A 144,179-nucleotide genomic window follows, 5' to 3' on the forward strand; every position below is an offset into this window, starting at 1 on the left:
CAACCACTTACATTTAACGCAAGGATGTAAGACCATTGAACAACAATATAGTGTGAGAAATGTGACATGCCTTGTTCGATGTACAGCCCTCCTGTTTATTCCATATCATTAACTGCTCAACAATTTGTGTGTGGGAAGAACCAATGGGACTCGCGAGATAGGCAGTTAGTGTCTTTCAACATCTACCCCACACAAATGAGACAGGAGGATGTTGCTTGGACTTCCGGTTCCTCCAGGGGCCTCCTCCTAACATAATGCGATCGAAGAGACACTTGTCTGGTCATTGCACTTCTGATTTGTCTTCATACTATGGTCCGTTCTACCATCTATCATCTTGCTGTCACACAAAAACATGCGTGACCCACTTGCACACTGAGAACTACAGTACCTCAATTAGGGTTGTAGTGGCCTTAATCACTCACACCCAACACAAACACCTATGAAACACACTTACAGAGTGTTCCCTGAGTGCGTAACTATCCCTAATTCCTACACTACTGTGTTATTTTGACTCAATGTTTCACCTACCATTGACACTGCTTTGAATACTATGTGTACACAGGGAATAATGTTCCACATTGTTTCCAGTTTGAACATTGATCTTCCCTTGGGTATCTATCTGTTTAGTACATTTTTATAATACCGGAACTTCCATTTGGTGCTTATGAACACTTGTCCTACATTAATCGACGTCATTGTGCAAGAGGGGGACCTCAGACATTATCTACATCCTCCATCGAATAAAATGAGGCATTCAGCAGTACAGAACCATATTTCCCAAGCAGTTCCTGGCTGATGCACCTAGCACCACACCAATTTCAGCCTTGCTCACTCCTTCAAGAAGAAATATGAATAATGAAGTCTTTTTCCCAATGTGATCACCACCAATGTTATCAATTATGCTCATACTCTAATTGAATACTCACTAACCTACAATTTTGTTCATTTGTCACTCTAGTGATGTGTTTTACCTGCCAGTTAGGCTCTGCTGTTCTGATTAGATGAATGCAAACTCATCTGATGACCGCAATTCCGTTTATGGAAAGATTTAGAATGCTTCATGCAAACTGTTCAACTATTCTGTGCTTCCCCACCTGGCACTAACCAAAAGAGCTGTGTATCTGGATACATTACTGATACAGGTTAATTTTGTGATCCTTTAATTTCCACTGATACATACCACATTTTGCATTCACATGTAGTACACTCTAAATAGCTACACAGTTGGACACACCCCAGTGCCTTACACACCTATAAAGTTAATGTACCACTTTCCAGCACTGCATCACTGAGAAAAACTTTAAATGCTCTGCCTCTTAACTCATTTACTTACCCCATGTATCTATAGGCGTTTCCGCTCATTTCACCTTCCCTTACCACCTTTAGCTTTGACATACTTTTACAGCAGCAGAATAAAATTCTATGGCCTCATGACAAATCTTGTATGCCACTTTGATTCCTACCACTCGTAGGTTCATTACACCTTGATATGCTGATGAGATGACGAAAAACGTCTGATTCATCTAGCAACAACCTCCTGCCCTTCCTTTTGCTTGATTTTATGATTAAATGTAGGTTTCAGTAATTGTAGTGCATGATGTCACCTCTTTTCTTGTTAATGTATTTCTTTTTCCATTTCATATTGTCATGTTCTGCCATCTGTATTTTTCACCTAATTTAATTAGGACTGACATGAACCAGTTAGGCCCCTCAAAAGTCACAAGATTACAAGCCTTTTCAAAAATTGACTATTGTGAACACCTGTTTTCAGTTCATTACATAGGCTAACCTGTGTGGTGCACAACATGCCAGTTTGCTTGAGACATCATGAGGCTAGACAGTTGATCATGATTTCCTTCCTAGTTCACCTCCCATCCTTATTGAACCATCTGTTATATTTTAATACATTATAATTATAGATGTAACGAATACTCTCAACTTTAATATCGTTACAGACAACTGAAGCTGGTTTGCCCATTTTCCTAACAGCTAAGCCCTCTATTCCTTCCCATAGCTCACCAAGGAAGTTATCACTACTGGGTAGGTCTACTGGCTACTATTTTGATTTCCTTGTCCTAAATCTAACATCTCCATATTCACGCCAGTTTACATAATGGACCATTCCAAAATATGGTTTCATTCTCATTAGATTTTCAGAAAAGTGGGAATAGAAACTCACTTTTGGTTTCCTAACGAAGTATAGAATTAGCACAACTACAGTAAATCATACACATTGGCCAAATGTTGACCTAATTTTGCAATATACCAGTCTATAACGTCTTCTGTTCTTTCTAAACGCCTGCCAAAAACAACTGGCTGTGTATTCAGTCCTCTCAACATTCAGCCCTACTTAACATAAACCATCACAATTTTTTTGAAAGAATAATAAACGCCAAACTTGTGCAAAGTTTCAAGACAACTAGCACCTGTGACAGGATATAAATACTGCTGATCAGTCATCTTGATTGCAAAGCCATCGAACCTTGGTACCCTGTTGCAATTGCCTCTACATGAGTGCTAACTCTTCCAGCATGCAAGCAGAAACGACCAATGTACACTAATCATCCCTGTCTTTTCACTCTGATTTAATTCTCCTTCACTGAATTATAGACACTGTTCATCCTGTGAACAACCAATCACAGAACCACTCCACCACGCTATGCGAGCTTGGTTTAATGGAAGTGCAGCTGTGCTGAAAACAAATTTGGTATCCCTGCTCAGACTAATGCTGATTGCTGTGATAAAGTTCCTATGAGCTTCATTCTTTGTTATGCAGTATCACGAAATCCTAGTAAGCTGACATGTGCTGCTCAATCACACTGAAGACTATCTTTTGGCTACCACCTGACAAATTCATAATATAGCTACTGTGCTAATACTGCAACATTAGGAACTTAAAAACGCGATCCAGTGTGATTAAATACACAGAGAACTGTGCAAACTGACTGCTACTTTGGAAGTAACCAAAGCCTTACAGATCTTGTTGTACAACACCCACACAACAGTTACATGTTAACACCCCAAAAGAGCAACAGAGACTCATTCCTAACTTAGTGCCCTCTGAAACCTTCTATCAAACCATAACTAATACTTCATTTCATGCATCAGTACACATGCAAATGATCTACTCCATGTAGGTATCAACCTTGCCGTATTATTGCACTGCTGCTATTGTACAACTGCCATCATCTATAGATGTGTTAAATATACAGATATCCCAGACCGTAACTTGCACCAGTCGCAAATTTGAGTGTTATCACATTCTCTTTCCCTGTCACCTATGTACCTAATTATGAACGCGATGTTCGGCAAACGGACATCCTGTCTGTTTGCAAGGGGTATCCATCAGACTGTCACGTAGTTCAAGATTCATCTGTGATTTAACACTAATTATTACAAGCATCCTACCCTATTACTTTGCACTTGTGTCAAATGTGAAACTGCATTGCTTTTAGAGGAAACTAAAGAATTCCCTTCCTCTCACACTGTTGAGGCAATGAACAAATTTTTATTTATGCCCACTGGGAACAGGTTACCATATTTGGTAGCGCAGTCAACTATAGTAGCAGGTCTCTGCTGTGACCATGCATTTACACTTCAGACTTATCGAGTTTTTCTAATGGTATACGTTTTTTCAACTTTCTTATTGCATATGTAGCACACCTACCATTAGGTTATCTGCTCATATAACTTACACTACAGCTTTCAACTTTTCTGCTAATTTGCCTAAAACACCTTTTGTGCTGGCACCCAACCAACAGCCTGACTACACAACCAAAAACAATCAAAGTTACCATTGACCATGTCACTGCACACATCACTGAGAGCAGTACGCTGGAATACCTATAAAGAGTGGTTGACCCAGTGTCATCTCTCTTCCAGTCACTGTAGTTGTCCTCACAATGGTTATATGGATCATATGTAATCAAAGATATTGTGAACCATTCAGATCACGTGCCGCACGAGCAGCTGCTGTTGGGTAATTTTATACTCAAGTGGATTTTGCATCCTGGCACAATTCAGTCATGACTTGTTTACAACTAAGCATTAGGAGATGGGATGCTGGTATGTATTAGTCTGTTTCTATTGTATAATTTATTCATTTTGCAACATGTGAGAGCATTACATTCCACTTAGCTAAGGATGAAACCAATGACATATTACTTAAGAATCAATATCAATTAATTACATGAAATAAGAATTAATAGAACAACGCTAGTGTCACAGTTGTGTTAATAAGATTAGTTTATTATGACTATATTATCTGCTTGTAATGTATCCTTCAATAACTTTGCAATTTAAACTTTTATACTACAAGCTGCAAAGATTATAGGAAAAATAATGAATCTTATCAATATGATTGAGCTAAACCTCCTTTTGTATTGAATCCATATCCTAAAATTTACTTGTCCTTGACCATTCTTGTAGAATAGTTTATTCTGTCGTGATTAGCTTCTGTTATGATTTTATTAGGTGCTGTTACACTCTTTAATTTATGGGCATGTACTGTTTTTGTAGACTCAGTTATTTAGGTAGTTTTTCACACAACCATTGAATATGTTCATTTTCTGCCTACATCTTGTGTACCAGAGAAATGCTATATGACCCATCTTTAGCTCACACAGTTATTCAGTCCATACTGTGACCTTTCTTTAACACGTTACTACTAATTTTACTGTTTTTCTTAGAGATTCATAATATGTATATTCGCCACACATAGTAGTGTATTTTCAAACTCATTGGAATATAAGGCTATTGTCCAGAAACCCGGCTTTTCCTTCCTTTTATTGGAACATAATATTTATTACAAATGTATGTGGATGTTGCCTATTATGAATACTCTATACAGCAGTTATGGATGTCCTATCATGAGAAAGATGGAATAAAATGTAATCACATCACTACAAAGTGTCATAGCTTAAGTGTAGCGAAACAGAACAGTGGCAATCAATTATAACTATCTCCAGTTGTTACACATGCACTTTCACCAATAAGAAATAGGTAGGAAATCAAAAATAAAAACAATCGTTCTGAAAATAAAAATGAAGCATGAATACAGATTTCCAAAAAGTCATGTTTATTTACACACATTAAGGAAACTAACCACAATGGAAACATCTTTGAATAAAATGCAGGAAATATTTAGTACTCATGTTCCGAGCTATCCCAAGTGTTGTTCTTGTGTATACGAATAACTGGAATCAAATCGTAAGACCTAATGTTTGTATACCTACTTCATTTTGTGTAGAACTTACATGGTATTAAATAATGAAAAAATAATTAAGAGCTTTAGTGCATAACACGTACCTACATCATCTCTCAATCATGTACAGAGCTTTGTGAAACAAAATTTGCAAAAAATATAGCTATTGTGCACTGGTGTAAATGGCAGCCAAGAACAATGAATTTATTAGATTACACATTTTAGCATCTGACCCATTTATGTGAAGATGCACTGATGAGCAAAAATGTCATGAATACTTCCCATGAGGAGAATGAATGCCATATGTTGTACATACATGATGCAATAAGCAGATTATAAGTATATAAGCAGACCAGAAATTAACAAGGAATTGTTCTACCAATTACATGTGTCACGAACATGTAAACCCTATGACATAAGTGACTTTAGCAAAGGGCAGGTTACAGTGGCATTGCAGTTGGGAACTAGAACCTAAAAAGTGGTGAAGCTGGTAGGCTGGATCTATGCTACTGTTGTGAACGTCTGTGGAAAGTGGCTGAAAGGTGATAAATCGATAACCTTACGAAAACATGTAATACACCTACCCCATCACAAATCATGGAGGTCAGAGGCTTGCCTGCTCTGTGAAGCTGGACATGTGGCAATATGTGGCATATCTAATTATAGAAAACAATACTTGAGCAACCATGCACGGTTTTGAACCCACAATTCAATGTACATCGTTGAACATAGGGCTCCACAACATATGGTAACTGTGTGTTTCCATACCAATCCACCAAAATGTTCAATTGCAACTGCAGGGATCATTGAGGCTACAATGAAGGTCAATGCAAATGTCAACTGTCAGGATGGATGACATTTCCTGTTACACCAGGTCAGTTGCCACATCCAGATATGCTATATCTAGGTGAATGGCACCAGGTGGAGAGCCCATTATGCCATGGGGACAGTCACTTGGGCTCGTTTGGGAGATCTGGTAGTAATTGAAGGGATCATGACAGTTGCTGACTATGTGACCTTTGTAGCCACTGCATAGATTGCTTCATGCCTGGGTGTGCTCTCCCATGGTGAAGGCATCTTCCAGGAGGAGAACTGTCCATGTCACATGTGCAGAATGACTCTACAGTGGTCTGAGTAGCATGGTACCTAACACATCTTGACCACACCATGTAGCTGATCTGAACATGTGGAATGCAAATGGTATAACATACATCCCGAAACACATAAATGACATGTTAAGTCTACATCATGTGGAACTGTCGAAGTATTGTGTTCCAAAGGTGGTCAAACATGCTATTAAGCATGTTGCTACATTTGTTGTTACGTTTACTGCTAGAGGATTAGTACTAACCAAACATAAATGTTCATCTTATTAATGACATCCCTTGAGAAAACATATCTGAGTGAAATAATTCTTATAACCATGTTTCTCCAGTGTTGAGTGTACTAGCGTGAATGAAGGAAGTGCCATTAATATATTTTTACTGTCACTGTTTCTAAAATACAGAGTTACAAGTAATACATGATGACTATGCAAGTCATCACACATCCTTGGCCTGTCTATTGCATGGTACCTATGATTACTGACACACATACGGTTTTATCACAATATACAATCTTCCTGTCTCGAGACTGATAGGAAAAGAACAGCAGTGTTGATGACAAGTATACATTTGAGTCCTGTTTCTGGAGTATTAAGTAATACAATTTATTGATATCCCAAGCTGCAGATATTGATTTTTATATTATCACATTATCTGTTACCAATCTATAGTACACATTGTTTCACAATTATAGATTTCTATGTTATTTCGCAGGCATTATAATTTATTGACCCCTTGCTTCATCCATTATTTTACAGGCCTTGAGGGCACCAACAAGGAAAACCTATTTACATAAACTACCACTTGCTTGTAGTTTCTTTCTGATGTGAAGTAATGCATATCTCTTGAGAGTGCCCAACTGAGTGAAACTTTTGTCACAGATATCACATTTGTGAGGTCCCCTTCCAATGTATTCTAATGCATCTGTCTTGAGATCAGCTGATCTAAGAATGATCACTTCATCACTTTTGTGAGGTCTTTTCCCAGTGTGTATGAATGATGTGTCTTGTGATTAGAGATGGGTCGAACTTGTTGATTCCCGTGAACTACTTCATTCATTTCACTCTTTGGCGTGAAGCGTTCAAATGAAGTAGTTCATTCGTGAAGTACGGAAGCCTGGCGAAGTTGCCCAGTTCGCCGCTCAGCCGAGGCTACGCTCGCTTCGCCTCGCTCGTACAATAAAGGTTCGTAATACTTCATAATTTTACCAACAGATGGCCAACTATGCAGTAACGTGCACGCAACGTTTTACGCTCTTACAGCGTCTGAGCTAACTTAAATAGAGCGTGGTCGAAGGGGACAAAGGAAAGATAAACAGAGAAGCCTGTCACATATAAAGAAGGTATTACATTTAATCTTGCTCGACATTTTCTCATGGAACGCCCAAAAAAGTCTTTATCAGCTAAGTGAAACATTATTTGTTGTATTCATGGACTGAAAAACTAGGGCTACCAACAAAATGCAGTCTAATTTCATGTTCCTTTTAAAATTTAATCCAAAATAGAGTATGTTTACCACTGTCACGAAGTCTATATCTATGTTAAGCAATTATTCAGAAGTTTTCCTGTAGATTTTATTTTGTTGAGAATAATATAACCCCCCAAATTCAAAACGTAAACTGTCACCTGTAGTAATTGGTATGATTTGAGGTAAAATCCGTCTTTCAGTGTTATTAACACAACTTTTATTTTCATGTTGGCTGTGCGTGCTCACATAGCTGACGCTGCCTTTTCCCCGCCCCTCACCTCCACAATCCCAAAACCTATCGTTTCCCACAAACGCCGCGCGATTCGTCGACAGGCAGTAGAGGGGGGACTGAAGTGAAGGGAGAATGAGTGACGTAACGCCGATGTAATGGGAAGAGGGAGAGAGGAAGAGAGTGAGTGAACTTGAAGAAAGTGTGGAGTGTGTTATCTGTGAGGAGTTTGAAGTACCAGTTCATTGAAATTGAGTGGTTAGTTCACACTTCACTGGAGTGAAGCGTTCATTTGAACGACTCATTCACGAGCTCCCCATCACTACTTGTGATAGCCTGCCCTAACAAAAGATTTCCCACAAATATCAAATTTGTGATGTTTTTTTTTCCACTGTGAATTAATGTATGTTTCTTGAGATAACCTGACTGGGCAAACGATTTGTCAAAAATTTCACATTTGTGAGGTGTCTTTACATGTGAATTAATGTACGTGTCTTGAGATTTCCCACAAATCGCACATATACGAGGTTTCCCTCCAGTGTGAAGTTTCTTGAGAACGCTTGAGAAAGCCAAAGATTACCCATAAATGTCACATTTGTTAAGTTTCTTTCCAGTGTGAATTAATAAATGTCTCTTGAGGTCCCTTGAGAAAGCAAAAGATTTCCCACAAATCTCACATTTGTGAGGTTTCTTTCCAGTGTGAATAAATGCATGTTTCTTGAGATAAGTTGACAGCGCAAAAAATTTCCCACAAATATCGCATTTGTGGGGTTTCTTTCCACTGTGAATTAATGTGTGTGTCTTGAGATTAGCTGACTGGGTAAACGATTTGTCACAAATCTCACATTTGTGAGGTTTTTCTCCAGTGTGAATTAAACTATGTTTCTTGAGATTTCCTGCACCAGCAAAAGATTGTCCACAAATCCCACATTTATGAGGATTCTTTTCAGTGTGAAGTAATACATGTGTTTTGAGTCCGCTTGACAAAACAAAACATTTCCCACAAATCTCACATTTACGAGGTTTTTTTCCATTGTGAGTTAATAAGTGTTTCTTGAGGTTCCATAAGACAAAAAAAGATTTTCCACAAATATGACATTTGTTAAGTTTCTTTCCAGTGTGAAATAATGCATGTCGCTTGACATAGCTTGGGAAAGCAAAAGATTTCCCACAACTCTCACATTTGTGAGGTTTCTTTCCAGTGTGAATTACTCCATGTTTCTTGAGATTGCCTGCACGAGCAAAAGATTTGCCACAACTGTCACATTTGTGGGTTCTGTTTGCAGTAAGTAGATTACCCTGGAAACTGACATTAACAGTTGTAGTTAAAGTTCCATAATGATTTGTTTCCTCTGTATCATTTGTCATAATTGTGTTACCTTTGTCATTAGCAGACTTGTTTGCAGCTTTCCACGTTTCCTTGTATGAATTCAGCTTGTTGAGTTCTGTGACACAAACGTCTGGCTCACTATCCGAGAAGTTAGCGCTTTGATGCTCATCACTATAGCCATATTTTTCATGGTTGCCTGCAGTTGAGAAATGGTAGTTCTCACTCATTCTCAAATGTTTTTTCAAACTAACATTACTGTGAAATACTTCACCACACCACTTACAAACATACGAAGGTGGTTCCATACCATCAATGTGCATAAACACATGCTTTATAAATCTGTATTTTGAAGGAAAGCTCTGTTGGCAGAAATTACAGCTATATACATGTAATTCCTTTTCCCACATACTACAGTTATATCGCGTGGCAACTGAGCAGTTCTTATCAACAGCCATATCTTCTGTATTGGTACCAAACTGTTATGATGACTTCTCCATGTCTATCATCAACTCATCCTGGACCAGTCTATGGTGACAAGTTTCTTCACATGATATGCCACTGCTCCCACCAGTACACTGAGTCAATCTGAAGAGTAAGGAGGCGGATGTTAAATACTGATATACATACAACAAAGAAATAATATTTAGGCGTCTGTAAATCCAGTACTATAAGAGAGAATTCATAAAAGTGCAGAAGAAATTACATATATAGTAACTGTTAGAGATTTAAAATTATAATATTCCACCAGAAGGAAGGAACTGATGAGGAAAAAATAATGATTAATCTGAGTCACTGCCAATTTGCTTTGAAATTTTTAGATGAAAATTAAAATAATTCACTTTCAAGTGTTACAGTCTTTTTAAAATACAGTGCTACAAAGTAACAGTTACACCCATTTATTAATTGTATAAAAAATTTCAGTTATATGTTTTAACTGAATAAGATTTAATTAACAGAAATAATTTTTAAATGTTCCTCTTCTATTATCTTAGCTCTGTAAATGGCTTTCCTTTGTCTGGAAAACACTTTCACCTTTGGAAATTTATTTCACCTAGCAAACAGTTTTTTTTGTTTGATTCCCAATGAGTCAAGAACCAGTGCAAGCATTATTATTTTGATTAGGTATCTTGTATGGATGTTAATCAGCTGGATAATGACTGTTCATGAACAATAATTGATGTCACATCAATCTATGGAAAAATGCGTACTGATGAATGAATATGAATGACACACTTGCAGATGGTTTTAATCTAAGACTACGTTTTTGGAACTGCAACTTATATGAAGCCTTGTACAAATGGAAATGCTGACTAAAAAGATTGAAATGGGTGTAAATTTTCCAGTATATTTGCAGTGAGCCTTTTTGAAAATTTTTACATTTGGTCACCTGACACTACAGAACACAAATGACTTAATAGACACACACATAAATACCACATCATCACCCATTAAACACTGCAGGTTGACACTACATATCGAGTGGCAGTGACAATAGCTAATGCATGAGCTATCCCTGTAGTATCTGGGTCCCATAATTCCACCTGCAGTTAAACCCTTTCCCACAGAACAGAAGTATGATGCCTTTCAGGTCTCCATGTGCATCATGTTGCACATGAAAGATCACAAACTACTGAAGGCATGCATGCTCCAGTGTTTACTTTTCCTCTGACTGTAACTTCTAACTTTTTTGCATTGTGTTTGGTATATAGTTCTGTTTGGCATGGTATCTGGTGAATTTCGAATGTTTTTAAACTCTTAATTGGGATCATACGGGTTTTTTAACGTAACCAGTATCGTTGTGTGTCAGATTCTAGAAGTTCACAACTGAATCACTAAACATTGTAGCTTTTTTAAAACTCAGTTACATGTACTTTCATACATATGGAAGTGAAGTAACAGAATATAAATAATGAAGAAAGAAATCAAAAATTATGCAAGTGAGGTTTCAAACAAATACCTTTCTATTTTTTAAAGTAGTAGAAATAAAACTTACAATTAAAATTTTATACTATGCCAGTCAACCATAAAACAAACCAGAATAAGAACCTGAATTTCTGGAAAACTTCAACAATACATAAATTTTGATGGTAATTGTTTTTCAATTGTTTTAGAGACCTCCACGTAAGCATTGTGTAGGTACTGGGTACTTTACTTGTGTCATATCCTTAATCTTTACTGCCCAACATTTTTTGTGGCAGGTACATTCATAGACTACTGATGCAGTCATGATGGAAGCGCACATGTATTTTAACAACACACATACTACAGCCTGAAACAGCAACACTGCACATCTGCATGGATGTGTTGACTTAGCTGCTGCAGCTACATACAGCGCCAGTGGCCACGTAGTTTGCCTGGCTGCCGCTAGAGCTCGGAGGATCGCGCTATAGTTTTAACTAAGCGCGATCCGCTGGAAAAATGCAGGATGTGGGCCCCATGTTGGATTATCAGCACACTACTTCCTGCCGCGCCCAGTTATGAGCTAATTATTTCCAGGAAGTGTGACGTATGGCGCTCCTCTTATCAGTACTTGCAGCCAGCTGAGCTGTGTTCTGACTACTTGTACTGGCTTTATATAACGAGGCAGCTGCATTTAATTTAAGTCGAGGCACCTGCATGTTTTACACATCCATGCATTATTATTATTGTTTATTCATCTTATCAATCATTATCTCTGCAGGAGTTCCGATTCCAGGGAAGGTGGCTGGGTTGTTTTGAATATTTATTTATTAATTTTATATACACTTCTACACACTGAACTTGCCAAAAGCCGAGAGGTGATTCTTCTTAGTGTTTTAGCTCTCTGGGTTACTCTGGGATGCTCTCTGGGAGAGTTTTGTATTTATTTTCTTGACTATATCTTTATTTATCTCTTACCTTTCATTTTTAATATTTTATTTTCTTTTATATTATAAAGTTGCTAAGCATCCTTATCTATCTCGTGGGGATTTTTTTTAAATTTTACTTCAACTTTCACTTAAAATTATTATCTTTTAGATTAATTATTTATTAATTACAAGTGGGGGGAGAAAGAGTGGAGAGAGGGAGAGAGAGTGGGGAGAGGGAGAGAGAGTGGGGAGAGGGAGAGAGAGTGGGGAGAGGGAGAGAGAGTGGGGAGAGGGAGAGAGAGAGGGGGGGGGGAGGGAGAGAGAGAGAGAGAGAGAGAGAGAGAGAGAGAGAGAGGGGGGGGGGAGGATAGGTCTGAGATGACAGGAAAGCAGCTACAGCTTGAGGTCCACTGGACAAACGGGATATGGGAGGGGTGGGGGGCGAAGGAGGGAATGAGGACTCCTCCCTGTGCTTTGGCTAATTGTATGTGTAGGGGCCCCTATTCCAAGTGCAGTTCAGATTCATGTCATATTTCACTGATATGAGCCTCTGCTACCTCCACTCTCATGGCCAGTGCTCCATCAACTTTCATGAAGTTGACACTGCCCCATGCATCTCACGTCTCTGAGCCCATTACGTCATATCATGATACTACAACTAACATGTATGAAGTGCTGCATAGTTAAATTGTTTAAAATGCCTGTCCATCCAGGAACTATGATAATTTCTCCACACTCTCCCTTATTTTGCGAGGGTATACAACGAGCTGCACTTCTTTCAATTTCTTTCATGTCCCACACCACACTGCAATAGTCCACATGATAATAGATAAGCATAATGTAAGCCGGTTCTTTTGTAGACCTGTTACGTTTTCCAAGTGGTCTGCCAAGGAATCAGTCTTTGGTTTGCTTTCTCCAGAGCATTATCTATAAGGATGTTATGATTTAATTTATCCATAAGTATATTTCCTATGCATTCAGTTGAGTTCACAACTTTTAGGTTTGTATGATTTATCGTGTGAATGAAATTTAGCACATTCCTTTCCATACTCACATGGTTGACTTCATACTCTTCATTATTTACAGTCAATTGCTATTTTCCACATCATACACATATCTTATCTATCACTCGACAATTCGTTTTGATCATCTGATAACTTTACAATAAGGTAAATGACAACATAATCTGCAAACAATCTAAGAGAGCTGCTCAGATTGTCTCCTAAATCGTGTATGTAGGTCAGGGACAACAAAGGACCTATAACACTTACTTGGGAAACGTCAGATATTAATTCGATGACTTTCTGTCAGTTATTACGAACTGTGACCTTTCTGGTACAAAATCATGAATCAGTGCACACAACTACGATGATACTCCAGGGGCACACAATGTAATCGGGAGTCACTTGTGAGGAATTGAGTCAAAACCCTTCTGAAAACCATAAATATGGAATCAATGTAGTGTCATCTGTCCTAATCAGTCATTACTTTGCGAGAATAAAGAGCTTGTTGTGTTTCACAAGAATTATGTTTCCCGAATAAGTGTTGGCTATTTGTGAAAAGTGTCGTCTTCAAGGTAATTCATAATGTTCAAACAGACTATATTTTCCGAAATCCTACTGCAAACGACGTTAGTTGTATGGGCGTGCATTTCATCGGATTACTCACATCCCCTTTCTTGGTTTCTGGTGTAATTTGTGCAACTTTCCTGTCTTCGAGTACCAATCTTTCTGCCATTGAAGAGTTGTATATGACTGCTAAGTATGGAGCTACTGTATCAGCATATTCTGAAAGGAACCTGGAGGCATTGCCTCTCTGAAGTGTTAAGCTGCTCCACTATATTTATCCTGAGACGGAATTTAGGAAATCCGTCTTCAGTGACTCGCTTTAGTAGCACTGTCGTCAATAACTTTACCATTGTTATCACGCAGTGAAGGTATTAATGCACCTTTACAATTGTGTACTTTACATACAACCAGAATTTCTTTGGGTTTACGATCAGATTTCGAGACAATGTCGTTCTGGAAACTATTAAAAGTCTCTCTAATTGATATTGCGCTAAATTTCGAGCTTCTGTAAAACTTCGCCAATCTTGTGGATTTTGCGTTCTTTTAAATTTGGCATGTGTAATTCATTGCTTCTGCACCAGTGGTCTGACCTGTTTTTTGTCAGTACCACATTTTATTAATTTGACGCGTATCTCTCAGTTATTACTCATTTGACTTTAAACCGCATCTGGACTAAGTTTAGAAAGACTTATCAGACGGAGTCGAAACTGTCTCTTCGGAATGTGTCAACCGAAATTTTACCTGCTATAAGGGTGAATTTTGCGTTTATTTTGGTGAGTCTCGATGTTACAGTATTCACTCTTGTGAACTCTTCATGGCTCAACAACATTGTGGTCACTAATCCCTGTTTGATCAGGGCTATTAAGATGTCATGGATGTTTTCGCAAGTATTTACACTTTGAGTGCGCTTCTGTACCCATTGTTCAAAATAAATTTCAGAGACACCATTCAGTACGGTTTCGGACGACGTTTTATGCCTACCACTGACATTAAACATTTGCTTTCGCCAATATATCGAGGGTAGTTTTTCTTCCAATTATTCGCAATATTACGGACTGTAATGGTAAAGTTCTGGCCAAGTTTCAAGTTTAAACAATCTTTAGACATACAAAGGAGATTAGTGAGTGTAAACGTAAGCTTCCGCGTCCGTTGTTACGGTCAATAAAATTCTTCTGGGTTTGAAGCCGCATTGCCAACTATAAAATTTCGACATTTCGGCGACTGTTGCAAGACGTCTTCTTCAAACCCAGAAGATTTTTACTGACCAAGATTAGTGAGTGTATAAGATTGGCGAATATAAAATTGCATGTGGCTGTGGGAAGGTTTATATTGGAACAACGATAAGAAATGTCAATACCCGCTAAACGGAACACAAAAGAAACTGTCGACTGGGATATACTGACAAATCAGCTGTAGCGGAACAAGTTTTTAAAGACGGTGATCATGAAATAAAATTTAGTGAGACAAGCGTGTCAGCCAGGACATCTATTATTATGCATGTATGTATAGGAAAGCTAGAGAGATTCAGGAACACCACAATAATTTCAACAGAAAAGAGGAAGGCTTACAGTTACACAGGATACGGTGGTCGCCTTTCCACCAACCATTTGACGATCGATTACATTCGATGGAGAATAATGACGCTAGTCAGAGAGACTTATAGTCGGTCCCAATTGAACGTATGTTGGTGCCCTCTATATGAACGGAAATTCCACTGTCTGGCAGCCATCATTGACTCACCTCCAAAGATATTCCCGCAGTTGGCAACGAAACGCCAGGAAGTAGTAGTTTTACAGATCGAAAACGGCCCAGAGCTTTTAACTCGTCACTACCCATAATACCTCAAAGGAACTATCTACTTCAATGTCACTACAAGGTAAACTACTTCCACCAGCGATGAACACTACACCAACTGTATCTCATCTGTTCTTTGTGAACATAGTTAGGTCTCTTGAAAAATTTCAGCGGAACTTATTTCCATACCTTTATTGTGGTTGTATCTACCCTCTTTCGGTGTTCTACTTGCAGCCTTTGAAACTGAAGCCCTTTCTGCATTTACCTGAGACCCGCTAACCTAAAAAAAAGCCCCGTCTCCTCTACACATCCCCATACTTATGGAACTGCTTCCTTTGTGTAGTTGACTCCTGACCCACTTAGCAAAAAATGCATGGAAGGTTCATAGAGTGACAAATACAGGATTGTAACTGTACCAGCAGTAGCAGTTCCACATAGTGCAGGTAAAATAACCGAAGTTCAGTCTTAAAGACTAAACAACCTACTTCTAGAGTATACAAATTGTGGTAACTAAATGAAATCATAGCTCAATTACGACTGTTTACAGCTTCAGCTGGTGAAGAGAATGCCGATCACATAAACAAAATATTATCGATCTTACTTGAGCTTTGAAAAATATGCATCGTCGAGTAATTGTGGAGAGAGTTGTCCACGAGCTTTACAGATCTGCATGCAGAATACTTCTGATAATACAAGAAATGGATTATGCATGGCAGGCTGATCTCAGATACGCAAGACTACTTAAAATCAAATAATGGTTTCAAGTACATTCTCACGGTCACAGACACACATTCCAAATTTGCTTGGGCCTTACCTTTGAAAGTAAAGACAGAGAAGGAGGTTTGAGAGGTTTCTAAACAATTGTTGCAGACAGGACTAACTCGACTCCACAATAACCTGGCGGAATATGTTGGAAGTGAATCTTACGACAGGCATTTCAAAGCAGAATTGGAATGTTGGTTAAATCACTATTCAACATTCTCCCATTTGGAAACTAGTATTGCCAAATGGTTGAACTGGACCATCAAAAACCGGATGTGGAAGCAATTTAATCTTCAACGTATGTGCAAATGGCTGAACATACAGCCACAGATATTTGACAAATATAATCGCATTATTCACCACAGAATTAATAACAAACCTATTCATGTCACAAACGAACTACGGGATAGCTTTAAACCCATTATGTTCCTCATAGAGCAGATCGTAAGATGTTGAGAGAACAGGGTTTTGATGAAATGGTTTAGTTTCTCATCGAAGCTCAACAGTTGGGTAACACTCGCAAACTGCTATGTAATACGAAAAGCAAAGCTCAAACCATGCAGTAATGTGACGAGTGCTAGGAAATGTATCAACAAAGTTGGAGGTGATATTCTCGAGAAACTGCCATCAGAAGTTTGTATCTCTGGATATAATTTCTGTGGAGCTGGAACAAAATTGAAATAGCACCAAGATTATGGTGATAAGGGCTTCAACGCATTGGAAAATGTGTGCAAAGAGCACATCATCGCCTACACTACAAATAAAGATCACCATATTGCACACCAAATATTCACTGATAAGTCTGCACAGGTACGTCAAGGGACGGATATTCATGGTGGACAACCAATTTCTGCATATGCTGTTGATAAGGCAATGTTTGCTCGAATTTAAATTGGGTACTGGACTAACCTTCAAGCAATACTGAATGCATCTCACTGCATACTAAAGAAGAAGAACTATGGGATGTTTAAAAATTTGGTGACAGCTCCAAAAGGTTCCTTGAGGCAGAAAGGAAGGAAGGAAATGAGGTGTTAAAACGCCCAGGTTCCTACCTATACCAAAGACATCTGGTGGAATAATTCTGGCTTTGATACCTACATTTGCTGGGCTGTCAGCCACTGGTTTCATTAGCTAGGAGAGCTGATATATTTCAAGCACTAGAGAATGCCTGAAAAAGTGAAAAGTAATTACAATCAACTAAAAGGCATAATATGACCATGGAGTCCATCGCTATAGGTAAAGGCCTCTATTTACAATACAGAAGATGGCTTGGGTTGTACATTAAAAAACGCCCACAGCAATGGTTCTGGAAAGAAGGATTAAAAGCATAGATCTGCTTAGTCTCGTCAGAAAATTTAAAATCATGAGATTTTACAGCGCGTTTATGTAGGATACACTGCCTGAGACAATGTGCAAAACCACAAAACGTGGAACAGGAAATTTAGATGTTATTCGAGGTATGGAGCTCTTGGTGATTTTAGGCCACCTGAAGAATTGTGTTGTCACTTCACCAATAGGAACCAGCTGTTGTACAATGTTCGACGCTACCATGACTTCAGTTCATACCTCTGAGGATATTTCTGACTGATATTTTTCACGAAAATTGCATAAAAACAAGCAGTATGCAAGTCTCTGCATCATTTGAAGCTTTGATGTACTGACGTTCACTCTAATCCTAATTGGGCTAAATTGAACGCAAACTACTTTCCTCCAATATATGAGCAGGGGGTAGTTACGTACAGCATTGACTGGCTGGAAACACACGAAACCATAGCTAACGTCACTGACTTAAGGAGACAAGTCGATGTAGAACTGAAACTAATTGTAAAACCCTTGACGAAAAGGGAGCTGAGATGCCTGGAGCGAGAGTCCATATGGTTAATGGGGATAAAAAAGGCAATGATACAACGAGCATTCAGGCATCCCGTTTTGCTGGATAAATGTGTGTGACAAATCTGAATCATATAAACCTAGAGACAACTTTGTCTTTGAACACTTCCTCTAGCAAATGTGGCAGATGGCCTCTGAAGTCCCAGATGTATGGACTACAGGATACCAGAACTCCAGCAGATGTATCATCATGATTGTTCAAAATGTGGAGAGCACAGCTCCACAAGCGAAACACATTGCTGCATGCCTCAGTCCACCAGGGAACAGAACATGCTACAGTAAACTTTAAGTGCATGGTACGGAACATATTTCGGCGGTAAGGATAACGTTTGGAAGATACTTTACGTGGTCATCACAGCTGTGTAAATGTCGTGAGAGGGGGGTAAAGCCACCAGTTGGCCTTGGAAAGCTGCCAATTGGATCTGCACTCAGGTGGGATAGGAGTTGGCAAATGGATAGCACACAGAAATTGATCACTTGAGTATGTGTCAGAGGGAATGGGCCATTCAAGATGATGAGCGAGCTGGACAGTGCAGAACGAGAGGTTCAAATGGTAATAAATGTGGTTGGAATCTGAAAGGAACGTGAGTGCTCCAGTGCTAAGATATGATTCAGGAAGTCAGCTAAGAGGGAACCTCTTGGACAGGTTCTCCCAGAGCACCAAAGCAGATGGTGGGCATTGAAGTCGCCAAGCAGCAAAAAGGCGTGAGGGAGCTGACCAATGAGCTGGAGTAAGTCCGACTTAGTAACAGCAAATGACGGAGAGGTGTAGAAGTTATGTAGAGAAAAGGTGAAATGAAGAAGGAAAATGTAGACTGCAACAGCTAGCAGTCGAGTGTTCAATGAGTTGGATGACCAGCATGGCTCCCTGGGGGAACATCACAAAGGACAAGAAGGAAACATGAGCGATCAAAGGGGTTGTGAGGACAATTTTCTTCTTGGAAGCAGAAAACAAGCGGACACTGCAATTCCAAGAGCAGCTGTAACTCCCTCCTTGTTGGATATAATGCCACGAATGTTCCATTGGAGAAGAGTGATAATGGGGAACGATAATTGGGGAGGAGGGAACAAATGAAGGTTAGTCACCTTGGTAGCTGCTGAGTGCCAGCCTACAAAAATCCACTGCTACAGGAGGCAGAGGCTGGAGAATCCTGTTCCATGAGCTCTGCAAACATATTGGCATTCTCCCTTTGTCAGCCTGTGAATTCTATGGCAGAAAACCAGTAGGCAGTGGGCACCAGCAAAATGGAGGTCAGCCATGTGAGAGTATATGTTGCAACACCACTGAAGACAATCTCTAAATCAGGTAAGGAGAAAACAGTTTGTTTTTGTTTGAGCTCTTAGAACTTTCTAGTTGGCAGATGAAGACTGTTTTTAACTGTAGAAAGTCTTTTGCAGGAGTACTGCTTTTGTCCTTTCAGCCTGGCAGTTGTGTAACAGGTTGTTTCACCACCAGGGGCAAAGATCTGATGGCTTGTTGCGCAGCTGTAGGAGCAGATGGGGATGCTACTGTGACCTGGGTGACTTCACTACTGCAATACTGAACTTGGGGTCGCAAGTCTGTGTGGGCATATCCACCATTATGCATAGCATAGCAAAAACAGTACTGTAAATGCCAATCGTAAAATTCACAGATTTTGACTAGCTAAAAACCGTGAGTGACAAAGTGGAGTTTGATGTCTACCACTCAAATCTCCTATACAGCTTGCTTGTTAAGACACATGGGAAATTCAAGGTATTACAATTGATACAGCAGAGAGGAGGCGGCAAACTGCTGCCCTCATAAGCATCTCTGCCAAAAGTAACACATTTGGCCATGTTTTGACAAGATACGTGTTTTATTATAATGTTGACACTTGTAGGAACTCATCTGGTTTGTAATGTACGGTTGGACCGTGACGACTACATAGCCTGCCTTAATCTTTGAGGTAAAAATTACTCAGTAAGGCCATCAATCATCAGAATGTAAATAATAAAAAATACCTTGTGAAGAGTTCAGTGTAAGAGGGTTCTCCACACGAACAGGATAGTTCTGTATACAGGGTGTTACAAAAAGGTGCGACCAAACTTTCAGGAAACATTCCTCACACACAAAGAAAGAAAATATGTTATGTGGACATGTGACCGGAAACGCTTACTTTCCATGTTAGAACTCATTTTATTACTTCTCTTCAAATCACATTAATCATGGAATGGAAACACACAGCAACAGAACGTACCAGCGTCACTTCAAACACTTTGTTACAGGAAATGTTCAAAATGTCCTCCGTTAGCGAGGATACATGCATCCACCCTCCGTCGCATGGAATCCCTGATGCGCTGATGCAGCCCTGGAGAATGGCGTATTGTATCACAGCCGTCCACAATACAAGCACGAAGAGTCTCTACATTTGGTACCGGGGTTGCGTAGACAAGAGCTTTCAAATGCCCCCATAAATGAAAGTCGAGAGGGTTGAGGTCAGGAGAGCGTGGAGGCCGTGGAATTGGTCCGCCTCTACCAATCCATCGGTCACCGAATCTGTTGTTGATAAGCGTACAAACACTTCGACTGAAATGTGCAGGAGCTCCATTGTGCATGAACCACATGTTGTGTCGTACTTGTAAAGCCACATGTTCTAGCAACACAGATGGAGTATCCCGTATGAACTCATCATAACGTGCTCCACTGAGCGTAGGTGGAAGAACATGTGGCCCAATCAAGACATCACCAACAATGGCTGCCCAAACGTTCACAGAAAATCTGTGTTGATGACGTGATTGCACAATTGCGTGCGGGTTCTCGGCAGCCTACACATGTTGATTGTGAAAATTTACAATTTGATCATCAGAATCGAGGAAGTACAGTACATACTGACGAAACTAAAATGAGCTCTAAGATGGAAATTAGGCGTTTCCGGACACATGTCCACGTAACATCTTTTCCTTATTTGTGTGCGAGGAATGTTTCCAGAAAGTTTGGCCATACCTTTTTGTAACACCCTGTATGTGATGCTATAAGCAGTTGAGCTTGAGAATCACAATACATCTTCAGAAGCAAAGTTGTATTACATAAATGGGAATAGGATTTCACAGGGCTTGCAACTGCAACACCACCTTTCAGAATAATGCACACATTAACTGTAGCAAAGGACGGAGCACCTCCAGTACATGATACCATGAGGAACCGAGGTGCAGTTGGGAGGGTCTTCAAATCTTTAGCCTCATTCTGTTTATGTTTAGTAGACACGCACTAAGATGGTGAGTCATTGCAAAATAAATAAATAAATAAATCCCCATGATTGCCAACATCTATAATGGCATGCTCCTTCCAACTGGGGGCACCCTCAGAGGGGGGGATTCACCCCACCATAAATGACTGTTCACACCTCAGGTCACACCTCCCGATCTCCTGACAGAGGGACCAACTGGGATTTGGGAAGGTAACAGCTTAGGCTGTTACCCATTCCTCGGCCTGGACTGTATCAGAGTGTATGTGCGAACCCTACCTGTTGACCTGGAGCTTGGAATTATGCATTACCTTGTCACCTGTAATGCGTCTAATGAATGGGCCAGCCTTCAGGAACACACCGGGACGAAGGAGAAACCAAGAGATTGAGGATTCACCAGCTACTTAAGATTCTTCTTGATGGTGGCCAATACACTGTCACCACTACAAGCTTGTGTGCTTCCTGAGCACCACTGTGGCACAGCATTGAAAGAGCTGTTCAACACTATATTCATTAATCTGGAAGGCCAGGAATCAGCTCCAATTTTTGGATATATAGCCACTCACCCTTCATTCTTACTTTTCTATTGCAGTGTATTAGCTTGGACTCATCAAGATGAATCTGTTGAACTTCAGTGATTTTCATGTGACATTCTGAATTCAGCGCAATACAGCTGCTGACATTCCACCTGAACTTTTATTTACCTGTACAGATATTAGATGTTTGCTCTATTTACCTAGGAACAGTCACATAATGGTTGTTGCAAAGAATAGCATTACTGACCATACTGCCTTGTAATGTTGTTGCTTATCAGTAATACTGAGTAATTACAGTAGGGCATTTTATATCTGAGGTACTTTCACAAGTAATAAAAATTTATATTTCTCAAAAAGTTCTGCAGTGAATTATGAAAACTTACCTTGCACTATCAGATGTGTATCTTGTTGAGGTTTCCACCTGAAATATATGAAGAAATTGCCTGTGACTTACAACTGAAGAGACAGTAAATAAATGTAATTCAATTAATGCCCACCAACATGAGAGTGGTCCACAAAATGCTGTAAGTGAGGCTTGAAAATGATATTAAAGAGGATATGATAAACTGTTTCAGTTAATGAAACAGAATGTTAGTAGGAATTCACTCTCCATTTCCTCACTTTGTCTTCAGTACTGTAAATATCTACACAAGCCAGTAATTTGGTTGTAGCCATACTTCCTACTAGACACTTCACAAAGAAAAGTGACCAAAACATCTTTCATCTGTCATGTACTTATGTCTTATGTAAGATTTTCATTAATTTTTTTTTTAATTATGAAAAGTGACCGATGAATCGATCATCGTGACACATTTGGGCCTTTGTGCTCTGGGCAGCCCAGACCAACTTGCAGAGGTGAGGAGTGACTTCTAACCCCAACCGTAAGTTCACACTCAGAACTACATACACACTTGGACCATTAAATATACAAACATTAATAAATATTGGCAGACTCAAAATACTTTCAGACATTGTAAATGGACAACAAGTTAAAATTGGCATAACAAAAAAGCACATTCACAGATGAAGAAATACCACATTCAGAGAACTATAGATTTTTCACAGAGAACACAGGGAATAAATTCGTGAAACTGCTCCAGCTCTGCATTCATAAATGGCAAGTCTATTTTGCAATCAGTACCAAATTTTTTATTACCTCCAGAAAGACTCTCTCCCTGCAATAATTCAATATTTAGATGAGAGGTACACAATAATTAATGCACATGCAATAATAAATCAGGGTAACAAGGACAATGCAGAAAGTAAAACAGTCCTGAGAACAAAATTGGGAAGCATCTGATGAAGTGCTAGAGGAAAATACACAAATTTTATTAAATTTTTATCCTAAGACTGGCACAGGATGGAGATGAGAACATTTTCTGCCTAAACTGCTGTTAAATGTATTTATTCACAACTGGAATTTTGACTTATGCCATTCTCCAGTGACATTTTACTATGAACTACATCAAATTTATTAAATGTCATACCTAGTGCTTAGGGAGTGGATATTAAGATGTGCAGTATGATATGACTGACAGAAATTAGTACATGAAGTACTACCATTGTCTGGACATACAGATACGATGACTCCTGTCTTGTAATGAATATGCAATTTGTGAACATGGCTAATACAAGAAAAGTATTACCTCAAAAAGAATTATAAAGGACTCAGATGTCACACTGGGCTACCACTTGAGAATTGTACAGCTGCCAAATTAATTTTGAATAAATACATTCCATAACAGTCCAGGGAGAAAATGTTTATGTCTGCCTGACTGTGGATGTAAGAAAAAAGGAAAAGTGGTAAGAAAAAGACATTTAGCTACACTGCTGGCAGATAACCCCCCACCCACATACACCACTAAAAAGATATGAGGTCAACAATAATATGTTTTGAGAATATCAGATAGCTTATGTGCCAATAACGAAGTAAAATTCCAAGAAGGTGATTTCCAGAGTCGGACATAGATACATGTTGAAATTGACTATTATCACCGAATCATGAAAGTAATATTCCTGGCCTGTAATAACAGATAGCCATGTTCACAGAAGATTAAAAAAAATTCCACGAAAAGTTCAAGGAGAAAACAACACTAACAATTCCAAAATAGGAGATATATCAGAGATAGCTTACGACAGGATGGTCCTCTGAAGGGCAAATTCTTAAGGACTAAAGGAGCAAAATACTATTGGAATACATCTGCAAAATTTTAGAAGGCTTATGACTATAAAGCAAGACTGCTTTTATTCAAACTTCTTAAAGAATCTGAAATACAGAAGACAACACGGGTCCTCTTAAAAGAACTACAGTCTCATTTGAGATACCAACAGACTTTAGCCAAGGCAAAGGACTAACTCCATTCTTCTTTCAGACCATACTAGAAAAGTGAAGATTGAACAGATGGAGCAGTTGTCAGAATCCAATACCAGAAGTTGAATACTACTTGGTTAGAAAATGGATGTCAAAATTGTCTGTTCAACTATTGTAGATAATTTAGCAATACTCGCTATGTAGAGAAAGCACAAAACAGAGAGAAAGAAAAATGGTAGGAGAAGCATGACTACTCGTCTCCTCTGGTAAGAAGCAGTAGTGGGTAACAACAGGACTGCAATATCCAAATCAAATACGAAGTATCAGTGGAAGAAAAATTTTAGGATCTATGAGAAGTCATGTAGCCAAATGGTGGGGAAAATGGAGCCACAAAAGGTAGACTATGAAAGATGGTCTTTGTATTTCTGTTAACAGAAGATGTTTACAGTAAAAATTCTTTCTCCAAAATTGCAGAACCTCCAACTTGCAAGACAGTCATTTGGCCAGAATACAGATCTGCATCAGAAACACTAATTTTAGAATCAACAAATAATAGTGAAAATTATGAAAAAAAAAGATATTAGGAAACAGATCACCAGGACAAACATTTAAACTCAGAAACAATACAGAAGTATTGATAAATATGTAGGAAAATAACTGGAGACAAAATTTGGCAAAGATGGCTAATGAATCTTATCATACGAAAAAGAAAAACTGTGCAGCAGTACTAAAAGCTTCAGAAAAGAACTCATTGGCTTACAGAACTGCACCAAGACCTACAAGAAACTTGTATAAAGAAGCAAGAAATTTAAAACCAAATACAGAAACAGAATTGAGTTGATAAATATCCCACAGCAAAATAATTCCAAAAAGAGAAGATAGAAACTGGATGTCAAGTGAGTGGAAACAAGAAAGTGTATAGATGAAGGAGTAGTATAAAGAAATGTAAAGCCTTAGCTGGCCTGTAATTGAGAAGGGTAATAATATATAATATTGTTCCACATTTCTAGTACCATCTTAGTAAAGCACAGCAATTGTATTTGCACTGCAAACATATCACAGCAAGTAGGTCAAAGTGTCTCTGTAAATATGCAAGGAACAGTATTTCGAGTGTTTTGTTAGGTTACAGCAGTGCTCAGAAATACTTTGCAGTTGTGTTATGCTGTCAGTACTGATTGCATGCAGTCAAAAAGAGCAACACATGTATGTGCCACTCCAGCAACAGCTTCATGCTGCTGTGGTTACATATCTAGTGAACGAGCAAGATCATACAACAATTTAAGTATATATATATCTGTGTGTGTGTGTGTGTGTGTGTGTGCACGCGTGCGAGTGTATACCTGTCCTTTTTTCCCCCTACGGTAAGTCTTTCCGCTCCCGGAATTGGAATGACTCTTTACCCTCTCCCTTAAAACCCACATCCTTTCGTCTTTCCTTCTCCTTCTCTCTTTCCTGATGAAGCAACTGTCTGTTGCGAAAGCTTGAATTTTGTGTGTATGTTTGTGTTTGTTTGTGTGTCTATCGACCTGCCAGCGCTTTTGTTTGGTAAGTCTCATCATCTTTGTTTTTAGATATATTTTTTCCCACGTGGAATGTTTCCATGATCCAAAATTCACCTCTTTTTTCTAAAAAATTCTTTTCAGACCAAAACCGAACTTTTTGAGTGCCTAAGCCAGAGCCTGGATCTAAATTCAAATGTTTGACACTGAACATTTCTCATTTAACATTGAAACACGAACAAATATATACTTAATATTTTGCTCTGGTGAACTATATTCCTCGCACACCAAGAGAAATGCCAATAATCTGCTATCCATTGGTACTACCTTCCTGTGAGAGTAAGCTAACGACTGTAAGGCAGTATTTAAATTCACATTGATACAACTTTTGCACTAGTACCTTTGAGGAATTGTAGGACTTTTCCAAGGTCAATGCCATGATAGCAAGTAGAATTTTTGTCACACATTTAAACATACTCATAAACTCATTGATGAACAAAAGATGAATAGGGCCAAAATAAGTGAGGAACAGAAATAAACAAAGGATTCAACATATGAAATATTCTAACTCTGCTGACCATTCTCTCAAAAAACCAGATTCATAGCTAACTGCTAATTTGTCACTTTCCAGCTATAAAATATTATTCACAAATATTACATAGAAAACCACTAAAATTGAATTCAACACTAATATATCAATTTTTATAAACACTGATTACAATAACACTAAATTGTACTACTGGTAAGCCAAAACTGCCACAAGCATAACAATACATCAAACTGTACTGTGAATACCTAATTTGTCTGGAACTCAATTGGATCCAGAGTATCTAAAATTTGACAAACTACTCAATTTGACCACAGCTAAATATACTCCACACTTCCATCACAAAAATACAGCATATTTTACACTAAACCCTTACCTTTATCCTTAGTGAATATGTCTTAAGTAGTTTCTTTGACAAATTAACTATTATGCAGTATGAGATCAAGATACGTCCACTTCAACTGGTTGTAATTCATACTTGGTATGTGCTACATAGTAACCAAAAACACCATGTAAATGAGCAGGAAATGATTATCTCACCTGGTATGATACACTTGTTCGTATAAATATTTTCTTGTATTTACTTATTTTGACAGTTGCATATGATGGCAGTTCATGTTTTCACTGATATTTAATGTAATATTTATCTCAGAATATTTCATAAGGTTCTAAAGTGATCAGCATGTGGAGGTGCTTATCTCAAGCCAGGCTTCACAAAATCCTCACTAGAGTACCAACTAATCCAGAAGGTACATTGAGGAAGGAGGAGGGGAATATACAAAGACAGCACATGAGACACTGGAACTGCTCCGCAAAACTTACTTTCCTCAATATGCTCTGGCTGATAACGTAGACCAGAACGTGACCCCTGAAAGACAATGGTTCTCAGGCACTCGAAGAGAGGACTGGGAATTGGCTAAGGAGTGTGTCAATTTCAGTAAAATCCAGTGGGCAGTGGGAACATTCTAACTGGTCAAGCAACCTGGCCCACACGGCATCTTTCCAGCTCTCTTGAAAAAAGTAGGAGAGAATCTTGAAAGAGTCCTGTGCAGGTGATTCAGGGTTAGCCTAGCAGCAGGAGCCATTCCCAATGCCTGAAGGGCAGTGAAGGTTGTCTTTATTCCAAAGTCAGGGAGAATTGATCATAACAAGGCAAAAGGATATGAGACCAATCAGTCTGGCTAATGTACACGTTGGGGAGAGGAGGTTAACTAGGGCTCCTCTGCATTCAAACCCCAACACATAACCAGGTATATCAAGTGAGACAGCTCTCCATCTATTTGTTGGGAGGGTGGAGAAAGGACTTTGCTTTCAAGAAATAGCTCTCTGCATCTTCCTGGACATCAATGGGGCTTTTAGTAATTCAACCTTCCATTCCATGGTTAGGGCAGTGAAGGTGCATGATCTACTGACCCCTATATGTGGGTGAACTAGGGCCACACTTAGTGGAAGAAGGGTAGTGGCCTGAATAATGAATGAAATGGTAATTAACGCTACTAGAAGTTGTCCACCAGGAGAAGTTTTGTCCACTTTGTGGAATCTAGTGGTGAATGAACTCATTTAGGAACTAAATTCCAGTCAATGTTTTTGCCAAGGATAAGCAGATGACCTTGTCATAGTAATACTTGCCACAAGGTGCACTTGACATTGTGGAAGACTGGTGCATTAAACAGGACCTACAGGTTAATCCTAAGAAGACTGTTGTACCAATCACAAAGAAGCATATCCAACACTCAAGTTGGAATGTAAAGCTTTTCAATGAAACCCTACCTGTGAAGGGGATGGTGAAATATCTAGGGGTAATCTTAGACGAGAAACTAACATGAATTCCTCAAATTAAGATTATCTGCTCGAAGGCGAATTGTACTCTAGTGAGTACCCGAATGGCTTGTGGTAAAAACTGGGGCCTAAGACCCTGAAGTATGCACTGGATGTACACCACAGCAGTTACACTTAGGATCTCCTATGGGGCCTTAGTGTTATGGAAGAAAGTAGAAAATCAGGTTGCAGCTAAGGAGTTTGCTAAGGTGCAGAGACTGGCCTGGTTAGCCATAACAGGGAGAATTAGTAGTACACCAACTGCTGAGATGGAAGCCATGCTGGACATGCCTCCACTACACCTTTAGGTTTAGATGAAGGCAGCAGATGGTGCATACAGACTCAAAACTGGTAAAAACTGGATCTCAATGGGATATCCAGACACACACACACTAAAACAGTGAGTGGGGCAAATATAGGAATGGCTGGGGAAATGCAGGCCGACTATATAACTCCAACTGCTTCACCAAGCCTTACAATATAATAATTGGAAGCAGGGAGCAGTGAGAAAAAACAGTTCAACACCATATGGGTAGAAATCAAACCAAGGTGCTGGGGTCAAGGTGTCTCGGATTCAGCGAAGACTGGAAGGCATCATCACTCTAGGAAAACTGGCCTTGGTATTCCAAACTGAAATTACTGAAATCAGGGCGTGTGTGAAGGAGAATATACATAGGTGCTACAAGGACCGTAGCATCTATATCTATTCAGCCAGGCAGCCTTGAAATCATTGGTAGCTCCTGCAACTAGATCTAAGATTATTGTAGTATGTCGCAGTGCTCTGGTGGAGGTAGGGGAAGCAATAGGTTAAACCTAATGTGGGTCCCTGGCCACTCAGGGATCGGTGGCAGTGAACAAGCCCAAAGACTGGCCAGGATGGGGGCAAAGACTCCATTCATTGGATCCAAACCTGTCCTTACAATCACCATGACTATGATCAAACTAGGACTACAGAACTGACTTAGAATACTGGAGCAAGGTCTATAAGCAAAAACATGGTAAGATAATGATACCAAAGCCTTGTTTTAAAAGAAGCTCTATAATCCTAGGCTTGAACAGGAAAAAGATTAAACTTATGGTTGGGATGATGACCAGCCATGAGAATTTCAAAAAACACCTACATACCACAGCAAGAGGGGCAGAAATGTTGGGGGCAACTAGAAGGGGAGAAATTGTGTCTAACGAAGAACTGGTAAAGGGACTCCTTGCACTACCTAAGGGCACTGGTTGGCTTTACTAGATACACAGGGAGCAATACCACACTAACTGTTTCAGTGCGGGTAGTGCCATGATAGATCAAAGCTGTTTTAGCTTCCCTGTCAAAATCAAACCAAATCAATCATCCTTAGTGAATTTGTGTTTAGGTATTTTTTTGACAAATTGACTATTATGCAGTGAGATCAAGATGGGTCCAGTTCAATTGGTTGTAATTCAAACTTGGTATGTGCTACATAGTAACCTAAAGCACCATGTACACGAGCATAAAATTATGATCTCATCTGATATGACAAACTTGTTTGTACAGAAATATTTCCTTAGATTTGCTTATTTTAACAGTTGCATATGATGGCAGTGTAACATTTCTTCACTGATATTTAATGTAAAATTAATCTTAGAATGTTTGATAAGCCTCAAAGTGAACATCATGGGAAGGTGTTTATTTCAAGTTGTTTAGTTTCAACAAGAACAATGTACTTTCGATCACTGTTATTTCCATTTACTTTTGTAAGATGCTTTGGAGGTTTTAAATAAGCAGTGCTGCTGTGCCTCATGCTCTTTGGTAATATATTTGTGTTTCTCACACAGTCTGGGCTGGTGAACAGTTTCTGTTAAGCCTGCGTAGGTTTTGACAGTAGTTGAACTGAAGTCTCTGGGCAGCCAACCAGTTGTGCGATTTAAGTTCTCTAAAATTGTATGGACGATATGATTTTGAGCAAAACTTGAGGATTTTCACATTTTCTCATTGTTGTATGTTTTTGTGACTGAAGAACTTTCACTTTGTGCAACTGATAGTTCTGTTTTGTGTTGAATTTTGATCAGACAGTGACACAGCATGAAATGGCTCTGAGCAATATGGGACTTAACATCAATGGTCATCAGTCCCCTAGAACTTAGAACTACTTAAACCTAACTAACCTAAGGACAGCACACAACACCCAGCCATCATGAGGCAGAGAAAATCCCTGACCCCGCCGGGAATCGAACCCGGGAACCCGGGCGTGGGAAGCGAGAACGCTACCACACAACCACGAGATGCGGGCCACAGCATGAAAGATAAACTTATATTGACCCAAAGTTGGAACTTAGATTTTAGTTCTGATTTCAAAGTAGCTCATGTAACTGGGGAATCTGTCAAATATTCTTAATTATTCACATAATTGAACTGCATTATCTTCAGTCTGAAGTGTTCAACCTTGCTATGTGAACCTATATAATTCAATTTAATGATTTTAAGTATGGCTATTTCTACTTTTGTGTCTTACATTGACAGTATACACCATTCAATTTAACTTTGCCACTGTGTTTATATTTCCTTATTATTTAGTTTTCACTGCATTTAAATTCCATTTAAACTACTTGTTTAAGTATACATTAACTATTGCAATATATACCTAACTTCATACTTTTAGATGTTGCTTGACTGACAAAATATAGTGTAGACAGCTGGTGGTTTTAACAGGGTAGATACTCAGTGGTGGATGGCTGTGACCCATGCATGGGACTGTAGAGGTACATTCCAACATCAGATTTGGTCACTAGCCTGAAACTTAGTACATCACAGGACCAATTTCAAAACATTAACATTACACATCTTAAATGAAATTTCTCTGTAAGGAGTAAGCTCACAGTGTCAGTAGCTGGACTTATATCTTCATCAGTGACTCTACTGGCACACAAATTGAAGGTAACAGATACAAGGCCAAAAATTCAATTTGCTCTTCCAAAGTTATATTATCATGGAATATTGTAATGCAGTTCCTCCTTTCAGTACTGGCATAAACGTCAAAATGACAGATTTTGAGATGATCAATAACTGTTGATTTTATACTGTGTAACCACTTAATAGAAAAAAGGCACCTGGACCATATGAGATGGCTGTATAATACTGCTCATATTACAATGAACTTCTTCCTTCTCTAACAGCAGCATATCATATGTCTCTGAGCCCATAAAACTTTCCTAGTGATTGGAAGGAGGCACCAGTCAATCACATTCTCTATCTGTGTCACCTGATAGATGCACATAATCATAGCAAAATGAAGCATGTGCATGAATAACGCTGTAGGCCACATTTTGGAGTTTTTAGGAAATCAACAAAAACCATTAATAGTAATGTAATAGCAGATATGTGTTGTTTGAAGATGCAGACTGTTGAAAATACTTGCTTTTGCTTTTTAAAATTGCACTAAGGGTAGGTTTTAGAAAATACATAACTATTGTAACAGAAAAACAGTGTATAGCAACTGATATACAGCATTACTGCAGATCACTCTGTATTCTACTGTAATGATCAGGTTGCCTAGAATCTGAAAGTTTTAAATAGGTAAATTATAACAAGACACAAACGGATTTTTATTGTACACTTATTACTTTGGTCTTAAAATAATAGAACATGAGTTTGTTATCAAGTTGAGACCCAAAGCTGGCACATTACACTCATATTGTACACAATGTTTTTTATAAAATGCCTGTATTTTGATTCCATGTATTTCGTCACATCCAATAGATCACTTTTATTCTCCTTACAAGTTTCAGTACCCCATTGTAGAGCAACAAAAAGCAAAACGCAACAGAATTTCTTTTACTTCATGTTCACACCCACGTTTCAAAATGAAATGGCTTCCACATGGATGAAGCATCCTTATGCCTCAAGGATCGTCACTGCATAACTTCAACCGGAGCACATCAGTAATTTTCAAAGCATGTGGTGTTTTGATAACCAGCTCAACAGATCCTGTGCCCTTGAAGTCTCCATCGTCTCCTGAATGGTCAGTTTTGAAAGTTCAACAGAGGTCTAAGCTGTGACATGCTTCCATTCTAAAGGAGCCCTAACTTTTGACCCTTTATTTTCTCAATCATAGCGAAGTTCCTGTCACAATGTAGGAAACTGTGACTCGAACATAATAACTTTTTATGTTTTTCTACGCAGTACTTGCAGTTGACCAGACCGAAATAAAGTGCTAAAATTCTCCAGTTAATCTTCTGCCCAACATGGTGGTCATACCATATAATTAGTTTGTGTTCCACACCTTCTTCAAGCATAACAAATTTAATCAAACCAGAAACTATTTTGGCTGAACCAAATCTTGCATCAGATCCATCCCCTAAATTTACTGTGTTAGTTAAGTACCGAAGTCACGAACCATGAAATTATACCATGGCAGCTGTCTCTGGCAGAATACCACGGAATGTGACAATGTATGACAAAGTAGAACCTGTTGTACGTCAACACATGTAACATTTATATTGTTGTTCTTTTGTAGCCATTTCTGTGTTGTCTTTTAGCAGTCTGTATGCTCGGTCTGCTTTTGCATGGCAACTGACCTAGGTTCCATGTTGTGCATTTGTATCTCACCTGAAGCTGTGAGCATAAACGAGCGAAAAATTCTGAACAGATTGAGATTGTGGTACAGAAATTCTTTCGGAGATTTATTCCTACTTTGAGAAACTGAAACAGAGTTCCCGAATCAGAGACTTGTCATCATTTGATATGGCTGTGACCTACACAAATAATTTCCTCAAGCATCGTCAGGAGTTGCCACTCCACTTTCGAGTTTATGTTGAAGAGAGAGTTTTCATTGCTGGGTGAGTCAGAATGCGTAAAGCAATGTTTTTTGACACACTTCTTTTGACTGGACTTCATATTTCAAAGTAGCTTGTTTCAATGATGTACCGTCTGTCTTACCTTCCTTTCGTCTGCCTGGCACACCTATGTATGCGGAGTTTATCAGGTTAATTGACTTTTCATTGTGCAACAAGGCATGGTATTCTTTGTACAGCTTTAACTTAATTTACATACTTGAATGTCCTAGAATCCTTCTTTTGAACACACTTCAGTATTGCATACATACCCCACATTGTCTTTTAATAATATAGCAGTGTGTATTCTACTATTTCATCAATGATAAAGACAGAACTGTAGTTAGTTTTATCCATGTTACTTATTTTTACTATAATATTGTCAGAAGATGCAGATCAGGTATGTTGTTAGAGCCATGTACTCTACAGGCCACATATGATGTCATTCAGGACACACGTTATTCTATTAACATATGTCCTTTTACAAAACCGAAGAAACCAATCCAGCATTATTCCACTCACTTGTGTTGGTGGCTGTTTCGCAGGAATTACCTTACCTTTTGTGATTTCTGTTCCAATCCACCATCATGAAGTCTTTTTCTCTTAATATGCTGCCAATTACCCCAAGTTAATTTTCCTTTCCTGTGCATTATTTGCACTTTTTCGACCACTTACTGTTAGTGTTACTTTGCTAAGCTATGCAATTCCTGTAACACCTTGCAAGCAGACAAGATTGTGGTCATCTCTCACTGTGATAACATTGTGTCCTCCAGTACCTGGTCTCCACTGATTCCACATCTGCCTCACTGTTGATGCAGCTTGCCTCGTGTGAGCCACAACATGACAAAAAAAACAGAGTGAGACCTACACTACTACTATAAAATGACCTTCACTCATTTACGCTGCATTTGTGCATTGCAACATACAGGTTAGAAACCACACACTTACAAAATGAACGAAACATAAAAGCAACACCAAAACAGTATTTCACGAACACTTTACCTACTCAACAGTGTAGTACTTGTTGCTCAGGCATTATGTGGCTCCAGTGGAGTGGAGTAACAGACAACTTGAGAATGTCTATCCTTAAAAGCTGTCCTTTCAGTTGGTCATAACTGCAAAGTATTAGAATTATGGCCCAAATTTCAATGTCTCATCAACTACAGCACTGATGTCCTCCAAGTATAGACTCAAGTAATGGAAAACCATTGATGGAATGTAACAATATTATGAAGAACAGAGTTAGTTGGTTGGTTGGTTTTAGGTATAAAGGGACCATACTGCAGAGTCATCAGTCCCATTCTCTTGACAAGCAAGGCTCAAAGTACAAAAAACACCCAACACCACACCTAAAAATAAAACAAATGGAACGAAAAAATGGGAAAAACATACACCACAAGGAGAAGCAGAAGTTATTAAAACCATAGAGCATATGGTCTAGGCTGGCTGATCACAGTAATAAAAGAGGATGAGCCAGCCACTCTGCAACACATTAAAATTTCCACCCCAAAAAGGCAAGGCGAGATGAATACATGTAGGGAAAACACGACCACAAAGACAAATAAATGCAAAGAAAGTGCGACAGAGTTAAAATGGAGGGAAGGTGGCGACCTCAGAGAGAAGGCTAGACACCCACACTATATGGTATGATAAAACAACCTCTCAGGAACAAAATATAACACTAAATCTGCTGTTGAAGCACTGTTGTCCAATACTGAAGGTAAGGTGCTGGGAACGTTAAAAGTCCACCACAGAGCGACTAGATGTGGGCAGCCCAGCAAGATGTGCATGACAAGTCATATGTGAGCCACAGTGACACCGAGGTGGGTCCTCGCGACAGAGGAGGCAGCGATGTGTTAGCCGCACGCAGTTTATTGTGCGTACTGAGATTATGCCATTCCATCTCCCAAACCTGAAAAACAACAGGGATCAACTGGATCGTTCCAGGGCACAGATGGACTCCTGGATGGTCGCTACCGAAGGATGGTGAAGGTAACACTGGTCGATAGCTTGTAGGCTCCTCAAGAGAAGAAACGACTCGCCAGGGCATGATCGGATGTGCTCAAAAGCACAAGAAATGGCCGCCAGCTCTGCAGTCCAAACACTGCAGCTTTCGAGCAAGGAGTGCTGTTCAATATGACCTCCACGAACAAATGCGAAGGCAAATTGACCATCACCCATTGAGCTGTCAGTGGCAACCACTTCACGGTTCCGGTACAAGTCAAGAACCGAGAGGAAATGACAGCACAGAGCAGAAAGGTTAACTGAGTCCTTAGGGCCCTGTGAAAGGACCAGGCAAAGTTTTGGCCTCAGTGTACACCATGGAGGTGTACGTGAATGGACCTACAGCATACGTGGTAAAAGCAAGGACTCCAGACAGAAGAGATCGGATGCGAACCGCAATCTTAAGCCCTGACCTGGTCCCCCGATGTTGGAGATGAAACGCCGTGGATGGGAAAAGGAGATGGTAGTTCGGATGCTCAGGAGAACTACGAATGTGTGTAACATAACTGGCAAGCAGTTGTGCACGCCTAACCTTCAATGGAGGAACTCTGGCCTGGTCACTGGACTCGTCCTGAAACCTCCTGCTGCCAGTCGAACATCAAAGTAGCACACTGGGTCGAGTAAATGTAATGTTCAGGGTGCCACCAAACAATAAACCAGACTCCCATAGTCAGGACAGGATTGAACAAGGGTTATGTAGAGCTGCAGCACTGTAGAGTGATCTGCACCCCAGTTGGTGGTGTTCAGGCAGCAGAGGGCGTTGAGGTCCTGCCAGCTCTTCTGCTTCAGCTGATGGAGATGAGGAAGCCACATCAATCGGGCATCGAAATCCAGTCGTAAGAATAGATATGTCTCCATTACAGTGAGTGGACCATCGTTAAGGTGAAGTTCTGGTTCCGGATGAACAGTATGATGCAGACAAAAGTGTGTGACACATAACTTTGCAGCTGAAAACTGGATCTGGGGGCTCAGGCCATGACTATGCGTCATGAATGGTTCCCTGAAGGTGCTGCTCAGCAACACCAGTATTGGAGGAGCAGTACAAAATGCAGAAGTCTTCTGCATACAGAGAAGCTGAGACCAATCGCCTGACAGCTTCTGCAAGACCGCTAATGGCCACTAAAAATACAGATACACTCAATACAGAGCTCTACAGGATGCCATTCTCCTGGACATGCTGGAAACTGTGGGGAGGCACCAAATTGGACACGGAAAGTATGGAGCGATAGGAAATTTTGGATAAAAATTGGGAGCGGGCCCTGGAGACCCCACTCATATAATGTGGCAAGGTTATGATGTCGCCAGGTCGTGTCTTAAGCTATTCGTAAATCAAAAAAGATGGCAACCAAGTGTTGGCATCTGGGAAAGGCTGTTTGGGTGGCTGGTTGGTTTGTGGGATTAAAGGGACCAGACTGCTACGGTCATCGGTCCCTTTTTCCAAATCCTAAAAACACCCACAGAGAATAAAACCGATTAACAGAATAGAACACAGACGACACAGAACAAGAGAAACGGAGATAAAGACCAGGCAAAACGAATGAAATCACACAGTGTGACGGTGGTTGGCCGACCATAGGAACAAAAAAAGGAAAAGCCAACCACCGAGAACACATTAAAAACCGAGTTTAAAACCGTAGGCCAAAAGCCAGAATCAATACAAAACAATAAAATAAAACACAAACACTCATATTAAATGATAAAAACCCCCTGCCCGAATAAAACGTAAAACTAAGCCAGCCATAGCAGGGTCATCAGATAAAAGGGCAGGGAGCGTGTCAGGCAGTGCGAACGTCTGCCTGAGCACAGCTAAAAGCGGACACTCCAATAAAATTTGCACCACAGAGAAAACGGAGCCGCAGCGACACAGAGGTGGTCCTCACGGCGCAATAAGTGGTCGTGTGTCAGCCGAGTGTGGCCAATGCGCAGCCGGCAGAGGACAACAGACTCCTGGTGGGAGACCCGAATGGACGACCGCCACACAGTCGTCGACGCCTTGAAACGACGGAGTTTATTTGGTACGGGCAGGTTGCGACATTCAGCGTCCCATAAATCGAAAATTTTGCGGCGTAATAGGGCCCGCAAATCAGTCGCCGGGAGGCCAATCTCCAGAGGTGGTTGACTGGTGGCCTCTTTCGCCAGGCGGTCAACATTCTCATTCCCGGGGATCCCAACATGGCCTGGGGTCCAAACAAAGACCACAGAGCGGCCGCAACGGTCAAGAGTATACAGGGACTCCTGGATAGCCATCACCAGACGAGAACGAGGGAAACACTGGTCGAGAGCTCGTAAACTGCTCAGGGAATCGCTACAGATAACGAAGGACTCACCTGAGCAAGAGCAGATATACGCTAGGGCTCGAAAGATGGCGACCAGCTCAGCAGTGTAAATGCTGCAGCCAGCCGCCAAGGAACGTTGTTCGGAATGGTCCCCTAGAGTGAGCGCATAACCGACTCGACCAGCAACCATCGAGCCGTCAGTGTAAACAATGCCAGAGCCCTGATACGTGGCCAGGATGGAATAAAAGCGGCGGCGGAAGGTCTCTGGAGGGACTGAGTCCTTCGGGCCCTGTGCCAAGTCGAGCCGAAGGCAAGGGCGTGGCACACACCATGGGGGCGTGCGCAGAGGTGCCCAAAAAGGAGGTGGAACAGGGAAAAACCCAAGCCCAGAGAGGAGCTCTTTGACGCGTAAGGCGATTGGACAATCCGACCAGGGCCGACGTTCTGGCAGATGGACGATTGACTGCGGGAACAGGACACGGTAATTTGGATGCCCGGGCAAGCTAAAAACATGGGCAGCATAGGCGTCGTAACCGCAGTGGAGGGACATCTGCCTCCACTAGTATGCTGTCCACAGGGCTGGTGCGGAAAGTACCAGTGGCAAGGCGTATCCCGCTGTGGAGAATTGGGTCCAGCACCCGCAACGCAGATGGGGATGCTGAGCCATAAGCCAGGCTCCCATAATCCAGACGGGACTGGATTAACGCCTGGTAGAGCCGCAACAGGGTAGATCGGTCGGCACCCCAGCGGGTGTGGCTCAAGCATCTCAGAGCGTTTAGATGCCGCCAACACGCCTGTTTAAGCCGTCGGATATGAGGCAGCCAAGTCAACCGGGCATCGAAAACCACCCCCAAAAACCTGTGTAATTCCACCACTGAAAGAAGTTCGCCGGCAAGATAAAGCCGCGGCTCTGGGTGGACAGTACGTAGCCGGCAGAAATGCATAACGCAGGTCTTGGCTGCCGAAAACTGGAACCCATGAGCTACAGCCCAAGACTGCACCTTGCGGATTGCGCCCTGTAACTGACGCTCAACAGCTGCAATGCCAGTAGAGCTGTAGTAAAGGCAGAAGTCGTCAGCATACAGGGAAGCGGAGACAGAATTTCCCACGGCCGCAGCGAGCCCGTTAATGGCTATTAGAAACAGGCAGACACTTAAAACAGAACCCTGTGGCACACCGGTCTCCTGGACGTGGGAGGAACTGTATGAGGCTGTAACTTGCACGCGGAAGGTACGATACGACAGAAAATTTCTGATAAAGATCGGCAGAGGGCCCTGAAGACCCCATCCATGAAGCATAGAAAGGATGTGATGACGCCATGTCGTATCGTACGCCTTCCCCATGTCGAAAAAGACAGCGACCAGGTGCTGACGGCGGGCAAAGGCAGTACGGATGGCCGACTCCAAGCTCACCAGATTGTCGGCGGCGGAGCGGCCTTTACGGAACCCACCCTGAGATGGAGCCAGAAGGCCACGAGACTCCAGTACCCAATTCAAGCGTCGGCTCACCATCCGTTCGAGAAGCTTGCAAAGAACGTTGATGACGCAAATGGGGCAGTAGCTGTCCACCTCCAAATGGCTCTTGCCCGGTTTCAAAACGGGGATGACAATGCTTTCTCGCCATTGCGATGGAAACTCACCCTCGACCCAGAGACGGTTGTAAAGGTCGAGGAGGCGTTGCTTGCAGTCCACTGTAAGGTGTTTCAGCATCTGACAGTGGAGGCGATCTGGCCCGGGAGTGGTATCAGGGCAAGCAGCTAGGACACTGCGAAATTCCCACTCACTGAATGGAGCATTGTAAGATTCTCGGTGGTGGGTGCCAAACGAAAGGCTCCGACGTTCCATCCACTCTTTAATGGAGCAGAAGGCTAGTGAGTAAGTGGAAGAAGCGGAACTAAGAGCAAAATGCTCTGCCAAGCTGTTGGCAATTTCGTCGGAGTCTGTACAAACTGCTCCATTCAGTGGGAGCGCAGGGACGCTGACAGGGGTCCGATAACCGTAGAAGCGTCGGAAGCGTCGGATCTTAGCCCAGACCTGCGATGGAGAGACATGGAGGCCAATGGTGGACACATACCGCTCCCAGCACTCCTGCTTGCTTTGGCGGATAAGGAGGCGGGCTCGTGCACGCAGCCGTTTGAAGGCGATAAGGTGGTCTATGGAGGGATGTCGCCTGTGACGCTGTAGCGCCTGCCAGCGATCTTTAATCGCTTCAGCGATCTCAGGCGACCACCAAGGCACAGTCCGCCACAGAGGGGACCCAGAGGAACGCGGAATGGCAGATTCGGCGGCAGTAACGATGCCGGTGGTGACTGATTGAACCACCGCATCAATGTCATCATTAGAGAGAGGCTCAACAGCGGCAGTGGAGGAGAACAAGTCCCAGTCAGTCTTATTCATAGCCCATCTGCTAGGGCGCCCAGAAGAGTGACGCTGTGGTAGTGACAGAAAGATCGGAAAGTGGTCACTACCACACAGGTCGTCATGCACTCGCCATTGGACAGACGGTAAGAGGCTAGTGCTGCAGATGGAAAGGTCAATGGTGGAGTACGTGCCATGCACCACGCTAAAGTGGGTGGAGGAACCATCATTTAAAAGCGGAAGATCGAGCTGTGCTAATAAATGCTCAATGGTGGCACCTCGACCTGTCGCCACTGAACCACCCCACAGAGGGTTATGGGCGTTGAAGTCGCCCAGTAGCAAGAAAGGTGGCGGCAATTGGGCTATCAGAGCAGCCAGGACATGCTGCGCGACAGCACCATCCAGTGGAAGGTAAAGACTGCAGACAGTAACAGCCTGTGGCGTCCACACCCGAACAGCGACAGCCTCTAAAGCTGTTTGTAGAGGTACAAACTCGCTGTGAAGAGAGTTAAGGACATATATGCAGACGCCACCAGACACCCTTTCATAAGCTGCCCGGTTCTTATAATAACCCTGATAGCCACGGAGGGCGGGGGTTCACTTTGCTGGAAACCAAGTTTCCTGAAGTGCAATGCAGAAGAAAGGGTGAAGGCTGATAAGTTGGCGGAGCTCAGCTAGATGGTGGAAGAAACCGCTGCAGTTCCACTGGAGGATGGTATTGTCCATGGATAGAAAAGGCGTGAAGGGACTGGGGAGGCAGATTACGCCTCCTGAGCCCCTGCTGCTACTGAGTCACCACCTGTACAACAGCCATCCACTGCGTCCGAGGGACTGGCGAGATCCAGGTCCTCAGCAGACGGCAGAATCTCCACCTCGTCCTCAGACGCAGAGCTTGTAGGAAGCGGCGGGACGGGTGCCACTGCAATGTCGGTATTCTTGGGGACGTTCTTCTGTGTCTGTTTCTGTTTCCCTCGTTGTGCCTTCGGTGGTTCAGGCTTGGAGGGCTTCACAGGGTCAGCCTAAGGGACGGACGACGACCGTGAGGCCCTACGACCAGGGACTGGTGGTTGGTTGAGCCACTTGCGGGTGTCTGCTGTGCCGCTGGTCGGAACTTGCGAAGGGAGGTCCCCAAGGGACCCCTTCCTTGCGAGAGGAGCCGAAGAAGTCTTACGCTTCTCCGGCTGGGAAGGGGGAACTAATGTCCCCGATTGTTGTGGGGGTGTTGCTCCTGAAGTAGATGGAACAGGAGCAACAGGTTGTGAAGTGCCCCCCACAAGCAAGGGGGCTGGTGGATGCTGACCGATCTTAGAGCCGATTCGTGATGATGCGAGAACCGTCGTTGCAGCAGCAGCGTAGGTTGACGTCATTGCCACAGGATGGAGCGGCTCGTATTTCCGTCTAGCCTCGGGGTAGGTCAGGCGGTCCAGGGTCTTATATTCCATTATCTTCCTTTCTTTCTGGAATATCCTACAGTCCAGCAAGCAGTGGGAATGGTGTTCTCCGCAGTTAACACAGATAGGAGGCGGGGCGCATGGAGTATCAGGATGCGAAGGATGTCCACAATCCCGACACGTGATGCTGGAAGTACAGCGAGATGACATGTGCCCGAACTTCCAGCATTTAAAACACCGCATTGGAGGGGGGATATATGGCTTCACATCACAACGGTAAACCATAACCTTAACCTTTTTGGGTAAGACATCACCCTCAAAGGCCAAGATGAAGGCACCGGTGGCTACCTGATTATCCCTCGGACCCCGATGGACGCACCGGACGAAGTGAACACCTCGTCGTCCTAGGTTGGCGCATAGTTCATCGTCAGACTGCAGAAGAAGATCCCTGTGGAATATAATACCCTGGACCATGTTTAAACTTATATGGGGAGTGATGGTGACGGAAACATCCCCCAACTTGTCACAAGTGAGCAACCTCCGTGACTGGGCAGAGAATGCTGTTTTGATGAGAACCGACCCAGAGCGCATTTTTGACAAGCCCTCCACCTCCCCGAACTTGTCCTCTAAATGCTCCACAAAAAACTGAGGCTTAGTTTGCATAAAAGATTCACCATCGACCCGCGTACAGACAAGGTACCGGGGTGAATAATCTCCACTGCTGTCTTTAGCCATGCGTTCCTCCCATGGAGTGGCCAGGGAGGGAAATGATCGTGGATTGAATTGCTTGCCGTTGAGGTTAGACCTCGATCACCTAGAGACTGCTGGTGGAGGCCCACCAGCGAGAGATGATGTACCACTCTTCATTGCGGGTCATCCAGCCTGATGCCACCCACTCCGACCAGGGGCTCTCCCCACGGGCGCCACCCAGCCGCAGCAAAGACCACCTGGCAGGATGGCCTTTGCCGGGAGTCCCGATGCCTCAGAGGGATAGGCATCGACTCCTCGGCATACGTGGGGAGGTAGCAGCTCAGGCATCAGCAGTGCGATCCCTGTGTAGTCAGGGGGCTACCACCAAGAGGGTACATGACAACCCCACCACAACGGACTGGCTACCATGCTGGATGTCGGGTGTCAAAATATCCATGTACATCACGAGGGCAAAGATGGAAGTGCACAATGGAGGGAATGTATGCTACCCAGAACACACTGCAGCCAATGTGGCTGGACGCTCGATGGAAGTCCAACTCCATGACAATATCGGGTGTGCCAGATCTTAGGGCAAGATGGATATATAATACACCACGTAAGGCGTCCTTCCCCAAATGGTACGCACTAACAGAAAATTTTGAAAGAGAGTGGTCAAACCCATTAGGGTACCAACACATTAAGGCCGAAACGTTTGAGACTCCTTTTAGTTGCCTCTTACGACAGGCAGGAATACCGCGGGCCTATTCTTACCCCCGAACCCGCAGGGGGGTGTTTGGATGGCAGACGAGGGAAACTAGATAATCAATCGTACAGTGACCCTGACGAAAAGCACCCTGGCATGGAGCCAGTAGGCCATGTGACTCCAGGACCCAACACAACCGCTGACTTACCATACATTCTAACAGCTTACAAATAATGTTGGTGGGGCTGATGGGCCGATAGCTATCCACATCAAGTGGGATTTTGCCGGGTATGAGTACTGGAATGCCATTGCACCAGATCCGGTTGAAGATGAAGAGGAGATATTACTTGTAGTTGAACAAAGATGTCTGATCATCTGACTGTGGATCTTATCTGACCCAGGAGATGTGTCAGGGCAATGTGCAAAGATGCTGAGGAACTCCCACTCTGTAAACGGAGTATTATAGGTTCAATGTGACATTCATTGAACTAAAGAGCTTTCCTTTCCATTCACCGTTTGAGGGTGCAAAATGATGGGGGATAATTCTCTGAAGCATAGGCTCAACCACAATGCTCAGCAAAGTCTTCAGCAATTGCGTTTGGATTGGTAGATAACACGCCATTGATGTTAATGCCAGTCTGATCTTTGTCCAAACTTGGGAAAGTGACTTATGGCACCCAATGGTCGAGACGTACCTGTCCCAACACGCCTGTTTCCGTCTTTTTATAAGATGGTCAACGTGGGCAGCAGCCCTTCAAAAGCTATTAGCTGCTCTAGGGAAGGGTGCTGCTTATGTCACTGTAGAGCTCGCCAACGCTCTTTAATGGCCTCAGCGATTTCCAGCGACCACCAAGGTACTGACTTTCATTGCGGGCACCCTAAAGAACAAGGGTTCGTGTTTTCTGCCACAGAAACGATCGTTCTAGTGACCTGCTCAACTACCACATCGATGGTACCATGTGGGGGAGTTTCAATGGTGACAGCAGAGGTGAAAGCTTCCCAGTCTACCTTGTTTAAAGACCATCTTGGTAGACGTCTGGGGGAATGGCGCTGGGGGAGTGACAGGAAAATGGGAAAGTGGTCACTACCATACAAGTCATCGTGGGCTCTCCAGTTGACAGATGGGATAAGTCCTGGGATGCAGAGTGATAAATCAGTGGCCGAGTAAGTGCCATGAGCCACACTGAAATGTGTGGAGGGCCCTTGTATTTAAGCGGCAGAGGTCGAGGTGAGACACAAAAGTTTCGACATCTCTACCTCTGCCATTAAGCACAGTGCCACCCCACAAGTGGGTTATGGATGTTAAAATCTCTGAAGTAGGAAACGTTTAGGGAGTTGATGAATCAGTGCAGCCAATGTGTTCAGGGGTACTGCACCATCTGGAGGAAGATGTACGTTGCTGACAGTTATTTCCTGTGTCATCCTTATCCTGACAGCCACAGCTTTAAGAGAGGTTGGAAGGGGCACAGGTTCACTGCATACTGAGTGCGGTACAGACACGAACTCCACCTGACACTATTTTATTCACTACGGTTCTTGTAATATCTCCTATAGCCACAAAGCGCAGGGGTTCACATTACCAGGAACCAGGTTTCCTGGAGGGCAATGCAGAAAGCAGGTGTAAAGCCAAACAGCTGCTGTAGCTCAGGCAGGTGGTGGAAAAAGCCGCAACTGTTCCACTGGAGGACGACGTTACTGTAAGGCTGGGAAGGTATGAAGCATGCTTGAAGGCGGGTTAAGCCTCAGGGTCACCTGCTGCCAATGACTGAGCATTTGTATCCATTCCTATTGTGGATGAGGCATCAGTGGCATCCAGGTCCTCAGGAGATGCTGAGATCTCCACCTCATCCTCAGGTGCAGAATTGGTAGGTGGTGGTGGTGGTGCCACTGGAGGGTTCTTTTTCTTAGCAGACTTTTTTGTTTGTTTGCCCTCTCACTTCTCTTTAGGGGCTTGCTGGGAGGACTTCTCTGAAGTAGCTTCAGGCACAGAGGAAGAATGTGAAGCTCCTCATTTAGCAGCTTTTGGCTCCTTTAGCCACTGGCGAGTGTCTGCTGCGGCATTAGTGGAGACCTTGGGAGAGATGGTCCCAAGGGATCTCTTCTGCGCGAGATGAGCCAGAGGATGATGTTGCTTCTCCAGCTTGGGGCAGGGGACCGATGTCCCCTGCGTTTGTGTGGTCCTTGCTCCTGAAGTAGGTACTTATGATGGCGATGGTAATGTAGCTGCAGCATATGTGGACATCAACTGAGTGGGATGTAATCATTCAAATTTACGTTTAGCCTCTTGATAAGTCAAATGGTCCAGGGTCTTGTACTCCCATGACTTTCCACTCCTTTTGGAGTACTGTGCAGTCTGGTGAGCTGCGGAAGTGCTGCTCACCGCAGTTGATACAAGTGAGAGGAGGTGCAGAGAAAGTATCTGGATGCAGTGGACATACGCAGTCTCGACATGTGACGTTGGAAGTTCAACAGGAAGACATATGCCCAAATTTCCAGCACTTAGAGCACCACATAGGTGGAGGGATGTATGGTTTAATATCACAGCAGTAAACCATCACCTTGACCTTCTAAGGCAATGAATCACCCTCCAAGGCCAAGATGAAGACACCAGTAGCGACCCTTTTGTCTTTGGGTCCCCTGTAAACCTGCCAGATAAAATGAACCACCATTCTAGAGTGGCGTGGAGCTTGTCGGACTGCAAAGAGGAGGTCGTGGTGGAAAATAATCCCCTGGATCATTTTGAGGCTTTTATGGGGAGTAATGGAAACAGGAATATCACCCAGCTGGTCACAAGCCACTGATGTCTGGGATTGGGCTGAGGATGCTGTCTGAATCGAGACTGCACCACTTTTCATCTTTGCCAGTGCTGTCACTTCCTCAAACTTATCCTCAAGATGTTCAACAAAAAATTGAAGCTTCATAGGTAGAAAGGAGTCCCTGACCATTCTGCTACAGACTAAATACTGAGGTGAATATGGCTCTCTTCTTTCTGTTGCACTACATTCCTCCCATTGTGTAGCAAGGGAGGGAAATGATTTACGATCATATCTGTCAGCATTGTACTGGATCTTGCCCTTCTTAGAGACTGCAGGTGCTGTACAGTCACCAGCAAGAGATGACTTAGTACACTTCATTGTGTGTCAGCCACCCTAATGTCACCGACTCCGATCAGGGGCTCTCCCCATGGGCGCCACCCAGCCACAGCAAAAGCCACCTGGCATGATGACCATTGCTGGGAGTCCTGATGCCCCAGGAAGACAGGTATCTACTCTTTGGCATACGTGGGCAGTTTACAGCCCAAGCATCAGCAGTGCTATCCCTGTGTTGTCAGGGGACTACCACTAAACGGGTACATGATGGCCCCACCCCCAACGAACTGGCTACCATGCTGGATATTGGGCTCAGAGATATCTAATACTGTCATGGAGGCAAAAGAGTTCAGGAGACAACGTAAGAAGATGACATACCCCGGAAAGTGTCCTCATCCAAATAGTTGAATTGCAGGTGGAGATGCAAAGCCATCACAAGAGGCTCAGGAGATCAAATCTAAGGGCACTACGGATAACTCATGCACCACATAAGGCATCCTCCCCATATGGCCTGTGCTTCTCTAGAATTTGGAAAGGCAGGTCAAACCATAAAATGGTAAGTGAACTAATAGGGCCAAAAAGTGAGAGACTCCTGTTAGTCACCTCTTACAACAGGCAGGGATACCTCAAGCCTATTCTAATCCAGACCAGCAGGGGGAAGCAAAGTTGACACTCGTCATATTGCAGAGATGCTAAGTCACTGATAGGCACAACAAAAAAACTTCTGGCCCATAAGTCTTTCGTCCAAAAACACACACACACACACACACACACACACACACACACAAAAGACTGCAACCACACTGTGAGCAGCAGCAGCACTACTGCATGATGGGGGTGGTGACTGGGCAGCGGTAATGAGGAGGCTGGAGTGGGGAGGGATAGTAGGGTAGTGGTGATGTACAGCACAGTGCTGCTGGGATGAGTACAAGGATGAGGTGCAAAGAGGGTAGGGCAGCTATGTGCTAACAGGGGGTTACACGGTGGGCAGGGGAGAGGTGGGGAAGAGGCTACCAGAAAAGAAGACAAGTAAGAAGACTGGGTGTGATGGTGGAACGAGGGCTGTATGGTCCTGCAATGGAACTGGAGGGTGAATAGGTGAGGACAATGGCTAATGAAGGATGAGGCCAGGAGGGTTATGTGAATGTAGGGAGAGTTCCCACCCTCACAATTCAGAAAAGCTAGTGTTCGTGGGAAGGATCCATATGGCACAGACTGAACGAGTCATTGAAATGAAGGGTCATGTTTGGCAGCATTCTCAGCAACCACGTGGTCCACTTTTTTTGTGGCCATTCATGCAGACAGATGTATTGTCGGTTGTCATACCCACATAGAATGCAGCACAATGGCTGCAGCTTAGCTTGTAGATCACATGACTGGTTTCACAGGTAGCCTTGTCTTTGATGGGATAGGTGATGCTTGTGATGGTGGTGGGAGAATGTATGGGACAGGTATTGCATCTATGTCTATTACAGGGGTATGAGCCATGAAGTAATGGGTTGGGAGCAGGGGTTGTGTAGGGATGGACGAGTAGATTGTGTAAGGTTGGTGGACAGTGGAATACCACTGTGGGAGGTGTGGGAAGGATAGTGGGCAGGACATTTCTCACTTCAGGGCATGGCGAGAGGTAGTCAGAACAATGGTGGAGAATGTAACTCAGTTGCTCCAGTCCTGAGTGTTACTGAGTTACACGGGGAATGCTCCTCTGTGGCCAGATAATGGGAGACTGCAAAGATAAGGCATGAGAGATTTGTTTTTGTACAAGAATGGGAGGATTATTACGATTGGTGAAGGCTTCAGTGAGACCCTCAGTATATTTTAGACTAAGAGGCTGTGGGCTATAAAGTACACTTTCAATTTTAACCACTTTTTAAAAGTAGCATTGTTACAAATATTAATATTAGATTGCAAAGCCAAGCTAAAAAAATTTCTTAGTGTATAAAACCGAACAGATGTAAAGGCCCCTGAATATCAAAATTTAGCTTCTCCTTCATGACCACTGTCTTCTTCATACAAGAGATGGTCTTCACTGCCCATCAGAGCATTACTTGTGCTGTACTTCTCGAAATATTTGACCATAATGTCTTCTCTTACTCTACACCATGTCTGTCTTTTCCATTGATACACTTGATTGATTGTAGGCCTTTTCAATGCTCTCTCTGGTGATAGTCCTTGTTGGGTTTTGTCTGTAGCATGTCAACTGAATTTGGTCAGAAAAAACGTGACAGCAGAACTGAGCCGCAACAGAGCCAGCCGCAGGTGGTTGGGAGTATCACATGCTGCACACCAAAACATGACCGACTGGTGTTAGGCATCATATAGCAACAGCCAACGCTGCAGTACATTAGTGGAAGTTCAGGAGCCTTTCCTCACCTGCCAACAGTCGTGTTAAAATATTTGCCTGAAGCTCTCAACGAATACAGTCTGGAATGTATAAACATTCAGCCATTCGTGTACTAAATGATTCTTCTCTCAATATCAGAGCAAACAACACCCACAAGCCTGTGACACCCAGAGTGACATTCCTAGAATGCAGTATGGGGTCAGCCGTTTGAACACTACACAGGGTAGCCTGCTATGAGGCATGAGGGAGCAGGCTGCTCACTGGAGGAAGTTCACAGCCATCATCAGTTGCACCACTGTGGTGTCATCACTGTCGCAGCCAGAGACTGCTGACAGCGGCATTGAGTGACCCCATATTCAGCCTTGCTCCTTGCACTCTCAGCAATGCCAGATGTCTACTATTTCACATGAGAGGCAATTGGAAGCCTCTACCAAGCTGTTCCTGATGCACTATGGTTGAGGGCTGGAAAAACAAAAGCAATTAAACGTATCTACAGTCGCCCTGACGTCTCATTTCACTCTCCACATGTGACAATCCAAGAGTCATGCAGCACTGATGTCAGAACTTTGTCATCTCTTTGTAGACCTATGTTAGAACCTACACCTTATGTTACAGTGAATCAAAAACAAACAAAAAAGAAAGTTCTTATATTTTGGTCATGGAAAAGACATCTGACAGTCGTGAATATTATGAAGTAGACTGTATAGCAAATAGAGAACACATGGATATTTCTATGCTTAGAGGTAATGGAAGATATGATTAGTTTGTGATTGTTAGATGTGCACAGTGTAACCTCAAGGGTCACTAAGTGCAATGTATGAAATCACTTCTAGGAAAAGGTTACACATGTAATCTCTTGGGCCATACGACTAGACAGTGCTGGGAGTCAATACGGCTCATAATTACACATAAGAATAAAATTAATGTATTTTGTCTTCTTGTCTTGTGAACGTTAGTTCTCAATGTGAGTATTGTCAAGGACAAAGCTTCAATAAAACCAGACACATCAGGTGTGTCATAACCAGAAACAGTATGCATATTACTAGAAAATGTAGCACAATTACCAGCAGCAAATAACAAACTTTGTGGGTTGACAAGATCACTATCGTTCAACAGAGTGTAAATTTGTCAGACAAAAGTTTAATTGCTACTTGTCCTGGTAAAGCAACCGACAATGAGCAGCTCTTCACCTTCAGTACCTTGCTCAGATGCAAGGTTGGTCTAATGAAGTATTATTGACTGTTCCAAAGAGACTAACAGGGGAAGTATAAACATATTTAGGGTATACAGGAGCTCTGAAGGGAGCCACAACATTCCAAGAATTTAAAGAAGGGTTAATTCAAAGATATATGGAGCAAAATATTGCAGACGCTATAGGGAACAACTAGCAGCAATAACTAAAAAAACAAAAAACTGTGGAACAATTTGCAGATAGGATGACGAAAATTAATGCATTAGAGTAGGAAGCTGAGGTCACTGACAGTTTGCAAGAAGCAGAGCAGAGGGTCTTCAATTCTTTTTTAAGTGGACTGACTGCATGCAGAAATGACAAAGTGTGTGTGTGTGTACAGGATGTCCCACAGATTTGCGCACAGCAGTGTGGTTAACTACAGAGTGTGAAAAGATCAATTTGTTGACTGGAATGTAGGGCAAATGGACAGTGTTTGCAACTAATATAAAACATTTCAAGTTTGGACAAACAGGCCATGTAAGGACAAAGTGTCACCAGCGTCATGGTGATGTGAATAAGTAACAGTTTTAAAAGTAGGGACAAGTAAGGTATTAAACACTAGCTGGGACCCCTGGTCCACCTATGGTCTTCCTAGTAAGGCTAGATGCTACAAAACTGTATGCAGAAGTGGATGTGATAAGAAGAATAGTAGGGAAAAAGGATTCCATGATATTATGGGACACACAAGAACATGTTTCAGACACCAGTAGCGATCTGGTGGAATTGAAGCAATTGGACCTACCACAGCACAGACTGCAAGGAGTGGGAATAAAGACATCACACCATTAGGACAGTGGACTTAGGCATCCACCTGGATACAGCTTAATTGAAACAATAATTAGAGATTGTGGCACACTAAATTGAGACCTATGACATGATTCTGGGATTAGATTTCTTTTATCAGCATTGTGCCATAATCAACTCCCAGCTACACAGGGTGGAACGTGGTAGAAAAATGGTTCAGTTAGGTTAAGTCAATGTAGAGAGGCGGCAAGGAGCGTGTTGCGAAAGGTGAATCAATTAAACCATGAACACCCATAGAAAGACTTGATACGCATGATTATGTATCTAAGGGTACAGGGAAATTACTTTGGGTCACTGTTGAGTCTAGCTTGCTGGTAGGAATTTTGTGTGTGATGGAACCATTAGAAGAGAATGAAGTATTAGATCAAGTGGGTTGCTTATTTAACAGACATATCATGTACATGCCTGTTTCTATGTACCATTTAAGCACATAGGGCATATGATTAACAAATCATTTGTTAATTGCTAATATGAATATCTTGGAGGAAGAAGAAGAATGGGACATGTGGGGAGTCAGCCATGGAGAATTGCCAGCAAAAAAGAAGCCTCTAGAGGGAAGCAATAGGAAACAGGTAACAAAACTACTTTTGGAATTCAATGATTTATTTTTTCCAAATGAACCAGTATCAAGTACACATATTACACAACACTACATACCAATAGGAAATAAATCCTCAGTCTACCACAAACCATACAGAATAGCTAGGAACTTTCAACCAATCTTGGAGCTATTAGAGATCAACAGTTGAAAGATGGACTGTAATGTCAGCGGTGGGTAGGAATAGTTGTGCAAAAAATATAGGTTTTGGTTTGATTACAGACACATAAATGCGAAAACCATAACAGATGCCTACTCTTTCCCAAACATCACAGAAACTGGATAATTTAGAGCTATGCTAATGTTTTTCAACAATGGATTTGAAGAGTAATTATTACCAGCTAGAGCCTGCACCACAGGACTGACACAAAACAGAATTTCTGGAACCCTGGGGCCACTACTAAATCAGACGGATGCCATCCTCATTAAAAATGCACCTGTAACAGTTGAGAGATTGTTGGACGCAATACCCAGAAGTCTGAAACCATGGCAATGCTCTGTATATCTTGGTGACGTAATTGTCTATGGAAGTGATATCAAACAGCATATGCAGCGATTAAGGGAAGTGTTCTTAAGGTTAAAAGCACTGAAGTTAACAATGAGTACAGAAAGGACATACCACAAGATGGAGTTAAGACAGACCCAAGATTAATTAGAGCTGTATGGGAATTTCCTGTACCTTAATCTGTAAAAGAGTTGCAATCATTCTGGACTTGTGAACTATTACCAGTGGTTGACAAAAGGATATGCCAATATTGCCAGAAGGTTACTCAATTGTTAAAAGAAGGGTACCAAGTTTGTGTGGTCAGAACAGTGCCAGCATGCTTTTGAGGAGTTAAAAGAAGCTTTAACATTGAGTCCAATTGTGGCGTTTTCTGATTTTAATAGCGAATTTGTTTTATTATGTGATGCATGAAACCATGCACCAGGCTGTATCTCATCAGAAGAGGTGGAACGTGCAGAACATTCAGTAGCTTACGCTCAAGGCAACTGAATTCTGAAGAATGAAATTATTCCACAATGGAGAATGGACTCGCATATTTCAAATTTTATCTGTACAGTAAGCATTTAGAGTAATAACAGATCATGTGGCATTAAAATGGATGTTGGGGTTAAAGAATCCTTCCCGAAAGGTTGATACGACGAACAGCAAGACTAAGATTTTGAACTTGTGCATCAAACTGAGAAGAAGCATGGAAATGCAGATAGCTGAAGTAGAAAAGCAGCAGTGTTACATATTACTCAGAATATCAGGGAACTACAAACCCAAGTAGAGGTCTTGAATACAGAAGTAGTTATTACAATGGTTGCAGTCCATAGAATATAGTGTTTCAGCTAGGGGTAAATTTGTTGCAAGAAGAGCAGTATTTAAAGCGTCTAAGGAAAGTACAGAAGGAACTGTCACCGAAGATGAGGTTCGTTTCAGAATCTGAGTGCAAAGACTTGTCCTTTAATTTGGAGTAGCCACAGCAACAGTGAAAACTGATGGAAGAAAAGTTTCCATTTCCATTTCTGTAACAATAGCAGGGAAACAAGCACATCATGAGTGCTACATAATTCATGCATAACTCGTCACAAGGGGAACACTGAACAAATTTGTAAGAGTAAAAACTCAGCGACTGTCATTAACTGCAAAAGATGAAGGAAGATATGTAGAAATGGAGGAAGCAAAGTTACAAAAATGCCACCGAGAGAAAATCATAGTCTGTCCGAGTATGGTAATAAGAGTGGGGCTGGATTCCTGTGCAGTGAAATTGCTAATGGGACAAAGTAGGAAAGAGAATGCAAATAAAAAGTGGTCCAGCCACAATCGTACTTTCAGCAGGTCAAGGCACATGGATTGTACCCTAGCTTTGAGAAGATGGTAGTAGCAGCCACTTGTTTCAAGAAATGGAGGGGCACATTAACGAGGGTAGAATGAAAGGTGAATGCCTTCGTATTAAATAGAACAGCATTCTACATAATGCGGCCTACTTTCTGCCTGTCCACCACGGCTGCAGGGATAACTGGGAGAGGTACATTAACGAGGGTAGAATGAAAGGTGAATGCCTTCGTATTAAATAGAACAGCATTCTACATAATGCGGCCTACTTTCTGCCTGTCCACCACGGCTGCAGGGATAACTCACTTGAGTATTTCCCAGTCACATTTCTACTGGCCAGAGAAGCCCATGGAAGTGCCACCTGCCACAAATCTGACCAGCTTAAATAAAACTCTAGGGCCAGAACTAAAGTAATCTATAAACACAGTTCTGAACCAGCAGGAGGGACCAATCTCCATGGAAACCTTAATGCAGCATATAAATTCATACTGTGAAAATCAGCACCGGAAAAAGACAACACTGACTATTGTCACTAGTTCTGATGAGCCTGGTGGTGTTCTGGTACATAGAAGATAAAGAACACCGCCATGTTCAGACCCAGCCATAGTTCAGATTCCACTGCGTTGGATAACCAAAACATAAAAGCAGCAGAATGACGCAAGATGCACAGTGATATAATATGAACAATAATTTATTTATTTTCGCTTTTAAGTGGGGAGTAGAGAGTTGGAAATGACTGTGCAAGGAGCATATTAATGAAATTAGTACCATGGTGTTCCAGTGAAGGTGTAGGGCAAGCGGCCCTATGGAAATGTGTAAGATTCACTGAAAGGGTTAAGGTAACTAATTGTTAGAATGATACTTAAGAGGCAAAATAAGGCTGGAAATAACTGTCGCCAGTAACTCTGATGTAATAGGTAGTATAGTTTGGTCAACCCGAGGGACAGAGTCTTGTTAAAAAGGTCAATGTAGTGTATCAACCATCAATGGCAGAAAAATATGCCAGAGCAGAAGTGAGTTGAAACAGAGCCAGCTGCAGACAGGTGAGAGTGGTATGCATTGCAAAGCAAAACATGGGCAACTTTCTTTGCAAAGCAGAGCCAGCAGGGCATAGTATAGCAACAGCCAATGCTGCAACATGCTAGTGGAAAGACGTATGTTTTTCATCACTTGTCACCAGAGTACTATTTATAACACATGCCTTAAACCCTAAACAATCCGGAATGTCGAAGTACTCAGCAGTTTGTATACTACATGATTATTGTCCCACTATCACAGGCTACGCCACATGCCTGTGACACACAAGAGTGACATCCTGGAATGCAGTGTGGGGTCCACCAGGGCAGCCTGCCCTGAGTCACAAGCAAGCTGCCTGCTCACTCTAGATGCTAACTTCTGTGAAAATGTGTCAGAGCTAGACATACAGCAGGTCTCCAACAATAAAGGCCACTCTGCCAAAGCCATATGCACACAGTTTACTTTGATACAACACGTCCAGTGGATGCTTCAAGCTCATATGCCAGTTGCCGTGCAGTACTAAGGCAGTCTGTTGTGACCTTACAGCCAAATAACAGTCGTCTCTACTGAAGTCACACATGGTCGACCCTACCCTGGGCTTTGCGATACAGTTTCCGTTTCTATGAGCTGTCGCCCCACCCAAGAAACAGCAGAACCATTCACACTAAGCCACCAGGACACATCAAGTTTGGACTGTCCTGCTTCCTTTCTTTCTATGGCACTCCACTGCTGAGTCTAGTATGCATTTTCTCTGTGTCAAACTGCACTGTCTGCAGTTGTGTACATGGTGATTGTGGATGTAGGGTCACCCAACAAACACTACCTGATTTCATACATGCCCTGACATCATTGGCATAGTTGTCAGTTGACCGGAATGCCATCTTCCGTGCAGAACATGATCATACGGATGTCTGGTTGACAGTTTGTAGGACTGTATCATGAATTGAACGCAGGACAGGGGTGTTGTGGTTTGTTGCTTTAATTTTGGATAACAGTGTAGTTTTGGCCATTTTGCATTCAGTCCTCAATTTGCACATGTAGTATTCATTGTTTCACTTCTTCCATACTAGCATACCAATCACAAATGGCTCTTTCTGTTGGAGGAGGACCAAAATGCCACTCAGCTACTCTGTTTCCATATTGTTCTGCATATGCTATTACCTTCAATTTATAGTCTACATCTTATGAAACCCTTATTTTTTCCATTAGGAAACTCCTAAAGAAAATACTCTTCTGTTACCAATAATACAAATGACTTTCAGTTCAAGTTCACTGGCACTGTAGACTGCAGTGACACATTATAGGCTAGACAGTTTTCTGGGTTTGTGATGGTACGGCAGGAGGGGGACAGTGTTAGCAAGCTTGTGAAGATCCAAAACTCATGTTCGTCGCATCAGTGCACTGCTGCTGGCAGTTGAATCCACTGTTGCCAGATAGAGATAGGTTCCCACAGCATTGAATATATGGCCTGTTTTAAGCCTGCAGAAATTTTACATCGTACGAATTTTTTTGAAGATAAAAGTGTGTCGTACTCCATAAAATATGGTATGCTTTTGTTCTCTCTAAAATATAAGGTCAAACTGATGATGTTTCCTTGTGAGTGACACATTCTGGGTTTCAGTGGCCTGCCCTTCTTTCCTAACCTTCCTGTATCTGTTACTAACTCTTTCCAGATGAAGGAACTAATAATTCCAAAAGCTAGGGAAGTTCCTTGTACTTTTGTGTGCATGTATTGTCAGTACTAACTATTTCACCTCCGGATGTTAAGTGGAGGCCAGCCATTTTGTCTGACCAATTTGTAGTTTTGAGCCATTCCAAAATGTAAGCACACAATTAAAATATAATTTTCTGAACCTTATCTTTGTTTTTGCATCGTGGTTTATCTGTAGTATCTATTTTCCTGTCTGAGGAGGAAAAAATGTAAATAATTTCCCTCATCTACTTTTTGAAAGTTACAAGTAGAGGTTACAATGATATGAAGACTCTTTGTCGTAACATTATATACCTAACTTACTCATCAGTATGACACTTCCTGTGTGATGATTTCAACTGCATAGACCATGTTACAGAATACATTGTGTTTGGCTACAGTGTTAGAGGCATTTTAAGTTTATATTTAGAATGTTTGCTGCCAGATATGGAAGTAAAAATACTGATTAAGTTGTGATATCCAAAGAAGAATATAACATCAAGGATTCTTACTACACAGAAGGTAGGTCAGGAAGAATGTTTAAATTTTTTGTTAGTTAACTTCAATCTAAACAATTTTTTTAAGAAAATGTACAATAAAGCAAAGAATTTATGGGGGAAATATTTTGTGTATGAAACAATAAAAGTTTCATTTGCTAAACAGGTTACAGAGTAATACATCTGTATATGAAGGCTGGTGCATTGTTACACATTACTAATGTTACCTTTCTGTTGAAGGTAATGGATAGAAAGTTTAAGAGACTGAGATAAATTTTGCAAAACTATATTCAAATCAATTACAACTGGTTCAATGCAGAGAAAAAGATAATAAAATGTTGCAAGACTTCAGAAGAAAGGAAAGAGAGCAATTTAGCAAATGTCTAAATTTAAAGTAAAGGAAAAGAGGAAGAAAGAGTTGGGAAGAGTGTATAAAAAAGAAGTAAATGTGCAACGACACATGTCACTGGAGTGTAATCATCAGAACTCTATTTAGGTTCATACTAATCCCCATAAACTTTAGGAAAGGCAGTGAAAAGATCAGAATAGCTACATCCAGACAGCCCAACTTGGAAATATGTAGTAACAAACATTGTAATTGTTCCAGTGCAACAAATTCCATAATGTTGAAGCAAACATTAACACAAACTGAATAACAAGGTTTCAGAAAAAGAGAAGCAAACAGTTGAATTTTTTTGCAACAGAGATGACAAGCTGTCAAGCACCTGACAGATGGTGTACTAAATTATTTAAAGATCCGAAGGCTAAGATGCGCAGAGTGCTGCAAAAACACTACATAGTATTTTCAGCTCAAGGAGCCTATAAGCAATTTTATGCAGATACAGAAATAGGGCAAATAAAACATTCTTTTATTCATTACACATTTTTTTGGTTTTGAATACACCTCAATGTATGCATGTAGGTATCATGCCAACTCTGTTTATCTGGTGAATGCACTGAAAACAGCATTTTTTCTTCAGGTAATGAGTTACTGGAACATGTGGTCTACTGTTAATTCATGTATACTATGAACTCATGAAAGAAGTGTAAAAGCTATAACTCCTAAACTTCACTTCACATTAAATAATGAAGTTCACTGACAAAGAAGTAAAATGGAAAAAATGGATTGATGTTGACAGGCAACAAAAACGTAAAGTAGTTAATGGTACCATCATCACTGATGTAGTGTCTGAAATTGATAAACAAATTTTATATTTAATATTTCACTGCTTCATTAAAAACTCACAATCTGGATGCTGCGGAAACATTTCATCATGCCATCGTGCCATCATCACTAATGAGATCTAACACATTGAAGTTTCTATTGCTGTGTTCATATATAGATTACAGCTGATTTAAAGAAGATCTCATGTGTCAAAAAAGTTGACAATTTGTTGAGATGGCTGTACTCCCCTATTTGAAAACAAGTACATGTTATCCAGTTTGCGTTCGAAAGTATTTAAAGTGGAAATGGACTGCTATTCTTTGCTGCGTGTCATGGCAAAGTTGGTAGTACAATGAGGAGAGGATTGTGGAACCAGACGAAAAAAAGAAAATGGCATTCTGGCTGATTTTTATGAATGCGCACAAACTCAAATTCAAGGAAAAACCACGTTTGCTGGACAACTAAGTGAGCATAAATTAAATTCAGGTCAAACGTTTTGCTCATATTGAAAACTATTATTATTTCTTACCTTAAGCTATCATAATACTGTTGACCCAACCAACCTGACGCTTGAAAAAAACCAAACATCTTCTCATACCTAAGGATGCAACCCTTTAAAGATGTGCTGGGTATTCTGGTGTAAAATTATTCTTGCGGGCACCAAATGCTGCAGATGAAGACAATTGCAACAGATGCTGGCAAAGGCGTGGATGTTGATCTGATAAATCCTGGATTGTATGTCACTGCAGAAATTTTAAATGAGAGAGGTATAAAACAATTTCTATGGAATCTCTGAAAATGCAGAAGCTATGGTAATGTTTTTGAAACCCATTCCAAAGGCTACAATTTTTTCACACAATACAAAAGTGACAGCACTTTTTGTTAGAATAGAACAAATCTGAACATTAATAGATCAACTAATGATTATTGAAAAAGCAACAGGTATTACTTATGTGTTTAGAATTGGAACAAACGACTGTGTTGCTTCATTATTTTTTTTTTTAAGACGAAAATGTAATATAATGAAAAACTGAAAGACTTGTGTGTTTAAATCACATGATTTATTTATAGTTTTAGTTTTTTAGATTATCAAAAGTTGCACTATGAATGACACTATTTGTGCGAGCCATGTATAGAATCTATGGAGCCCAAATGCAATTAGTTTTTGACTTTTATCTTCTAGATTACAAGTTTTAGAAACAATTACTGCATGCCTAATTTAACACATTCCTTATGTATTTGTAATTTAAAGCAAGGGTGCAATTCAAACAATTTCTGATTTAAATATAATTTTAAAAAATTCTTTCAGGAGCTATTTTTAATTCCACACAGCTAACTGTATGAACACATCATTCATTTAGAAAAGAAAATGTTACTATAACAATTAATGAAACTCACTTTTCATAGGTGTGATGCCCAAGAGGAAACTTATCACACTTTCCTCAGCTGAATTCTACTTTTGATTCAATTGACCTTTAATGAGTAAGTATACTGTTGTATTCCATAAAGAAATAATTGCATCTCTATCCACTGCGACTACCAGGAATACTGATTATACAACAAATTCAAATTATTTCCAACATCAATTGGTGGATATTTAGTGCTTCAGTCATTTCTACACTGAAGTAAACAAATTTATTAACTAATTTACAGATTCTGTCAATTCTTCATTGCGTTTTCTTCATACAAAATTAGTTCTAGAAGCTATGCCCATTTTTTGATAATATTTCAATGCACCCTTTGGGTCGATCAATTAAAATTATTTAAACCAATACCTCAGAACAAGAGTAATTAGCTTTTATGTAGGATAACTGTCACAACACAGCTGACCCCGACACTACTACTAAAATTTTCTGAGAAATAACCGTGCACAGGTTACATTAACCTCTCAACAGAGCCACATCATTTTGTGACAAGAAATTAAAAATCTTCTGTCATTTACTTAGCCATAACCTTACTGGGGGGATCAGAATTTTTTTGAGAAAATATTAAATTCTTTATAAGCTCAACAACTAAAGACAATATGATTCATCACTGAAGACTTAGCACACATTCACAGAGTTAACTGCATTGTGAAAAATGTGTACAATACCAATATGTGTCAGCAACATCTGTGCACAGACACTGCGCTTAACAGACCAAGTATTATTTTGAACATTATACATACTGTTTCATTATACATACTGGTTAGACAGAGATGAAAGGAAACACAATTTACCAGTAAAATGAAAAAAGATAATGCATATGTACCCTTTTGCAGCTATCACTTAGTTGGTATATGGTTCATGGCATATTACCTAATTTAAATACATAACAGATACAAATAAGAGAAACTTAAATAATCAATGAAATATTATCCTTCACTATTTACAGCAGTCTCCCAATGCTGGGATGACTTTTTCATTCTGTAACTGTAGAAGTCACCTGGTTTTAAGGCAAAGAACTCATTAAGCAAGGCTATGAGCGCATTTTCATCTGGATAGGAAGTTCCTTGCAGTTTGTTCAATTGAGAGCAGGAAAGGAGAAAATCTGAGGGTGGAAGATCAGTTGAATAAGGTAGGTGTGCAATGACTTCAAAACCCAACTCCTGTGTACTGTTTTTTTATCAGTCTAGCAGATTGTGGGCAGGCATTATCCTGGAGTAGTGTCTTCCTGGTCATTGTTCATGTACAGCATCTGCAACCAATCTCAGTTGTTGACAGCAAATGTCAGCAGTAATCAGTGGTTACAGCTCAAGGATGCAATTCATAGTAAACTACACAGGATGTACATTATCTTTTGTAGGTTGGTTGGTTGGTTTTGGGGTTTGATGGGGGCTGAACATTGAGGTCAGCAATCCCCAGTTAAAAACAGACATACTTGTAAAAGGCCCATACAGGAAAAGTGTAACCTCTGCACCCAGAGGGAGGGAACACCAAGGGGTACAGAGCTAAAATGAACACCACAATAACACAAAATAGAGGACACTTAAAAGGAGCAGAGCAAATAGCTGACTAGAGTAAAACAGACTACAGTGGTTGATGGATCACGTTAAAGGTCAACCACTCAACTACAAACGAGGAACCTCCAGTTGCAAAGTGTTGATAGAGGTACCAACACAACTTGTTACCATAAGAGACACTATTTTGGTATCCATGTCACATTTAAAAGTTGCTGGAGTGGGTCTAGCCTGAGAAATCATGTGATAATGCCCATACTAGGGTGAGTGATAAACCCAGCTGCATGGATAAAACATAAAACTGAGTCAGCTATAGAGGCATCATCACCGAGAATTAAAGGAAGTGCAGCTGGTAAATTAAAGGACTGCCGCAAGGGGCCTAAAAGGGGGCAGTGCATCAGAAGATGGACCACTGTCAGCCCTGGATCACAGCGATACTTGGACGGGTTCTCATGACAAAGAAGATAGCTGTGGGTCAACCGCATATGTCCAATTCGCAGACGGCAGAGAACAACTGAGTCCCTACGGGTGCTCCTCAAGGATGAGTTCCATATGGCCGTGGATGACTTTACCATGCGGAGCTTGTTTGGCGTGTTCAAGACAGACCATTCAGAGCTCTAGACATCATGCACCTTGCGATGTAGGGCTGACTGGAGGTCTCTTTCCACGAGACCAAGCTCCAGGGGTGGTGAAGTGGTGGCCTGCTTGGCCAATCGACACGTTTGTTTCCTAGAATGCCGATGTGGCCGACACAAATGTCGCTGAACAACCACATTCGGCGAGAGCAGGAACAGCATCTTGAATACCGTGCACCAAAGAGTCCCAAGAGAAACACTGGTCGAGTGCTTGAAATCCACTCAGGGAGTCACTGCATATGACAAATGACTCCCCAGGACAGGAGGAAAGGTGATCGAGTGCACGATAAAGAGCAACCAGCTCTGCAGTGAAAACACTGCTCCCGCAAGGCAGGGAATGCTGCTCAACGTAGTCGCTGTGGATGAAAGCAAACCCACTGCATCTATCGACCACAGAACCATCGATGTAGACTACATCTGCATCGCAAAACGAGGCAAGAAGAGCCAGGAATTGTTGACAAAGACTGGCAGGTGGAACGGAGGACTTGGAGTCACAGGACAAATCCATGCAAACACGCAAGTGAGGAAGGGACCAAGGAAGGGTAGACGAAGAGGGCTGGAAGGATGGAGGAAGGGGAAAGGACTCTAGAGACGAGAGAAGGGAATGAACGCAGACTGCGATCGGGAGACCTGACCCAGGCTGCCGTCATGGGGAGGGGAGTGCAGAAGATGGAAAAAGGAGCCTGCGGTTTGGGTGGTCGGGCGAGGCATGAATGGGGGCAATGTACGACGCAAGCAACTGTTGTTGGCGGAATCGCAGGGGAAGGATTCCAGCTTCTACAAGAAGGCTAGTCACCGGACTAGTGCGGAAGGCACCTGTCGCCAGGCTGACACCACAATGGAGAATCAGGTCAAGGATCTGCAACATTGAACGTGCTGCTGAGTCATACACCACACTCCCATAGTCAAGACGGGACTGGACTAAGGCCTTATAGAACTGTAGGAGGGTTGTTTGCGCAGCCCCCAAATGGTGTGGCTGAGGCAGCGAAGGATGTTGAAGTGCCGGCAGCACCATTGTTTAAGCTCGCGAAGATGAGGTGTCCAATTGAGCTGAGCATCAAACAGTATGCCAAGGAAGCGATGTGTCTCCTCAATACGAAGGAGTTCATTGGCTCTGGATGGAGGTGGACCATTCGATGATGACAGAAATGTATCACTCGGGTCTTGGAGGCTGAGAACTGAAAACCATGGTTGGACGCCCAAAAATGTGCCTTACAGATAGCACCCTGCAGCTGCCGTTTAGCAACCCTGACGCTTGGGGAACTGTAATAAAGACAAAAGTCATCGGCATATAGAGAGGAACAGACCGATGAGCCCATCGCAGCCGCAAGACCATTAATCACCACCATAAAGAGGGGAACACTAAGAACCGAGCCCTGTGGCACACCGTTCTCCTGAATATGAGCAGAGCTAAAATAAGTGCCAACTCTGACCCGAAAGGAGCGATTGGACAGAAAACTCCGTAGAAACATCAGAAGTGGACCCTGTAAGCCCATTCGTGCAGCGCAACAAGGGTATGATGGTGCCAGGTGGTATTGTATGCCTTCCGAAGATCAAAGAAAACAGCAACTAGATGTTCTCGCCGAGTAAAAGCTGTACAAATAGCCAACTCTAGCGAGATTAAATTGTCGATCGCTGAGCGGCCCTGATGGAAGGCCCCCTGTTGCTGGGCTAGGAGGGCCCAAACTTCAAGGATCCACATGAGCCGCCGACTCACCATCCGTTCCAAGAGTTTGCACATAACGTTGGTAAGGCTGATAGGGCGATAGCTATCAACCACCAGCGGACCTGCACCATGTTTCAGCACCAGGATGGTAATGCTATCCTGCCAACGAGTTGGGAAAACGCCCTCCGTCCAGATGCGGTTAAACAGGGCGAGTAATTCACACTGACAGTGCACTGAGAGATGGCGAAGAAACTGGTTGTGAATTTGTGGAGAGATATCGGGGCAAGCTGTAAGGGCACTTTGGAACTCCCATTCACTAAATGGGGCGTTGTATCGTTCCCAATGGTGCATACGAAACGACAACTGCGTACGCTCAGCCTGCTCTTTAATGGTGCAGAATTCTGCACTCTAGCCTGCTGTCGTGGAAATATGAGCGAAGTAATCTGCCAGATGTTCGGCGATGGCGATTGGGTCAGTACAAAGTGTACCCCGAAGAGAAAGGCAAGGGACAGACACATGAGGGCGAAAGCCAAAAATGCGTCGAACCTGCGACCACACCTGAGATGGGGAGGTGTGAGAACCTATGGTGGCAACATTCATTCCCAGCAGTCCTGTTTGCTCCGCCGGATTAACCGCCGTGCCCAGGCCCAGAGCCATTAAAAGGCAACCAAATTCTCTAGGGGAGGATGACGCTGGTGTCGTTGCAGGGCTCGCCGGCGGTCCCGGATAGCTTCTGCAATCTCTGGTGTCCACCAAGGGACTTACTTACGCCTTAGGGTACTTGAAGAGCAGGGGACAGTTGCCTCAGCAGCAGAAACAATGGTCATAGTGACCTCGTCCACTGCCAAATCAATATCACCAGGAAGCAGAACAATGGCCATAGTAGCTAAGGTGTAGGCTGCCCAATCAGCTCCACGAAGAGACCATCGTGACAGCTGGTCAGGGGGTTGGGATTGAAGAAGAGAAACCAGGATAGGAAAGTGGTCGCTACCACAGAGGTCGTTGTGAACCCTCTAACTGAGGTATGGAAGAAGACCATGGCTACTAAGAGAGTGGGCAATGGCCGAGTATGTGCCATGAGTCAAGCTAAAATATGTGGGAGCACCAGTGTCAAGGAGGCAAATGTCCTGCTGTGCCAAGAGAGCCTCAACATAGCTACCCTGGCCCGAGATCTGGGCCCCACCCCATAAAGGGTGGTGGGCATTACAGTCCCCCAAAAGGAGGAATGGCGGGGGGAGCTGCGCGAACAAGGCAGCTAGGTCGGCAAGAGGGACCACCTCTACCTCGAGGGAACAGATGGTAAGCTCCATTCCTGCCCGGATTCGAACAGCCACAGCCTCGAGAGCCGTGTGAAGTGGCACTGGGGCACTAGGAACAGTGGCAAGAACAAACACAGACACCAGACATCCAGTCGCATTCTACGCGGTTCTTATAGTAACCCTGGTAGCCACGGAGGGAGGGGGTCTGCCAAACAGGAAACCAGGTTTCCTGTAGAGCCAGACAAGTGGCAGGGAAGCAGCACAAAAGCTCTTTCAACTCAGCAAAGTGGTGGAAAAAACCACGGCAATTCCATTGAAGGATAATGGTATCCAACTGTGAAGACATGAGAGAACATATGGGGGCGGGGGGGGGGGGGGGGAAGCTTGCTGCCACCAATTGCGAAGTAGCCTGATCAACTTCCATAGGAGCTGTGGGTCGAGCAACATTTAGCTCCTGAGTGGATGCTAGATTCTCCACATCATCTTCAGGTGTTGTGGTGAACTCCATTTCTGTCTCTATCTCGTCGTCCTTTTGCTTTTTCTTCTTTTTGGTAGGGTCCCATTTGTCGTTCAGTTTATCAGGCTGGGTGGGCTTTTCAGACACAGTCTCATGGACCGACGAAGACCTGGAAGCCCTACGGCCCTCAGGTGGTGGCTTTTTCAGCCACTGGCTGACATCTGGAGGGGGCAGTAACCGTGGAAGGGAGGGCACTAAGCGATTCCTTCCTCGCGAGGGGAGCCGGAGGAGGCGGGCACTTCTCCGGCTCAGAGTTGGGGACTGAAGTCCCCAAAGAAGGAGGGGTTGTTACTCCCGATGTTGATAACAGGGGAGCAACAGAAGAGGGTGTTCCCCAACTACCTGGGGGGCAGGAATATACGGCCGGGCTGGAGGGCCCACAAAAAGTGGCTGAGCTTGTGACCTCATCGCCAGGGATGGTCACATCGAAGCTGCTGCAGCAAATGTCAATGAAATGCGAAGGTGAAGTTGGTGGTACTTGCGTTTGGCCTCTGTGTAAGTGAGCCTGTCTAAGGTCTTATACTCCATAATCTTCCATCCGTTTTGATAAAACCGCGCAGTCTGACGAGGAAGGTGAATGTTTCTGGCCGCAGTTGACACAAGCAGGGGGCGGCGAACATGGGACGTTGGGGTGGGAGGCACGTCCACAATCCTGACAGGTAGAGTTGGCATCACATCTCGATGACATATGCCCAAACCTCCAGCACTTAGGGGGGATGTAAGGCTTAACATCACATCGATATATCATCACCTCGACCTTCTCAGGCAGGGTGTCACCCTCGCAAGCCAAGATGAAGGCGCTGGTGGCGAACCTACTATCTTTAGGTCCCCTGAAGACACGTCGTACAAAAAGGACACCGCAGCATTCCAGATTTGTACAGAGCTCGTCATCAGACTGCAAAAACAGATCACGATGAAAAATAAGTCCCTGAACCATATTGAGGCACTTATGAGGCGTAATGGAGACTGTAACATCACCGAGATTGTCACAAGGAAGCAATGACCGTGACTGTGCTGGGGATGCTGTCTGTATGAGGACTGCTCCAGACCTAATTTTAGACATGCCCTCAACTTCTCCAAACTTCTCCTCTAAATTTTCCACAAAAACTGAGGCTTTGTGGTCAGATATGTGTCCCCATCTGTTCGGCTACAAACCAGAAATCGAGGAGAATACGTCGCACCAGGTAATTTAGACTGCCGTTCCTCCCCTGGTGTGGACAGGGAAGGGAACAATTGAGGGTCATACTGTAAAGCATTGAACTTTCCTTTCTTAGAAACTCGTGCTTGCACACTATTCGTATTTCATTTCATGGTGGTCCCACAAGCAGCTAGGGGAAGGAATGTCCACCCAGACAGAGCCCCGCTTGCCTGGGTAAGCCTAATACAACCAGGGGGCGGCAGGTTCCCCAGAGGTCACCCCCTAGCAACTGTTCTACCTCAACAGCCATACATCTCCTAGGCATGCAGCACACCTTGAGATTGAGGTTTTTTTTTAATAGAGGTTTATACCATCCTCGCGACCCAGGCAGTTAAGCCAAGATCCCCGGGCTCTGTACCATACAACGTTCCACCGTCACGCCTTACAGTGGTCTTTGAAGCATGCTCAGAGCTTACGGTATTGAGTTCCCCAGCTCAGGGACCCCTGGGCTGCCAAGCCCGTACCCAACTAAATGCTGAGCCCCCAGAGGGGCATTATCTTTTGTGGATGCTTTTTGCTGCTGCTTTGTTTGGGCTCAATCATTCCTTTCTTTTCCTTATTTTAGCACAAAGTCACCATTTCTGATCAGCATAACGATAGAGGGCAGGAATGATTAGTGTTGTTCACAAATAACTGATTACAGGCACGCAAGAATGCGAATATGGCCATCCATTTTTGTGATTTTGGTTTAGTGCATGTGGTATCCATACACCTTATTTTTGAGCCTTACCCATTGCATGCAAATATTGGAAGGTCATGAAGAGATCACAGTTCATCGAATTTGCCAGTTCTCAAGTACAGTGACATGGATCATTGTGAATTAATGCATTTAAATGATCTCCATCAAGCCCTGAAGGTAAGTCACTAATGGAAAAACAATTCTCCTTAGAATGAAAAAACAATTTTCTTGCCAAGCTCTGTCCAAAAGTATTAAACACAAACAGGATGCAAATGTGTCTGGCTGCCTCCATTGCTTTTACACCTATATAGAACCCAACAGTGCTCCTATTTCTCAACTGGGCACTCCAGTATCTAGTGGCCACAGTTCCACTCAGTATCTTCAAATGACAAAATGACAATATGTAATTAAGAGCAACAGTCAATTACAAATAAAAAATGACAATTGATAAATAAACCCTCAGCAACAGGAATACCAACATGCAACACTAAAGTCTATCAACTTATGCACCAGCCTAATATTTAGGAAAAACTGAGATAATATTAGGCCATGAAAACAATAATTTCTTAAGAGTAGCTGAAAAAAACTGGGGGGGAGGGGGCAAGTGACCATTGAAATTAGATTCATCAGACTCAGTCAGGAAGTGTATACTTGACCAGACATCAGATGAATGGTCAAATCAGTCACAAGAATCATCTGCTGACAGAAGCAGGAACTCTTGTTGTTATGATTGTAACAATCAAATAACTAAAATATTGTGCTGACTTTACAGCATGACTGAAATATGCAGTATAAGTGTAGAAACCTTATTGGCATCACATTACAACCTTCATCTCTCTTTACTCGGGAAACTACGGTGTTATGGTGTTAAATGAATTACACTTACAAGAACTGAATCTTACCTTAGCAACAAAAAATGGGTCATAGTAATAAATGATACCTTTGGAGGAAAACTGAATACAGAATGGAGAAACAATCATATCATGTCCCAGAGGGTTCAGCATTTGACTTATCCTGACTTACATAAATGTTGAGCTAAAACCATTGCAGGTGCATTCAAAACCTGCAATACTTGCTGATGACACCAAGTACACTGATAACTGGCAAACACATTCATAGTAGAAACAGCCAGGAAAATAAAGGAACATGCTTTCAACTAGTTTACAGGCAACATAACAAAAATTCAACCTTTATACTTACATAAGCACACTTGATGCAATTCCAAACAAATCCAAATGACTTACAGATACAAGGAGATATCAATGACAGGCAATGAATGAGGATACATGAGATAAGTTCATGGGCATTTGGATGGGTATTAAATTAAGGAAGCACCAGCATGAGAATGAGTTAACCAAAAAGCTCGTATCTCTCTGCCTTGCAATTAATTAATTCTCTTCCAGAGTGTCAGCTTGCAGAAATGCTTCCTAGCATGCTTTCACTCAGTACTATCCTAGAGGATAATCTTATAGGACATGGCAGCTATGAACAAATTAGTATTTATCCTATACAAGCTTGCAGTACCAATGATTTGATGATGACAACTGAACGCCTTGCATAAACCTCTTCATTGACCTAGGGAATCTTGCACCCACATCTCACTATGGAACCCCCTATTGGCTTTTACATTAAGTAACAAATATTTTATTTATTTGCAGTTGGCTGTCCCAGAAGATATTTCCAAAAACAAGCCAAAACTCCAAACGACGCTATCATAATTGCCTCCAGGTGAGTAATGTTGAGGGGATCAACTTGAGAAGTTTACCATTTTGTTGATCCCATTTCAACTGAAACCCAAGTAGCACCAAGGAATTGTATGCAGTATGTATCATTTAGTCTGTGACCAGTAATGTCTACATCTTCCAGTAGCAGGTCAATTCTAATTAAATTGCGTGTTATAAAATGAGTCGTCAAGGGATGACTTGAACTGGTAGCTGCAACATTAATTAGGGTAATGTGCTGTGCAATATGGGACACGAAGTTTGTTGGTAGTGATCATGATTTATTATTAAACTCAAGGGATGTGATAAACCCTTTAGTGAGATTGGCACTGAACTGAATCTGAAGAGAAGGGAATTCTGTAACAAACTGAAGAAAGTTGACAATATTAGAAAACACATAGATCAACCAAAAACAGAAGAGATGGAAAATTATCAGAAATATCATTGTTCATATGGATTGTGTACCACTGCATTGGAACCTGCTCAAAAGAACATTTCTGAACAGTTAGCTGCCTCAGGGATTGATCAGCTATAATGGGCTGCAGACCTAACCTGGAAATTTACTTCATCTCACAGTATGCTATCTCTTATTGGCAGGAGTTTGTGAAAGGCTCCACCTATGTGCCTCCTCTTCCAACAACATTGGGTGAACTATGATACTACATACAAACAGCAGTGAGTTTCCTAAACTGACGTGCTTGGAAATGCATGGATCAATTCTATCGCACGGCTGCTTAAATGTGTTGAAAAGAATTTTGATATTTGTGATCAGTAAATGATGAATCTGATCCTAAACACAGCTGTTAAAAGCACCTTAATATCATATGTGCGCACACACAAATTGTAATCAATGGGAAGATCATATGGTTCCTTTGTAAATAAAGGCTTTGCAGGCATGTATAGAAGTAAAAATTGGACCCCAATTCTGTACCTATATTTAATACAAAGTTATAGCTTTGTGAAATCTGATGATTTTAGACATCCTGAAGAATTGCTTATACAGGTATAACTTCTTTCAGTAAAATGTGGTAATTTGTCTTGATGGGTTGCATCTGTTACTGAACATTTCAGAAATTTTTTCATAAAATTAAATTTGCTTTCAACACTGTAACCTCTGCTCTGGTTAGAGATGGGGTGTGAATGTTATTCATATGTTCATTCCTTGATTTACACATTGCATTCCATAAACGAAGATGTGGATGTAAGTGGGTGAGCCAGGCTGCAAATCTTAAGGCAGAAGCTCCCACAGGAATTTACCTCTGAAGTATACTGACAACCAGCTGTTTGTGAGTAGTGTTAATCTACTCACACTGCTAATTATGGGAACTGCTAATGGATTATTTTGTATGTATGTGAATGTACATTTACTACTATAAAAAATATCACTGTTGCTCCTACTACATTAGTCAGCTACTTATTTTACCAAGTATCTCCACATACATCGATACTCCGCTGTCCAACTAGTGGCGCATTGGGAAGGGTACCCCATAACCCTGATGGTCATTTTCGTTCCCATTCCACTCGCAAATACGAGGGAAAAAGACTGTCTATGCACCTCCATATCAGCCCCGATTTCTCAAATTTTATCTTCATAGTCCTTATGTGTAATGTATGTTGGAAACAACAAAATTGTTTGGCAATCAGGTTCAAATGGCATTTCTCTAAAATTTCTCAAATAGTGTTCCTCAAAAGAACATCACCTTCCTTCTGGAAGTTCTTATTTGAGTTCCTGAAGCATCTATGTAACACTTGTGTACTGTTTGAACCAACCAGTAACAGATGTGGCAGCCTACCACTTAATTGCTTATCCAGCAAAGTATTATTTTGCAATCTTGCTCTAGTTTCTCATACAATTACTTAAAAAAATTCCCCCAATTCCACAATTTATACAGAATATTGCTGGCCATGTGCCAGTATCAAGATGGTTAGCCCAATTTTTCTGCGTCTTTAAGCCCTAGCATTTTATGCTCCTGAGACCACAAAGACTGTGTGTCACTCTGGCTGACAGAGCTAAGATGTTCACTGCACAAATGCATGTGCCACTCAAGATCACTCTTATGGTCACACATCCTATTCGTAGATTTGCTAAGGTGTCTACCACTACTTCATTAAAGTTACATATTTTCAAAGTAGCAAGTGGGGGGGATACACATCAGTGATTTCAGTGCCAACCACATGACATGATTTTCCAGACCACACTACTAGAAACACACTGTTCTGCACACTTGCTACGGGAGCAGCACTCCATGCACTGGACACTATCCCGGAACCTCTGGCCCTGGCGCATTTTTGTTTGACCTGTGATCTCTTGGGCTGGATACGAAGGTCAGTATGGCCTTTTGTATTTTCATGGTAAGTGGTCACCAACTACAATCCCGCCACTTTGACAACTACAGCTATGCCCTAAGACACTGTACAGTTTGTTGTTTTGGCCTAGCTTCCCATTTGCATATGCCTGACTTCTCATTTCTGTAAAACCCTTCTTGTGGAACAACACTACTACTGTTTGACTTACTGTCCTGCCTACTTGTGAGGCCAATGCATCCCTTTAATTTGTTTAAAATGGCATAACGTGAGTCTCTGTGACACTCCTTTACATAATGTGAGGTGTTTCTAGCATGATTGATTGGTTTGTTGACCTGTATGCTTGTATAATCACCGCACATTTCTTTGTTGAAGAAGCCAACATTTTGTGCCTGAAGAATGCTTTGTAACTGCAACAAGTTTGTTTATGAACAATGAGATCAAGAATGAGCCAGTGCCTAACCTTCTGCTATTGTATGTTAAATGTTCCCAATCTTTGTCTAATTTCATTCCTGTGACATATTGATCAATGTGAGCATCTCTTTCTCTTACCAAGGTCGTAAAGCATATGTAAAAAATTAATCTTTCTTCTTTAGATCTGCCAGGACTCTAATAGTGAGGTCATACTCATTCACCAAAAGCCATATACAGAGTTATTCTATTACTGAAAATTTTATAACCAATACAACAGGCACCACAGAAGCTGCCACAATATGACCAGGTTTTGGCCAAAGTATCAGGGGCTGATTTACAACACAAATTTTTTCTCTTTTTCATAACCCAAAAATTTTTTAGGACAAATGTAAGAATAACTATGTTTCACACAAAAGATAAGAACATCCAATGATCTTTTGAACTGCATTGATCAGAAGTTATTGAAAGTAGGAATATTTCTCAAATGACCTACACTATTAGAACTTACACTTCATCTAAATGTGAATTTTGTGACCATCGCACACAGTCATTATACAATACACTTGATATCAACAAGGGCTACAAAAAACATGATTATACCAGCCACCAATCCCATTCCATTTCTATTTAAAACAGTCAGCACGTAACAGGTGAAATGAAAGTCAAGTGCAGGTATACAAGAATACTCTACAATTATCATCAGCAACAAGTTCCAGAAAACTGACAATCTGTGACAATTTCACTGCAATGTATCTTTTACTCTACACAAACACTTATTACTTGACAGGCAATACATCATCAAACATGTAAATACTTACAATATTCTCAGTTACACTCAGTTCCAAATTTAATTCAGGGTCCTCCTTGATAAAATCAGTGGACCATGATATTCCCAGTGGATCTTCAATGGACTGAAAGAAGGAAACAATCTGAATTATAGCTGCTTGGTAACTTCTGTGTGTATATGACAGCTCTCCCTATTCCTCTATCATGAGTATCATCCAACTTCAGAGATTCTTATCGACAGGGAAGGGTGAGTGTCAGAATGCAACCATATCAGTTCTCTGATTTTGCTATCAGCCATTATGTAGTATTTATTTGGCAGACTTTCTATTTCTTTTCCCGTCACATAATCCACTCTGATTTCAAAGGCACTATGGCCTGCTCTATCAGATGGTCATACTCCCATATACAAACTTGATATATGAGTGTGGCAACATTTATAAATTAAACTCAGATAATAAATAGATGCAAATAATCTTCCAGCTGTAAACCCATAAACAAGAGGACTTTTTGGTCATTAATCAAATGACTATGGTATTCCACACATTATCAGCAAAATTAACCAAATTTAATGCTATTTACACAGATTCTTGCTCTGTCACCATGTATTTCCATTGCCTGTTCTTTAGGAAACAATTGAAATTTATTACGTGTACTGGATGAAAATCTTACAGAATTACATACAGCGAAAGCAGGATTTCAGTAATGATGTAAATAATACAGTGAATAATAACTGGGAACTCTACAAAATACCCATCACATATAGTTCCACATCATTTGTTATAGCACTGTGACACAGAGACGTGTAACAAGATTAACAATTACTTACAAAAGGAAGTCTTCCTTGCTCTGTTGACACCAAACATGTACTTAAGGCATTCACTACATAGAATCATAATAAAAAATTAATGCAAGGGTAATGGTTTGTAAAGATATCCTTGTTACAAGTGTTGTTAAAATACTATTGGTAATAACCTACAATTAACACAGCTAACTAGAGTCAACTGGAAGACAACAAACACTCTTGAAAATAGCTGGCATCATAGTTTACAACTGTTCACCATCTACGAAAATTTACCTTTAATACCCCATATCTGTGTCATGACATTCTTACTTCACTTACTGCACAATACAGTGCATGTGTGAAAACTTACATTATGCTCAGATCAATAAGCATGTTGTTTCAGTTCAGGATCTTGCTTTACCCAAACATTAGGGCTGTCAGCCTTAAATGGGTCTGCAAGAAACTGAAATAGCAAAACATTGAATCATCTAGGCTTCTGTGTCTTGTTCCTACATGACTGTCTCAGTGAGGAGCTGGGGAACAGGAATACAGAAAAGGGCAGGGGGGTGAGAGAGAGAGAGAGAGAGAGAGAGAAAGAGGGATGTGAGGGGGGGGGAGAGAGAGAGGAATGCAGGGGGAGAGGAGAGAGTTGTGGGGGAGGGAGAGCAGAGGGAGGCGGGGGGAGAGGACAGGGAGGCGGGGGGGAGATGAGAGAGAGGCGGGGGGGAGATGAGAGAGAGGCGGGGGGGAGATGAGAGAGAGGCGGGGGGAGATGAGAGAGAGGCGGGGGGGAGATGAGAGAGAGGCGGGGGGAGATGAGAGAGAGGCGGGGGGGAGAGCAAAGCGAGGCGGGGGGGAGAGGAGAGAGAGGCGGGGGGGAGAGCAAAGCGAGGCGGGGGGGAGAGGAGAGAGGCGGGGGGGAGAGGAGAGAGTGGCGGGGGGAGAGGAGAGAGAGGCGGGGGGAGAGGAGAGAGAGGCGGGGGGGAGAGGAGAGAGAGGCGGGGGGGAGAGGAGAGAGAGGCGGGGGGGAGAGGAGAGAGAGGCGGGGGAAGATGAGAGAGAGGCGGGGGGGGAGAGGAGAGAGAGGCGGGGGGGAGAGGAGAGAGAGGCGGGGGGAGAGGAGAGAGAGGCGGGGGGGAGAGGAGAGAGAGGCGGGGGGGAGGGGAGAGAGAGGCGGGGGGAGAGGAGAGAGAGGCGGGGGGGAGAGGAGAGAGAGGCGGGGGGGAGAGGAGAGAGAGGCGGGGGGGAGAGGAGAGAGAGGCGGGGGGGAGAGGAGAGAGAGGCGGGGGGAGAGGAGAGAGAGGCGGGGGGGAGAGGAGAGAGAGGCGGGGGGGAGAGGAGAGAGAGGCGGGGGGAGAGGGGAGAGAGAGGCGGGGGGGAGAGGGGAGAGAGAGGCGGGGGGAGAGGAGAGAGAGAGGCGGGGGGGAGAGGAGAGAGAGGCGGGGGGGAGGAGAGAGAGGTGGGGGGGAGAGGAGAGAGAGGCGGGGGGGAGAGGAGAGACAGGTGGGGGGGGGAGAGGAGAGACAGGCGGGGGGGGAGAGGAGAGACAGGCGGGGGGGAGAGGAGAGACAGGCGGAGGGGAGAGGAGGGCCAGGCGGGGGGGAGAGGAGAGACAGGCGGGGGGAGAGGAGAGACAGGCGGGGGGGAGAGGAGAGAGAGGCGGGGGGAGAGGAGAGAGAGGCGGGTGGGAGAGGAGAGAGAGGCGGGGGGGAGAGGAGAGAGAGGCGGGGGGGAGAGGAGAGAGAGGCGGGGGGGAGAGGAGAGAGAGGCGGGGGGAGAGGTGAGAGAGGCGGGGGGGGGGAGAGGAGAGAGTGGCGGGGGGGAGAGGAGAGAGAGGTGGGGGGAGAGGAGAGAGAGGCGGGGGGGAGAGGAGAGAGAGGCGGGGGGAGAGGAGAGAGAGGCGGGGGGAGAGGAGAGAGAGGCGGGGGGAGAGGAGAGAGATGCGGGGGGAGAGGAGAGAGAGGCGGGGGGAGAGGAGAGAGAGGCGGGGGGGAGAGGAGAGAGAGGCGGGGGGAGAGGAGAGAGAGGCGGGGGGGAGAGGAGAGAGAGGCGGGGGGGAGAGGAGTGAGAGGCGGGGGGGAGAGGAGAGAGAGGCGGGGGGAGAGGAGAGAGAGGCGGGGGGGAGAGGAGAGAGAGGTGGGGGGAGAGGAGAGAGAGGCGTGGGGAGAGGAGAGAAAGGCGGGGGGAGAGGAGAGAGAGGCGTGGGGAGAGGAGAGAGAGGCGGGGGGGAGAGGAGAGAGGCGGGGGGGAGAGGAGAGAGAGGCGGGGGGAGAGGAGAGAGAGGCGGGGGGAGAGGAGAGAGAGGCGGAGGGAGAGGAGAGAGAGGCGGGAGGGGGGGAGAGAGAGAGAGAGAGAGAGAGAGAGAGTGAGAGGAGGGAGGGGGGGAGGGAGAGAGAGAGAGAGAGAGAGAGAGAGAGAGAGAGAGAGAGAGAGAGAGAGAGAGAGAGAGGTGGGAGGTGGAGAGAGAGAGAGAGACGCGGGAGGGGGAGGGAGAGAGAGAGAGAGAGAGAGAGAGAGAGAGAGAGAGAGAGAGAGAGAGAGAGAGAGGTGGGAGGTGGAGAGAGAGAGAGAGAGGCGGGAGGGGGAGGAGAGAGAGAGAGAGAGAGAGAGAGAGAGAGAGAGAGAGAGAGAGAGAGAGAGAGAGAGAGAGAGGCGGGAGGGGGAGAGAGAGAGGTGGGAGGGGGAGAGAGAGAGAGGTGGGAGGGGGAGAGAGAGAGAGGTGGGAGGGGGAGAGAGAGAGGTGGGAGGGGGAGAGAGAGAGAGGTGGGAGGGGGAGAGAGGGAGAGGTGGGAGGGGGAGAGAGAGAGAGGTGGGAGGGGGAGAGACAGAGGTGGGAGGGGGAGAGAGAGAGAGGTGGGAGGGGGAGAGAGGGAGAGGTGGGAGGGGGAGAGAGAGAGAGGTGGGAGGGGGAGAGAGAGAGAGGTGGGAGGGGGAGAGAGAGAGGTGGGAGGGGGGAGAGGGGGGGGGGGAGAGAGAGAGAGAGAGAGAGAGAGAGAGAGAGAGAGAGAGAGAGAGAGAGAGAGAGAGAGCTAATAAACACATATATTCTTCAATTAGAAACAGGCAGCAAGAAAATATGATGCACAAGTCTGATATTTGAAACCGAAGCTAAGTTTATTCTTGAATGCAGGTACAACAATAAGCAATTTACCCCAAAATATCAATCAAAATTATTTCGTACATATCAAGCAGCAACCAGCATAGACAGTAACCATACAACTATGGAAGTGGATGTATTTTACATCGATGGGCTGAAAAGGTTAAGTTGCCCTCCCTTGAAGAGAGCGATAAAAGCCCTTCTCGTGAATTAGATATAAAACTAAGCCAGCCACTGAGGCATCTGGGGTAGCAAGTCAGGGAGATTAAAATTCTGCCACAGGGTGGCTAGGTTGGACAGTACGGCAAAATGTAGACCACTGTTGAATGGGAATGACAACAGTGGGGTGGCACTGGAGGAGATGACCATGAGGCCATCAGATACAGCTGATGTGGAGCTGGCAGAGGACGGTAGAATGCTAGTGAGAGGCCTGCATGGAGGACCTCGATGGATTCATAGTCTCCTTATCATTGGTTGTTTTAAGTCACAGTGATTCATTCTGTATTTCAGGTTCCTAGAATACTGATTACAAGAGCCAGTTTACTGGTAGCCCATTTGGGCAAGCTATCAGTAAGTTTGTTCCCAGGGATCCCAAAATGACCCAGACTCCAAATAATCATCACTGAGCATCCACATTGCTCAAGGGCATACTGGGAATACTGGTTAGCAATGACCAAGGTATGCTGAGGGTAATACTGGTTGAAAGCTTTCAAACAGGTCAAGAGGTTGCTGAAGATGAAGGATCCACCAGTGGAGGAAAGGATATGCTTAAGAGCATGAGAGATGGCTACCAACTCTACAGCTTCTGGCAAGGAAAATTGGTGGTAGAGGGCCTCAGGAGGGAACGTGTCTTTCGGACCTCATGATGGGTCAAGAAAAAACTCTGACCAATGGATTCCCCACAGAGGTGTACGTGACTGGGCCCAGAGGAGAGGTGGAGGAAGAAATAACTGGAGTTCAGAGGGGAGGGACAGGGTGTGGACTGCGATCAAAATCCCTGAACCGGGCCGCCATTATGGAAGATGGGTTTGGAAAGAGGGGATGATATTTTGGATGCTTAAGAGTTGCAAACATAGGTAGCATAACTGAGAAGCTGTTGTTGGCTCTTCATACACAATGAATGGACCCCAGCCTCCACACATAATCTGTCCGCAGGACTAGTTCAAAAGGCTCCTGTAGCAAATCAAACACCACAGTGGTGCATCAGATCCTGTATACACAATGCTGATAATGATTCCGAACCATATACCAGACTCCCATACCCAAGACAGGGTTGTTTTATGGCTTTGTAAAGCTGCAGAAGGGTAGTGCACTCTGCACTTCCGCTGGTGTTACTCAGGTGATGAAGTGTACTGAGGGGTAGCAAGCACTTTTACTTACACTGCAAAATACTGGGAATTCATGTCAACTAAGAAATAAAGACCAGTCCTAAAAAACAATAAGTTCCTGCCACATTGAGTAGTTTGTCAGGAAGATATAGTTCTGGCTGTGGATAAACCGTACGATGTTGACAGAAGACCATGACATGGGTCTTGGCAGCTGAAAACCAAATCCATGGGTGAGTGCCCATGACAGCGTCTTTCGTATGGCGCCTTGCAGTCTACATTCAGTGGCACCCACACTAGAGGAGCAATACTAAGAGGCCCAAATAGTCAGCATTAAGGCTGGCGATACTGATGATCTCACAGCTAGAGGTGACCATTGATGGCTTGCAGAAAGACAAGGACACACTGTACAGAGCCCTGCAGGAGTCCATTCTCTTGGGTATTAGGAGTGTTGTGGGAAGCATGGACTAGAACCCAGAACATACACTGTGACAGGACATTATAGATAAAAATTGGGAGTGGCTCCCACATAACCCACTCATGTAGGGCAGCAAGGATATGGCCTCACCTAGTGTCATACAGCTTTTGCAGGTCAAAGAAGATGTCAATAATGCATTGCCATTGGGCAAAAGCTGATTGGCTGGCAGACTGCAGGCAAACCAGATCATTAGTAGTGGAACAGTCTTGGCGAAAGCCACACTGGGATGCAGCCAGAAGACCCCGAGACTCAAGGAGCCACACACCTGCCAGCTCACTGCACATTCAAGCAATTTATGGAGAACATTGGTGACACTTGCTGGGTGATAACTGCTCATCTCTAAAGGTGCTTACCCTGTTTCAACACTGTGACACAATGATGCTTTCTAATTGTTGCAATGGGAACTGGCCCTCACTCCAGATCCAGTTACAGATGGCAAGGATATGATGCTGACAATCCACTGATAGGTGCCTGATCATTTGGTTGTGGATAAGACCTGGCCCTGGTGCTGTATCAGGACAGATGACTAGGACACTGATGAATTCCCACTCAATGAATGGAGCTTTATACAGCTCCAGGTGGCATGTAGTAAAAGATAATTGCTTTTGCTCTACTCATTGCTTGCTAACATGAAAGACAGGTTGATAATCTCATTTTAGGTCAAACCTGCAGAGGAGAGGTGGTCCGATGGTTGAAACATGCTGCTCCCAGCATTCTTGTTGGTAACATTTCATCAGATGGCATAACTGGGGATGAAGTCACTTAAAGTAAATAAGATGCTCCATCGATTGGTGTCACTTATGGTGCTGGAGAGCCTGCCTACTATTGCTAATGGCCTCTGCAATCTCTGATGATTGCCAAGGTTCTCCTTTTTATGTTTAGGGCACTCAACTACGAGGGTCATCAGCGCCCAGTTACAAACGCTAGTGCACTAATAGTATAGAAAAACGCAAGAGGGCGACACCAGAATGTACTTGGAAAGCTGCAGATAAACAAAGTAAAAGAGTTAGATCTCTTTGGACAAGTCCGTCAATGTAATAAAACTAAGGACACGAGCAGCTCCTCGAGAGTCATCAGCTGAAGGTCCCTGTAAGATAGACAGCAGACACAGGACAACACAAGAGTGAATAAAACGGGGACAGGACAATAAAATATGGCGCACCATCAATGGATGACCACAGGGGCACTGCGGGGCGGGGTCACCAGACAACAGGTAGCGGTGGCTAAAGCGGCAATGCCCTATCAGCAACTTGGCCAAAATGACCTCCTCTTGCCAGGAAGCGCATGACGAGGTCGTCCAAGCAGTTGGGATTGATTTGATGCCCCGAAGCTTATTTTTATGGAGAGAGGACCAAGCCTCATGCCACAATGATGAAACGAGCCGACAAAGAACCCCACTAACATCAGTTGATGGGACACAAAAGGAAGCTGTCCGAGGCAGGAGGACAGCAGCCTTGGCCGCAGCATCTGCAGCTTCGTTCCCAGGCACACCAACATGGCTAGGAATCCACAAAAAAGGGACAAGTGCCAGTATCAGCAAGGGACTGAAGGGACCATTGAATTCGTTGCATGGGAGGGTGTTCCGAATATGGGTCACAGAGACTCTGAATGGCGCTCAAAGAATCAGAGCAAATGGCATAGGGAGGAAGACAATCACGGCAAATATACTGAACAGCCTGGTAGACAGCAAAACGCTCAGCTGTAAAGCTTGAACACTGGTCAAGGAGCCGGTATTGAAAGGCATGAGCCCCAACGACAAAGGCACATCTGACGCCAGCAGTAGTCTTGGAGCCATCTTTGTACATAAAGACGTTATTAGTGAGCCTCGAACGAAGTTCGACAAACGTCGAGCCGTATACCGAATTTGTGGTCCTCTCCTTAGGGAGCGAGCTGAGTTCAAGGTGAATGCGAACCTGAGCCTGGAGCCGAGGTGGCGTCGGGCTCTCAGCCACTCGAAAAGTCGTAGGGAGGGTAAAATCAAGTTGCTGAAGCAGGCAACGAAAGTGAACTCCAGGAGGTAACAGGGCAGAGACATACAGCCCGTATTGGCAATCGAGAGAGTCGTCAAAAAAGGAGAAATGTGATGGGTGGTAGGGCATTGACATCAGTCGGCAGGCGTACTGACAAAGCAACATATCGTACCGGTAGTTTAGTGGTAATTCGGCAGCTTCGGCACACGGACTCTCAACAGGGCTGGTGTTGAATGCTCCAGTTGCCAGACGTAACCCTCGATGGTGGATAGAGTTTAGATGGCGTCAGATGGACGGCCGGGCAGGAGAGTATACAAAGCTCCCATAATCCAGGTTTGATCAGACAATGGACCGATATAAGGGAAGCAGGACCATTCGATCTGCTTCCCATGACATACTGCCGAAAACACTGAGGACATTTAGGGAATGGGTACAATGAGCAGCCAAGTAAGACATGTGGAGACCAGCAAAGTTCCTGTCAAATGTAAGACCTAAAAACTTTGTTGTCTCCATAAATGGGAGAGCAATGAGACCGAGATGTAAGGATGGTGGAAGGAACTGTTTGTAACACCAGAAGTTCATACAGACCGTTTTCCCACCAGAAAAACGGAAACCGTTAGCGACACTCCAGGAATAAAGACGGTCTAGACAACGCTGAAGACAGTGCTCCAGGAGACATGTTCTCTGAGCGCTGCAGTAGATCGTAAAGTCGTCCACGAAAAGGGAGCCTGAAATGTCGGCTGGAAGGCAATCCATTATTTGATTGATAGCTATGGCAAAAAGGCCCACACTCAAAATGGAGCCCTGGGGCACCCCATTCTCCTGGCGAAAGGCATTTGACAAAACAGAACCCACATATACTCTGAACATTCAATCCATTAAAAATACATTAATAAAAAGACGGAGGCAACCATGAAGTCCCCAAGTGTGCATGGCGCGGAGAATGCCTGCCCTCCAACAGGTGTCGTAAACCTTCTCCAAACCGAAGAACACAGCAACCGTCTGGCACTTACGCAAAAAGTTGTTCATAATTAAGGTCGACAAGGTAACTAGCTGGTCAACAGCAGAGCGGTGCCTACAAAAGCCACATTGGACATTGGTATGGATGTGTTGAGATTCAAGGAGCCAAACCAATCGAGAATTTACCATGCACTCCAATACCTTGCAGACGCAGCTGGTAAGGGAGATGGGAACAACAATTGCTTCACATCAGCGTGTGCAAACATGACCTTTAGTCCAGATGCGATTATACGCGCGAAGAAGAAAGCCTTTACCTGCAGGAGAAAGGTTCTTCAGCATCTGAATATGGATGCCATCGGGCCCCGGAGCACAGGGTTGGCACCAGGTGACTGCACTTTCGAGTTCCTGCAAGGTGAAGGTGGCATTGTAACTTTCACGATTCAAAGACTTGAAAGAAGGTGGCCGTGCCTCCTCTGCTTGCTTTCGGGGGAGGAAGGCACGGTGGTAATGGCAGAGCTTGAAACCTCCGTGAAAAAGCGGCCGCAGGCATTTGAGACATCCTCAGGATCCACAAGGACTTCATTCGCTACAGTCAGGCCAGAAATCAGGGAGTGGACCTTGGTGCCAGATAGCCAGCGCAGACCATCCCAGACAACTGGAGGAGGAGTAAAACTGTTGAATGAGCTGGTGAAAGCCACCCAGCAAGCCTTTTTGCTTTCTTTGAGAACACGAAGACATTGTGCACGGAGTCGTTTGTAACTGATACAGTCGCCACTCGTAGGGTGGCGTTGGAAGGTGCGTAAAGCATGTCACCAAGCACAAATAGCGTCGCTGCATGCTGTAGTCCACCAGGGAACTGGGACTCGATGTGGAGAAGAGGAAGTGCAAGGGATGGAATATTTAGCAGCAGTGAGAATAACATCTGTGAGGTATGCGACCTGACTATCGCAGCTGGAGAAGTTTTGATCATGGAAGGTCGCCAGGGAGGTGAAAAGCCCCACAGTCGGCTTTGGAGATGTTCCAGCTAGTGGAACGTGTGATGCAGGAGATGGATTATGCAGAGGAAATGGTCGCTTGAGTATATGTCAGACATAGCATACCACTCAAACCAATGTGCAAGTTGGGTAGTGGATATTGAGAGGTCCAAGTGGGAATAGGTATGCATTGCGTCCAAAAGGAAGGTAGGTGCACCAGCATTTAAGTAGACTAGATTGAGGTGGTTGAAAAGGTCTGCCAAGAGGGAGCCACTGGGGCAGGATGCTGGAGAGCCCCAAAGGAGATAGTGGGCATTAAAGTCTCCAACCAACAAAAATGGTGTAGTAAGCTGAGCAATCAGTTGTATCATGTCTGCCTTAGTAAAGGCAGACGATGATGGAGTGTAAACAGTACAAATGGGAAATGTGAAAGTTGGGAGAGTAATTAGGACTGCAACTGCCTGCAGATCTGTGTGCAATGTGATTGCATCGTAGTAGACATCATCCGAAACCAGCAACATGACCCCTCCATCAGCAGGAATACCTGCCACAGGGGGTAGGTCAAAAGACACAGAGGTATAGTGTGCCAGGTCAATACAATCGCATGGGCATAACTTCGTTTCTTGGAGACCTACGACAAGCAGGCAGTGCATTCGAAGGAGCAATTTTAGTTCATCTCGGTTGGACCGAATACCGCGAATGTTCCATTGAAGAAGTGCCATTATGAAAACAAAAAGAAAAAGAAGAAACAAGAAAGGGTCACCTCGATGGCCACTGAGGGCCTGGCTTCAAGGGAGCACTGCTGCTGCAATCGATAGGTGGTGAGTCATGGTCCATCAACTAAACAGTTGCGTCTGCCACCTTCCTGAGCTGGTCAGGAGGGGCAGCTTCCTACGCCGGTAAAAGGCCAGATGATCGGCTACCAGCGGTGCGGCCTGGCGAAGATGGCGAACTCTTTTCTATGAGCCTTCTTTGAAGAATTATGTTTTGTCGAAAGAACAGTTGATGGCTGTGAAGTTTGTGTACGCAAGAAAAATTCGCGTGTCGGTTCTTTCTTGAAGGTTCAAGCATCTAATTTAGAGGTCCTCGTCTTAGCAGTAGCAGATGTTTGAGCCTTAGGGTTGGTGGGAGGAAGAGGAGACGTTGATCGAGCGATCTTAGCACTGGCCGACCTGACGACCGAATCGTTAAATGTTAGATCGCATGTCTGTGTAGCTACCTCCATGGTAGGCCTAGGAGAGGTGAGAATGGGAAGCACAGTGGGCTTTCTGCTATTGAACAACTTGCGAGAAGCTGAGGTTGACACCTTCTCTTTTACTCGAATTTCCTGTACACTTTTCTCATCTTTGTAGACAGGGCAGTCACGAGAGGAGGCAGCATGGTCGCCCATACAATTGGTACAACGAGGGGATGGAGGTGGACAGTCACCCTCATGGGAGTCCCTGCTACAGGTAACGCATTTAGCTGGATTTGAACAAGACTGCAATGTATGGTTAAACTGCTGACATTGGTAACACCTTGTAGGGATGGGTACATACGGCTGAACAGAAACAATCTCATAACCCGCTTTAATTCCTTAAGGTAATTGCACATTGTCAAATGTCAGAAATATGGTTTGGGTCGGTATGAGGTCCTTGTCGCCCCCTTCCATGACCTGATGGATGACCGTCACTCCCTGATCAGAGAGGAAAGACAGGATCTCCTCATCAGTTAGTTCATCGATTGACCTGGTATACACCACGCCACGCGACGTGACGAATTCAAGGTGCGGTGGGCCTCCACCCGTACAGGAAATGTGTGTAAGAGAGTGGCTCAAAGTAATTTTTTGGCCTGGAAGGCTCTCTCTGGCATCAACAGCAAGGTACCATTGCACAACCGAGTACAAGATTTCACTGGTCCTGCAATTGCATCTACACCCTTCTGAAGGACGAAAGGGTTGACTGTTGAGAGATCGTGACTGCCAGATCTGGTGACAACAAGAAACTTTGGTGCTGGTGGTAGAATTTTTGGAACAGGAGTCACATCTAGCTTTCTTTTTTGGGCAGAAGACAGGGAAGAAGAAGAAGAAGAAGAAGAAGAAGACGAAAAATCTATTGCAGATGAATACCCCATGATTGCCAGTGTCTCCGATGGTGGACTCCTTCCTTGTGGACCCCTCTCATAGGGCACTTCTGCCTTAGGTGATTGTTCACACCTCAGGTCACACCTCCTGAGAAATGGACAGAAGGACCAATTGGCATGTTCGGAAGGTAACAGCTCAGACAATCACCCCTCCCTAGGCCTGTCCTTTACCAGGGGGTACGTGCGTGCCTTCCATGTTTACCCAGGGCAGGGAATTACGCGTTACCCTGTCACCAGCCATGCGTGAAACGCGTGGGTCGGCCTTCAGACACGCACAGCGAGGAAAGAAGAGAGAGAGAAAGAGAGAGAGAGAGAGAGAGAGAGAGAGAGAGAGAGAGAATCTCAAACGCCGAAGCGGAGAATAAGATTCGGAGAAGAGGACAAGGAGAATAGGGCAAGGAGAATGAGGCAGAGATAGAAGTGCATGAAAGCAAAGAGAAGAGTGAACGTAGGGAAAGACCAATACAGGAAAAAAGTGTGATGATAGAGAAAAACAAAGGAAACAGGATTCTGGAGTTTTCAAATGTCCATCTCCGGACGAAAGCTCGATACATTACTCCCAAGAAGAGGGAGTGTGAAGGGGAGGTAAAGGGGGGGGGGAGAAGGATCGGGGATGGGGAAGGGGGTAGTGCAGCGCGGAAAGGAAGGAGAACTGATTCTAGCTCGGGGCCCCGTGCTCGCCACGCACGTATCCACGAAAGAGTTCTAGACGCCCTGGGGTAAGGTACTCTGTTGTCAGAGCTGGCCCGAGGAACAGAGGATTGCTAAATCAGCTGGCAAATGAAAGGCTGTAATCATATTCTGGGCTTCCTTGTTGATGCCTCCATGCGGCGGGGAGAGCAGGCCGACAGCAAAGGCAAAAGCACTCCAGTCACCCATGTTGAGAGCCCATCTGGGCATGCATCCAGGGCAATGATGCTGGGGGAGGGACAGGAAATTGTGGATTGGTCAATACCACACAGGTTGTCATGAACTCCCCAGTGGATGGATGGGAGAAACCAAGGGCTGCAAATAAAAAGGTTAATGACCAAGAAACTTCGTGTGCCATGTCAAAATGTGAGGGGGGTATCAGTATTTAAGAGGCAAAGAAAGTTGTGCCAGTCAGCCTCTAAGGTCCTTATGATGGCCAGTGATCATGGTTAAAGCTCACAAAGGGTTATATGTATTGAAATTGCCCAAGATTAGGAAAGATGGGGGAGCTGAGAAACCAATGCAAACAATATCTCATGAGATGCTTTATCATCAGGAGGGAGGTACACACTGCAGATACTACTATGCCGAAATGCTCTTACATGAACAGCCACAGCCTTCAAAGCTGTAACAAGAGGCAAAAGTTTGGTATACAGTGTATCCAAAACATATATGCGAACTCCTTTCTGAGTACCATTGTGTGGTTCAAACTAGGGTCTCAGGGGTTGCTGGAATCTCTGCCTTGGCCACAGGAGTTGAACAGGTCAGATCTGCTAGTATGGGGGGCCCACTGGAAGGTCCTCCTCCTCTAAACACTTTTCTTGTCTTTTCTCTCCTTACAGAATTTCGATGATACCAAGGGCTTCTCTGAACCAGTTTCAGGCAAAGATGAGCATGAAGCAGTGCAACCAACAGTTTGTGGTTCTTTCAGCCACTTGCTGGTGTCCAGTTGATAAGTACAACCCAGGGAAGGAAGTGTCCCCAAGGACACCTTCCTGGCAAGAGAAGCCAGAAGAAGCTTATTCATCTCAGGCTGGGAGGTGGGGACAAATGCCCCAGGTGGATGGAAAGCTATCACTCCCAAAGCAGGTGTGGAAAAAGCAGCAAAAGGGGATCCCCCAAATGATCAGGGGGGCAGGGATGGTTCAGTGGCCTTGAAGGCCCACTACAGAAAGAGTAACAGGCAAGAGTACCACCAGCAAAGTGGAAATGTCTTTGTAGCTGTAGCATATGACATTGTGTACATGCTGGGGGCAAATGCTTGCACGTCCTTTTGGCCTCTTTGTCAGTTGGTTCGTCCCGAGTCTTGTATTCTTGTTCCTTCTTCCCTCTCTAGAAAACAGTGTAATCTGGTGAGCACAAAGTATGGTGCTTTCCACAGTCGACACAGATGGGGGGAGAGGCACACGGGGCATTTGCAGGCGATACTCATCCACAGTCTCTACAGATGAGGTTAGTGATGCAATGCAAAGATGTGCCCAAATTCCAGCACTTTAAGCACCACAGGGAGGGGAGGGAAGAGATCTACGATTTCACATCACATCAGTATACCAACACCTTGACCTTTTCAGCCTAAAAGGCCCTGGCGGGGAGGGGGGGGGGGGAGGGGGGACATGGAGTGAAAGGTAATGGCGGTCGAGGAGGTTAGAATTGGAGTACATGCATACCCAGGTGAAGCCAAGAAGTCCACTAGTTTTCCTTAAATAAGACCTCCTTCATTCTGAAAAACAATGCCATATCATTATTGTACAAAACGTAAGACATGTAAGATATCATGACAAATTTCTGCTTCTTTCCAGTGTCACAGTCACGGTAGTGATGTGGTGAATTATGGATGCTATGTAAGTTACAAATTTAATTCTCTTACAATTGAATGTAATTGTGAATTTGTCCTAAATCTTTACAAATAAATATAATCATTTTGCTTGCACCACTAGCAAATCTTCAGAAGTCACAGAAAACAACTCACATATTCCATCTGGACACCCACTGTCATTGTCCTAGGAACCCAAAACTAAAGACAAATTTTCCATGATAATGAACAGGTACAAGGAATGGCCTTTGATGTAAAAAGCAGTGACCACTTGTTTTATGTGCAGTAGAGTACAAATTCACAGCTGGTTTACTCTCCACTTGGACTAGTCAAATGGTGGAATGATGCAGTCACACTCTTAGTACACTTATAGCTGTCAGTGAATATCTATGCAAGCCATCAAAGTTAAGATTACAGCAATTTTCCTCTTGTTACATCCCTATTTGTTCTTCCATGATTTTTCTGAAATCTCCTACCTGTTAGAAGAACTTTCCCTGCATCCACCATATCCAGTATCTCAAATGTGTCCCTATAAAAGCAGTGGCATAACAAATTCTGTTTTTGGACCACTCAACTGAAAGATTTTCATGGCATTTGCTGAAAAAGAAAACTAATTGCGTGATACAATGTAAGCAGAAAAAATACAGCACTTCTGCAGTTGCAGTGTTAGCAGGTGCATAAATATATTTGTGTTAATTTCCTTTTACTGTATCTTTCTGTGTGGAAACCAATATTGTAAGCTTTTCTCTATCTGTATCTGTATTTAGCCTTTCCTTGTTTGTGGGAATGTGAAAGCCTTGCACTCATTTACTAATTTCGTAGTTCATCTTAACCCTGCTGTAGCTGCCACTGCAATGTGACAGACAAGCACCTGTTGAAAACTTAGCTCAGAGGGACAGCAGGGGGGGGGGGGACATCACCAGTGTGACTTACAAGTGGACAAAAGTACATTTGACACTCTGGCAGTGAATGTTCTCAAAACAACCGAGCCACATATGAGAAGCAGAGTTACTGCCAGGTAGTCAGTTTGAAAGCTACAATCTTCGCGATAACATGGAAGTGATAAAAAGTGACCAACTGCATTATTGGTTATTACCGCAGACTTCAGTCAGCATTGTGCTTAGTGATATTAGAAATATGGGGAACATGGAGGAGAGTGTTTTAGTGCTAAGTGTACCTGTGTTGCATTTTTCATTGCGAATAAAGCGTTTATTCGAGAATAATTTGCATCTAATTTACCTACATCATAACAATATAATAAAATGGATTGCTATGTAATAAAGAAAAAAAAGTAGAAACATCTGATGATTCTAGTCACCATTCAGCCGCAAAAACCCCATCAGATGTAAAAGCGGAGCCCAGCATTTCGTCGAAAGTGCCTCAACGAAGTTCATCGACCAATTCCTTTAATCACACAGATATTGGCAATTAATAGGATGTATCACCATCAGGATATTACTGATGATATAAAACACAAGCTTCTCACAGCTCCAAGGAAACCTGCAAACGGTTGTCTTTCCTAGGTCTAAGCACAACAAGGAAGGGCGGATTGAATCTAGACAAGTGCATGATAATCATTTTAAACAGTACCATGGCTGGTGTTCTCCCAAGTTAAAAAGGGACATCGTTGCATTAACTGTTCACTTTTTGTGAATAATAAAATGGCTGGAGGAAAGAAATCCATTATCGCCAAAAAACTTGTGACTGAACCACTAACAAAGTTTGCCAAACTTACTGCTAAAGATGGTGACCTTGAGACTCACTCTCAACTAAAGTACCATGTTGGAGCATCAACAGATGCAAAATTAAATTGCTACACTAGGAACGCAAACTTCATGCCATAAATCCATTAGAGAAAACAGAGATCATCTTGTACCTATAATAAAAACAAACATATTTCATGGAAAGCAAAATATTCCCCTGCGTGGTCATACAGATGATGGGAGTCTATTAGAAAACGATAATGATCGTGAAAGTATAGTGAGTAACACGGGAAACTTTAGAGCTCTTGTAAGATTTAGAACTGACGTTGGAGAGTTGCAACTAAACCATCACTTTGAGACCAATAAAGCAAATGCCACTTACATACGTAAAACATCGTGTAAGGAACTTAATTCATGCTGTGAAACAGTGATGTTATCGAGATTACTGGAGGAAATCGAAGATTGTCATTATTACAGCATAATCTTCGATGACGCTACGGACATAGAACACACTCCCCAACTGAGTTTAGCTGCAAGATATGTTGATGGTGATGGCAAATCGCACAAAAGATTTTTGAGTTTCATTGACATCATTAAAGACAAGGATTGTAGTGGAAGACGATGAACCTCAAGTGTGTCAAGATGAAGAGCGTAGCGTTACTGGTGAAGTATAGGTACTACAATTCTAAGGAGAATGGGAAGCTTTTCTCTGTCCCTGCGGAACTGTGTGGGTATAGGCTGTGACGGTTGTTCAGTTAATATGTCAGAATCAAAAGGAGCTGTGGCTACAATAAAAAAGAAAGCTATCAACGTGGAAGTAGCACCATATCGAAGTCATCAGATCAGTTCAACCTCACTGCCTCTTGCAGCTGCGAAGTTACAAGTGTGAGAAACTCACCTGGTACTATTGAAGTAGTAGTATCGTTCTTTACAGTGTCTAGCAACCCTCCCCATTTATGTAAATTAATGCCCACAGACAACCCAAGTCTCTACTTCCTTTGTCCCCTCAGTCATTGTGGCTGCAGGATCAAAATACTGTCTGTCCCCTTGAACATGTTCAAAAGAATAGACAACACATGCATATTTGATGTGTGAAGATTGGATATGAATAAAACTTTATTTTGCAGTGATAGTGACTCCTTCCATTTATGTTTAACCAAAAATATGTAACTTTACTTATGGCTAACCTTTCATGACCTCGTTTAGTCAAAAATCTCTGCTCCTTGAATGTAGCATTATTGAGCACCCAAATTCTGGCTGAAACTACACCCATAGCAATCAAAACCAATTAGCATGTATGCCTTACGTTACCGTTACTTAAAACAAAGATTAAGCGAGCACTTTATTCGACTGCTAACAACACCGTAATTTAATTGCTGTTGTTTCAGAATCAAGATACATATATAGCGCTTTCCTCCCCCTCCTCCTCCCCCTCTCTTTTTTGATTACATTCCTTCCATGTCTTTGTAGTCAAAAGGTGCAATCCCATATTTTAGTAACTTTAAAGTGTATACGCGGTCTGTTACATAGCTTAATTCTTTTGAATGAACAACTACACAGTGCAGTAATGCATTAGCCTCCACTGGTGAAACGTCAGAACAATAGCAAGTTAGCAATATTGCTTTCTCTGTGTGTTTTATAGTTAAGTCTTGAATAGTAGTGCTGGAATGGAAATAACGTGTGCACGCTCTGTGCAGATGGAGGAGCTGACCTCAGCTAAAGAGCAGCTGAAGATGCTTTTTGCCATGTTCAGCAGCATTCAGGCTGCTGCCTACTGTAGTAGCAGTGGCCAAGAATCTGACAAGTCAGATGGGATGCCTAAGGTGCCACCTTTTTGCCCAATGGCTCTGCTGTCAAGACACCTTGTGGTGTACCTAATGTGGCCGAGTTATCCTCATCAAATGGTGAGGGATGGGTGGTAACTGTTAGCACTGAAGCAGAGAGTGAATATGAAGGCTGGCCTCACCCACTGATCCTGTGAGTGGACTGGCAGGTGTTCATTCACCAGGGTCCAAACAGCAACAAGTGGGGAGGGAATTGCTTGTTAATCAGGAGCTCCAACATTAAATTCATTATGGAACTCCTTAGGGAAATGGTGTCCAGGACTGGAAATGAATCCTACTTGTACTGAATATGTCTGCCAGGGAGCCTCATCCGAGATGTGGAGAATGTCCTGCCTGTGGCTATCAAACATGCAGGGTGCGGCTGTCTCCAAGTTGTGGCTCATGTTGGCACCAATAATGCCTGTCATCTGGGTTCTGATGTGATCTTCAGTTTATATGGACAAGTAGCACAAATGGCGAACAGCCCCTGAGCCACACATGGAGTGCTTGCAGTACACAGTTTGTATCAGCATTTCCAGAATTGGTTCAAGTCCTTTGGTTTGAAGTGAGCGGAGGGTCTAAACCAAAGGCTTCATCGATTCTTTGACTGTCCCGACTGCAGACTGCTAGACATGTGTGGAGAATTGGAGGAATACTTGATGGGTCTGGGATGCACTACACAAAGCAAGCTCTTTTAGGCTAGGCAATAGTTTGAGGTCCTCTGATGAATGCACACTAGACAGTGCGGAGATACAGAAAACAGACTGAATAAAAAGTAAAGACCATACTACCATCAAAATATTGAACAGTAAATTCTTGATGTATTTGTAGTTCCTGAATGTAATGCCCTCCAAGAAAATTGTCATCTTCAAAATACTCTTGGAACAAAGCTGGCTGAAACCTTGAGCAGAAACCCTTGAAATATTTAGCAAGCCATGGAATGTACACTGAAAAAACAATTACACACCTCTGGTATGGTAGCATCAGAAGAGTGGAGAGGAGACAAAGGGCAAGAATGAATATGGATGAAATTTGTGCAATAAATGAAAGCCTATGCTATTGGTGGTAAAGCCCAAACAGTAGTGAAAGTACGATTCTCAGACTATCATATTTTTATATTGCCAACATATAACTATAGTTAAAATACTTTTTGCCACAGATAAGTAGGCTGTTATGCAAACATTCATTTTCATTCCATATGTTTTGTGTGTTAGCTATGACTGTTGGACACCAGCACAAGAGAAGGTACCGGGCAATGGCAGGTACTTCACACCTATCAATTTGTACCATTCAGTTCTAATGTATCTTACTGTTTTCGTGTAATTTAAGGCATAAAGAAATGACTAACTGCATAGCAGAAGGGCTGTGTCATTGAAAGGCACATCAACTTTGCTAGCTTTCCCGCAGATACTGCTTCAGAACTATGGTATCATTTTACAGGCTGACTACATTGTGGCAGCACTGTGAATAAGCAGACTCAATAGTTTCACATGACCAGTAGTTATGGGATCCATTTTCATTCTTGCAGATGAATTTTTTTTTTCAAGAACCATCATACAGAATCACAAAATCATTCAAGAAGATTTTTACACCAACTAGGTATGTCTGTAGTTTTGCACATATTTAATGTGACTTTTCTAACAAACTGGACTGACCTCTGTCTTTTTCTATACATGCGACAAACCACTGTTCCATAAATGAACAATTCGGATGGCAGAGAGGGGCCAGTTCAGCAACATTTTTTGTGTAACTGAATTTGCTAACTACACTTTGTCATGTGGGTCTTTTCTGTCTGTAATTCAATTACTTACCATATACTTTTTCAGTGTGTGATTTACAGACCATTTAACATTTGCAAATATTTCTCTATGTAAATTATACTGGAAGTAAATGATATTCACTCATTGCCTACATGGGATGCTAACAACTACTAGCCCTGCTCTTTCTAGCAAATCTATTCAACTAGCCTCCTTGAAAGATTCAGTAATTTCATTTACTATTGTTGCACTGGCATCATGATCACTAACCCCTCTGTGCACTAATACCGTCTGTAAGGACATGCCTGTTCATAGTTACAAGGTCTAAAGTATCGTAATTTTGTGTCGGCTACTATACTAGCAGCTTATCACAGCTTTCAGAAAACTACTCAAAAGTACTTCACAAGACTGCCTGGCCGCAACACCTGCAGTGTATGCACAGACGTCTTAGTCTCTACTCAGTAGGTTATGATCACCTACCTTTTCTGCACTACTTTGTGTAGGTTTTCCTAGAATAATTCTGTAACTGTCACAGCAGTATCGCATGGCAAATAAAAACATACAATGCTGGAGTTCAAATACATGGAACCATGAAGAGAACTACTCATTAAAACAGGAAACCATAGCTTGAAACTTGGGACTTGGTACCAATTTTCATATAACTTCATCAATGCAATCTCACGTAATTCTTATTTGTGCTTATAATGTAAAGAAGCAATTCTACGAACTCACAAGCTAAACTACTTCACCTGCTCAAAGGCAATGTTTAAATCCATATGGGTATACTGTAACAAAATGTTCTACTTCACCTGTTTCCTCATTTCCAACCTGTGGCATACTATAATACCTTAAGTCTTGTCATCTTTACCTTAAAGTAAACACAGGACTGCTAAAGTGAATACACACACAATTGACAACCATCTCATTATTTTCACCACAACTCAGCAATGATTAATTCCATGTGGTCATATAAATTCTATAATTACCTCTTTATTTGCACCCTCCTCCAACTCTTCTTTTACATTCATGCTGAATGGGTAAACTTGGGCCTGTGGTAAAAATAACAATCTGTAATTAATACATTTAAACAGTCACAGTCCTCCCATATTATATAAAATGTATAACATATACATATACTTGCTAACAACTAAATAGTAGTTCTGGTTAATTGTTATCTTCTGAGTTCGAAATTCTTGGTGACGAGTTCACTATGGTGTATTTCAATGGGAGGCAGCAAAAAATTTTAAGACTGATTAATGACAACACCTTTGATAATTCATTACGATCTTCAACTTCAGCCTTCTTCCTATGCCATTGTTTTCAATCATATTATCTAGCTTCATTATCTTCATATGCATATAATGGTAGTGTAATCAAATAAAATAACACAGCTACTACCTCAAACAATGAAATCAATGTTGTTCATATCAAACGACACAATACAGTGTACATCAACTGTGTGGGGAAGCAGGAGCTGGACTGTGAAGTGCCACATCACTCCTACTACTATTACGATCAGAATCATAAAATGTCTGGAACAGTTACATCAAAACTGTTTGTTTCACAGAATGCTTATTTATGATAAAATTATTAAAAAACACACACACCCTACCTTGGCACACTACTTACTACTTTTCTAACTTCATTAATTCCTTTTGGTGGGACAAGTACATTTCTAACAGTAAAAAAAAAAAGAGCGTAGGCTACAGACAGGCTGAACCAGCCCTATTCTATGGATCGGAACTATGGGTTTTACTTGCTGATCTCAAAAGAAGACAAAGTTCTAGAAAGATTACTTATGGAGCAGCACCAGCATATCAAGACGGAAAAACCTGCAATGTTGAAGTAAGTGCTGGAATGAGAACAAATGAAACAGTGATAGCATAAGAAGAAAATCATTAAACTGATAACATCTGTTGAGGATGTTAGATAATTAGCAGCCAAAGAATAATTTTTGATTGGAAGTCACCTTACTGATAGAAATAAAGTGGACCACTTAACTTTCAGAAAGAGCATATCAACAAAATAATAATGAAGCAACATGGTGTATGCGAAGAGGATGCCTTGAAGAGAGATCCTGGGCAGGAGATAGAATACAGCAACATCATGTTATTAATTGATCTTTCTATTATTTAACTGCCTACAATAATACTAACATACTAGTACAAATAACGATAATATGATTTTATTATTATTACTATCTGAGCCATGACAGGCTCCCTCTGACTTCCTGTCCCGCACCTGGTGTATGTCATTTCTTTTCCTTGGAGCTTGTGGTGCCATGGGGTATGGTGCAGCCGCGCAGGGTACATCGACAGTATCTGGCATTCATCTGAAATTGATAGACTGGAGTGACTGGTAGTTAATAGTTGCAGGCTCAAGCGTTAACAAAAGATGGAACATTGGTGTGGTCTTGGCTATCTGTATTTGCTGTTGGTTGTTCTCTGTGGAAGTCACATTATGCAAGGACCTTTCTCATCCACAAAACTGCTTGATTTAGATTGTGTTGCACGACTTAATACTTTGTGGCATTGCCTTGGAAGGGGTTAGGGTAATGTCCCACAACCAGACAAGTTTCTTATTGCTATTCAATTCCTCATGTTCAGCAGTGGATTCTATGATTTGGTAATCCTGAACACCATTTTAAGTGTGACCATGTTTAGCCTTAGACTAAGTTTTTGATGAGAATCATATGACAAGTCCATTGATCTGTGCAACTACTGTGGTCATGTGGTTGTATTAAGTGAGAATGACAGTGGAATTTAGATGCTCCCTTAGTCTGCTCCAGTTTTCTACTGTTGTGACACACTGACTGTTTAGGACCTGGACTCTTAGGGCCTGCTCATCATACTGTGGCTGTTAACACTGCCTTTGTACATCAGCCTCATGGAATGCACCACTGCCAGCTACCGATGGACTGCTTTCACTCAAGTTATGTAAATTACTATTTGAAATGTGTACTAAAATTTTGTACATTTTCATGTTTGGGGGTTTGATGGGATGAGTGCTCTTCTTGTACATACTGCTGAGCACTGTTAGAATGGCCACATGCTGATCAGCTCTATGGGAATCGTCATATTTGGATGTCATCCAGACTTGTGAAAATATAGCCTGTTGGCACATTTGAGGCTCACAGGCTGGAACAAGAAAAAGTGTGTAAAACTAAGTCTTACTGAGCTCGGAACACTTTTTGTGTGTTTGTTCACTGGCCATTTGTGAGCAGGAGAGTGAAAGAAATTTATTCCATCTCAGGGCTAGTTACTGCTTTATAGATTTAATTGTCCAACTGTTTGTTATTTTAAAGTTGTCATGGGGGTGACCTTTCCTCACCTTTTTATTTATTTACTGCTAAAAGTTGGTTCTGCGTACTAATTACTGGTTTTCCTTTTTAAAGGGCATTCTTGAGCTCCTATGCATGCACATACACTTACTGAATCACTTACGCATCTTCTACGGTACACCTTAATAGAATTTTCACTGTGTCTGAAGCCAGTTATATCAATCTGTGCACACTAATTTCAGTTAATGAGTTAACTGCTCATTTGGGGGCAAGATTTAAAGCAACTTGTCCTGTCTGCTGAAGGCAGCTCCAGAAATCAGTGCACCTGTTTACTTTATTAAACTATCTAGATGCACTTTGAGGTGTATTTTAAGAATTTCCTTTTTCCAGTGGTCCCGAGGCAGCTATAAATTGCTCTGTCTTCCAGTATAGCTATTCAGTTTTAACCTTTGAGATGAGTTATGCTCCTGTGTTGTCTTAAAGAGCCATCTGTTTCCAAATAATTATCTGTCCATTTGTTGAAGCATTTTCTGAGTTGCGGTTTGTGAAGATGGAAATTTTGAATCTCAAATCTAAGAACTGGTGTCAGACACAGCTTTTGTCTTTAACTATTGCCTTATTTAAATTGTCACTAAACTAAGGTGTGTAATGTCTTAAATTTGAAACTTCAGAGTGTTGTTTGTAATCCTGCTAATGTATCTGATTTTAGTTATTTTTCTTAAATAAAAACATTTTAATAAACAATGGAGATGCATGTGAACTCCAATCCATCCAGTCGTTCCACTTAATTTCCCTTTTTCCTGCTGGATGTTTGGTTGGTAATGGAGGATGGTTATTTTCCTGGAACTAAAGGGGGAGGTTATCCTCATACTGTCTTTCACCATGAGGTGTGCGTTTGTAGGTATCCACTGCTGAACACGGGACCCCATGACTGTCTCAATTTGTCGTTATTGAAGAAGCAACAGTTTATCTATGAATTAAAAGTATGTCAGCTTCCATGTAGTAAGGGCAGTGTGGCAGAACTTGTGGCTCGTCTGCATGCCGGTGTGGACAACCCCTTGGTGATTAGTACCAACTGCACCGGAGAGATATATGTTGCACTAGCTGACTGAGCTCCGACCATGACAACCTTGTGTCAGAATGTAGAGTGTTTAGAAAGTAGTCAGCCCCACCATAAGCAAATACATACAATCCAGACACAATAGAGCCAATGGGACAATCACTTGTGTGGTATTCCACTATGTAATCTCTATCCTGAGCAAGTTACATTAGATCTGGAGTTAAAGGGGCAGGTGCACGATTTGCTAAGTGGGGTCAGCCACCTTGATTTAGACAAATTACGAGCAATAGGTGGAGAACAAGATTCTCCCACCAACAGATAACTGCTGTAAGTAGTAGTAATGCTACAGACACCTTTAAGGAAGAGAAGTGAATTCATTTGGGAAATTACCTTACCAAATATGTTACTGCATCTAGCTATAATGGAACTTTCAATTTAGAATTTAAAGACAGGTGAAGTCCATCCAGTGGATCACCAAATTTATGTTTGATGCTGACACTTTGGCCATCTCCAATAATGTTGTTCATCAGGCATTGTACCCCCTGTGTTAAGTCATGTTTTCAGTTCAATTTTACATGGAAGTGCAACATTGAGGGAGTTGTGGGAATCAATTACTGGGCTGACATTTCACCTCATATTTAGAGGCTGCTCAAGCATGAACATTTTGGCTAGTGCAGTTTCCTCATGAACCTTTCAATAGGTACACAGATGAATGCATATGGTCATTTCATTCTTGGAATTGCAAGTCACAGAGATACAAATACTCAATATTATATTAGAAAAAATGCAGCCACAGGACCGTTCATGGATTACCTTCACTAATAAATGCACATCTTTTACTGACTTACAGGATTTGGTGTCTGCTATGAAGCTTGAATTTTGCAGACCAGCAGTGATGGGGTTTAAGTGTCATTATCAGGATGGGAATCAAGATTCTGGGCAATTTAAAAGGGGACCACCCATATGGAACAAGCGTAGGATTTGTTTCCAGTGTAACAAAGAGGGGCATTTTGTATAGCAATGTCTGGTTCCATGGAAGGAGAGTCAAACAGCTGGCATCACAAGGAATGGAAGAGGCATGGTAGTGTTCTACTGCCAAAGTGCTGTCTCTGTGCCAAGTCCAAGGTAGGGGAATGCCTGCCTTACCTTTGGGTATAACTTATCCAGGAACCAGTGTACACACTCCTCAGCTCTGGTAGTTCAGTTTCTCATTTAGATAATCTGTGGTATTTGGAGTTCCACAATACCTGTGAACTGCCTCATTTGCATCCATCCTCCCAATGTCAAGCTCTCACTGGGCAGATGTTGCCTCTGATTGGCAAAACTGAGTACTGGAAAATTTTCTTGGCCTATGAAGTGGATAGTAATGAAAAATTTTTCAGTAAACTTAATTTTGGGGTGTGTTTTGTAAGTGGTAGTGGGTTTGTGTTAGTTTGTCAACGCAGGTTTGTTTATTTTAAATTTAACCCAGCTGAAAAATTCCAGTTGTGCTCCTGTCAGGTTGCCACAAGAGTTCATAGTGTGTTACCACAATATTCGCCATTTCAGCTCAGTCACCTTGGTCCAGTAGAGGTTAAGTTGGTACTGGAAGTTCTTGATTGTTTACCGCAGGTAGTTAACTAACAGATTTGACGTCACCAATAATTTCCTGTGCACAATTCGCCTTACAAATGACATTCCAGAGAGGCAGGATCTTTAGAGGCTTTCTCCATCAAAGACAAAATTTATATGTGCTTTGATTAATAATACGTTGTTCGATGGGGTCATCAGGCCCTCAATCTCAGCCTATGCTTCTCCCATATTTTCAGTATCTATGAGCAGCAGTGGGGTGTTTCATCCAGTTGTGGGTTATCATATGGTTAATGAGAAGGGAGTTTTGGAATCTGTGCCACTTCCCAATCTGCATATTTCTTTTACTTGGTTCAGTCGGGATCAGTATTTTACTGTCCTGGATCTCAACCTCTCATATTATTAGATCATGTTAACAGAGGATTCCAAGCATATTACTGCCTTCGGTACAGGCTGAACCCTCTACGATTTTAACAGGGTGCCCTTTGGTATGTCAATAGGAGTTGCCATTATGTCTTGCCTTCTAGGTTATGCTATCGGTGATTTCCCATTCAAGTGTGTCTATAAACACCTAGACGGCATGGTTATTTACTGTTCTGTCTGAACACCTGCAACATCTTGAGGCAGTCCTGGTTTACCAGAGGGAGGTGGGACTTACTGTGAAACCATCTAAAATGACAATGGCACATAGGTTTCATTCTTGGGACATCTTAGTTCCACCGATTGCATTAGAATTGTCCAGGAGCATACTGGTGATTTGCGAAAATTTCCAGCTCCTAGAAATAATAACAGTGTGGCACAGTTGATAGGCATGACAAATTTTTTTCGAAAGTTTGTGCCCAATTTTACTAAATTACTGTGATGCCTTAATGATTTAAGAAATTTGAAATGGGATGAAAGTCATCCAGAATCTTCTGAAACCATTAAAGTGGCGCTTTGTAGCCCACTAGTATTAGGCATACCCAATTTTGAGCTCCTGTTCTTGCAAATGGGCACCTACTTCTTCTAGGGTAGAAAGTGGAAGCTGCCCCCCTGCAGGAACAGAATGGGAGGGGAGGTGGTGTGGGTTGATGACCTGTAGCCTATGGACCTTGGAAACTTTCACCCGAGGAGATGAAATATTGTATGTATGAATGGGAAGCCTTGGTTCTGTTTGTCCTTGAGAAATTCAGATTTTATTTTAAATACCAAGATTTTTGTTTAGAGACTGACAACCTCTTAACTAGGTTTTGGCTCATTATTTCCTTAACACCTTCTTAGGCAGTCATCTGGGCATTTATAATACTGTTGTCAAGATAAGACAACACAACACCTGGTCCTCCCTGTATAATGATGTTCAGACGTTGGTGGGGGAATGTGAGAGCTGTAAGTGAGGTGATCCCAACCCGAACTATGTGAAGGGCTTTTGGAGTCTACCCATCAGAAATGTCTGATGCATAAATTTTTTATTGATTATACAGGTCTGTTTTCTCGTATTTGTGGGTATTAGGCACCTATTAGTTATCATGGATGACTTTTCTCGCTTTTTGACTGGTTCCAAGCAGAGGACTGACCATCCTGGTAGCTATCCAGCATTTGTAATGAATTCTTTCTGTATACAGGCCACCCAGAATGCTTATTAGCTTTTGTTTCCCAGCTATTCGTGTGGTTCTGCTTTGACAATGGAATTAAGGATGTGACCACAAATCCTTATTACCATCATACTTTGCTGACCAGGTGAACTGCAAGTTGAAGGCTGTGCTTATCTTTCACAACAAGGCTCAGACGAAGTGGGACATGTCAGTACCATGGCTCAATTTTGTCTTTAAAACTCTGGATGCTGCTCCAGTATCCCTTATGCTAGCTCATCCAGTCAATTCTCCTCTTGTCAACCAGATCTCAATCAATGGTTTGCTTCCAGAACAAGTCACCCTAGCAGTAACACAGCACAACTAGAGCCAGGCTAGGCATAATACCAAAATTGCCCATCACAGGCTAGCTATCTGCTGCAATCAGGGGCTAAATAGTTCATTGCAAAGGCTGGGGACAGATTGTTAGCCCAAAACCCCCATTGTTCAAAAAGGGGAGTTAGAGTTCGCTAGCAAACTAGCTCCTCAGTTCTTGGGACCCTGTGAGACTGTCAGGGTGGTGAGCCTGACAAACCTCCTGCTTCTGAATTTATGCACGCATAAAGCCTCATGCATGCACATTACCCATGTCAAGGAGAGTCATATGTAGAGGGCTCCTCAATGGTGGGGAAGGGGGATTTTGATTTTGTGGGATCCCTCTTTGAATTCCAGCCCCATGTGCCTGGCAAATGTCACATGCCACAGCTCAGAGTTCCTGGCACCAGTGGATGTTGTGGAGCCAAAATGGATGTAGAGCAACAGCAGTGCATCTCAAGGGCAGTCGGTGTCTTGAAGCTGGACTAGAGGGTGAGCCATGCAGCGCTTGTGGGCAGCATGTGCTGTTTGGCCAAACTTAATGTGCCACTATCATTATCACCATCACCACAATAAAACAATCTTCTTTCAATAATGTTAACTGCCATAGTCTAATCAGCCCCAAAATTATCATCACTCATCTAAAGTCTGGTACGTCCACCTCTGGCACAGATAACAGCAGGGAGACATTGTGGCATGGAAGCAATGAGCCCTTGGTAGATCACTGCACACTCAAGTCATCTCACTCCCATAAATTCTAAAAGGGGGGATGATTTCTGACATTTTAAATTACATCCCAGATGTGTTTGACCAGGTTCGCCATCACATCAATTGGAACTCACCACTATGTTCCTCAAACCATTCTATCACACTCATGGCCTTGTGAAATGGTGCATTATTTTGATGAAAAATGCCACTGCCAGTGGGAAATATGATAGTCATGAAGGGTGGACCTTGCCACTGGTAGCGAGGCTTGCATGCCTCAGTGATATAGATAGCTGTTCTGTAGGTGCAGCCCCAGCGTAGGGTATCTGTTGAGGGGCCAGACAAATGTGTGGTCCCTGAAGAGGGGCAGCAGTCATTTCAATAGTTCAATAGTTGCAGGGGCAACAGTTGGGATGAACGACTGATCTGGTCTTGTAACATTAACCAAAACAGTCTTCCTGTGCTGTTAGCAATGAGAAACTATAGCCATAATATTTCCCGAGGGGATACAACTTTACTGCACGGATTAAATATTCAGGAATTAAAATAGGCCGCCATTCAGATCTCCGGGTAGGAGTAACTCAGAGCATCGTTATCTGGAGGAAGAAAACTGGCGTTCTACAGAGGGGAACATGGAATGGCAGATCGCTTAATGGGGCAGGTATGTTTGAAAATTTATAAACGGAAATGGATAGGTTAAAACTAGATATATTGGGAATTAGAGAAGTTTGATGGTATGAGGACCAAGACATCTGGTCCGATGAACATAGAAATATAAAAACAAAATAAAAAAATGGTTCAAATGGCTCTGAGCACTATGGGACTTAACATCTTTGGTCATCAGTCCCCTAGAAATCAGTCCCCTAGAACTCAGAACTACTTAAACCTAACTAACCTACGGACATCACACACATCCATGCCCAAGGCAGGATTAGAACCTGCGACCAAAGTGGTCACGCGGTTCCAGACTGAAGTGCCTAGAACTGCACGGCGACACCGGGTGGCCAATACAATATCAAAAAGGGGGAAATGCATGAGTAGGTTTAAGAATGAATAAAATATATGAGCGCAGATAAGCTACTATGAACAGCTTACTGAACACACTGTTATAGCTGAGAGAAACACGAAGCCCTTGCCTACCACAGTAGTACAAGTTTATATGCCAACTAGCTCCCGAGACGAAGAGATTGAAAAAATGTATGATGAGATACAAGAAATTATTCAGATAGTGAAGGAAGACGAAAAATTAATAGTCATGGAGGAGTGGAATTCGATAGTAGGAGAACAAAGAGGATGGGGGCAGGGGAGGAGGATGAAGGCCAAGGCCAAGAGGGGGGCGAGACAGAGGGGGGGTGAAGGCCGAGGCAGAAGCCATGGCAGACGGGGGGGGGGAGGCGGGGGAAAGGCGACGGCAGACGGGGGACAGGCAACGGCAGACGGGGGACAGGCAACGGCAGACGGGGGACAGGCAAAGGCAGACGGGGGACAGGCAAAGGCAGACGGGGGACAGGTAAAGGCAGACGGGGGACAGGCAAAGGCAGACGGGGGACAGGCAAAGGCAGACGGGGGACAGGCAAAGGCAGATGGGGGACAGGCAAAGGCAGACGGGGGACAGGCAAAGGCAGACGGGGGACAGGCAAAGGCAGACGGGGGACAGGCAAAGGCAGACGGGGGACAGGCAAAGGCAGACGGGGGACAGGCAAAGGCAGACGGGGGACAGGCAAAGGCAGACGGGGGACAGGCAAAGGCAGACGGGGGACAGGCAAAGGCAGACGGGGGACAGGCAAAGGCAGACGGGGGACAGGCAAAGGCAGACGGGGGACAGGCAAAGGCAGACGGGGGACAGGCAAAGGCAGACGGGGGACAGGCAAAGGCAGACGGGGGACAGGCAAAGGCAGACGGGGGACAGGCAAAGGCAGACAGGGGACAGGCAAAGGCAGACAGGGGAATGGCGTCACCCTCCGTTTCTGGCGGTGGCGCAACTGTGGCAGTCGCAGCTTTGGTGTCTCCCTCTGGTGGGAAAGGGGAAAGGTTGCCTGTTCGTGTGCATGTAAGGGGCGCTATGAGCTCACCAGTTGGCCAGTTGGGGTCAGTCTGGGTGTGTCTGGAGTCAGCCTGGGGTTAGTCTCTCGTCCCCAGCCTGCTAGTCTGTCTCTCATCCGAATTTGTGGTGCAATGAGAGAACTCAATGAGTGGTCGCCCCGTCGCGGGCTTAGTTCCTGCATCTGAGGCTGCACTTTAGACCATCAGTCTGCTCGAGTTGCTTAGGCAATGGTCATTGGTGGATGGATCAATTGTTGGTCGGTCGCGCACTGAGACACAAGATGGCTTGTCCGCCTTGAGTGTCAGCACGAGGTCGTCACCTGAGTCCAGTGGGCCGCACTGTATAGCGAGGGGTAATGGCATTGCGGCCGACACGAGAGCAACAGGAGTCAACCTACGACACCGGTCTCGGCAGTGCAAGCTGCGACGCCGTGAGACGGGAGATTGTCGCACCTTCCTGCGTCTGTTGAAGTGGCTGGCAGCAGACGGTTCGGGAGAGTGTTTTGGAGGTGCTGCGCCAGGTCTTAGCTAGAAATCGCAGTTTATTAGAAGTTAAGTGATTCATGATATATTGTTTTATTTACTTGTTAAATTCTACTTGTTTTCTTGGCGAGGTCACGAGGCGCTTTGTTTTGGGGTCGTCCCACTATTCTTCTCTGTTTGCCCACCCGTGGGAAGGTGGTTATTTATGAATTGGGTGGTCCGTTTTTCCCTCGTGGATTAGGGGTGAGTTAGAGCAACCTGCAGTTCAGGTTGTTTGGTAATCACCTTATCAGTCTGCCGTACATTAATAGCTGCCTCTGTCATGTTTGTCGGATTCGGTGTGTTAACGAATTTATTGCTTGAAGTGTAATGGTCTAATTACAGAAATATGTTTTTATCTTGCCTATCATCTTCAGAGGTTGTATATGTGGACTGTAGAATGTGTTTGGAAAACCTTGTATAATTTTATGAAAGATTGCATTTCATGGGCTTTTATCTAAGTGGTCATTTTTGTATATAAAGTTGCCACCCTTCCACCATACGACTTTTCTTGGAAATTAAAATCAAGTTGCACCTTCGGTGGCAAGTTAATCTTTTAATTTACATCTATCTATGGGGTGCATACTTTGTGTGCTTGTGTGAATTGTTAAAACTTTTACTTTAAAGTAATCTGGTGTGTTGCAGATTTGCACCTGTGTAGTCTTTCAGAGGTGGTTGTTAGTGGCCATGACTATGGCCATGTCAAAAGGGGGCGGCAAGGCTCTCAGCCCGAAAGATCATACACTCAAAAATTTGTTTCTTTCTGCCTCTGAATAAATTTTAACTTGATATTTAGAGGGTGCTTTCTGCTTATAATTTTAAATCCGTTTCTTAAAACAAAGGCTTTTAGGAATAAAATTCTCATTTGTTAAAAGCAATTTCATTTTGATTTCATCAGTTACTCCCTGGCAACTAGTTCCACGCTCACATAGTGTGATCAAATGTGTTAATGTTCTTGATGAATCGCTAGTAAATAAAGTAAATTTTTAAGAAAAAGTTCTGAAAGTAAATTCACGGTTCACAGAGAAGGAAAATTAGTGGGTGAATACGGAATCGATATGAAATGAAAGAGGAAGCCATCTGGTAGAATTTTGGACAGGGCATAACTTCATCATACAGTATGTGCTCAAAAGTATCCGGACACTACCAGAAACATACTTTTTCATACTAGGTGCATTGTGCTGCCACATACTGCCAGGCACTCCATATCAGCGATCTCAGTAGCCATTAGACAACATGAGAGAGCACAATTGGGTGCTCTGCAGAACTCATTGACTTCGAAAATGGTCAGTGATTGGGTGTCACACCTGTGGCACAGCTGCAAAATACTAACACGAATTATTTACAAACGAATGGAAAAGCTGGTAGATGCCAACATCAGGGAAGATTAGTTTGGATTCCATAGAAATGTTGCAACACATGAGGCAATACTGACCCTACGACTTATCTCAGAAGACAGATTAAGGAAAGGCAAACCTACATTTCCAGCATTTCTAGACTTAGAGAAAGCTTTCGACAATGTTGACTGGAACACTTTCAAATTCTTAAGGTGGCAGGGGTAAAATACAGTGAGCGAAAGGCTATTTACAATTTGTACAGAAACCAGATGGCAGTTATGAAAGTCAAGGAGCATGAAAGGGAAGCAGTGGTTGGGAACGGAGTGAGACAGGGTTTTAACCCATCCCCAGTGTTTTTCACTCTGTATGTTGAGCAAGCAATAAATGAAACAAAAGAAGAATTTTCAGTATGCATCAAAATCCAGGGAGAAGAAATAAAAACTCCGAGGTTTGCCGACAACATTGTAATTCTGTCAGAGACAGCAGAGGACCTGGAAGTGCAGTTGAACAGAATGGACAGTGCCTTCAAAGGGGGATATAAAATGAGCATCAACAAAAGCAAAACAAGGGTAATGAAATGTAGTCTACTTCAATCAGGATATGATGATGGAATTAGGAAATAAGACACTTAAGGTAGTAGATGAGTTTTGCTATATGGGTAGCAAAATAGCTGATGGTTGAAGTAGAGAGGATATAAAATGTAGACTGGCAATGGCAAGGAAAGCATTTCTGAATAAGAGAAATTTGTTAAAGTATACATTTAAGTGTCAGGAAGTCTTTTCTGAATGTACTGGTATGAACTGTATCCATCTATGGAAGTGAAACGTGGGTGATAAGTAGTTTAGACAAGAAGAGAACAGAAGCTTTTGAAACATGTTGCTATAAAAGAATGCTGAAGATTAGATGAGTGTATCACGTAACTAATGAGGCGATATTGAATAGAATTGGGGAGAAGAGGTATTTCTACATCTGCACTCCGCAAGCCACCCAATGGTGTGTGGCGGAGGGCACTTTACGTGTCACTGACATTACCTCCCTTTTCTGTTCCAGTCGCGTATGGTTCGCGGAAAGAACGACTGACTGAAAGCCTCCGTGCGCGTTCGAATCTCTCTAATTTTACATTTGTGATCTCCTCGGGAGGTATAAGTAGGGGGAAGCAATAAATTCGATACCTCATCCAGAAACTCACCCTCTCGAAACCTGGCAAGCAAGCTACACCGCGATGCAGAGCGCCTCTCTTGCAGTCTGCCACTTGAGTTTGCTAAGCATCTCCCTAATGCTATCACAGTTATCAAGTAACCCTGTGACGAAACGCGCCGCTCTTCTTTGGATCTTCTCTATCTCCTCCGTCAACCCGATCTGGTGCGGATCCCACACTGATGAGCAATACTCAATTATAGGTCGAACGAGTGTTTTGTAAGCCACCTTCTTTGTTGATGGACTACATTTTCTAAGGACTCTCCCAATGAATCTCAACCTGGTACCCGCCTTACCAACAATTAATTTTATATGATCATTCCACTTCAAATCGTTCCGCACCCATACTCCCAGATATTTTACAGAAGTAACTGCTACCAGTGTTTGTTCCGCTATCATATAATCATACAATAAAGGAACCTTCTTTCTATGTATTCGCAATACATTACATTTGTCAATGTTAAGGGTCAATTGCCACTCCCTGCACCAAGTGTGTATCCGCTGCAGATCTTCCTGCATTTCGCTACAATTTTCTAATGCTGCAACTTCTCTGTATACTACAGCATCATCCGCGAAAAGCCGCATGGAACTTCCGACACTATCTACTACGTCATTTATATATATTGTGAATAGCAATGGTCCCATAACACTCCCCTGTGGCACACCAGAGGTTACTTTAACGTCTGTAGACGGCTCTCCATTGATAACAACATGCTGTGTTCTGTTTGCTAAAATCTCTTCAATCCAGTCACACAGTTGGTCTGATATTTCGTAGGCTCTTACTTTGTTTAACAGGCGACAGTGCGGACTGTATCGAACGCCTTCCGGAAGTCAAGGAAAATAGCATCGACCTGGGAGCCTGTATCTAATATTTTCTGGGTCTCAGGAACACATAAAGCGAGTTGGGTCTCACACGTTCGCTATTTCTGGAATCCATGTTGATTCCTACAAAGTAGATTCTGGGTTTCAAAAACGACACGATACTCGAGCAACTGGACTAGAAGAAGGGATCGGTTGGTAGGACACATTCTGAGTCACAAGGGATCATCGATTTAGTACTGGAGGGAAGGGCTGAGGGTAAAAGTTATAGAGGGAGACCAAGGCATGATTACAGTAAACAGATTCAGGAGGATGTGGGTTGCAGTAGTTATTCAGAGATGGAGCAGCTTGAACAGGATAGAGTAGCATGGAGAGCTGCATCAATTCAGTCTCAGGACTGAAGATCACAACAAGAAATGCATCCTCCCAAAGGCATGATGAATGTATTAGGATTCATCATCAGACTATGCAGTGCTCGCCCAACGTGCCAACAACCAACACCAACAGATACATGCCTATTTCAGTTGTAGTTGTCGATGTCATGACATTAACACTGGCACATTCATGGGTCATCAGCTGCACAGACTCGTCATTAGGAGTGTTTGGAGCATTGTGCATGCAGACACACTTGTACTCTGCCTAGCATTAATGCCTGATGTTAGTTATGCCACAGTTTACTGCCTGTCTTGTTTTACCAGTCTGCCTAGCCTATGATGTGTACCACCTGTCATGAGCAGTACTTGCCCAACCCCCATAATGTCTGGACATCATTTCACCTGTGTTTTGTCATGTGTTGAAGACAACTGCCACAGCACTCCTCAAACACCCAACAAGCTGTGCAGCTTCCAAAATGCTCATCCCAAGCCTTCAGGCCATCGAAATCTGCTCTCAGTCAAACTCAGATAGATTGTGTGCATTCCCTATTTTACACCCAGACAGCATGCTCACTGAGACTAGAAGACAATGTGAGGTGCTATTGCCTGGTTAAGTTTATATTGATAGCAGATCAGTGGTCATAATGTTTTGGCTGATGTTATGGATATAGTATTATGACTTCCAAATGGATGCTACGCCATGCCAAGGGAACCATTCAGCAACATTCAAGGCAATTTTCAAATGCATCAAATTACTACAAGAGTGTACCAGAAAATAATGCCTCCTAAACTTTGATTCTGTTCTTCATATCAGTTGTCATGCACATTACTCTGTTGATGTTACGACTTTGCTGACACAATATGCAGCACCCTCCTGCTGAAGAGTTCTGAACTGCAGTGTGTAATGTGTGTGTGTTAGTTAACCGTGTCAGCATGTCAGAAAACACTCAGAAAACAGAACACAAATTCAAATAGTTCATCCACATGTGGAGTACCCTCTCCTTCAGCATGACAATGATAGACCATACACAACTTTGTTTTGCACCTGCAACAGTCTGACACCTTTGATTCGTTGTTATTGTTTATACTTCATAGTGTTCCAGTTTGATCAAGTTAATTTTCAACTATTTGCAAAACCTAAAGAACACCTTCAAGAACTTCACTTTGCCGGCCAGTGTGGCCAAGCGGTTCTAGGCACTTCAGTCTGGAACTGTGCAGCCGCTATGGTCCCAGGTTCGAATCCTGCCTCGGGAATGGATGTGTGTGATGTCCTTAGGTTAGTTAGGTTTAAGTAGCTCTAAGTTCTAGGGCACTGATGACCTCAGATGTGAAGTCACATAGTGCTCAGAGCCATTTTTTTGAACTTCACTTTGATAGTGGTGAATTGATGTGAGCAGAGATGAGGCTGTGGGTCTGCCAACAAAGTCAAACATTCTACAGTGATGACACCAACAACCTGGTGTCTCATTGGGAGAAAGGTGTTCAGTGACATGGTGACTATGTTTGAAATAAATATTTAAACACTATGAATAAAGATGTAAAATGTTAATAAAGTTTGTATTAATTAAAATGCTTCAATAATTTTCAAATAAAAATTGTGTACCATTACTTTCCAGCATGTGCTCATGCCCAAAATATACAGCATTTAAAAACTAAGCTTTATTAATTTGACCAAGAAGGTGGCTTTCAACTAACAATGTCTACATGCATCTGTTAAGGTCATAGGGAAGTTCAGTCCCACTAACACACCACACAACATAAAAGAAGACTTCTCGTAGTTAAAAGTTACATTCTGGGCACAATTTGGATTTTTTGGTAGACATTAGGCTGTGCTACTGGTCAATTTGTTACCACATCCTTTACTTGGCTTTCACATAGCAAGGTTTTGTCAGCTCACAGCCACACTGCCACCTTTCAACCTAGACTAGGCCTTGAGCTCCACTATGTATCAGTCTCGCGTTCAGGTCCAAGGTCAATGACACTTCAAATTGCTTTTCATTTACATGATGTGTGTTGTGCATACATATCAGTCTGTATGCCAAACCATCATTGTGTCAGGGATGAAAGCCAAGGCTTTAACTATGTTGGGTCTAACCACTCTTTTACTGTATTTAATAAAATTTAGTATATTTACTTTCCTATCGTTTCCTCACAGTGATGGTTTAGGATTACTGTTGTGATACTCCTTGACAAATGAATTGCAAGTTGATCACATAGTTCCTAAGAACTATAATGAAGCACTCACATATATTCAAATGCAAATGCTGCATTAATGCTATCACAGTACTTCTGCAGTTACACCCAAGATGGGTGTTGAAGCAGACTTGTTCAGCACAGACAGTACACAAGTAGTTTGCGCGATTGTGTCAGGACCCTCAATTCTGGTAGGCAGAATAAAATTACTAGTGGCACCAAGTGAATTTGTTTTCCTGCTGATAGCTGAATACCCTACAAATAGCTGCACTGCATCAGATTTCAAGTGACGTGTGTATGTAAGATTATTTACATCAGTAACTGTAACATTCTGGCAGTTTCACAAAAAATGTGTGACAATGTGCAGCAAACACAGAAAGGGGTTATGAACAAACCTGTCAATATTTCATGTGTAATACCATTGCTTCCTGAAAACTTCACTGCCAACATATAAATTCATTCTGCAGATACGGGCTGTATAACAATTTCTGTTTTCATGTGGTATTTGTCTGAAATTTAAATTTATTATTGGGTCATTTCATGTCAAGTGACCTAAATTTAGGCAAGTTCCCCACTTGGCCATCTCCAATTTTATGAAATTTTTACAGGATGTACATACAGACCTTACATGAAGCACTGCCAAATTACAGCTTCATAAACAGTATGGTGGGGCTACCAGCCACCTTTTCGTAAAGGCTCATTTTTCTCATTGCGGCTGAAATGAATCAATGATCAACTTTGTTTTACCACTGTTCAGGATCCAAGAGACCTGTTGTGCTTAAACTTCGTGATCCTGTTCAACTTTTTGGGTACAATAGCTTCATTTTAGTACAAAAGGTCGAACTATGGTAAATTCATCATAGTGTGCTATCAAAGTGTTCCATAAATCATGTTGTATCAAATAAACTCACATTTATATTACATTAAAAAATACATGTACCAGTCGTACTCTTTATGGTTCTGAAGCCAAATATTTCAGTTCTTATTAATTCATTTGCTGAAATTTGTTACTAATAGAAATTACTGTTGATTCTAACAAGCTATAATGTCAGCCCATTCTTGTTGCTGATGGAGCTGGAATGATAGAAATAATGTGTTGCTTTGGAATCCAGCAAGCATCCTGCCTAGCTGGCCAATAGAATGAATGTGCAGGTCCATTGGGGTGCATGAAAATGACAAACATTTTCCTTCTTCTGAAACTTTGGACACATTACCAATCCACCATTTTCCATCATATATACAGGCAATGTATTGGTCCAGTTGTAAGGCTTTAGTATTTCTGAATGAAACACTTTGGTCAACATTTGCCACAAAAAAGTTTGTATCATTGAATACTCTTCTAATACAAACTTGCTTTTCATTTAATGGCACAAAATGGCGATTGTCTCTTGTTCCTGATACTGTGCAGCCATTTTTTAACGTTGCTTCCTGCTCAGTTTTTAATGTTTCAATTTGTTCTTTGAAACAAAAATGAATTGGATTCCTCTGATATTCTTTGTACAGTATTTAAACAAGTCAGTTGGTGTCAAAATCTGGTCCTCAGTTGGTCTCTGAAGGCTTGCTCTTGCTGCCACGCACTTTACAGTTCCTCCATTCTATCACATGGAGATTTTCCGTGGCTTGTAGCAGGAATGTTCCATTCAGCTGAGATTCCAAAGTCATTCTGATGGCGGCAGAGATTCGGAAAATTTTAGAAGTTTTTGTGCTGCACTGCTGATCCATCACTGAAGTAGTAAATGCGTGTCATTTTTCCAAGGAGACACTTTAGATCTTCTATTAATTTCACTATACAAGCATTTACAGCAATTGCATTATGTTTCAGGCTGTCGCTTATTATACAGTAGCTGATGCTGCCGATGTCCAAGTTATTTCTGAAGTACACAACAAATGGGTGTAAAGTTGCTTGGCTGTTATTCCAGTGAAAACCTTGAACTGCATCCTGGACAATGAAGAAATAATTTTCAGCAAAGTCCATTAATGTGATCATTTCAGTTGGCTCACAGTTTTCTTTTATGCATTTTAGGTGCTTGCTCTGGTGCTTTGCAACATATTAGTGGAAAGTTTGTCAACTTTTTGAAATCAGATCTTCAATAAAATCCTTAGTGGTCATCTGCTTTGTTTCTAATGTATCTATCAGTGTGCACCCACTGTTTGAACTCAATGGTATCATCTGGATCACTGTCTTCAAAGCTACTTTCTAGAAACTGTTCAAGTAGTTCTTCTCCCGGACAGATTTCACGGGGAAGAAGCATGCAGTCTGGATTACAAATCACACACTGTTTTAGCAGTCAGAATCTTATAATCTTATTTAATTAGAGTGCTTGCAAGCATCAGTTTAACAGTTTGGTGTAAAGTGCAACCAGAAACTGAGTGGGTTCCTGCAGCACCCACAGCGATGCACGATTTTAGCCTCAATTCACAGAATTTGCCAAATCCAATTTCAGGCCTATGCTGAAGTTGATATGCAACAAATATTTCTTACAAATTATTCAGAAGAAGGTATTTTTGCATCGAAACTATCTTTCCTTCTATTCTAATTGATACGTAGTCTTTTTACCTGGAAAAATTCGACTAAATTCTTCATTCTGAAAAAATGTTACCACTCTCTCTTTTATGGCATCTGAAATCATCTTGCCACACTTGTTCTTTGGCAGAGTTAGTACACTATTTTCTGCCTGTAACTTCCTAGCTGCTTTTACCATCCTCTCTGAAACACTGAATTCTTGCATTGTCTCTTTCATAGTCCAGCTTTGTGGTACTAGTGTCAGTATCTGCAATTTTTCAGGCTGCCTTGACAATTGCAACTTCTCTTTCAATTCCGTAATCAGCTGCTTATAATCTTCACAATCAGGACATGTCTTGCTTGTACTATGTGTTTGAAGATCTTTTGGGGCTAATCCTCCAGCAGCAGCAATGTTATTCGCAATTGCCTGTTGAGCTTCGCTTATTTTTCGTTTTGCGTAACCTTTCACATCCCTTTTGGATATTCTCCGATATTTTAGAGGGGAGACCCAAAAAGCAGTTAGAATTGAATTGACTGATACTTCTGGACATGCTCCATCTTCTGACTGGTTTGAAGTTCACTGTGATTTCTCTGCTTTCTTTGCTAAAAATTGTTTCTGCAAGTTGGACAGATCTTCCGACCAGGTTTGACATTACTCTTACAGCTTGCAATTGTTTTGCCATTCCCACATTGACAATCCGTAAACCCTTTTTAACAGAATGGTTCTTTGCACCAAAACGATTACAACAATATCTCTATAGGAAGTCATGAATTCCTATTACTCTACTGAAAATTCTTTGATTGGAATGAAGCCTCGATGTGTGTATGTTTTCAGCTGACCTGCAGAATTATATGTAGGACCAATTACACACAGTACTGAAACCTCATTGGTATCCATTACACTACAATTAAATTTATGCTTCCAATTGCCGTTTGTTTCAATATTAGATAAAGTAGAATTGGTGTATATTTCCAACTGAAAAATATTAAACAATCATAGCAGGGTGTATATGCAGACATGAAAAAAAAATTCCTGGATTTCCCGGTTAAAAATACACTTCCTCCCAGGAGTGCGAATATACTTTTTCCCTATTAACTGACAATGTATTTTCTCTCAGAACTGTATATCATCAGTCTTTTGAATGGTTACATACGGTCGTAGAATTTCCCGGCGCTTTAGAAAATGAAACACAGGGAAAACAACACGTTTAGGAAAGATCTTTGATGACCAGCAACATGTACACTGCATATTTTCATATTACGAAAGTCTAAATTCGAATTCCACCAAACACCGCATGTTACTTTCCAAAGCATGGAAATCAAGATTGTAATGCGCTTTTGTAAGCCAGTCATAGCTCATGTCACCTGATCTCGCCAGTCGATGACAGCGGGTATTCAGAACTGAGGATACGTGATGTAGTCAGCCAATAGTGACATCACTGTTAAGAAGCGCGAACGCACAAATTATAATGTAATATATATTACACAAATGTGCCAGCAAAATTTTTAATAACGACGTAAATGTCTTGTCTTCTGGGCTCGAAATTCATCTAAATGGCTCATCATCAAACAGTTGATTTTCAAATGAGACTCAAATGCTCTGTGATTTAAGAAATTCAACTTACGTAGAAGGATATGTACCTTGAAAGTAACACTTTTCAAACCACCATTCAGAATATTTTCAAGTGAGCTATTAGAAATAGGCTCATTTGTGCAGTTGCCAGAGAGCGCCAGATGACAGGTGCCACCGGCCTTGCGCAGCTATGATGTCATAGGGATCCCGTATGTTCGAAAGTGTAATACATTGAAACATCTTACAGTATCTCGTAAAACAAACAAGACATCAGAGGATGTTCTAAGAGCATCGGAATTTCGTGACCCATACTAAAATGTGCACATTTAAAGTGCACATTCGGATGTCCAGATTCCCAGTGAAGTGGGCCATGACCTGATATTAAGCTTTTCAATGTAGTTTTTGGAACGTAAATTTTCTTATAATACCATTACTATGTTATCTCATGTTTGGTTCTTTATTATGGCATAATGCCATACGTGTTACAAGTTGAAAACGTGCACTTGAAATGATGTAGCAAACAATGTGCGGAATTAAACACTTCATTTCAAATATATTGTCTGCCTCAGCAGAAAAGATTAATAAAAGAAAATTTCTTTAGCAAATCTACAAAAATTGCTTCATTGTTCAGCAAGGCAATAAATGCTTTACTGTCAGAAAGGTGGAAATAAAATAAGATCTGCAACTAACAACACATTTTAGCCTTCCGTAATTATGTGTATGTATTTTAATTCACTTGATGGCCTCCCACCACAGCAATCTGTTTTGTTTTCATTTGATGTAAGAGCAGTAAACGAAGAGGAAACAGCAAAATCATTAAATGTATACACGGATCACATGGAGACTACACACATGCCCACTATAACTCAGACTGCTCTGTGCATCAGCCCCGAATTTACGATATTTCCGAACTAGGCCAATACCCCGCCATTCCCTCAAGCGTTTGAGATAGGATGTCAAAAACTAGAAAAAAAACGAATTTTCAAAAATATATTTGTTTTGTAGCATGCATCTTTCTGAAGAGTCTAATGCATAAAACATATGTGTTCGAGGAAATGTAAGGCATGTTATTTGGTCGTAGGTGTGCCAAAGTGCAGTGCCACACTTCTTCACACAGCATTCTCCTATCGCACTACACTGTATTTCGCTCTGTGGAATTGAAACGTGTATATTTAGCAATGGATGCCATAAAACCATATTCAGGACAGTGGAAATTAAAATGTCCTGTGGTGTCTCTCATTCTTACAGTCGGTCAATTTGACATCCTGTCCCTCTTTTTTTCTTTTCCTTTTTTTTTAAAAAAAAATGAACATCAGAAAAGTTGCACTCTTTATTCCCTAGCAGCTAACAACTTGCTGCTTTGTGTGACATAAAATTAAATGTAGGATACATAAAACTAGTAAAGACATGAGACAAGCACGACAATTCACATATCTTCAATCCTTAGCTCCTAGAATTTTTTTCTCTCTAATCTTGCTACAGCTTTACATGGCATGCTTTCCTTTCTGCGAAAGAATCTGTTACCTCATCAAAGTTCGTCAAATGTTTTGCTACATGAAAAATCGAAATGTCGTTGTCTACTACTGAAAAAGCTGTTAATACAAATAGGACCCAAGACTGGTGTGGTTTCTCGATCTGATTATGTCTATTTTGTCACACTCTGCTAAATAAAAAAAATAGGACTTTCTAATACTGCAACAATTGTAACACACACCAAATAAACGAGACTGTTTTGGCACAAACGGTAATTTTTTAATGACAGAATACAACTCACTAGCGATCTGGCCAAAAACTTTGTTAAAATTTCATTTTATTGGATACACCAAGAAGGTAATATGTAATCGTCGTCTGCAGTGGATGAGCAGTTCTAGGCACTTTAGTCTGAAACCCCGTTACCACTGTGGCCGCAGGTTCGAATCCTGCCTCGGGCATGGACGTGTGTGATGTTCTTAGGTTAGTTAGGTTTAAGTAGTTATAAGTTCTAGGGGACTGATGACCTCAGATGAAGTCCCATTGTGCTCAGAGTCATTTTTATATGTAATATTTTTACCTGTTATTTGTTTATTTCCACTCCGGTAGTTTGAATCTATAGATTTTACTAGTAATTATAACAAAGCTCATCATTTGCAAACCCAATCAACCACACAATCAGACAATGGTTGGCATTCAATCTTTCAGCCTTACTCCGCTCAGCTCGTATAGCCCCTTTTGTCTGTAGGAAAGTTTGTTTCTACATGCGACAAGGATTCCCCTGACAATCATATACACTATGCATGCATTCACAGATCAACTTACGATTCATTCAGAAATCAACTTAGTCTGTGTTCAAAAATGTTCAAAAACCGACAGGGATGCATTTCAAAGTCATATGAATAATCGATAGACTAATGTGCCCTGGATGCTAGGTGCTTTGTGAAACAAGGATTTCTCCCTGAAGAATATGAATTTGCCGCCCCCCACCCCCAGATCTGGGCCTGCTGTGCACGCATGAATCGGGAGATGCTACTACTCAACTGGGCATACGCATGATCCCGCTCATAACTGCTAAAATGAATCTAATGTAAACAGTTGTGATGTCATGCTCATCGGAGGCAATTTGTTGTTACGAAGCCTTGCATAGTCTTCCTCAAGCCTTTGACACATTTTGCTGTTGGCAGACACTTGTATGAGCACTGCGTTTTGTTGTTGTATAGAGCGCATTTCCTTTGCAGTTTAAGTTTTATTTTCGTTTTTTCTCTCCTTCATGATTATTGCTGCATTATTACTCTGCAGTAGTGGGATACAGTAATATCCTTTGTTAGAGTATCGATTCTTACCAGTCAAAATTACAAAAATGTAACTGAAAACAAAAACAATGACAAATTCCCGGAATTCTAAAAAATTCCTGAGTTTTTCCCGGATCTCCCGGGTCGTATACACCCTGCATAGGTAATGGAAACTTCCTTGAGAATATGTCAGAAAAAATTAACCTAGTAAACCCACTACCTTGAAATAATTTTAACTAACCCAGAAACAATGTTTATCCAGTAATGACAACACACTTTACATAATTTAAAAAGGCACACAACTTCTGAACACTTTTCACTACACAACAATGTCGTTCAGACTGATTGTTGAAGCATGTTAAACTGGTCTGTCTCTAAAATAAAAACTCTTTCTGATCAGACAAAGTGAGCTCAGATAACTCAGTTATTGTTTGAGCAATTTGGATGCCACTTGCAGAGCATTATGACATGCTGACATGCTGCAGATAACTAAAGTACCAGCTTCAGTAAGTTAATCCTTTCAGTAGATACAAGGCAATGAAGTACAGTCAAAATTTTATACAACAATATTTATGAGCCACTTTGACAGCACACTATGATAAATTTACTATAGTCACAATGTCAAAAATTGAGCCTTTACGAAAAGGTAGCTAGTGGCCCCACCATACTATTTATGAAGCTGTAATTTGGCAGTGCTTCATGTAAGGTCTATATGTACAACCTGTAAAAATTTAATGGAAACTGGAGATGGTCTAGTGGGGACTCTTAGGCCACTTGACATGGAATGACCCTGCTGACCGTTATCCTTACACTTTGTTCACATATTCAAGGTCAACACCTAATGTTAATATTACTATAAAATTTACGTCTCAGATTAGTGACATGCAAATGTCACTTCAACATCAATAAATTACATTTCTTATTCCATACTACAATATGCAATAACTGCAGCCATACCATTTATAAATTTAATGGCACTGCTAAGATTCACTATGGTCATAGTTATTCTTAAGTTGCACATTAAGGCTGTCATTTAAAAGAAGCATATCAGGGCAGAATATACCCACTTTATGGCAACCACGTTATCAGTATAACTGAATTGTGCATTAAAAAAGTTTTCCATGTTTACTTAACATTAAATTGAAACTCTTGCTGAATTCTACGTGAGGTTTAATAACAGGCTTAGTTCAATGCACTGTGCAAAATGTCATATTTAAGAGTGAAAGTTCATCAGTTGTTTAGTAAACAGAATTACTCGTGTTTCCAGCAGCATGACATCAATTTTATGTACTCACGCACCATACTGGACACAGAAATTAACGAAACACTGTTACGAAATACAAGTAAGCCACTTACCATGAAGCGTAACTCTGTTTTTACTTCGTCCGTTTCCTCTTTTTTTATCCACGTAGATGGCTCCTGGTCCATTGCTTTAGTTCTGCAATCTGAAAAAAAGCAATCATATAAGAACAGTGGTACTCAGTTTCTGTTGTTACCATGAAGTACAGCTCAAAGGCAGTATTTTCACTCGTCTAATGGGTGCAGTAAATGGGTGATTACACAGGAAACAGATTCAGAAAGGATGAGGAAAAGTAGGTTCAGTGATATAAACTCATTTACATTTCTCAGGTCATGGAGAGTGAGAACACAAAGTAACATGCACTGGAAACCGAGTATTTATAGTTGGTACTGCTCTTTTTCTAACACTGGCTCATGGATACTTTTCTATTGAAACAATTATGGAAGATGTGTATTTTTTGTGCATGCACGAACTTCAGCATTACAAACAATCAGAGCGGTCAAGACATTGCAGCAAAATTACTAATAATCCATTCTACACTTTGTTCGTTGTGTTAATTTCAGTCTGATAAGGACATCATGAGACTCTGTACGTACGGATTGTTTGTTTATCAGTGAATATGCATTTTCAACATAGGTATTACCTTGAAACTTCTTTCACCTGTATTCCTCATGGATGTATACACAGTTTATAGAAAGCATCATCAGTTTGGAATCTTGGGTCGACAGAAGCGTCCGATCCCTCGCGTCGGCTTTGACCCGTGACGTCATGACGGTGCGGAGTTTGGTTTGTGAGTGTGGCGTGTTTGTAGATGATGTCGTGTTATGGTTTTTTGTGGTTTCTGGTGGTATGTTCAGGATTTTCGTTTGTGTGGTGTAATGGGCTCAGTTTGCTTTTGCTAAGTATCCAGAATTGTTCGAGTGTCGGCCGTGTTTGTAATGGAATTCGTTTCAGTGAGTTAATGATTTTGTGTGAAGGTTAATTTAATGTTGTTCGCTGTACATCGTGTGGTAATTTTAGTAAAATTAATCGACTGTTGTTTTTGTTCAGGAATGGGTATGATGGATAAAATTAACCGTGCGCAGGTCAAGGGAAGTGTTCGATCCCAGTGTGTGGCTATGTATGTTGGTATTGGTATCAGGAGATGTTTTTGAGCTATATAGACCAAGGGAAGTGTTGGATCCTAATTTATGGGATCGGGAGCTGCTCTTGAGCTATATACGTCAAGGGAAGTGTCCGATTCCAGATGATATGGTGTTTAGTGGTATTTGGGGAGTTTTGTGAAGTCGGTTTTTTCGTCATTTTGTGTGGTGGTGGGTGTCTAAATTTGTTTATATTTAGTTTGCCCCCACCCAAAGTCACCCCATTTTCCGCCCTTGTCCCGTTAGTGTCATTAGGCTTTTTGTGGAAAGTGTGTGTGTGTGTGTTTTTCGACGTATTTTCGTCCTTATAACGTGTACGTACCGATTTTATGTGCGCCATATTGGAATCGTGGTTTATGGTCGTTTCTGCCATATTTGTGACGTCATGGGTCAAAGCAGACGGGTGGGATCGGACGCTTCCATATTTCCGGAATCTTTACCTGCTATTAAAGAAAATCACATACATGTACCATAGATTGCTCACTGCAGTGCGAAAGTTGTCATTCTTGATTAACATTAAGTTTAAACAGTGGTTCGTTTTTTTCTCACAAAACTGATTTACTAAAACGACTTCCTACTAACTGTAACTATGATGAAAGATCTATTACGTTCTGATGACATGTAACGCTTTATGTTAGACAAATTACAGTTAATTTGTACCTCGTATTTCGCCAGTTCTTAAATTACAGTATTCTTATACAGAACTCCATCAAAACCCACATGCCACAACAAACTGGTATTTACACATGATTAGATGAATACTAACAACACGAGTAACCAAAGCACAGGGAAAACTAGCAAAATGCAACAGAATTACAGCATTTCCTTTCATGCGAACATACTCAAAGCATGAAATTATGTAACTGTGGGCACTTGAAAACAAGCTTACGTTAGCTCTAAAATCTGAAGCCGCTATATGTCTACATCACAGCAAATTATCTTCACAATTATTATAGCTAAGTAAGTCAACATAACCATACTAACATAGCGAATAGAGGTGGGCCAAACAGTTATTCTGGAGTAACCATTATCACAGTTCCAGTTATTCTTTGATAACCGTTATTTTTAACTGTTATTAATAACTGTCAAGTTATTTTTCGCTAGCGAATACCGAATACTCCGAGGGGCTACAGTTAAATAATGACATAGTTGGAATCCTTCAGTTTAGTTATCAGTATAACTGCGAGTAGTGTGAAATGGCAGGAATGTCTTATGAAACGTGTCATAACCTTAGCTTATTAACTCCGGGTACATTTTAGTTGATGTTAGAACGATTATTAGTGTTTCATATTATGTGTTTGTAGGTTATCGGTCGTTATTAGAAATATTATCTTCGCGCAGCTGCAACAGAAAGTACACGGAACTTTGCCACAGCACTGTTTAAGTAAAATGTTAACAATGTGTGTTTTTAAGTATGAAGTAATATGTAAACTGAATACTGTAGGTTAAATTCGAAGCTTAATTTCTTGTGCTGCTCACTCAATAGAATAAGTGTACAGCCTTGTAATACAACAAAAAATATATGTAATGTGACAGATTCGTTTACTCCTGTCATGTAAAAGACAGCCCTTTGGGGAATGTGAGAGTACGCTAACCCAAGTTTTATGTGAGATTAGCAAACTGCTCGATTTCTCCAGCTACAACAGGTTTATAACATATGAAGGCATGCAGATCGAAAAGGTTGACAGTGTTACATTTGTGGGAGTACAGCTCGATAATAAATTCAGTTGCGAAGGGCATACCACATTTTTTCACTATTATTTCGTAGGGGAGCATATTCTGTGGTAACTCATCAAACGTAGCAAAAGTTTTTCGCATCTAAAAGTGTCTAATAAAAATCATTTGTGGTATAAGTTCAAGACCATCATGTAGGAACCTGTTCAAGGAACTTTGTGTTCTAACCACTGCTTCCTAGTATAATTATTCCTTAATGAAATTCGTTACAAGTATTTCCAACCAATAGCTCAATACATAATCAGTACTAGAAATAGGAACAGCAATCAACATAAAGCATTAAAATCACTCACCTTGGTCCAAAAGTGGCCCAATATTCAGGAACATGCATTTTCAATAAACTGTCAGCAACCATTAAAAACTCGGGTTCAGATAAAGCACGGTTTACAGTGTGTTTGAAAGACTTTTTGATACAGAAGTGTCTGATTCCACCCGTCTGCTTTGACCTGGGACGTCATCAATATGCCGGAAATGGCTATTTTAAGTGTGTCTATGACATCACTACATACACATGGCAACAAACATGAAGATCCATACAAATAATACAGTAACATCTCCCACCAAAAATACAACCAAACCAACAGGACAACTGTGGGAAGTTGGGGTTTTTTGGGTGAGGACAAGCTAGAACAAAAACACCATGATCCCAAAACACAAAATGAAGAACAAAAAGAAAAAAAATACAGCATTCTGGTACACCAACAAAAATCTGCAGGAATTGGACACTTCCCTTGAACAATACAGGTCAAACATAGGTTAGAACACCAATACCCACAACTAAAAGTACGAAAATTGGAATCAGACATTTCCCTTGACCTACATAGGTCAACCTCAGATGACGATACCAAAACATCAACACCTACAACTATGAAAATGGGATTCGGTCATTTCTGGTTACCTATATAGGTCCACCACAACTACTGACACCAAAAAACCAACAAAATAAAACCACAATCCCAAAAATCCACAAATCAAACATCCCTACATAAATTAAATCACATTCCATACTCCATAAATACACAAAACATCACAACTAGAAAAAAAAAATAATTACCACCAGCAAATTCCGGCACTGCACACTAAATCGGCTAGCCCCCCCCCCCCCCCCCCAAAAAAACCAACTCAAACACCGTGCCGTAATGACATTCACACACCACAACACCTTTACGTCGAAGCAGATGGGTGGAATCAAACGCTTCCGTTGACCCCTCCTTCTACTCTGTAGATGAATATCGTAATAGAGACGGTTAGACCAGTTTACGTAAAAATTCTGCTATATTTCAGATTTGACAACAGTTGGTAGCAACAGTCAAGATGGGGGAATCTGTGATGATAAATTTATTAAAAGTACGTAATTGTGTTTTATTCTGACAGTGTATCAATTCTGTAAATATTAGCAGTTACTGTAATATATTCACATATTTTGACAATTTCCCGTCAAATGTTAAGGTTAATAATTATTATATTCAACTGTATTATGTTATACTTTCTGACATATTTGTCATTCGCGATGGCCAGCGGCATTTCCGAAGAAGTACGTAAATATTTGTTCGCTCCGGTAACTATCGTCTCTGAAATATCACCGAGGGCTTCGACTGGAGTCACTGTGTCAGGAGCACAGAGACACAGTTATTCCGTTACCAACTTCCAGGTTACCTGTAATGATAGCCTGATAACTGCCAAAAACAACAAGCTCTAATAACTCTGGTATTTAGTTATGAACATAACCTGAAAATTTATAACACTCGTACACCTTCACCAAGCACACTATAGGTAATGTGATCACAAATACACAATAAAATCTCGTCCTTATGTACCCATTAAAAAACAGAAACCTCAAACATAGCTTCCACAACGTCATCACAAGATATTCGCGAACTATTACATTCGTCAAACTCAACTGTTATTGTGTTAGAAATGAAGTAACGCGCTAATTTACTTGCGAAACAATTTTCTTCATTTACTCTAGCTTGCAGTTTATAAATGCTTAAAAATTACCTGGAGAATATCATACAAATTTCCGCTAAACCACGAGCTTGCAGCTGACTACACAGTACAGTACACTGAAAGAATCCAGCTAAACCAAAGATATTGCAGCAAGACAAAGCACTCTGCCGTAGAAGCGTCTCGCGGGCCCCGAGGAATCATGACGTCATATCATGGCATGACGTCTCTCATGCAAGCCAATATCGCTGGTAGTTTTCGAAACGCGGATATTCTTTGAACATGGCATGCTGATGCCTTGTGGATTTGTGTATGATGGCGGGATTTGTGTGCGTTAAAGCTTTTCAATCACGGAAAAAAATTGATAATACTTGCTGCAAAAGCACGTGTTTGCAGACGAGAAAGGATAGTTTATATTCCAGACAATGGATGGTAAGTAACTTCCGTTAGTAATCTTATCATGCGCAAGAAAGGTAAAATGTATGGTAAATCTACAGAAATTTCATTTTTTGTGCCTATTGTATTCTGATGCATTATGTTACTCAGTAAAGTTTCTTTCAATGCATCTATGTGGATTATTTGTGGTAACGGCGTATTCTCATAACAAATGGCTTCGGTATTTAAGGGGCAATCATCTTAACTTTTTCCTGATCAAAAATTGTGTAGTAACTGTATTCTAACTGTAACCTGCACATTTGAAAACTTTTGAATGTTCACAATTAATCATTGTTCGTAGTCAGTATTTTTGACAGTAAAATAGATATGAATTGCAGTGACTGAATCCAGGTTTGTGCGTGGTGTAATGTGTTTTTGTAATGGATGTTTCAGAGTTTCTGAAGTGAAAGTCCAAGGAAGAGAAGACAACGAGAAGTAGCTTTTTTGTCTGTTTCATGGTTTATAGGCCTACTGGGGAAACTCGCCATGTAAAAAAACGAGTAACGCATCCAGCTTGGTACCTCCATGGTGATGTGAAAATCCGAGCATTGTTAATAAAGAAATTAAATCTGTGTGTGTCTTTCTTTTGATTCCTTTATCATGTTGCTTATAGTAGACCAAATTTAATTAAAATACCCAGGTGATAATTTCAACATAAATTGGACTATGTGCATAGCTGCTTCTCACAGGCAAAGTATAAATATTCACCATCCTATGGCATGCGTGTTCACTAGTCAGTTATGGCAAAAGAAATCACTGACTCTAAGCATAATTTGCTTGGTAGACATAATTGGAAATGGCCTTTTTAGTTATAAGTTTACATTATTAGATTTTAGTACTCCCTGAGAGATTATCTTCTGCATTTCTTGGCCCTGACATGATTGGGTCTGGAATACAGCATTAAGTGTGCTGCTCTGCTGTCAGCAGCATGGTAGTCAATGTGTTAAGCAGTCGTTTAGGAACTAGTGTGAAGTATATGCATCTGTACATCCTTGGCTAAAAAGATACAGCTAGAATGCTAATTACTGTTTCAGGAATTATCCTTTACACAGTTAAATATATTATGTTAAATACGTATCTAAAACTGAATTCATGAATAACTTTGTAGTCATTTAAATAAAAATACCGCAAACCAAAAAATTGTCTTGAAATGGTAAGGGATATCAAATATAAGTAAATATTTTTCCTCGGTAAGATTAAAGTGTAAAATTGCTGATACCTGGTTGTTACCATGAGATCAGTGCTGGCCCCAGCAGAGCAATCTGCTGTGACCACCGGCACCTTCATGCCAGCCAACGGGTTAATACACAAAACAGGGCAGTGCAAGACTTGGTCCGTAATTGTCATTGGTTGAAGCAACTAAAATTAAATTTCTGAGGTATGCTGCAACTGTGTTATTGGTATATTCCCCAGCATGATTTAAAATCTTTGCATTGAAATGGCACTGACAGTGTGTAATATATTTTGCAACCGAGAATAGATAAAAATTTATATGGGAGTATATTTCAAGAACCCCTTTCAAACCAAACCTGACAATTATATTGACACACCAGTAAACCCACCTGAATCGCACATTGTGTTACACAAGCATTAGCTGTAGAATAGATAATTTACACAGAAAACTTTTCATACAAATTTTATTGTAAAGCACACTGAAGTTAAGGGGAAAGATGCAATGCCTAGATGAGATAAATATGGACACACAATAACTCGTTTTGCTCAGATATATGGAAAATTAACTGTAGTATTATATGATGTATAACATATATATGACATATAACACATCTGAGGTGCAAATTTGTGGAGAGGAGAGATTGCATTGAACCTGTTGTGTATGGTGCATATTTTGTTGCAGTGCTGGGATGATGTCATCCAGATTTCAAAATTAGGGGTCTTGTAATGAAACTCTCATCAGTTTTAATATTTAAAAATAAACACGCCTGAAAAAGGAAGCTGAATAGGACTTTAAATTAAATAGCAAAAATTTTCTTGTTTTGCACATTCACTGCAGCTGACACTTAAAAGCTCTTATTGACCTTTGTGTCAGCCACAGTGAACATGTTGAAGATTTTAAAGTAACAAAGTAGTTGTTGACATTCTGGTATTAATGGATGGCAGCAGGAAACACAGCAATGAAATAATGTGAATGACTTAAACCAGGGATTAAACAAGTCTACATAGCTTTGAACACAGTCATTTCACACTTCTTAGTCACTGCATATTTGTGTGCTATAACTAATACAGCAACCTTTCATTTTCTCAACTTTGATCTGGGACACATGTCACATCTTACTTATTTTCCTAGAGCAACTCTAGGTTTACTAGATCCACATTTCAGAATTCTGGTAATTGTAGTCCTACTTCATGCTGAAAGTGTGGGTTGATAGCTGTCTCTTCAGATATGATCTCATCAACTGCAATGTCAGAAACTTGAAGGTAAATTGTGATTATTAAATTTTCTGTCAGTGATGAATATATCACTAATGTATATACCACACAAATATTCATGATGCTATAGAATAGTGCAGGGCCATCTTCTGGAACACCTGCTGGGTAACCTAAACAGTGCACTTCGCATCCAGTGCATCAATTTCTTCATAGGTAGTATCATAGTACACTACTATCTCAGGCTTGATTGTTGCGATGCTCAGTGAAACAGCATTATGCCTTGAAGGCACTAAACTAACACCCTTCTTAAATTTTTGAATGAAGGATATAAGTAAGTAATATATCCAAAAACAATTAAGTTTTACATTTTGCTGTAAGAAACTCATTTTGAATCTTTCCTTTTATTATTATTTTGTACATGTGTGACCTTTTTGTGTCCTCTTCCCAGTTTGACAAGTACATCTGATTTACTTAATGAGGATATTTATGGTTACAAACAAAAAAAAGAAAAAAGAAAAAACATGTGGTGACAATCCAACCTGCGACCAAAGATCATCTTCCAAAACTTTACGAGCCTCCTGCGAACAAAGATCTTCCAAAACTTTACGAGCCTAGGAAGTAAGCACAATGATTTGGACATAATAGCATGTTTTAATAAACCAGATGTTTCAGTTATTACTGAGCACTGGTATACCAAAAAAGAACCTTATTATGCACCAATTAACAAAAAATTTCTGCTCGTCTTTCAGTAGGGTTATCAAACCTTATGGTGATGTTGCAAAAGTGCCAATAGTTGGTGCTCAATTCCTTACATGTTGAAGGTGTTACTGAACTTTCTGCGATAAGCTATAGATGGGAAAGCTAATCTCTATCAATTGCTTGTAGAGAGAGATAGTAAATACTCTGGGAAAACGGCTGGGTAATAATGCTGATAATTGTTCACAGTTTAATAAAACCTTATCTAACACAAATCAGTTTTCACTCTTAAGAATGGCGAGTGGCATACACTGATCTAAAATTACTGACATGTAATACAGGGTACCCAGGACTTTGTACTGGGATACTTTCTTTTGTCGATTTATGTAAATGACAAAATACTGCTCCCCAAATTCAAGGATAGTTCTGTATGCTAATGCTACATCTATTGCATGCAAGTGTAAAGGTCATGAGCAACTACAAAAACTATGAAACTGTATTACAAATGAAATAATTCAGTATTTCTATGAAAGTAATCTCATTGTCAGCACAAGATAGCAGCAGTAATGGATTTTCACCCCACAAGACAGATTTTGAAATTCAGTTGTGCACTGGAACTGATATTGTCATCAAAGAAAACTACTGCTTGGTTACAGTTAAACTTTCTATATTTAACATGTTATTACATGGAAACTAATTACTGTACAAGAAACAACTGGGTAGCATTAATGTCAAGGACATGAGCAAGAGAAATAATGCAGCATCAATTCAACTGAAACACATTTAATGTTTCCAGAATGAGAAACATCCCCCAGGCTATGGCTAAGCCATGTCTCCGCTATATCCTTTCTTTCAGGAGTGCTGGTTCTGCAAGGTTAGCAGGAGAGCTTCTGTAAAGTTTGGAAGGTAGGAGACGAGATACTGGCAGAAGTAAAGCTGTGAGTACCGAGCACGAGTCGTTCTTCGGTAGCTCAGATGGTAGAGCACTTGCCCGCGAAAGGCAAAGGTCCCGAGTTCGAGTCTCGGTCGGGCACACAGTTTTAATCTGCCAGGAAGTTTCACTTTTAATGTGCTGCTACAGTACACCACACCAGTACCATTACTGGTGACGGTGATGGAGGCTGCTATGAAAAGCTTGCGATTTTATTCAAATATGATGTGGCAAGTTAACAAAACTGTTTATCCATGTGAGTAAAATTATTGTGTAAAATTGATAGCGCAGTGAGTCTTCTCAGGGCCCTTCGGAGTCTTTCACTTACATGTCAACATATTTACTCCCTAATAGTATTTGTTGTTCATAATAGGGGTAATTTTACTCTGTTCAGTGAAATGAACTTGCAAAATACTGGAAGTAAAAACAATATCCATGTAGACTATACATCCCTGCCTACGATTCAGAATGGAATATCACATTCTGATCGAAAGTCTTTAACAGGTTGCTGCTAGACATCAGGCAGAAAACTGAAAATCCTAAGGTAATAAAAAAATACAAAGTAAAAAAAATATTTTATTAGCTTCTCCTTCCATAATTATAATTAAACATAATGTTTCGACTCACGAATGCAATTGCTAGTTAATGTTAACACTAAGGTTCAAATTAACAGGATTTTAATGTAACCATTATATGTACAGCTGACAGTACTCATTGTAAAATTATGAAATGACTTATACAAAGTATGAGAGAAAAACAGCACTTGAATTAAAAAAAAAACACAACCTTTCTAGCTTTCAGGATTGTTACTTCCTTCCTCTGGGAAGATGAATATAGTTTGTGACTGGAAATGAGGGGAAGATCACTTACACCATCCGTATAGAACAATTATGTGACACACAAATTATGTGAGACATAAATAAATAAATAAATAAACATCCATGAGTACTGCTCCAATGTTTGAGATCCAGGTCAGATTTAAGCAACACAATGAAGCAACTCAGAGTCTGGATGCTATATAGGTTACCAGTAGTTTCAAAATATGTGCGAGTATAATGAAGATGCTTGGCAAACACATGTGAGGATCCCTGGACGGAAAATAATGTTCTTTTTGTACAACACTATTGAGAAAATTTAGAAGGCATGAGAAATCTAGGCTCGGATGGTAGATAGCCTTTCTTCCCTCTCTCTGTTTGCGAGTGGAACACGAAAGAAAATGATTTGTAGTGGTACAAGGTACCCTCCACGAGGTACCATTTGGTTGCTTGTGTAGTATGTATGTACATCAAAATACGGAAGAAAATTGTGACTGCCTACTACATTAAGAAGTAATAGTTGAACTAACCTAAGATTTGTGATTTACTTCAAATGTTTTGTCCCACTGATACACTCTGACAATCAGTGACTTGCATCTATAGCAGTATTACAATTTGGAGATGTCAGTAGGCTTACTGCTTAGATCTATTAATATTACCTCATTGAGCTCTTTTTATCTTAAGATCACATAAACTGGATTTTTGAGAAACTACATACAGGGAGATGTGATTGGCATATAGCTGTTTGTTTACAGAAAAACAGCGATCAGAATTTAAGCATATCGGTGACACACACTGGGCAAGAGCACATATCTGGGCTAGAGCACTATACTGGATTTCGCCCCCTTCCCCCCCTTTCCCTAGAAACCTTGGCTGGAGTAATAACTATTTGTAGCATAGTCTGAGGTCTACATTAGGTTGGAAAGCGATAATTTCGTCGACAGTTGTGGAACACAGCGAATGAGAAATAACGGTTGTGATAACAGACAGACGTGTGGCTTTGCCTAATATTTGTTTGCGGCGTATTTAAATGCACTTTCCCACATCTAATGCATTTCTCATAATAAAAAAATAAAACTCCTGGGTCATCCCCAAAAAACATATAATAGAAAATGAACAATCATCCGACGTGCTTTGATGCATATTACGTACAGATATTGTACACAAACTGGAAAAAATGCAATGGGCGTTCCACTGCGTATCCTTTACCATATTTGATTCGTTTTTCCGCATTTTCCACTGCTGGTATGGGTTCAAAGACAAATTCGTGCTGCAAACGTCTCAGTGGTAGTTAGCCTACATTGGTAAGCTCAAAACTGCACTTAATGCGTTAAAAACATTTATACACATTGTCCTCAATGCGTAATATGTGTTATGCTATAAAACACTCTGCCATTCGACCAATAATTTGTTATCAGTTGGCTTCAATCAATCACGTAAGACTCTAATGTGTAACTTTGACTACGCTGCGGATTATTATGTCACCATAATCCAGATTATTCGAATTCAAACCTTCTGTCTACATTTAAGTCTGTTAATGGAAGCTTCATTCAAACAATCTGGATTGATATGACGGTCCAAAACAATAGCTGATGGCAAGTCTGTATAAACGCTGCGGCCAACGTGTGACGTCACTTACGTCAACAGAGTTGTTTACAGGTCTAGTCACCAGGCAGTGCTGTCACGCTTTCAGCCTTACTGATGACGTCATGAAGCGATTCCTCGGGGCCCGCGAGGCGCACGTCTCTGCCGTGGGCTGTGAGATAAGCAGTTTGGAAAAACCGGAAAGATAAAATGCGAAAATTAAATTAAGGTAGAATACCTACTCTATCCCTTTGGTAAATCCTTATCGTTATTTTAACTTAAAATATCTGTCATTTCTCGGAATTTTAAATCTTAACTGTATCGTGTGGGAAGCATTGATCTCGACGTAATTTTCCTTTGTTACAGGCAGGACGAGCATGTACAAACCGTTTGACAGTGAGATCTTGTTAATTTTCCTTGTTTTCTTGTTAGAGTTATGAGTCTATACTCTTCGTCAAAGTTTTCTTTAAATCGCTTAACAAATGGACGCTGTTTTATGACATTCCCATCCGAAGAGGGAAGGAAGATTAGATTTAACGTGCCATCGACACCAAGGTCATTAGAGACAGTGCAAAGCTCGGACTGTGTTAAGGATGGGGAAGGAAATCGGCCGTGCCGTTTCAAATGAAACATCCCAACTTTTGCTTGGAGCGACTTATACAAGTCACGGAAAACCTAAAACTCTATGGTCAGATACTGGTTTACAACATAGTTCTCCCAATTGCGAGTCCACTGCACCGCCTCATTCGGTATTACCCATCTAACTGGTTTCCTGATCACATCTCCTTTCGTTGTTGTTGTTGTAATCTTCAGTCCTGAGACTGGTTTGATGCAGCTCTCCATGCTACTCTATCCTGTACAAGCTTCTTCATCTCCCAGTACCTACTGCAACCTACATCCTTCTGATTCTGCTTAGTGTATTCAACTCTTGGTCTCCCTCTACGATTTTTTACCCTCCACGCTGCCCTCCAGTACTAAATTGGCGATCCCCCGATGCCTCAGAACATGTCCTACCAACCGATCCCTTCTTCTGGTCAAGTTGTGCAACAAGCTCCTCTTCTCCCCAATTCTATTCAATACCTCCTCTTTAGTTATGTGATCTACCCATCTAATCTTCAGCATTCTTCTGTAGCACCACATTTTGAAAGCTTCTATTCTCTTCTTGTCTAAACTATTTATCGTCCATGTTTCACTTCCATACATGGCTACACTCCATACAAATACTTTCAGAAACGACTTCCTGACACTTAAATCTATACTCGATGTTAACAAATTTATCTTCTCCAGAAACGCTTTCCTTGCCATTGTCAGTCTACATTTTATATCCTCTCTGCTTCGACCATCATCAGTTATTTTGCTCCCCAAATAGCAAAACTCCTTTACTACTTTAAGTGTCTCATTTCCTAATCTAATTCCCTCAGCATCACCCGACTTAATTCGACTACATTCCATTATCCTCGTTTTGCTTTTGTTAATGTTCGTCTTATACCCTCCTTTCATGACACTGTCCATTCCGTTCAACTGCTCTTCCATGTCCTTTGCTGTCTCTGACAGAATGACAATGTCATCGGTGAACCTCAAAGTTTTTATTTCTTCTCCATGGATTTTAATTCCTACTCCAAACTTCTCTTTTCTTCCATTTACTGCTTGATCAATATACAGATTGAATAGCATCATAACAAATCACATGATACTGTCAACTGACAACCTTCTCATGGGTTGTTCCATGAACAATATAAGGTTTGTCACCCCCTTCTTCTCGCGTATTCAGCAATAGCATTGCAGTCAGCAGCCAAGTCCACTTTTACCAACTTTTTTAAAATTCTGTAGTGACTGCAAAATGCAATGAGATACATTCCATTTCAATGTGATGAATAAACATGAATTTTAAATCGATGAATTCTAGGTTAGATTTTCCAGTGTTTGATTAATTCTAGGTTATATCTTCCAGTGTTTGATTAATTATAGGATAGATATTTCCTGAATAGCGGACGAGCACATCAACAAATTTGTTGGGTTTCTGTCTTCCACAACAATCACTAAAATGAGCATTACCATTGCAGGTAGAGACTTCAACATCCATACACATAGCTTGCTATCTCATATCTTCCTCGTTTTCCCTGTATTTCAGAACACATGAAACACTCTTCTTGTTTTGACTTTATGTCATTGTCTGAAAAATTAAAAAAAAATTCAGTCGCTGCTTATAAAACAAACCATTGTTAATGGGATCAGTTGCTGTCAACAAAACTTGCTGGAAACAGAAGTTTCAGCTTACAGATGTCCTATATAAGGTTTGGGCTGACTCCATCTCCTGTTTCTTCTCCTCTGCGAGCACTGTCTGTTTCTAAAAGATGAGCATTATAATTAGGTGTCAGTGCTCCTTTAATGACCCCAGTGGTACTCTAGGCAATGTAGAGACATCACTGATCTTTTTTTGGGATGATGAAAACAGAGACTATAATCCTCTGAAACTGTCTTTCTGTAAATATGGTCTGTATGCACAGATTTGTACAAGTGTAATGTTTTAGTGACAATCTGAGGTATTTTATTATTTTTCCAGTGTGAAAGTAGTAAGACTGAGCCACTGAAAAACTTTCAGCTTGATTCCTCACTCCATTCCAAATCTCTGGTCAATTAACATTCCTTAGATGATGGTTCTTCTGCCTTCTTCACTTGTGTTTTCGACTGCTCTTTTCTTCATCGCTGTTACCACAACACCTTAACAGATTCCAAGTTTATTCAGAAACATGGCCTTGCAGTCTTGAATTCATTCTGTTCTTCATAGGAAGTAGAAAATAATAGTAAAGTTTCTTTTGGAGTTCACTCATGTGCTAGCTTTTTTTAAAGATCTTACTTGAATTACTGCAAATAAAGTCTCTTTTTTATACATCTCTAATCTGTAATATCTTTAAAATTGCTCAGCCTTTCTGCATGGACATTCTTGTTATGACATTTACTTCTGTAGTTGTCTCAACATGGATCTTTCATGTAAGCTCCTGGAACATGGAGTTCCCTGAATGAAATGTAGGATTCTTTGCACTGGTATCTGATTTTGAAAACATTTATATCCCTGAGTTATCAATGTTTTTATATTTTTTATGGCATTGCTTGTCCTCTAAAGTGTTTCTCCTATGTCTCTAAATTCTGTTCTTTAAAGGGGTGCACATCAGTAATGTCACCTTCATTGGCTGTCTACAATAGCTCTGAACTTTGTTACCATCAGTTGGTTTTCATTGCTTCAAATTAACATTTGCTCATTTTTGTGGCTCTTCATCTGATTCATGACCAGATGTTATTTGATATTCCAAAATAGAAGGAAATTATAGGGAAAATGACTGATATGAGTGGTTTCTCACACAGGAAACATGAAGAATCAAGAGTACTTACAGAAGAACAGAAACATATTCTAGTGTATTGTGCATTCTATATTTCAAACTTTCCTTACTCTTCAGCTTGACAAAATTAAAAAAAAAAATGTTTCCACTCTGCATCCATAGAAAATGAAGGAAACAGAACAGAGGAATAAAGTGTTGAAATTTGATTTCAAAGCTACAGTATTTCAGAAGAATATTGTTATACATACAAGCAAGAAAATGCAAATTCTATAGAACAAATTCCATCATATTTTCTCTCTGGAACTCATAACTAACAAATTATTACTACAAGAGAGCTCTGAAACCAAACACCCGCGATTTTTTCACTCTTTATGACATGTTGTTGTTGTGGTCTTCAGTCCTGAGACTGGTTTGATGCAGCTCTCCATGCTACTCTATCCTGTGCAAGCTTTTTCATCTCCCAGTACCTACTGCAACCTACATCCTTCTGAATCTGCTTAGTGTATTCATCTCTTGGTCTCTCTCTACGATTTTTACCCTCCACGCTTCCCTCCAATACTAAATTGGTGATCCCTTGATGCCTCAGAACATGTCCTACCAACCGATCCCTTCTTCTGGTCAAGTTGCGCCTCAAACTTCTCTTCTCCCCAATCCTATTCAATACTTCCTCATTAGTTGTGTGATCTACCCATCTAATCTTCAGCATTCTTCTGTAGCACCACATTTCGAAAGCTTCTATTCACTTCTTGTCCAAACTATTTATCGTCCATGTTTCACTTCCATACATGGCTACACTCCATACAAATACTTTGAGAAAAGACTTCCTGACACTTAAATCAATACTGGATGTTAACAAATTTCTCTTCTTCAGAAACGCTTTCCTTGCCATTGCCAGCCTACATTTTATATCCTCTCTACTTCGACCATCATCAGTTATTTTGCTCCCCAAATAGCAAAACTCCTTTACTACTTTAAGTGTCTCATTTCCTAATCTAATTCCCTCAGCATCACCCGACTTAATTAGACTACATTCCATTATCCTTGTTTTGCTTTTGTTGATGTTCATCTTATATCCTCCTTTCAAGACACTGTCCATTCCATTCAACTGCTCTTCCAAGTCCTTTGCTGTCTCTGACAGAATTACAATGTCATCGGCGAACCTCAAAGTTTTTATTTCTTCTCCATGAATTTTAATACCTACTCCGAATTTTTCTTTTGTTTCCTTTACTGCTTGCTCAATATACAGGTTGAACAACATCGGGGAGAGGCTACAACCCTGTCTCACTCCTTTCCCAACCACTGCTTCCCTTTCATGTCCCTCGACTCTTATAACTGCCATCTGGTTTCTGTACAAATTGTAAATAGCCTTTCGCTCCCTGTCTTTTACCCCTGCCACCTTCAGAATTTGAAAGAGAGTATTCCAGTCAACATTGTCAAAAGCTTTCTCTAAGTCTACAAATGCTAGAAACGTAGGTTTGCCTTTCCTTAGTCTTTCTTCTAAGATAAGTCGTAAGGTCAGTATTGCCTCACGTGTTCCAGTGTTTCTACGGAATCCAAACTGATCTTCCCCGAGGTTGGCTTCTACTAGTTTTTCCATTCGTCTGTAAAGAATTCGTGTTAGTATTTTGCAGCTGTGACTTATTAAGCTGATAGTTCGGTAATTTTCACATCTGTCAACACCTGCTTTCTTTGAGATTGGAATTATTATATTCTTCTTGAAGTCTGAGGGTATTTCGCCTGTCTCATACATCTTCCTCACCAGATGGTAGAGTTTTGTCAGGACTGGCTCTCCCACGGCCGTCAGTAGTTCCAATGGAATATTGTCTACTCCTGGGGCTTTGTTTCGACTCAGGTCTTTCAGTGCTCTGTCAAACTCTTCACGCAGTATCATATCTCCCATTTCATCTTCATCTACATCCTCTACCATTTCCATAATATTGTCCTCAAGTACATCGCCCTTGTATAGACCCTCTATATACTCCTTCCACCTTTCTGCTTTCCCTTCTTTGCTTAGAACTGGGTTTCCATCTGAGCTCTTGATATTTATGACATAAACAGGACAAAACCATAAAGAATGGGGAAAAATACTCACCAAACTTTTGTTGCCAATATAAACAGAAAACAAATATTTCCCTGTATGAAGTTCAGGCATTACAGTTGTGTAGTTCAAGATATCTGCCTCCGGCATTACAGTTATCATATCATTCACAGTTCTTGTTAAGGAACACCTGGGCAATTCAAGATAGTTATTTGTAGCAGAGAAATGCTCACTGATATAATATTTGCATATTTGTTGAAGTGAATATTGTGATCTAACAGTAAGTCCTGAAAGATACCTAGTTATAGCAGAGGGAAGAGTAATAATGATGACTCAAACGTGAAAAAGATCGAGCAACCTAGGTATTGTACTAATGTGACGATATTTTTTAGCAGTTGTAGAGATAGGTTGAAATACTATGAATAACTGTAAAGCAGCTAAAGACATAATGTCCACAATAGAAAAAATAACTTTATTCAAAGCAGCCGTCAATATTTGAAAATGTCAATAGAAAAAATACTAAGTTACAAAATATATTATGAGGAAAATAGAGGCCATAGCCTTGGAATAGTTTAATCTGTATTAAGGTATGATATCTCAGCTTAACATTTTATCTGGAAGCATCTATCAGAATTTAAAGAAATTCAAGTAAAGCAAGCTTGATCCCATTTTAGCAATGTTATCCTCATTCAAAAAATCTTTCACCCAGAATTTAAATGTATATCAATTTGAAACAAAATGCAGTTTCGAGAATTTTCGGAAGTTGCAAATGCTATGCTTAGGATATTTCGTAGTAAATCGTCGTTTGTGTTTATAAGAACAGTTTTTCGTTCTGATGGGATCTGATGTCAGTTCAAATTAAGCTTTAAGCATCTGAAAGCACTAATAAATTTTATGTTGCCACTTCATTCTAACATTTGTGACCGAAAAACGAAAATGAATTTATTATGCTGGAGTTAAGAAATCTTAAAATACTAATAGTTGTGCAGTAATGTAAATATCAATGTTCCTATACTGAGTGTTTTCTAAAACTATTGGCAGTCCTTGATAAGGAAAGTAATTGCTAAGTATAGAATCAGATTCCTTTCACAAAGTTAAAGTATATTTTGCCACTTAACAAAAATTTTGTTTACATTTCATACTTGCAAAATGATTGCTCAGAGAACATGTTAAAAGAATGTCTATTAATTAACTAATTAGTATCAAAACCCAATAATAGGAAGTTGCAACATCAGCTACATTTATACCGATTTACCTAATTTCCTTTTCTTGTCAAGGCTATAGGTTTCCTTCTTCTGTAGTGTTTTACTCGTGTTCAAGTGCAGTGCAAAAATACATACCACTCGTACTACGCTCAGTATAGTTTGCATATAAAGTGAAGTTTCATTTTTTGAGAGATGTATGTGCCAATTATGGACCAAATTGAAGTTGACTGTAGTCTCTACTAAATTAGTGGCAAAAGTTACCTGCTGATACTAGACACAATAAAACAAAAATCATTGTTTAGATGGCATGTGTCTTTTTTTTTTGAATGACAGCAGACAGGCAAATACATATTAATTAAAACATTGGATGAAAGTGCACTTACAAAGCCAGCTGTCAACTGTAAATCTAGAAGCTCATTCTGAATTTTCTATGGCCCCTAAAGAAAGTTAGCTGGTATTTTATTCTCTTAGGTTACAATTTAATCACTTAGTCACAGTTTTTGGCCAAATCGGAAATAAGACACGCAGGTAGATTACTGCAATGTGAAACATATATCTCAGGCTACAGCACACATCAGTTTTTTATTTCAGTTGTACTTCTGTCTTGAGCGTCATTGGCTTTGTAGCTCACAACTGAAATGTCATATTCCAATGTTTCAAGGTCTTGCACTACTAGTACTCTGCAGATTAGTCTGTCAGCACACCTACATTTTCTTCCATTCACATTTGTTGGCTTCGCCAACTCATGGTAAAGTGATCAAACTCCAGCCCTAACCTAAGCCTCAGGCTTCATTACGGGTCATTGTGGCGCTACATCTAGTTTTTTCCATTCATCAAACAACTAAGAAAATCAGTAACCCACCCTAAAATTCATAATAACCAGAAACGTATAAGTTATTTTCGCACTCTGCATATTAAAACTAAAACAATCAATTCATTTCACCTACTGAAAGGAATAATTATGTTAAGCAATTCTTATTGGCTTCCATATACTGCTATCCAATTGCCTGTGACCAGTATCAATAAATTTCCATCAGCACACAATCAAGAGCCACCAACCCCGTATGTGTACCCCAGCCAAATTCTGTAATGAAATATTAATTAGCTGTTACACATCAGGTGCATCTTAGGTAATAGTAACAAATAATTAAGCCGGCCGTGGTGGTCTAGCGGTTCTAGGCGCTCAGTCCGGAGCCACGCGACTGCTACGGTCGCAGGTTCGAATCCTGCCTCGGGCATGGATGTGTGTGATGTCCTTAGGTTAGTTAGGTTTAAGTAGTTCTAAGTTCTAGGGGACTGATGACCATAGATGTTAAGTCCCATAGTGCTCAGAGCCATTTGAACCATTTTGAACAAATGATTAAACTCACCAGACTGTTATGACATGTAATTTACTTACTGTTACCACGTATCATTATTCATACTTGTAGATATTTTAACCATAATGAACATCAAACACACAAAAATGCTAAACAAAAACTAAAATTTGTTCACATCCTGCAGACATGCATCCATCATTAACATGTACCAACGAAAGCTGATAGTTTGCTACACACACAACAGAGATGCAACGTGCCCAACAAATACTGGATGTCAACCTCGAGACACATCTAGTATCACAAGTCGCCCCCACCCTCTTCTGTAGCATGTCAAATCTTCAAAAAGTATGCTTTTGCAAACAGTTGTCAGGGACTGTGTAGCATGAAGGTGTCATCAGTAGAGTATGTTGGTGTAAGTGTTGCTGCCATCTGTAGTTCGATGAAATTGCTCATCCCTTTTTGTAACGAACGAGATTGGTGATAAATTGGTAATTGGTCACTGTGTAACAGGTAAGTTGTTTTTACCCTTTCAAGTGACGCTGTTTTTGGGTTATCATTGTATACTGCATACAGTTAATGCAGACAACAAGCCCACTAATTTTGATTTTACATAGCCTAAGGAAACCTTTCCCCGACGAGGTTTTGGCAGTTAGAATTATTAGTCGATTTTCCACAGATGTGAGACATGTTAAAGGGACTGAAAAGATGGTGGCCAACTATTTTTCGAAGTCAATGAAATTTGTTATTCCATTGATTGGCCAAATACGTGTCAGAATAAGCAGCCAACATGCAGACAGATGAGCTCATGTGAGTGGAGACATGTCAAGTTCAGCTCAGAAGAGCTGTATTTTAAGGGAGTAAAAAACTTCATTGTGGTGTAGTACATCTCAACTACCTCCCACACCTTATCATGTCTGCTGCTGTTTTTCGCATGCAAGTGTTTATCATGGTGTACAAGAACAGTCACTCTGGAGCTAATACCACAATTAAACTTGTCAAGGACAGCTACATTTGGCCAAGTACTAGGAAAGGCTGTTGATCATGCACTAGATCATGTGTTTCACTTCAGACAGCAAAAGCTACCACTATGTACATTGGCCAATAGGTCGTTTTTCTGATTCCACACTGCCTTTTTTCTATGTACACATTGAATTTATATGACTACTGCCTCCAGCAGAAGGGCTCTGGTAAGTTCTCAAGGCAACTGAGAGATAAACCTGTTGGGCTGATATGACTCCAATTATGTACTTTTCTGTAGAAAAACCAGCCAAGACTTTTCTTTCTACATGTCCCACTTGGTTTGACTGCCTGGTACTCATTACAATGGGCCACAGACATCAGTCACCATCATTCCACAAAATGGATAAGTTGTGAGGTTTCCAACAACATATCCCAACTTGTTATGAAAATCTTGTACAACACTGTACCACAGAATATATTTCTCCTAAGTATGCTCTCATCAGGAAGAAAAATATGTTATTATAAGATTAATATCTGCCACATCCTGATTCACAGGACTAGCATATTAAGCTCATTTTTGGTTCATGATCCACTAACCTAACCCCCCCTCCCCCAGAAAAAATGGCGGGTAGTTCAAACTCCAATTGGATAATGTACCACACCACGTTTATCTCTACTAAGCAAAGAAAATCGTGGGAAGATAGCTCACTTGGGCTGCCTCCACTAACCTAAGTCACCCGACCGCCACTTCCTCCTATGAACTGGCGCCAAGTTTGAATTTTTGAGGTAAACAAAGGTCACTTGGGGTTTCTCTACTAAGCTAAGAAAATGGCACGGAAAAAAGGTCACTTGTACTAATCTCAGTCACCCGACCGCCACCTCCTCCTGAGGATTCGTGGGAAAAGGACTTGGACATAAGCCCTTACGTAAACAATTTCATGCAGGTGTGTTCGCCGCTTAGTACACAGCGCCACCACCAGAGGGCTCTCTCAGCCGTTACATAATCCAAGATGGCGGTGGCAAACACTGTGTTAACCACGAGGTCCAGAGCCCAACTGACTTAGTACACAGCACCACTGCCAGAGGGTGCTACCGTGACATCAGTTGATGAAACAAGTATCGTTATCCAAGATGCTGCAAACAGTGTTTCACCATGAGGCCTAGTACATATTGGCACCACCAGAGGGCTCTGTCATCCAAGATTGTTACTGTGACATCAGGTGATGATACAAGTACCATTATCCATGATGCTGGCAAAAAGTGTGTTCACCACAAGGTCTAGTACATATTATGACCGCCAGAGAGCGCTACTGTGACATCAGCTGATGATGCGAGTGCCACGACCACCTGGACTAGGAATGAAATAGTTAAAGCCTCCACCATAATATTCAACTGACCTCCACATCTCCCTACCAATCCATGTAGGTGGGCTGATGTGTACTAACGTGAACTAAAGTGTGCTAACATGCACTAATGTGCACAGCGTATGACCTCACCCAAGATGCCCCAGGGCCCCCCCTCCCCCCCCCCCCCCAGGGCTTGAAATTTGAATTTTGGATGGAAGATAGGTTAACTGGGCTATCTCCAATAACCTAACTCACCTCCCCTCCCCCAGAAAATGGCAGGAAGTTCAAATTCCAACAGGATAATGTTACCTCTACTATCCTAAGAAAATCGCAGAAAGATAGGTCACTTGGACTACCTCTTCCTAGGGATTGGTGAGAAAAGGACTGAGCCCGCAATGGGCTGGTGGAGAGAGGGAGGACTGTACTTTATTTATTTTGGACCAATTTATTTAGGGATGGAGTATATTTATCACAGTACACATACTCTGGCATGCTTGGGACCACGCCACACAGACTACAGAAATCATACACCAGTCTTTATTTAAACAATTTCATCCACTACATCCACCACAAGATCTAGACTCCAACTGACCTAGTACGCAATACTGCCACCAGAGGGTGATGTCATCCCTCCTGTGACATAATCCAAGATGATTGGGGATAATGGAGGAAAAATGACTTTGGACACAAGTCTTTATTTTGCAGGCAGTCTCACCACCACGAGATCTAGAGTCCAACAGACCTAGTACAAAGTACTGCCACCAGATGGTGTTGTCCTCCCTCCAGTGATGAACTCCAAGATGATGGTCTGTAGTGGAAAATGGCGCGGAAATGACTCAGCCTGCACTGGGCTGCTGGAGAGAGTAAGGAAGGAGTACACTCTATTTATTTTGGAACATTTTATTTAGGGATAAAGTATATATATCACACTGACACAAAACACTAGCCTTGATGTGCTTGGGATCACAATACACAGTCTGCAGACGCGCAAACAACTCCTAATTTTCCTAACAATTTCAGTACAGACATGCAAACTGCTCCTAAATAATGCAGTACACAGATGCATAGACACATACACCAAAATGTCCAAATAACTCATAGCACAGCCGACAGGAACGCTGGCAAAATAATGCAACAGACACGCAAGCACCCACCGCCACGCCACATCCCGTGGAGCACACAGGATGTTAGAGGTAACCACCACGAAGTGACGCGGCTGTCAGCTGTCAAACCACGTACAGATGCCCTCAAGCGTGAGACGGTGACATCCCATTCACATTTTGTACCTGAGAAATTCCTATCTAAATACGTGTTCACCTAGACGCTACTGATGACGCGACCGGCCGTGTAAGCCGTCACAAATGCGAGCCGCCACCGGATGCAGGTGAAAGTTGCCTCTATTTCTGAGTATAGAGTCTCGGTTATACCGATGTCGCAGAACTCCAAGGCGCAACCCCCATATGCGAGATACCTCAGGGCAGCACTTGTCTTTACCACTGATAGCAGAATAGCACAGACTGCTTTCTCCCTAACCGAACGTATGAGCTGCGTACCCACCCCAGTTTCACTGACACCTCACTGAGAAACGTCCACGTGGCGACTCGCCATCTAAGAGGTTCTCAATGTTATTCTTAAGTCACATGGCTTTGTAAATAATAACAGACAAGTCGACCTCTCGGGAATTGTATAGTGTCCCAGAAATAGTTAACGCTCGCTTTCTTGATGTTTCAGCTTGTATGCACGAAAATTATTGCCCTAACAGAACCTGTTTACGAAAATAGCGCAGAATAACATCGAATGCACTCTTCCCAGCGCTCCTAACGTGATAGTCTTCCTGCTCCCAACATATGCAAATGTTCTCACCACTTTGTAGAGGCTCCTATATCCCAGACAAAGGATGTGAATGAATCGAGCATTATGATTGGCTCTTATCGAATTTACCCACCGAATTACTGATGCTGCCGGTATCGAAGCACCATCAGCCTTTTTTTCCTTCTGCAGACGAGACTTTCAGCAGTTATTTTACACTGACCACCATATTGCACCCACAACTAAAACTCGCAAAGTGCCACACATATCGTCAAGTACGGAAAGACTCTTACTCAATTACACTGCTCCTCCACCGATGACAGTAGCTCGAACATTGAGCTACAACGACTACATGATAGGATGAACTCCAAGTGATGTATTTCAGGGGAAGAGTGTCACGTACATTAACGTACATAAACGTGTAATAACGTGTACTAACGTTCCTTAACGTGTACTAAATTGCACTCGTTTTCCCTCAGCACAAACGCGTTACTGTTTGTGCTTCCTTGCTTGTACGCTTTTCTACGCACGTCTCCAGACTCGGTGATTACAAGAACACACGTATTTCCGCATGGTTTGCCATAATATTATACCATTTTCGCGGTACCTCTCGATATCAAGCACTAGTCACCATCCTACCGATCGATAACGCTACATAATTCCCAAGACAGAGACTGGAAATTATTTCTCTACAAACTCCAAACTTTAGCGAGGTCCAGCGTGCTGTAAACCACTGAGTAACTAGAAACAAATAGAGGAAACTGATATTTCCACTCTCGAATACCGATGTCGGTGATGTAACATTCGAAATCATTCCTATAATTTATAGGTCAACTCAAGTCTATCCGATGCCTTGAGAACCGGCAAACGTGTCTTCCACACACCACAGTCGATCTTCTCTCAGCCAAATAAAGGCACGAAATGTGCAGAAGCAGTCAACCGAACAATTTACATGGGAGGGAATAACAGTCCAGCCCAAACGCAGCTCCACACGCAATCTTCTCAAATTTCCACTTGATCACAAAAGCCGGCCAACACATACTAAGTATTAGTTCACTATTCTGTCGTCTAGAGGACGGCGAAGTTAACTCGATACATTCTTACACTCCAAAAGGCCTCTGCTTTCGGACGCCTGCTGCCGTTAACGGGAAACATGAATCATTCCCGCACAGGTCACTGGCGCTGCAGGTCGAGCATGCACAGGTACAATCAATCATCCTAAGAAATCGGTAACATATATATTTTATCCCTGTACTTATAACCAAATGTTACGATCGTGGTCTCAATTGAATCGCATTCGACAATGAGCGGAGTATCGAAAATACACCCTGCTGAAGGCTGTGGCTCTGCAAATGTAAATATCTGTACCTTCCTTACTACTGGACATAGTCATTTCCTTTCCACGTACACATACTTTATAAGCCGCATGCTCAAATGCGAACATATCATGCACCCCCCCCCCCCCCCAATACCACTAAGTATAATACTTCGTCAATAACTGATTGCCTATGATACGAAATAATACTGAGATAAAATTAGCGATGGGTGGACATGTCTCATAAGTTTTTTCTTGCGAGTCCTACCACTGTGTCTTAGAAAGAGAGACGTAATCGGCCAGATCGCAACAACTACTGTATGTTATTGTCACAAGTGGTCTTGGCTCTACAGGTGCACACAAGTATCCATGTTAAAAGCTATACCTGCTTTCCAAATCTAGGTACGACATTACTTCTGAATGAGGTGGTTTTTCTCCAGACAAATACCGTGACGGTAACAGTAAGAATGCGTATTATTAGCCCATGATGCAACCTCGTGATAAAATCATTGAACTTTGAAAGTGATTCGGCTAAGGAACGTGGTATGTAAGCGGTATTTGCGACTCCCCCACTCCGCCCCAGCTAGATAATTCTATAGTATTTGTAGTGCATTCTTTCTTGAGACAGTATCAGAGGTTCTGCGACACATCCACTGGGTTATAGGCGATGACTGATTGAGAAGGAACACAAACAGTAGTAGTAGATGACGTGCTGCTTGAGGTCGTAAGAAAATGTACACTAGCTTTCTAGATCTCTAGTGTAACGCTATCTGCTAGAAATAATATCCATGATTTGGAATTGAGTCTTTCCATTCAAGCACATACCTGCGTTGGATTCTATTGACAATTCCTTTAATGATTACAACCACTACTCAATCATATTTCTGACACTTCCATATCTCGAAACGAGTCACCTGTCCCTGAGCCTAGCTGCTACAGTAAAATTCCAACATGGTTTTAGTCACCCCCTACGCATCTTGCAACTGCTCCCATTTCTACAGCTTCCTGTATGTGACCGTTCCAATTTAAGTTGGAACTGAGTAGAAGTCGGAGATAGACATATCCACCATCTTCTGCAACCCATGTAGAAACAGAACGACCTGAGTTACTGCAACAGGACCTTGTTTTGACCATTCGGTGGAAATGCACGCAATATGGTACGTCCCCAAACTAGATGCAAGTACTAGAGATCCAAGTCCATTCAAATCAATCAGCCCAACAGATAAAAATTACGAACTATACGATTTAGAAGTCATCAAAGCACCGATGCTGGCGCAGTGATGCGTAGCTGCAGTGTGGTCCAGTGCTGAGAAAGAGACTTCGCAATACTCCGTAAAATAGCGCAGTATGCAACCATCCAAGCATTCCTAACGGTATACCCGGTCCCTCACCGAATTTACATCTCAAACGGCTGCTGCAACTGCCGCCTATTAAATATATAGGCACCGTAGAGGCCACTTTAAAGTTTGATCACCTATGCTCTAGGTGAACGATCATATCCCACAGATTATACTAAATCGCATGAGACGCTCCCTCTGGTGCTGTTTAGTTGTTTCAAACACTGTTTTCTAACGCGCTTTTGTACAATGCCAAACATCTCGTTTTTTCTGTCACGATTTAGAGGTCTGTGCCACATTCCAAACTAACATTAAGATGTTCTGATCCATGGCCTTTCACAGGAAACTAGACATTGCATGGTGTAAATCATATTCTTATGGTGGATAGCATAACATGCCACACATCAGCTGATTTTAAATGAAAGACAGTTATAACATAAGGAAACTGGAAGAGTTTTATGGTTTTGGCATAGGTTTCCAAACTACAGTCCAAAGGTGATTCACGAGCTCCACATTTAGACTCGTCTCTCACTCTGGCAGAATAGATGATGTCTCTGCATTTCCTTCCACTATTTCCTCATATTGCACTCATGTACGCGATCAGCATTTCGGTGCTATCCACCCCAGAAGATGCTATCCATCCACCAAAACTTTTTCCCCAACTCAAACAAGAGGTATCAGTTAATCATAATGTGGTAACCAACAGTATGCCAATGCACGGACGGGATGGAAAAGACACCATCGAGGTACTCTAATAATGAGCATCGCAGTTGATAGTGCAAACAAGTTAAGCAATTTTACAGTAACTCCAACACCAGCCAATGATGTGACAGCATGTCTCCCCGAGTTTCAGTATCATAACTAAACCACCCCTTCTCTACTTTGCGAGTATCATTGCAAATGTATATAGATGACTACTCAGTACATCCTTTCAGTGTTAATTCTCGAACACATAAATTGTCAAAGTATACCAGACGGCGCTCTACATATTTCTAACACCTCGAGCATAGTGCTTAATTTACGATCTACCTCTCTTCGTATGAGGGTCACAGAGCATTATCACTGTCTTAGGGTAAAATTAGAGAATCAAAGACCTTCCTCACACTGTCATTGACCAACCTCTCCTGCAGCACCATTACCGAATTAATCTGCAACCAATCAGAAGAAGACCGCTAGACTCCACGTCTCATGACTGAGTGGAGCTTTCCGAGTCCTAACCCCTCCAAGTGCACGAGATTTCTCGAGATGCGACCATGTCGAGGAGCTTAGCACTCCTTGTCGATGTATAGTAAGTGAAAGTGCCATGGTGAAATAGCAGACAGTTAAGAAGAGCAAGAAACGATTATCCACTCTATTGTAATAGAGTCTAGGATCGGTACCTGGAAGGTATTGGTAAGAGAGAGAACATAAACACATGCGCTCTGCACTTAAAATGGGCCATTATTAAGTGAGATGTTATGGCTTTAAGCCATGTCAACCTAAAATGAGCTGACACATTTATATGCCGTTGACATTACAATTAAATACATTTTTTGATGCTGTTACATAATGTGAGCACACATTCCCATATGCCATGAAACAACATAGTCTGTAGATACACATGTTCATTAGCCCATCAGGCTACCAGTAGCCTGTAAACAGTAATCTGCCGCTGCAGTTCGGTGCATAAGTGACTAGTGATGGGCTAATGAACATGTGTATCTACAGACTACGTTGTTTGATGGCATATGGGAATGTGTGCTTACACTATGTAACAAAGTCACCAGTGTATTTAATTGTAATGACAGTGGCGTATAAATGTGTCAGCTTATTTGAGGTTGACATGGCTTAAAGCCATAACATCTCACTTGATAATGGCCTAAGGCCGAAATTGCAATTGTGAAATTAAATAAAGTGTTACAGTCACTGATGCAAATATGATGTCTTTATAAGGTTACAGGTAAGTTTGTGGTCACACCAGGGCTTCTGATCTGACATATTTAATATTGTTTCTTTACATTTCTATGACATCTATATTAAACAGTCTACTCAGGCTGTCTTATTGGTGTCGTTGATTACTGTTTCCCTGAGTCACAGTGCTTCCATTCCGATTTTTTTCTCATATCTCTTTTGCTGTCACACACTCGTTTCCATGAACAAGAACTTGCCAGCAGTAAACAGACACGTAAATACTCTCTCATTCTCCCTCAATTTTCCCGCATTTTGTCGTATCTCTCCTGAGTTTATATGTACTTTCCCTCACTTTTCGTACTTTTTTACAGTTTTTAGGTCATATTCTCCACATTTCTTCTATATGAATATGCTCATATTGCTAAGATAACCAGGTGTGCTTTGATTTTATACATATAATATACATCAACCTACTAAAAAAATTCATACGAATATCCCTCTTTCTGATGATCTACATGCATCCATTTCCGATTGAATGAGCATGAAAGCAATCGAACTACATAGCTGAAAGTATAGTAATAGTCGTTCTGTAGCTATGTGAGACTCTACGAGT

General features: G+C 41.9%; 1 protein-coding gene across 1 annotated transcript; it reads right to left on the reverse strand.

Moving 5' to 3' along the window:
- Window positions 1-9,811: 9,811 nt before the first annotated feature.
- Window positions 9,812-120,274, reverse strand: LOC124719857. Its single transcript, XM_047245041.1, has 6 exons — window positions 120,215-120,274; window positions 115,397-115,485; window positions 91,165-91,227; window positions 70,719-70,811; window positions 22,300-22,337; window positions 9,812-9,917 (listed from the first exon to the last, which is right to left on the reverse strand). Exons 2-6 carry the CDS (start codon window positions 115,466-115,468, stop codon window positions 9,812-9,814), a joined length of 372 nt encoding a protein of 123 aa, XP_047100997.1. The 5' UTR covers window positions 115,469-115,485; window positions 120,215-120,274.
- Between the last annotated feature and the right edge of the window lie 23,905 nt (window positions 120,275-144,179).

Source organism: Schistocerca piceifrons, chromosome 11 (genome assembly GCF_021461385.2).
Source record: "Schistocerca piceifrons isolate TAMUIC-IGC-003096 chromosome 11, iqSchPice1.1, whole genome shotgun sequence".
Classification (NCBI taxonomy): domain Eukaryota; kingdom Metazoa; phylum Arthropoda; class Insecta; order Orthoptera; family Acrididae; genus Schistocerca; species Schistocerca piceifrons.

What these genes read in the sequence shown, in the direction of transcription:
- LOC124719857 (XM_047245041.1), bottom strand. Translation starts at nt 115,468, where the DNA reads ATGGACCAGGAGCCATCTACGTGGATAAAAAAAGAGGAAACGGACGAA. An exon ending in AAACAGAGTTACGCTTCATG is followed by an intron (nt 91,228 to 115,396) that starts GTAAGTGGCTTA and finishes TTTTTACCACAG; the next exon opens with GCCCAAGTTTACCCATTCAG. An exon ending in TACACATCTGATAGTGCAAG is followed by an intron (nt 9,918 to 22,299) that starts GTAAGTTTTCAT and finishes CTTACTCTTCAG; the next exon opens with ATTGACTCAGTGTACTGGTG.